The following is a 128,318-nucleotide window of genomic DNA, read 5'->3' as shown; positions in this document are numbered from 1 at the left end:
ACTGAGACAAAATCATCCATTAAGTTGTGTAAAAGCTGCTCAAATGTACTAAAAAAAATTTTGTTTTTAGAATAGAAAATCTACAAAAATTCTTCTAATGAATTTGAGCATAAAAGAAAAATTTATAATTTTGAAGCATACCATGTATTTTTGGCTATTGCAAAAAAATATACCTATGCAGTGTAAGACTGATTCTGTGGTCCAGGTTGATATAATATACTGTAATAATATATTTAGACATTTTAAATTGAAAGTCTGTATATGTTAACATTTAATTAACTTATGTGAAAAAAAAATGGCCGACATGGTGGCTCAGTGGTTAGCACTGTCACCTCACAGCAAGAAGATTACTAGTTGGAGTCCCGGCTGGGCCACTTGGCATTTCTGTGTGGAGTTTGCATGTTCTCCCCATGTCCGTGTGGGTTTCCTCATGGTTCTCCAGTTTCCCCCACAGCCCAAAAACATGTGGTACAGGTGAATTGACTAAACTAAACTGTATCATTGTGTGAATGATGTGTATGATGTTCCCAAGTACTGGGTTGTGGCTGGAAGGGGATCTGCTGTGTAAAACATATCCTGGAATAGTTGGCGGTTCATTCCGCTGTAGTGACCTCTGAAATAGAGACTAAGCTGAAGGAAAATGAATGATGTGATAGGAAGTATAAGTATGCTGGTTTGGTGCTGGTTTATTTAAAAAGCTTGTGTGGTGCAGCATTAGTCATCAATTTGACTCCCCCAGAAGATATATATAAAGACTGGACTTTTTAAATAGTACTTGCTAAAGGTTCATTTGGTGTCAACACAGACACAAGTGCACAACAACAAGTCAATTCTTTCCGTCATAGAGTCTTCATGTGTGGCTATAATATACTAACATAATAGAACAAATTTAATGAATGTGGAAAAAACAACAACATTCAAAGACTCTTTAAAGAACATTTATTTCAAATAGAACTTTTTGTGTCATTTCCCTTTATCAAATGAATGCATCCTTGCTTAATAAAAGCAGTAATTTCTTTAAAAATTGTACTGCCCCTTTTATCTTTTGAACGGTACATAACAAAAATGCGAACGTGACTCACTCAAATAATAATAAAAATAAACAGTCATGCATGATTCAGTACAGTGCAGATGAGCTGATAAAATGGAAAACTCCATTAGTGCCTCCATTTATTGTGCAGATATGCTGGTATATGGACCTGCATTCAACCTGATTGAAAACAAATTTTAAAAAGCAGGCAGTGGTGGCACAGCAGTGAGGACAGAGAGGCATGAGCCACTGTCACTTCTTTAACCCAAATCTGTCTCTAGGAACTCAGCAGGTAGGCTACACAAGGTAGGTAGTTTTGTAACACTTTATTTTGATGGTCCATTTGATTATTAGTAGACTGTCTGCTTAATATCTGTTGAAACTGCTCCTTAAACCGACATTTAACTGACTATAAGACACTTTCCAAGTACATTGTCAACTTATACTAACCCTAACCCCAACCCTAACCCACCCCAACCTAACAGTCTACTTATATTCTGCTGAGAATTAGTTGGCATGTAGATGCAATGTAACTTAAATTCAGCAAACAAACTATCAAAATAAAGTGTGACCAGTAGTTTAATTGAATAAAAACTAAAAATACACAATGACACCATAATTTATACATAACATGTACTTACGTATACAGTATACTAAAACATTTATTTTTAGACGTGCAGTTGTTGGTTGTTCTTTAATTGAAAAATTAGTGTTGATAATAACTGAGTTATTATGCAGAACAGTTAAATAGCTATAGCAGCTAGCTCTTTGCCACTGTCACATGGTCACCCACTGAAGCTAAGCAGGCTGCACCTGGCCAGTACCTGATGGGAGACCACATGGAAAAGCTAAGTTGCTGTTGGAAGTGGTGTTAGTGAAACCATCAGAGAGTGCTGAATCTGCAGTTTGTGTGGGTCCCAATGCCCCAGTTTATTGATGGGGACTCTGTACTGCTCAGTGAGCACTGTCTTTTAAATGAGATGTTAACCTGAGGTCCTGACTCTCTATGATTGTTAAAAATCCTAGAATGTCCTTTGAAACAGAATAGGGGTTTAACCCTGGCATCCTAACCATCCCCTTGGATTGGCTTCCCCACTCGGTCTCCTCTCCACCAATCAGCTGGTGTGTGGTCGGGCGCAATATGGCTGCCGTCACGTCATCCAGGTGGATGCTGCACACTGGTAAATGAGGAGATTACCCCCCCCCCCCCCCCCAAATGTGTAAAGTACTTTGAGTGTCCAGAAAATAAATATAAGGAACTATTATTATTATTAATAACAAATATATTAATAGAACTACTCGGCTTCCCTGAATTTACATTGTTCATATAGTCTTGTTTATATTGTCTTACTAAATGATAAATGTTCTTCTTTGGATGAAAAATTTATTTACTCTGCAAAATACATTAGTCTGCTTCAATTAATTGATTCATAAAGAAATGCTGAATTTATATACCGCATTCAAGGTCAATATATTTTAAGTAACTGTAGTTAAATAACCTAAACATTAAAAGTAATTACTTATATTTTTTAGTGAAAAGGTCATTTAATTACAGTAACAAGTAACTTTGTAACTAGTTGCTGGTTTGAGCCTCGACTGGGTCAGTTGGTATTTCTGTGTGGAGTTTGCATGTTCTCTCCATGTTCGTGTTGGTTTCCTCCAGGTGATCCGGTTTCCCAACAAGTGCAAAAACATGTGGTACAAGTGAATTTAATGAACTAAATTGAGCGTAGTGTTTGAGTGTGTATTGGTGTTTCCCAGTACTGGATTGCAGCTGGAAGGGCATCCGCTGTGTAAAACATATGCTGGAATAGTTTGTGGTTCATACCGCTGTGGCGTCCCCTGATGAATCAAGGAACTAAGCCGAAGGAAAATTAATGAATAAAGCACCCAATACTCGTTATGAACATATTAACGTTCTGCAAATCTGTGGAGATAGTACAGACCACCTACATGAAATCATTCTACAGACGTCTACTTCTAAATTAAATGGTTAAAATTACATTTTAACAATGCTTCATTCAAGCGCTGACACTCAATTTGATGCTGATGGATTGCTATTGTATCAAAAACGATTCGTTCATTCACTGCGGTGACAAATGAGAGCGGGAACGAGAAATGAGGGATGAGTCGCACGTCATCAGACTCCTTCAATTTATGTCGCCCATATGTGTCCGTCCAGCCCAGAAGCGTTCTCGTTTGCTCCTTATCTGCTGAGCACAATCACACGGATTGATATTCCGGTGGCGTTTTGGTTGGTATTGCTCTCTCGTCTCATCACATCGCAACTGACCAGGAGGTTTCAGAAGATCAGACGAACCTCACGAGATCTCAAGAGCACAGCTCGGCCTCTGGAGCTGTTTACGTCCAAACGCTTCAGCACATAATTTATAACCCTGTGGATGGCTGATGGGAAGCTGAACTCTCTTGACTCCACTTGATTGTGTTTGTGTTCCTCTCTTTCTCTCTCTCATCTCCACTTTTTTTATATCTTATTCCATTCCTTGGTCACCGCACTGACCCCATCGCTGCCTCTTAGAGCACTTTATTTGCAAGTCGCAGCAAAACGTGAGTCATAGCCATTTCTCTGTGAGTCACTGAAATGAATACCTTGCCGCGTGGGAAAAACAGAAAAATAGCTAAGTAACATTTTTTTCCACTTCATGGCCTTCTGGTTTTATTCATCTAATTAAAAGGAAAGCACAAGCTTCTGTCAAGGTGTTGGTCCTGAGGTACTGCTTTACTATGAGCCGGTTTGTCAGAAAGATTGGCTTGTTAACGCAGTTTGATAACACCATAAGGCTGCTTTCACACCAGACGCAGGAGCAGCGGGTTTTGTGCTTTCAGACGGATGGTGTTTTTGCTCCATTCTGAGGCTCTGTGCTGAAAATGTTTTGTGTACAGAAAAGTTGTTATACTTTTTAAAGTTTTGGTATTTTGTATTGAGGTATAAATGCAATTTCTGCAATAATTAAAGCCCCTATTTTGCATTATAATGTCATATTTTGGTTTTGGGGGTTTCAAACAACAGGTTGATATGCATCCACGGTCAAAAAATAATATAAAATGCATTTATTTTCACCTAATTATCCCAACGACTCCCATATGATTTGTTCATTTGTTTCCAAACTCCTCCTTAGCAGAGATATGTCCAGCTGCAGACCCGCAGAACCACACACATTTTAGGCACACACAATCTAGCACACACAATCTAGGCAAACCACGGCTGTTTCTCAATATGCGTTCTTCAGTAATCTTGCATCCTCGTGTTCTCGTGTAACGTCATCGACAACTACCAAAGTTCAGTTCCAACACTCAAGACCACAAGAACAGAGGACGGGTCAAACTTCCTGGATGTGCTCTTGAAATCGAAGACGCATGGATGCAGACTTGAGCACCGAACTCGCTCTAGAAATCCCAGAAGTCATTGCGACTAGGAAGCACAGCATTTTATATCGATTTATTGTTAAAGTTCAGAGATGTAACTTATTTATCTCAGGAGTTTCCCTAAATGAAATGATGAATATAAACATTACCATGAAAATCTTAATAAAGGAATAAACACATTATGGCTGTTTGTTTGCTGAAATTTGTATTAAAATCTGTTTTATTTATATTGTGAAATGTATATCTGTTAAGTCTTTATGCATAGTATATGTATTGAAAAGGTGGAAAACAATAAATCATTGTAGGAATGCTGTAATGTTTAAATAATTTCGGTTAAAGATGCGTGATGGTCACGTGACCATCAGGAAGAACGCAGCATCTCATTTCTCAGAGAAAGCGTTGTCTGTTCACGCGGTCTCCCAAGTTCGTTCTTCCGAGGAAACCTGGCTAAACCGGTCTTCACATAAACGCACGTTTTCTGTGTTCTTGGAATTGGGAAACAGCCCATACATGGTTAAAGACAGATCAGTCTTCTTCTTATTTATTTATTTTTTAATGACGACTAACTGCTTAGGAGCCTTATCACTACCTACTGAATTTCACAAATGTGGTGATCAAGACTGTAGACTGTGAACAGTTTAAAGTATAAGTTTAGTTCCAACCCCAATCAAATTGGCAAATTGGAGTTGAAATCTGCAGGACACCGGCCCTCCAGGACCGAGTTTGCACATCCATGGTTTACTGTTTCCCATTTCAGTCATTATTTCATTATTATATCGTAACAATCATTTTAACATCGGTGGGATTTTGGAACTCACCACGGCTATGAAGTAGCAGACTATATAGCCCCTTTCACACATACAGACCTTTCCGGAAAATTACCGGCAATTTTCCGGAAAGGTTGTATGTGTGAACAGGTCCTTTTTGAAAATACCGGTAAATTCGTTCTGGCTATTTTCCGGAAAGAGAAGTTGTAACATTACCGGCAATTTGCCGGAATGCTGCGCTGTGTGAACGCAGAAGGAATATTTCCGGAATAAGCGCGTGCACGTCTAGAACGTGCTGACGTAAGACTTCTGCTTTAGTCAATCACAACAGTCAGACGCATTTACGTCCGGGCGGTTTGTGAAAATAAAAGCCTTTGAATATTTTTCCAGACACAATTAGCTGCTAGAAGTTAGTCAGATCACGTTTATATGTTCTCCTTAATGCCAACTGTGCAAATAATCATCGATAAGATGCTTATGATAAGCCGTTGTTTGTTTACCTTCAAGCTTTGCGTGCGCCTGTGAAACAGCCTGTGAGCCCCAGCACACGCACATATTATGAACATCTCGACATGCGAATATGATCCTGTGAAAGTTGTTTACAATATTGATCATCAAAAGAGTTTGCAATTTAGTCAAATGTTTACAAATACAAGCGCAGCCGTTTAAAGCTCATTTGTGGTGAATGATGTCAGAATTTACCGGTATTTTGGAATGGATGTGTGAATGCTCTTTTGCGGAAAATTTCCGTAACGTCCTCGCCTGTGTGAACAGCGCTTTTTTGTATATACCGGTAAAGTCGTTCCGGAAATTTTCCAGATATTTACCGGTATCACTGTGTGAAAGGGGCTCATAACAGCCCAATGCAGGAATGCATTAAAGAAGGGGTTCTTAATGTCTACATAAAAAGATCCAAATCTGAATTTATATTAAGGTCGAAGGTCCAGAATAATTGATATTACATAACTTGTGTTTAAATAAAGTGGCATTTGCATTCAAAACACATTAAATACAATGCAAATGTGGAAAAACCACTAATATAAGTGCATTTAACTTCAATTGTATCATTACCAATCAAGCTGGATGGCTTTGTGCTTGGTTGTGGCAAAATAAACGTATATAAACGCATACTTATCTGTCCATTAAACAAATTAAAGTTTATTTTCCATGAGACCGACATCTTCATCCATTCAAATGATCCATTTGCTGTGGTGCATTAAAGCAGGTGGGCACGCGAGATTAGCTCGACCACAGGAAGCCTCGTATCATCACTGGATATCATGACAACAGAGTCACTCGGGAAAACGTTGATTATTTTGACTTTATTGCAGTCCATATTTTGAAACAAAAATACATTTTTTTTGTGAATTTTTTAAAACGAAAATTTATTTGAATCCTTTACACATGGTGTTGCAATATGAAATGGAGTCGGGTCCAGATTGAATACCCTCCTGGTTCGGATTTGAAAAGCCCTGCAATGAAGTAATGCAGTTAAACATCAGCATATCACTCTCAAACCATAACCCCAAGTGATAACAACTACACACATTTGGTATTAATCTACACTGGCAAAGTTGAACTATTTTAAAAATTGAAAGAGCGTGAATGTGCGTGTAGTAAAAGCTGATGGTGGCCATAGCAAAGACAAACAGCAGAGGATCGTGAGTTTAGAAACGCATTTAAATCAGTAAAGGAAGCACAGTTCACATGTTTAACAGGGTTTTGGACGCAATATGTGAATAGCAACATAAAGATTTAACCTGAGAGATACAGTACAAGCATTGATTTATAATAGTTAGGTGATTAAAAGCCATGCGGAGTGATTACAAGTTAAAACAATTAATTAAATACATATTTCGCAAACTCCACAAAACAAGGCAACAATTTTAATTACACTTACATTATATTATCCGGAGGAAGAAGAAACTGGTCCATATGAACTGTAACAGTTACTGCCAAAGTCCCTGTCAAAGTCCCATACATAACAGTCTCTGCTGCTCCTTCCTTTAATAGCAAATGTTATATTTGCTATTTGGTCATGTACCGAATCGACATTGACGCGTTCAAGCAAAAGATCCAAACCCAACACGATTCATTTATTCGACTCAGAGTCGACTATTTTGTTAAAGATCAATAGCTTTAAACACAGTGCACTTTTAGATTAGCTGTTACACACTTTTAGTTGTGTTACACACTGCATGGAAGCTCATATTTAAAAACCATAATGGGGGCTCTTTAAATCTTTGGTATAGCTATGCAGGAAATAAATGAACCTTAAACCTTATTAGTTCATTGGGTGTTTATTTTAATAATTTACCATAAATGTTAAAAAGGCCACTAGGTGTGGGTAACTTACATTACAAACTTAAAGGACCCATGCTTAGAAATGTGCTTTTTTATTTTATGTTTGATGTAAGCTCAATTGAAACATGATGAAAGGGTTGGACATTGAGTAGACCCTCCCCTTTTTAAAATACAGCCAATATAGTTTTGTTTTTATCACCGCTCTGCCAGTGAGAGTGCTTGAGATCAATAACAACAAATGAAAAGCAAATGAGAAGCTTCATGAAGGGGGCGGGGCATGTCTGATTCTTGTAGTGAGAAATTGTTTGGTAAGAACATTTGATCAGAAACTCAAGTATCATTGATCCATTTAGTCAGAAGTGATAAACTGTAGGCTGTAGTACTAATACGGACCATTTTAATGTAGTGATGTCATTGGCCCATGAACATTTCTAGCTTGTTGTCAAACTATTGCGTAACTGTAACAAGAGGCAATTCAATAATAACTCAATGATAAAACAGCGATCATAACATTTTTTATCAATATGTAGATCTTTTTGGATTCTTAGAAACTACAGAATTGTATAACAGGAAAAGCATTTGTTATCGTTTACATCCCTCAAAATGGTCTATAGATATCCTTAAAATAGCATACTGATACTAACATCTAAAAAGCCTTATTTTAACTTGACTGGAGTTTTAAGCATGGTGAAAATGCTTGTTTAATTCTAATGTTAATTGACATTAAGGAGAACAGAAAGAGAAAAGGAAGAGTAATACTGGCAGCAAAGGACAAGAAACAACCAGGCCTGGGAAATTATAGCTGCTAGTTAAAAATCAGTTACTTTTAATTTGGTTTGGTCAATTTAAATATTTGTTTCGTTTCAGGATTTATGGCCTATACTGCAGCTAGCCACCAGAGGGCGACTGAAATGATTTGGCTTTGGTTTCACATGTTTTTGCCACACTTGTTTTTACCCAAGGTTTACTTTTTAAACTCTCTGCGACCACAAGAAAATTCCAAGGTGCACAGCAAAGTCATCAAATACAGCTGAAAAATTAAGCTTTGATTGACACGGTCTTCTGAGGTGACGGCTATTGTCTATATTTCAAAATACTATAGAAGAACGAAGGATTCAGACGCAAAAGCCTCTAAGTGCTATCTGATTTTCTTTTTTTATTGAGCATTTTCCTCAGCCTTATGCGTTTATGATTACACTACAAAGGCAATAAAAAATATTTACCTCCTCAAAAGTGAAATCACTGTACTTACGCACAGGAGCCTTAAAAATGCCCATTTTAGAAAAAATATCACAAGTTTTTGCATCTGAACTCTTGAAATTTTATTGATTATTGATTATTTTTTTGCTGAGTTTTACATGCCATGAATGGCAACAATAAACAGCTAAAGCTCACGGTGTGAAACAGGCCTGACACGGTTTACCTCTTAAACCCAGGAGATGAAGAGGATGCCGCGTCAAGACCTGCTCTAAATGGCAACTCTTTGATGTGATTTCCCGTCAGTCCAATTGAAGTCAATGTTTGGCTTTTTGTCATGCCACACAGTCCACCTCTAATAGAAGAGGGTGGACAGAGGAGCCAAAAGTCCCATCATAACAGCAGATAAGTTCACATTTCTGCTGTGACAATGTAAATCATTGTACTGCCTGTCCTCAAAAGAAAAAAAAAAAAAATTATATTTCTGATTGCATATTAAATTTCCATCCATTTGAATGACATACTGTTAACATAATTGAACTATAAACTTTTTGTGATTGACATTTGTTTGGTAAACATATATGAAACACATCAGAACAAACTTTTAGTTAATAATATCAATACATCCAATGTGTTTTACTGTAAATGCCTCTTATTAATTCATCTCTTGTGTGGAGAATGGAATATCATCAACTTTGTCCCCGGATATAAAGTAAATCAATCTCATATAATTTAACTAATTGGATCTGTCTATTTCTACACCTAGATATATACTATATTCATATCTTCAAACAGGTTAAATCTACTGTAATAATATTCTGTTAATCTAGGTTTAATCTACTGTTATCATAATAATTTAACAGATTTGGATTGAGGGATCTGTCAACATACATTTTTTTTTACTAAGTGGTAATTCAAACTGATTTTGAGTTTCCCTGATGATGTTTGAGTGAAATAAATGACCAAACTACCAAATAATACCTTCCAACTGTATAACCGCATTCACCATGGGGAAGCGGTATAAACACTCTTGTAGGAAAATTTTGCTTTAACAATCCAAAAAAAAGCTTCGCATCTTTTGCTACAAGAGCAAAGCAGCAGCCGTTGAGTGCGTGTCCATCATTCCACTCTTATTTTTAATGGTTAAATAAGTGCATCATTCGGTATTTTAAGTGCACTTATTCTTTTAGATTTTTTTGAATGCACTACTTACACTATTTATACTACAAAATGGTGTAGAATAGAGCAAAAGTATGCAATTTAAGACTGCCTGTTTAAAGACCTTGAGCACCTTTCAAAAAAATGCTACTACACGTCGCAACGATGTGTAGCGCAAGCTCTGTGTAGCGCAAGCTCTGTGATTGGTCAGCCTGGTACCGCTGATGAGTGTGGGCGGAGGTGTGAGCTGCACGAGCCCGATGCAGCAAGTGTTTCCAATGGTGGAGTTCTGTGAAGGAGCTCCAGACTGTTGTTTTGTGTTTACCTTATGATTAAAGTTGTTGCACGTCCGCCGATTCCAGCATCAAAATAAGCAAGTTTGAGCGACTTGTATATTAAGCTAGTGTTCAGAAAAAAACAAAACACCAGCGAATAAATTTGACACAGAGGAACATAAACACCCACTGCCAGCTAGTGTTTTGGAAGTGTTAGTGAAACAGCGTGCAGAAGTATAAATGCATGGCTACGCACATTGCATGCACCGTGGGTCATGTCGATCACTTAACGCAGAAGTATAAACCAGGCTTAAGCCGAAAAGAAAATGAATAAATGAATGAATGAATGAATGAATGAATGAATCTGGATTATACTGTTTGGAAAAACATTTTTATAGTGTATATACTGTGTTTTTTTTTGTCAATTTAAGAGAAGTAGGGCTCTTGAAGACATTTTATTTCATATTAGTTTGTATTGTTTTTTGATAAGGGAGTTACCGTGGTCACACTGCACTTTTCTCCCCATAGACACAAACACAAGCCCATGCAACAAAATTCAATGTTGCAAAGTTAAAGCTTGGTGACCTGCAAATCGCACCACATGACTGCCTAAAACCAATTGAAGATCAAAACATGACCTCTCTGTATAGAAATTTAAAATATGGACCAATCGCTCCCTTTTTTAATGTACTTTTATTTGTGTTAAAGTTATTTAAGAAAATGTGTGTTTATTTATTTGTGATTTCTAAACAAATCAATAAATTGTTTTGACTTTGTCCATATCTCTGTGGTTCGAAGCATTCTTTATACAATTGTTTCATTCCATTCATATTTTCTCACTCACATAATAACCAACCCATTTCTGTTACTGCTTAACCTCTAGAGATCATAACACAATCTACATTATAAAAGTGCTACAGATATATATAAAAAAGAGATTCAAAACAGCAATATGCATTGTATTCTGAGCAACACACACTGTAAGTGCCACCTTGGAGGACATAAATCAAAGGTCTTCGTCACAAAGCGTTACAAAATTCATTTACTTGAAGCTGTCTGGCCTCAATATACTGTACGTGTTATGAGTAGCAAAAAAAGATTGTTCAGGTGGATGAAGATAAAAAAAAAAAAACACAAGCATCTGGAAACAGTTGTACAGTTTATTTTTGCCATTTTCTGCCAAAAATAATTCCATACGTATAACATGAATATGATTCATGTCTAATACCTTCCTGTGGGTTCAATTATGTGTAACAAAAAAATAAAAAATTCAGCTGTTTATGTTGTCGCTAGAAAACAATATGCAACTGCGTACCTGACAAACACACTCCAGTCTCAATATAACATAACACATCAGTTAAAATATGATTAAATATTCTGTTACTAACATTATCACTGTATCGGCATCAATGTGGCATGTTCAAAAGATATATTCAGCTAAAAATTGAGGAAAAGCTTTCGTAAGGCAATTGCATGTTGTGTTGGTTTATAGGAGAAAACCAGTTGATTCCTCTGGTACCTTTTTCTTTTTTACAGTGACGAATCTGGAGGCAGAAATAACAAAAGGTCAGTAGATGTTCTACTTTTGCATCTCCACACATCCTTTTTTTTTTTTTTTAAGAATGGCCCAAATCAAAATTACTGTCTTTAACTTCCACCTGAAAGCGTGGTTGTAAGTTGCAACAATTGCAAAGCAGCAACAGAACAAAAGCCGTTCGCTGTAATTGAGATGACGTCTGACATTTTTTCATGAACTTCTTCCTCTCTGACATTTTTCAATCTAACCACATGGGTAGTTGACAAATAGGCAGCAATTACTTTTGTAAATATAAGAGGTCACTAACCTCCTTTGTTGTTTTTTGGTTGTTGATTTTGCATTTTTACAAAACTGTATTTTAAATATGTCCTATGGTGTGACAGCAAAATAATAATAATAATAATAAATTAATAAAATCTGCTCAAAATGGCACATATAGCATGAAAGTGATTAGCCTCATTGTTTGGACACTTATTGTCATATATTTATTTAAATATTTTTTTCTTTTCGAGACTTGTTGGATATATTCAATAAATCACACAAAAGGACAACAAAACTTAATTACATAATGGTTCCAAAAAAGTTAAATATGTAAAAAGTTATGAGACACTTCAGTCAGATGATCTTGAATGTGGTCCTTAAATAAAGTTTTCTGAACAACCGAAATTAGTATAAAGTGTCACACCGGAAGGTTTTCAATAATAAAATGTAACAACATACTCAAAATGTTGACATGTTTAAACTAAACCTGGTTTGTGAACACTGATTTTCATGCAGTTTTCTCTCCTTTCTTGTACTGATAATGTATTTTATATGTATGTAGAGATAGTTTAAGTACTGTTTTAGTGTACAAAAAGCCTAACCAGGGACTAAGGCTGCAATTTTGCCATTGGATAGAAGCCTATGGGCTCTATTTTAACAATCTAGGTGTAGTGTCTAAAGCGCATAGCACAAAAGCATTAAGGACGTGTCTGAATCCACTTTTGTTGTTTTAGGGACAGAAAATGGCGCATGGTCTAACAGGGTTGTGCTTATTCTCTTTTTTTTTATGTGTGTGTGTGCTTTGAGCATAACGTGCATTAAACCAGTCATTAAGTCTCGTCTTTTGATCCCTTTAAGAATCAGCTGCATCACACATTTAGCTATTTACATGGCGGACTTTATAATAGGAAAAACTGAATGGAAAAACTGAGCGGTTCACTAGCAAGAACAGTTAAACAGACCATTTCCAGCAAGGATAAAGAAGCCTCCTCCTTTATTCGACCTTTTTACTTTCTCTTTACTTTAGTTTTACTCTTTACTGCTTTCGTGGATAAGAAAACGCTGTTGTACGCAATTTACGTTTGTTAAGCGCAAATATTTGTTTTAAAACTATTTCTAAATTCAATTCTAAATCTGTTGTATTAGTTTATTAGGTTCAGGAGAATGTGCTGTTTTCTGTATGTTTAGTTAAGACGTTTGGTACGTTGAAGATGTTTCTTTTCATGCTTTTATTTTCATATTTAGTTTAGTTTGGTGGAAACAGTTACTGAGTTTTGTTATATTTATTTCTTTGATTTAAGCATATTCAGCAACTTCCTCTCCCCCCAGGTAATTCATTATTTAATCATTGTAAATATTTTCTTTCACTGTATAATATATTTTCACTGGTTTCATTGGATATATGGGCAATAAATAATTGCAGTGATATTTGGTTTTCAGTTTATTTCTTTCTCCATCTGCTTTTCACACACATTAAACTATTGTATGTTATGTCATCTAATCCTAGTTAAATATTAACATCTAAAAGGACATAACACCAGTAAACCAATAAATGAACAATAATAACAAAGTGTGGTCAAAGTGGTCGAGTTATTCCAAACGCACGTCCTATTCTTATGCCCATATGGTGATGCAGACGTCTCCAACAGGTGGACAAATCTAAACTTGTTTTTATTAAAACAAATATAAACATGCTTAAAAAATTAATAATGCTAATAATAATAACATTACACAAATGCAAATTGTCATGAATCAACTAAAAAAAAAAACTTGATATGAGGCATCAAGGTAGTGTTTTTTATATTTATCTTTGTTTATTGTATATTTGTTTTAATATTAATATTTTTATAATGTAGAATTATTTATTTTATGTAATTTATTTTATTTTTTACATTTAGTTTTTATATTTCTATAAAAAATTATTTTTGTAACATTTTAATCCTTTAATTCTTTTCATATGTAAAGATATTTGTGTATTGCTGTCTTTAGACCAGCTTTTAGTGGATCAATGGCGCAGTCTTTTCAGTTCCTTAAAATAGCAACGCTCCAACAATGCACCTTAACACACCTCCTTTTTAGACTGGCACACCAATGAGTCCACAAAGTGGTGCAAATGGATTTACTATTTAAACAACATGTCACAAAACTTACTGTGCTATTCTGAAAATAGCAACAAATAGCACCAAACACGTCTTGCGGCTTATTGCGCAGTGTACTATAGGGCCCTTAATGTGTAGCATTGGCTGCATTGCTAAAGAAGACACACCATTGTAAAAAATGCTGGGTTCCACAGAATTCCCTCCAGTTGTCCCAACACAAATCGATTCAGTTAACTTAATTGTTTTACAAGTATAAGTGGATTGAGCATAAAACAATTACGTTATCCCAAAAAACTCAAGAATTTTGTTAATTCAGCTCATTTCAAATAAGTAGCTTAAACAAGCAACAAATAGTTTTTAAGTGTATTCTTTGATATTTGACTAAAAAATGTATCAACACAGCAGTTTATATAGCAAGGGGTACATAAAAGACACAAGTGTTCAATCTTTTACTGCATTACTAATGATTAATGACATTACTAATGATATTCATGTGTGACAGTGAAAATACAACATTACTCCAACAACCCATATGCACAAACATGTACCGTGTATCTTTAGAGCATCACGCAGCCCTTCTTCTTGACCTTGGTGGGCTGTGGGCAGAGCACAGCGCGAATCGCCTCATCAAACACTGTTTTTAGCCCTCTCTGAGTGAGGGCCGAACACTCCAGGTATTTTACTGCATCTGTTCACACACAATCACACAAGTCGGGGTTAATAGCGCATCCTCTTACACATCACCTCCCGTCACTATGAGGCTAGTTTGTATGCAAGCCGAAGAAGATCTGGCCTGTTCAGAGTGGGATACTTAACACCAGATGTCTTGGAGTATTAGGTGTGCATAAATCTGTCATATCGGAGCTTGTAGGAGGGCCGCCCCATGTGTTCTCCCAAATGCTCCTTCAAATCACGCTGAGAACAAATTGCGTTTAGCATCTAAATCTGTAGCCTGATATGTAGTGCTCTGTAATTTTGCGGATTTAGAGACTATGTAGTAATTATATGTTACAAAGGAAGCAGACAACAAACACTGTTTGCATTTGTCTTGCATCTTTAGGCCAATTTCACAAGAATTGTTGTAGGAACTGATTAAGAATGAAGCTTGTCAGCTGAATATATACAATGTGGGATTAGTAATAGATAAAATGGATAAAGTATGCATATAAAAATAGATGCATTGAGCACAATGGCTCAGTGGTTAGCACTGTCACCTCACAGCAAGGCTAGATCAGTGGGCATTTCTGTGTGGAGTTTGCATGTTTTCCACTGTGTGCTCTGGTTTCCCCCACAGTCCAAAGACATGGGCTATAGCTGAATTGAATAAACTTAATTGGCCATAGTGTGTGTATGTGTGAATGAGTGTGTATGGGTGTTTCCCTGTACTTGGTTGAGGCTGGAAGGGCATCCACTGCATAAAACATATGCTGAATCACACTTATTTTACGTGGCCATCATTTTAAAAAACAAAAGTGAGGCTGCGGTGTGAAGAAAACCAGAAGTATAGGATCAGCACTGTAAACTTTGCAACAAAATGCTGTGGACTTAACAATTAAGTGTCCTCCTAGGCTTCAATTCATAGCACCAGGTAAACACCATGGGGGCTTCCCTGCTTCAGCCTATGTAGGGCTGGCGCATGCATAGAAGCAACATTGGAAAAGTTAGGCGACCTAGAATAGTGTGGCCCATGTTTGCGTGTTTCCACCCCCAATGGTCCTCACTTTCGTTTGTCCGCGACACCACACTCGGTCCTTACTTTCCCCACGCTCTTCACTTTGCAAACCGGCAAATGTTTTTACTTTCCGGGATGAGACCGGCGTGATCATCGTTTGCCTAGAGCGTTATTTCAGTTTACTCTGACCCTGAACCTATGCAACCTGTTGAGCGATAAAAGAATGCAGTCCTTTGTAGCACACTCTCGTATTGTCTGTAATAGTGTTCTGGTACTGAAATGTTAAAAATTGCCATTTTACAGCTAAGATTGAAGCCCTGCACTTAAACACAGCTGATTTGTCATATTATTTACCAGTGCTCAACAGAGATGACTGTGATTCGTGAAGGTCATCAGTTCACCAACTCTTCACAGAGTGCAAACACAGATACAGGGACACTGGAGCGTTTTAAAGCCATGAAGATCAGTTGATTCATCAGCAGATCACTCGTCTGTGTTTGCATTTGGTAAACATCTGTTAAGTCCAGTGAACTGATGACCTTCACGGCCAATCACAGTCATTTCTGTTGAGCACTGGTGAATACTATCTACGGCAAATCATCTGCGTTTAAGACGCGCACAACAGTGCTTAAATGTTAGCGGGAAATTTACGTTTTTATTTAAATTTTAGTACCCAAATTCAGTATCGTGAAAAGTCTAATATAGTGAAAGAATTAATTATTTCATTAACTTGAACTTGATAAATGTCATCTAAAACATGTGTTTGGAAAAAAAAAACTTTAGCTAACTAGTGCCATTTCTCTTAACTTAGCTGAAAATTAGGTCCGATATCCCTTTTTATTTTCACCATCCATTCAGAACGAACCTTCGGTTCACTTGGAAATTGGTAAAATGATAAATTTGTGTCTTTTTTTTGCTAATAAGATATACAGCGAGGTACTCAACAATATGCCATCGAAGGCACCATTCCTGTCTGACTCCAGGTGATACTTCCGGGTTTCTTTCCCCTGCAGCATCGCTGTTGCTTTTAAAATGGAGGCCGCATGTCTATAGCTGGCAGTTCACTCCTCTACTATGGCAACCTCTAAAATAGAGACTAAGTCGAAGGAAAATAAATGAATTTCTTTGGAAGCCATTTTTCCACAAAGGGAAATTAAGTCAGAACTGTAAAAGAGCTGATAAATTTGCATCTCAGAATTCAGGTTTATTTATTTATCTTGAAATAATGACTTTTCACACAATTTAGAAAAGAATATTAATAACCTCAGAAATCGATCATTTAAAAAAAGTCATTGCACTTCTGATTTTTTATTTAAATGCATGTTTATTTTATCAAAATTGTCAGCTTAAATCTCCCAATTCTGATTTTCTTCTTGAAAAATATTTTAATTCACAATGCTGAGATAAAAAGCCATAACTTATTACATATGGTAAAAAATAGGACTCCATATATTTCTTAATATTGTTAATATAGTTAAAACTGTTAATATTGTTAATTTTTCTTAATTTTTTTTGATAGAAACCATGAAACAGATATATTTTTCAGGATTCTTTGTTAAATAAAAAAGTTTTAGAGAACATTATCTAGCTAAATAAGTTATTTGTAATAGTGTAATATCCTGTAATGTTTTGATTAGTTTAATGCATCATTGTTGCATGACAACATTTAAACACACACAATAAGATTTGAAAAAAAGAAAGAAAAAAAAAGAAAAGTGGTATGAGTAATTTTATCCAGGGTTACAAAAAGGACAAATCCAGCTCTGCCACCTCACCTATTTCTTTGGCCAATGCGAGACCCTGTGGGTAAGTGATCGGTGCCAGTTTCTTCTCCTTCAGCTTCTCGATGGTCTCCTTCTCATCTCTCAAGTCAAGCTTGGTGCCAACCAGGATAATTGGAGTGGAAGGGCAGTGATGCCTCACCTCTGGGTACCACTGGAGGGAGCAGAGGAGCAGATCAAAACACTTCATTCTCGGCTGTTTATCAATCTATCTCTTGACTAGATACAGCCTTTCTTTTTGTCTTCTATAAAATAGACGAACATTAAAGCTATTCAGAGCTTCTTTTTCTTTTTAATGACCAATCCCACAATCTCTTTGTAAGTTTGTTATATAATAAAGAATGTCCTGGGAAATCATGCTGCCTTGTTTCACTTCGTTTTAGGATATGTCAAAGTCTTTTTGTTGAAAAGATCTTCTCAGAAAGCACTAGCTGAATCACTGGTTAAAGCCGATGCGCATAAACAATGTCAGTGCTCTCTCAGAAAGTGTGAAAAATGCAGAGCAGAGCAGATGGAGAAAAAGCTTTGAAAAGGTGTGCAAAGACTGCTGTACTTTTCAAGGTCCGACCTCTGAATGTTGGCTTTTAATCTGACAATCACAAATACCATTGTTTCCATACACAAAGCAGCCCATGCAGTCACACCGAGCAGACCTTGAGTGGTCAATGGATGTTTCCATAGCAAGTCCACAGTGTTCTTGCCATCGAAACAGGCTAGCAATCATCCAGCAACATACTGTTATGTTGTGAACGTTGAAGTTAAATAAATAAGAACCAATGATATAATAGCTGACAAATAAAACAGACAATGTATTGTGAGCTATAAAGTGTACATAAAGTATTACTTTAAAAAGATATTGAGCATCATGTCAACACCACAGCCTACCTGAGGATTGTTGCTGACCACTGTACACAAATGGCCTCCACAGTCACCGGATTTAAATGCAATAGAGCACCTTTGGGATGTGGTGGAATGAGAGATTCACATTATGGATGTGCAGGCAACAAATCTGCAGCTATGCGTGATGCTTTCAAGTCAATATGGACCAAAATCTCGGAGGAATATTTCCAGTACCTTGTTAAATGTATGCCACGAAGGATTAAGGCAATTCTGAAGGCAAAAGGGGGTCCAACCTGGTACTAGTAAGGTGTACCTAATAAAGTGACCGGTGAGTGTGCATAACATTTCAATTAAAACAAAATATTGAGAGGAAAAAAAATACAGCCTACAATATTTCAACTACATTTGATATATTTTTTAGTTTCTCATGATTTTCCTCTTTCTTAAAGTGTTATTTAAAATATTTCCTTAACAATAATTTGGCTGTAAAAATGTTTGGAATGTTATCTTGGAATGTTATTTTGTTATGACTCCTCCAGTTTGTCTTTGGTACTGACTAATCTAATGTAAATTAGATATTAGAAATTAGGTATTGCTACCATATATTATAGGTAAATGAATGGCTAGCAGGTTACATGATACATGACAACACAGTGAGTCCAGATTGCATGAACACTACACAAAATCATTCTAAGAGTTTATTTATATAGGTGATCGCAAATAAAATGACTAATTAAAAACAGTAAATACTTATTATGGAGCGACACGGTGGCCTCACAGCAAAAAGGTCACTGGTTTGAGTTTCTCCCACAGTCCAAAGACATGCAGTACAGGTGAATTGAATACACTAAATTGGCTGTAGTGTATTTGTGTGAATGAGTGTGTATGGAGGTTTCCCAGTACTGGGTTGCAGCTGGAATGGCATCTGCTGTGTAAAACATATACTGGATAAGTTGGCTGTTTATTCCACTGTGGCGACCCCAGATTAATAAAGGGACTAAGCCGAAGGAAAATGAATGAATAAATGAACACTCATTATTTAATCTGTTCAACCTTTTTAAAATCTTGAAATGAAAGTCCATTAATCTTTTCTTTCCTGCTTTGATGCACAATCAAAAGATACAGAAATGGCTTTTTAAATAGGAGAGGGGCGGTGCCTGATTTTGTCAGTTGTTGTAGTTATATAATAATGCTGTGGTGTCACATGACAATGTGCTCATCCCATGTAGTAATTACTGCAATTTCTATAAGACAACACATCTTCTTACTGGTTCTTTTCTCTCCCTCAGACGTGGAATGTTGAATTTATATGGCAATACTATCAATGCCTAAATACATTGGAAGCAATAAGGTGAAATTTGTAAACATGGTACAGCTCTCAGAAAATCACCAGTTAACAGGTTAACAGTTAAGTTGTAATTATGAGTTCTACAAGGACATTTTTTTCTAGTCGAATTCTCATTATAGATTGGGTGTGAATGTACATTGAGTGTCAGGTTGTCCCATCTTCATACCAGCGAAAACCATTCGAGAACAGAAAAAAAAGTAATTTCAAGAGGGGAAATGATTTAGTTTTTATATTAAATGATTTATCAGTACACACAAACACGCCGACTAACGCAGATGTTTTATGATTTATTCATGTTCACTCTTCATCAATATGCAGTGCCTAAATAACATATATTTTTAATCAAATTCTCAGTTAATGTGGGCAATATTTATCCCTGGATCTTTACAAAAAGTTTTTAAATAAATTATTAAATTAAATAATTTAATTAACATTATAAAAGCAAGAAGGATGTTTCTGAAAAATCTGGGCAGAGGATAAATTAAAGATTTGAATATGTAAATAAATTAAATTATTAGTAAAATTTGCACAAATGTGATCTTAGGCTGGGAAAGTTTCTCAAGGTTTTTTTTTTCACTTTCATCAATTAGTTAAGTTTATTCGCCACTGGCTTGCTTGATTTGGGACTTGTGGAGCTGCGCATCGTTGGATTTGCTCTTCAGTGTTTTGGCTTTCAGCAGTCACTTTTATATTTCATTGGACTGAACTAAACTGAACTTCAATTCTGAAAACTGGACGGACACAGTTTCAATTTACTAGAACTTCTATGTAAAGCTGCTTTGACACAATCTACATTGTAAAAGCGCTACAGAAATAAAGATGAATTGAATTGAAAGTGAAATAATATCTGTACGTGTTGTGTAATACAGTACGAGTTTCGTGTTATGTATCGGCCATATCATGTACTGCAAATTCTTGGCAAATATACATGCACATGTTTTCCATATTAATTGAAAAATATGTAAATGGCACATATCCTTTGTTTCTTTTACAACTATTGAGAAAACTACATATTCTATTCTAAAACATAAAATCACATAAGCTAACATGTATTCTAATATCATATATAAATCATATAAATAAATAAATAAATAAATAAATAAATAAATAAATAAATAATGAGGCTATGTATTAATAAATGAAATTTAATATTTTTCATTTATTAGGAAATGAAATAAATTCCTACATTAATACTAATACTAATATTAATAATAATGATGATTATAATAATAATAATAATAATAATAATAATTATTATTATTATTACTAAGTAGGATATTGTTTATTTATTTAATAATTTTAAGTCTACTTTTACAATTTGACACACGTAAACTATTGCAGAAATGTTCTAACGAACAGGCCCATGTCATATACAGTACAGATACTTATTAAATAACCTACTATAAATTACAAGCATTAACATATGCTATGTTTTTTGCTTTCTCAAGCTTTGGAGATGTAACGTAAATTCCGCTTTACATAATAGGTCACCTATAGCTTTCGTCGTGAGCCACAGCTGTGTTCAAAATGACATCAATGTTTTCAAAGTGCAATGTGAAGGGAGCGCAATTATAAACATGAAGATCGCTAAAACTGAACTGTAAAAATACTTTGAAAGCAACTTACACCTAAGAATGCTGACTTTAATGCTTTTTTTAAAAAGTTAGAATGTTTTAAATTAATAGAGTCAGACACTGCGCTCAGACCCTATCTTACTCTATACTGATAAGAGAAATAACATTAGTTAGTGTGTCTTTCTGAGCTCAGAGCCTTCTCCCAAGACAGCACGCCAAATATGCATATTCTACTCAGTCAAATATCTGAGAGTATGGACTCGTGAAGTTATTACATAAACTGGGTTACAACTACTATCTCTCAATCTACCCCTGAACCTAACTGTAACTCATGTACAGAAGTTACCTTTTAGTAAAAATACAATACAACTTATTTAAAAAAATTCAAATAATAGGGCATAGGGGGGATAACTGGGAATAGAACACAGCTAGGAACTATGTTTGTGACTACAGCTCCAGAGGTGTAGTTGCAAGCATACACGCTTGCCATGCAGTTTGCGAATGTTTGGGATCTGCCAAATCAACAAACTATGTTTGTAATGATGGAACTTGCGACCTTAGTTGGCTAACAATGGTTTTCAGAAACGCACCCCTGGTTGTTTGAAGTTGGCATTTCTGTGGGAGGTTTGCATGTTCTCTCCTTGTTGGTCTGGGTTTCCTCCAGGTGTTCCGGTTTCCCCCACAGTCCAAAGACATGCAGTACAGGTGAATTGAGTAAGTTAAAATTGGCCGTAGTGTGTGCCCGCTGTATAAAACATATGCTGGAATAGTTTGCAGTTCATTCCTCTATGGGGACCCTTGATAAATAACGGACCAAGTCGAAGACAAAGAAATAAAAACTGCAATTTTCCTATCAAAATATTTTGCACTGTGTTTAATGCTTTCAATGCATACAAAACTCAAGACACTGAACTGAGCTATTGTGCACGCAAAAGATCTCTTTAAAAGAGCAGTAATCAAACATTTCCTTGAAACTTTCATGACTCTCTAAAACGAGCTCTAGTTGTTAATCTTTTCAGTCCCACATTTAATTAAAATAGGCTAGAGTCTAGTGTTTTGAATACACCAGCACAAAGTATCTTTGTTTCCTCTCTTCAAGCTTATTAATAAGAGACTTCAAAAGGGTTTAGAGATGCCGAATGGTGGCCTTCATTAGAGATCAGCACGTCTTCAGTGGCATTTATGATTGGCGGTGGGGTGGGTTGCTTTATGAGCCTTTCCTTCTAATCTAGCCAAACGAAAATTATTACAGTGCCCTGTTTTCACATACAATCAGCCTGCCTGGTTAATGAGAAGTGATCTTTTTCGCCCTTAACTTCTCCGTGACAGGTGATTATCCCTGAATGGGTGCGTAAGCACAGGCCACATGACGTCTTACAACCCCTGTATATTTGTGCACTTTCCTCTCCACTTTAAATAGATTTTAATTTGTCTCCTCAACCTTGCACAATCTATCAAGACCGCATTTGCATATGGCAAGTGTTACCATGGTTACTACCCAGGAATATACTGTAGAAATAATAAAGGGAACAACCGGGAGGGTAGAAAAAGCAAAGAGTGGAAGAAGCTTCTGAAGGTCTTTGATTGGGAGTGAAAGCGAAAGGCATTAAGGAACCGGGCGAGATGAGATTGCTATTGTTTGAGCTTAATAACAATTCAAAGGGTTGCTTGTGGACTTGTTTATGCAAATGCTGATTTTAAGCAATGTAAATTGGACCAGATTAAGCCTCGAGTGTTTCTGGAATTATTGATATCACAAACAATTTGTCTTCCTTTTCCATCTCACGCACCAGGGCTCTTGATAAAGTTTGGCACAATACCAACAATTGCTCAGCCAAAAGACACACTCTTATTCTCTTTGCTCGTTCATTTTATCATTTATGAAAAGCATTGAAGATGGTAGAATACAATGGTAAAATCTTTCTGCTTGTGTTTGTTTAAGCTGATTCTTTTTAACAACGTGGATCTTTTGTTTTTTGGTATTTCTCTTTCCGGAGAACTGGAGTCTCACTAATGTGGCTTTGTATTAGCAAAGGCTCAGAGCTGACATCACAGTTAACCGTTTAGCCGATGACAAACTAACTTTGACAAATGCAACATGTTGCAACAGAAACAACTTTATTTGAACATTTTAGTATGATATAATCTGTTGTGTTGATCTGTTGTGTACTATGAGCAACAGTTCACTCGTTGGTCTTATTCTAAAATGTGGATGTGCGCTTATTTTTGCGATTGTTTCAGAACAGGGGTCACCAACCCTTTTGAAACTGAGAGCTACTTAATGGGAACCGATTAATGTGAAGGGCTACCAGTTTGATACACAATAACAAATGTGCTCAATTTACTTTTAATTATATGTTATTATTAATAATTAATGATATTAATCTATGTGAAGATACTGATCATGTTAATGATTTCTCACAATAGTTGTCAACAATGATTTAACCAGAGAGGAAACAGATAAATATCAATATGCAACACTTTATTTTTATATATATTACTGCAAGTATTTACATTTAAAAATCATTACTTCCACAATATTTACACTAGCCCCTAACAGTTTTTAACAAATCATGCTCTACAATTTACCATGTTGGTCATTCAATTGTGTAACATAAATCAACCCCCACATTTTACAGATTTTATCACCAAATCTACAGCATTTTTAACATAGCCGACACTCTTCTAACCATTGTAGTTGCCCCAAGCCGGACATTAGAGAGAGTGGAGATTATATTCCTTCTAGTCTTTAAGCACAGTTTGCTTTCCTGTTTGAAAATGCCTTGTTTTTCTAATAAAAAATGTGTAGCTCTAAATGAGTCTTCGGTTGCATTTTGGGGGTTTTCACCAAAAAAGATTGCTGTTTTCACCGCAACCCATCTCTGGGAAAGAAACTAAACATTGTTTACTAAAATTTCATGCAAAGACTGATTAGTTCACTTCACAAGACCTTAATGTATCGTCAGTATTAATTTGGTTTTACCTGTATACAGCTATCCATGGGCTGGTATAGGATTCTGATGGTATGATAACCTTGGATAAAAAATCATGGTTTCACGGTGTTGTGATTACTGCTCTAAAATATATTATCTTAAAATGTCTGGATAAAAAAACTAAAACATTTTTTCCCAATTGAACACAAATTTTATGTTGAGAAACATTTAAAATATTTTGGAACAGTAAACATGTCAGGCTGAATAATTCAAATGAATCATTAACTTCTGCTGTCTCTTTTAGTTTCAACTAAACACAAATTTCTTCACAATTTAAAACGGTATCTTTGGATATCTTTTAGCTGAAGATAAAAAAAACTGTAAAAAATAATCTTTCATAAAATGTAGGAACGGTATAGCAGAAAATTATGGCAGTTTAAAAACTTGACTTTTCAAAACCAAGGTATACCTTAAAAACAGTTATTGACTTTTATTTTACGAGTAATGAAGGATCACGGTGGAAAAAAAAAAAATATATATATATATATATATATATATATTACTGACAAAGAAAAAACAACAACACCAACATCTTGGATGGCCTGAAAAAAAGTAAAGATTTTTATTTTGGGCACACCATCCCTTTGAGGGAGTAAAGACTATCTATAGGATCACTAGATGTGATTCCAGATCAGAACTCTCTGAGTCAAACGAACCTTTCAACGTGACCTGAAAGCTATCTCTGTTTGTCCCATGGGACACTGGGTCATTTTCCTACTGCACTACACACTTAAGAGAGAACCATTATTTTGACTTCTAAAACAGCCTCCCTTTTGGGATCGCTTTTGAAAATGCTCTCTGTCAGGGTGAAATAGATGCGGTTTAAACACTGTACTGTGGCAGGACACTAAGTGGTTTGTATCTGTCAGACATCTGCAGCACCATTAATGAAGAACGCATCAAGGTCAACTGAGCTTCTGCTACTTATTAAAGTCCTTTAACAGATTTTGTGAGTGTGAGCTAGATAAATACCTTACTAAAAAGAGTCGCCACTGAATTAACCTTTCGGATGGAAAACATACTGCTAAGGATGATGCCATGTGTGATGAATGCTTCTTGAGAACAAATACCTTTTTCTTTTAAAACAGCTGAATTCCACTGACGAGTCTCAGCCTTCGATTTATGAATGTGAATAGTTGCAAGGACAAAGCGGCTGACGTCAGTTTTATTTTTTGAGTATGACTCTTGTGTTTAGTGAATGTTTATAACTGAGGTCAGCAAATGCATCATGGATTAATGCACAGTGGCATCTAGTGTCCAGTTCAATGCAAAGCAAGTTTTAAAGCGATTGTGTGTGCATGCGGGAATGTTGCAAGCATGCATGGAATGGTAGTTTGTCATTGTGTTGGTTGCTACTGTGTCTGTAGGCTCGTTCTGCTGTGACTGTGCTTAGTTTTTGTTAAGGTGTAGACAAAATCGTGTAAGCACATATGGACTCACCTTGGCTCTGACATTTTCGAATGATGCTGGGCTCACCAAAGAGAAACAGATAAGAAACACATCCTACAAAACAGAGAATATTTATTATTAAAAATTGGAAATTAAAAAAATTTAAATTGAATAAATGCTTTCATTTTTAAACAGTGGTTTCCAAAGTGGGAGTCGCAGTAAAATGACAGGTTGGTGATATTAATAGTCAAAAATATTTTTATTAAACTATTACAATTACAATATTTTAACCATAACCCACAGAACTTATAATAGTAAAAAAACAACAACTACAATCAAATGATAAGCCATAAGCCTTTAAATAGCTTTTTTCTTCATAGGAACAGTGTGATTATTAGCACAGCAATAGCGTCAGCTGCAGCAGATTGATTTTATAACTCCAGGGTAAACTTTCTGACACCTTTATGACAATCAAACACATTCAAAATAAATACAGGCCATGGCTGAATATTGAGAATGATCTCTGATTAGCGGTCTCCAAAATTAAACCTTGTGCTGAAAACATTGTGTACACCAGTCTCTTTAGTTGAGTTCAATATTAAATGAAACAAATTAATAAATGACTAAAAAATTATATAGTTGTTAGACTGTTGCACTTTTTGTGTTGTCAATATGCTCGTGTTTATATAGGCTTGTTGTTGTATGGGCAACATTTGCATATTTATAACCACCTAAGAGGGGTCGTGAGTCACTGGCATTGTTATTTTAGGGGTCGTGAGATGAAAAGTTTGGGAACCCCTGATTTAATAGACAGGGGTCAGTAGTTTTTTCATTATTCTTTAATCATCATTACTTTTATCTAATCTAATCTAATCTAATATCATATAATATATTACATAATTCATTGTATTTAATGAAAGATTTGCATACAGATGCTAACACTGTCAAAATGGTTCCCGTTTACATGGATTTGTGAAAAAAAACAACAACAAAAAAAAAACTATGTATTGTATTATATATGCCAGGCCAGTAGTTGGCGATGTAAAGAAACACTGTGTATCAACATACATATGCTCATGTAATCCACTATGCTAAGAATTTACAGGAATAGATAGGCTGCGTCCGCAACCTCCTACGAGTCAGTAGGTACTGCATTTGAATTTAAACTTACTACTCAGCTGTTAGAGAAGTATGTTCTATGCAGTATGTGTGTGAGCAGTATGAATGGAACTTGGAACTCCTATTCAAGAATTCTTTCGTGGGGCATCATGGGATATCAACAGAATCTCGCCAGAAGTAGTAGGCCACCCGGGTACTTTTCACATAGTGATTTTCAAATTCTATGTATTCGGATATACTACTCCGCTCGCAAGCTGATTTTAGCAGACTATACAAGATGAAAGTATGTGATTTCAAACACAGCCAAAGAATTATATAAATAGACCTATTAGATAGAAAGTTGTCATTTTAAACTGTAATATTATTTTAATCTTTAATTTTAAATATTTTAAACATTTTAAATATTTAATTTTTTTAGTCTTCACTGCGTTTTTGATCAAATAAATGTAGCCATAGTGACCATAACAGAATTCTTTCAGACATACATGCATACATAATAATATGGGACATTCTAACAGAAACATACATTATCTGTCCCTGAAATAAAAACATAATACAGTGAATAAAAAGTATTTCATCCCCAAAATTTCTAAAATGGGCTGATGGTTGATTTCTGTATATGAAAATGTCATTCATTTGGTCCTTAGATTTTGTTTCTTAATAAAAACACTTTACAAATGTACAAACCCTGTCATTGTCCTCAGCCCAATTGAACCTACAGCTTCAATAGTTTTGTTATGCTAAAAACTGTCATTTAGAAAAACTAAATCTGAAATAGCAAGTTCAAGCTGTTATTATGCACATCAATTAATTAAAACAGGAAATTAGAAATAAACTCTACAAATAAATACTAAAAATATACAGTCATACAAATTAATGTACAATTGTCCCTGTGTTTCTGTCAATCCTGTAACATTTCCATTAAATTTAACATAAAATGCAATACACGTTTAAGGCTATCACTCAGAAGTGATATTTTGTATAATTTTCTGCTTGTTTTCAGATGATTTTTTAAGGACGACAAGCTTAAATTAGGCCCTGTCACATTTTTTACAAGTGAAAATGTACGTTTCTGGTGGAATGTCCCTTATACACTACATACAGTGCTCAACATAAAATGTAGGTCTCATTTTAAAAATGAAAAATTTTATCCATACGAACATATATTTTGGTGCATTTGAGCAAAACAGATTTATTAAAATGGATATTTATTAAAATAATATTATAACCACCGAACATCTTTAAAAATAGAAAGATAATACACTTAAAATCATGTGAAATATTGCAGAAAAAAATGCAAACTACAAAATTACAACAACATTTTCTATATGTTTTGTTTTTTTTTGTTTTTTGCTCTTTTTTATAATTTTTATTGAATATTTTCCCCTAACATATAAATTTGCGCTACTAATTTTTGGGCTGTTATCACAAGTTATTTTGTTAGATTAGCTCCATTTGGCTTCTGTATTGACGTACATACACACAAATACATATATAAACAATCAGTAATTTTGTCCAGCTGAATGTCTGTAGTGGTGTTTACCGTCTGCGGGTAGGAGAGTGGCCGCAGTCTGTCATAATCTTCCTGTCCGGCTGTATCCCAGAGTCCCAGGTTGACTGGTTTGCTATCCACCATTACATTTGCAGAGTAGTTATCAAACCTGAGGAAAAAAAAACAGCAAATCTCTTAATAATTCATCATGAACATACTGTAAAAACACATAAAACGTTCAATCCTCCTCTTACTGATGTGATACTCACACTGTGGGAATGTACTCCCCGGGGAACGCATTGGTAGTGTAGCTGATGAGAAGACAGGTCTTTCCCACAGCTCTGAAAAACACAAAGAGCAAAGATAAAACACTTAGTAATCTGTCAGAAAACAAACAGCATAATGCACTTTCAGTAAAACACATGCTGCTAAAATTACTTCAAAGTGCACTAGGTGTCTGGCGTAACCATCACAAGAGGAACAGATGTACTGTGATGAATTTGTTCTCGAACACAAAGAACATTGTACTGTATGTGGTCCCATTACAAGAACTAGGCGTTGAACCTTTGAAAGCTTTACTGCATATGCCAATGCCATATATATGAAAGAGGAGATTGTGTGTCCATTTTGTATTATTACTTTTTTCTATGTAGTATTACTACATTTACCAAAGCTCAACTAACCCATGACCGGTTTACATAGAATGTTTTGGCATGCCACTTTTATTACTTTTTGTCCACTATGTATGAATGTTCACTTGTTCTTCTTCTCACTCTTGAGCAGGGCATTTTTATGAAGTCATAAATTATAATTCCTAATGTAATGTTTATTATGAATTATATATCAAAGCAGAACATCTCTTGTCTGATGACCAGTTTACCTGCACAAGGCCAGGGTAAACCTGTCAATCACAGCAATAGCAAACAACAATGATCCAATCATTCCCAAACAATCTCAATTCTCACATCCCTACATGTTTTCTTATCTGAAAAGCCATTTCATTTGGATGTATGACACAAACGGAAGCAAAGGGCTATCAATACTATACATTTAGATGAAGAACTTCTGATATCCCACACAGAAGCCCGAGGTGGAGCAAATATCTGTAGCAACTAAATATACTGTAGGAACAATTATTTCCTTCCAATTTTGGACTTTCAGTAAGAAAAAAAATTTAATTGGCAGACCAGATGAAACCGTTTTTTTTTTTTCTTCAGGTTTTTATTTAGAATCCATAAGAGTTGCATGATTGATCTGTAAAAAGATTGCAAAATTGACTTAAACACATTCAATCTTTATTCTCAATGACTTTATTGAACGTTGAATAATTACAGCTGAAAGATTACATAGATTGCAGCAAAAAAAAAAAAAAAAAAAATTGTCAGAACCTCTACTAAATTGCTTTTTTTTTTTGTAGTTGCCTATGGAGAATGGTGCAGCTCTAGTTTCTAATACCTTTTGGCTGATTAATCAGTTTTCAACCATTAAAGCCAAACCATCATCAGAATTACTTCTGTTTGTGTTTTAGTTTTACTTATAATTTATACATCTATGGTACTCTTTGGTTTGAACTTCCAAACTGCAGTTTCAATAAAGCTTCAAAGAGCTGCAAATGATCCCAGCCAAGCAAAAAATTATTTTTTTCCTTATAAAACAATCATCAATAAGCCTCAGAAGAATACATAAACTCACTGGCCACATTATTAGGTGCTGGTATAGGTTTGGACTGGTACCTGATACCGGTTACAAAAGATTGCCTTCAGAACTGCCTTAATCCTTCATGGCAAAGATTTAACAAGGTACTGGAAATATTCTTCAGAGATTTTGGTCACTATTGACAGGATATTATCACACAGTTGCTTCAGATTTGTCAGCTGCACACCCATGATACGAATCTCCTGTTCCACCACATCCCAAAAATGCTCTATTGGATAGAGTTCTGGTGACTGTGGAGGCCATTTAAGTATAGTGAACTCATTATCATGTTCAAGAAACCGGTCTGAGATGATTAATACTTTATGACATGGCACGTTTCCTGCTGGAAGTAGCCATCAGAAGATGGGTACACTGTGGTAATAAAAAGATGGACATGGTCAGCAATAATTCTCAGGTAGGCTGTGGCATTCATTCGATGCTCAGTTGGTAATGAGCCCAAAGTGTGGCAAGACAACATCCCCCACACCATTACACCACCAATACCAGCCTGAATTGTTGATACAAAGCAGGATGGATCCATGCTTTCATGATGTTGACGCCAAATTTTGATCCTACCATTTGAAAGTTGCAGCAGAAATTGAGACTCATCAGACCAGGAAATATTTTTCTAATCTTCTATTGATCAATTTTGGTGGGTTTTTGATTCAACTCAGCTGACAGGAGTGGCACCCGGTGTGGTCTTCTGCTGCTGTAGCCCATTCGCGGTTCGATGTGTTGTGCTTTTAGAGATGCTCTGCTGCATAACTCGGTTGTAACGAGTGGTTATTTGAGCTACTATTGTCTTTCTATCAGCTGTAACCAGTCTGGCCATTCTCCTCTGACCTCCAGCATCAACAAGGCATTTGCGCCCACAGAACTGCCGCTCACTGGATATTTTCTCTTTTTCAAACCGTTCTCTGTAAACCCTGGAAATGGTTGTGCGTGAAAATCCCAGTAGATCAGCAGTTTCTGAAATACTCAGACCAGCCAGTCTGGCACCAACAACCATGCCATATTTAAAGTCATTAAATCACCTTTCTTCTTCATTCTGATGCTCGGTTTGAACTGCAGCAAATCATCTTGAACATGTCTACATGCCTAAATGCATTGAGTTGCTGCCATGTGATTGGCTGATTTGTGTTAACGAACAGTTGGACATGTGAACCTTATAAAGTGCCCAGTGAAGGTATATATGTATAATGTTTTGCCACTTTCATTTTAACCACAAAATCTTTGCATGCCAGAGCCAGTACAATCTTTTGTGGTTTAAATAATAATAATAATACACATTTTTAAATAATACAAACCATTCAAAAGGTAAAAACATTTTTTTCTTGGCTGGGATCAGTGCTTTGAAACGCATTAAAACAAAAATTTGTAAGTTCCCATAAGTCCATCCTATGGAGAAAAACCCTCGAGTGTTTTCCTCAAAAACTACAATTATTTGTGACTGAAAGAAATTTCCATTTTGGAATGTATGAGTAGGAAAATGATAAGGAAAGTGTAATTTTGAAAGTGAACTGATTCTTCAACACCCGCTTACTCATATAACACTTTTGTAAATAACAGTGTACTTTTCCATTAGCCTTCCATAGTTTTATCATATAGCTGACAACAGAAGACTAACTTCAGGGCACAATAATCAGAAATCCTTTCACAGAAATAGAAGTAAAACAAACAAAAAAGTACCGCTGTCACAGTTAGATCCAGCGATAGTTTGCCGCCTGCAGAGCCGTGACAGCAAAGTGGAGTGCAACACAAAATACATCAAAACAATTATGTATGCTACCAGGAACTTAAAAATGGAAGTTGACATTCAGTATGAAAGCAGGTCACCTGAAGCAGCAAATGCACACATGGGCTGAAAGAAAAGCGTACGAGAGACAAATTCCAGTGGAGTGCATGTTGATGCATGCACGCAGCGAGACTGAGGAATGCTGGGATTCAGGAGCCTGTGGCAACATCTCGATTGCATCAGGAAAACATGGAGCTACTCAAGGGCAAGGCCAAAAGCAGACACCTCAGGCTACACACGTTCAGTCACATCACAAGTATTCGCCAGCTTTATTACACACTCTTCTGCCCTTGATTTCTCTCTATCGCTGCCTCTAATGTGCATTTAAGCAAGCACAACAAGACATGCATGCATACACACACACACACACACACACACACACACACACATATATATGTTTGAGTTATCCAGACTTGTGTGCACTCGACTCAAGGGCTGGGTTTGGGATTGTTGTGCACAATAAATCATGATGATTCAACTCCAAAAGGGCTGTGCAAAATGATCACATGGACAAAATTTAAAGTCTATCTCTTATTTTTTTTTGTAGATCTGTCACAATAATCAATAAATTGACTTATCACACAACACATGAACATGACCTCAATAATTTTTGGTGATGTAATATATATCACTGATACATAAAAAACTCTTCTAGCAGCATCTCTATCTCCATTGGAGGTGTCAGTAGCCCCTTTCACACATACAGACCTTTTCAGAAAATTACCAGAAATTTTCTGGAAAGGTCTGTATGTATGAACAGACCCTTTTTGAAAAACCGGTAAATTCGTTTTGTGTGCATTGTGTGAAAGCAAAAGGAAGATTGCCGGAAACCATCAAGAAAAGGCTGAGCCCTTCTATGTTTACAAATACAAGCGCAGCTAATACCTTTAGAGGTTATTTCTGGTTAATGATATCAGAATTTAGAAGTATTTTGAAATGAATGTGTGAATGGTCTTTTCCAGGAAAATTATAGAATATCCTTGCCTGTGCGAATACCTTTTTTTATGAATTTACCTGACAAAGACGTTCCGGAAGTTTTCCGGATATATCACTGTGTATACGGGTCTGTATTAGGGCTGCACAATATATCGTTTCAGAATCGATATTGCAATGTGTGCATCCGATATAGAGTCTATAACAATCTATGCAGGATTTATTCATAATAGAGTAAAAAGTTTATCTTCTGGCATGCCTTTTTAAAGCGATAGTTCACCGAAAACTACTACTACTCTCATTATTTTCACTGCACCCTTCACTTGTTCCATTATTTATAAATTTCTTTTTTTATTCTTTTATAATCTGTTTTAACCTCATATTTTATTTGTTTTTAATTATTATTTGTATTTTTTTTATTTTACTTATACTTGTCTGTTTTATTCCTGTTTATTCAAGGCACTTTGAATTGCCCCTGTCTATGACATGTACTATATAAATAAACTTGCCTTGAACACACAAAAAATATATTTTAATTACTCAAACATTTGAAACGGCTGAAGTGTGAGTAAATAGAGAGTATTTTTTTTTTCCTTTTTACATGAACTATCCCTATAAAGCATGTTACTGTGTGAACATTTCGATATTTTAGAGTTTAAGACATCCGGCCACAAGATAATGTTTGTCACTTTAATAAAGATCCCATTATGTATATATGCATCGTTGATTATTCAATATCTTCAATAAAAAGACATGAGGTAAAGGTGAATTGAGTAAGATAAATTGTCTGTAGTGCATGAGTGTGCATGAGAGTGTATGGTGTTACCCAGTGTTGGGTTGCGGCTGGAAGGGCATCCACTGCGTAATACATATGCTGGATAAGTTGGCAGGTCATTCCGCAGTGGCGACTCCTGATTAATAAAGGGACTAAGCGGAAAAGAAAATGAATGAATGAATGAATCTTTGCTCTATTGTATTTATCTCTGCTTGTAAATCATTTGTTGTGTATATATTCGAGACTCAATCCTCTACAAAATTACTCCAATCAATCTAAAATGTAGACTTCTTCCCAAATAAAGCTGTTTAATTAAAAATATATCACAATGTATAATCACAGAAATACAAAACATTGCAATGTCAGATTTGTCCTGTATCATGCAGCCCAGTCAGTATGGTTAAAAAACACTATAGTATTTACTATAATTTACTTTAGTATATTTTTATGTGAGTACATGACAACTGAAAATAGATCTGAAAGCAGATGTTGCAGCCTGTTACTTTTGACCTTGCACTTTTTTGTTAACATTTATTATTATTTATTTGTTTAGGCTTCGTTTTTATTTTCACATTGACTCCAATGCCTAATTATTAAATAGTTAAAATGACTATAATTAAAAGAAACATTCTTAAGAATAAAACATTAAGGGCCCTATCATACACCTGGCGCTATAAGACGCAAGACATACTTGGCATGATTTGTTGCTATTTTCAGACCAGCGCAACCCTAATTTTAACGTTTTGCGCCACATTGTTTAGATGGCAAATTCAATTGCATCACTTTGTGGACTCATGGGTGTGCCAGTCTATAAGAAGGTGTTTTAAGGCACATTGTTACAGCACATTGCTATTTTGAAGAAATAAAACAGCCTGCGCCATTTGCAAACTAAAAGCTGGTCTAAAATCCAGCGCAGAGTGTGTTAGTTATGTGACTATGCAGGTCCAGAATATTTTTGGACCATGTATTTTTCCGTCCTTAAAATAGCAAAAGTGCATTCGGACACGCCCTTAATGCTTTTGTGACAGCGCTTTAGACTTTGCGTCTAGACCATTAAAATAAAGCTCTTTGTGTTCTTGGCATTATACAATGAAGGGCATAAATATAACCTTTATATTTATAACAAATCTGTACATACAACATTCAGATCTTTTTGACTAACTGCATCTCTGTTTAATGGTTAACGTTTATCGTCTTTTTTTCGTATTTATTTTGTGTTGTCACTTGTCATTTTATGACACTGAAAGCTTCTGTAGCCAAAACAAATTCCTTGTGTGCGTGAAGCACACTTGGCAATAAAAACTGATTCTAAAATGGTCTCAAAATAACAATAATTTAGTTTATCGCAACACATTTTGGTGCAATTTATCGTACAACAAAAAATAGATACTGTGACAGGCCTACACGTAATATAAGATTGTCATCTTGCCCAGCCCAATAAATTCAAGAGATGACGAAATAAAGTAATATTAACAGAACTAAAATGGAGCGCAGCCTCTATGGAAATCAGAGATGCCTAACATCACTCAGCACACTTGAATAAATTGTAATCTACATCAATTTCAGTAGACACTCCAGGCAGAAGCATAATTAGAAAACAGTGGGAGATAACTGTTAAAAGAGGTGCTTTCTGGGAGCTCTTTGATGTGGGGAATCAGATATAGATAGATACAGAGGGAAAGATAAATGCAGGGAGAAAGCGAGGGGAGAAAAAGCTCAGTATGGGGCCTGGCATTGTCGTGACAGGATGACAGGAAGTTGGGCGGTGTCAGCCAGGAAGAGAGACAGCGAGCGGCTTTTTGAAGTTTGTCTTTGAAAAATGTGCCCTTGGTGGCTTCAACTTGTTCGTTCTGTTCTTACTCTTTGATTGTTAAATGCTAGCTTTCTCTGCTACTCCTACAACTGTAACACTATTAGTGTGTACTTGTGCTTGTGTGTCAATGATCTGGGGCTGAACGTATGAAACTGCACAGCCTCGTGTTTTTAGCAGAGCTGGCTTCCGCAGAGAGAGAGCAAGAGTGAGTCAATACAGAAAGATGAAACTCAGAAAATGAAAAAGAAAATGTCCACCAAGATTGCAGGACTGTTCTAAGAACTTTGCAAACACCATGTGATGGCATGGGGGTCATTGTATCAAATATATTAAATATATAAACAATGATTATATGTAATGATACATTTCTGATGTCTTTTATTTTTTTGTGATTGTCTTTTTATTTATTTCTAAATTTATAGGTATGTATATAGGCATATAGGAATGGCTCAGTATAAGATTCTGACGGTTTGATAACCTTGGATAGAAATATCACAGTTTCACAGTATTGTGATTACTGCTCTAAAATATGTTGTTTGTAAATGTCTGTCTAAAAAAATAATAACTTTTTGACATATTGTACATTTTTTATACATTGAATGCAATATATTTTATTTTAAGAAACATTTTAAATAGTTTAGAACTTTTAAAGTGGAGGGTCCTTTTCAGCTGCAGATACTGTTGCCCTAAAAAAACAAATAAAATAGTTGTAAATAAAAACAAAACAGAACTTGCATATACCATAGAAATGGTATAACAGAAAATTCTGGCGGTTTTAAAACCTTGACTTTTCCAAACCGTGGTTAACCTTGACATCAGTTATCCTCCCATCCCAAGTGGCATAACTAAGCAAGGATGACAGTACAGATATTTAAAGAGAAATACACACAGTAAATATATTTCTAAATATACAGTGCTCAGCATATATGAGTACACTTACACAAATCTCTCATTTAAATGAATATTTTCTATATAATGCTTTACAATAATTGTGAATATACATTAGTTTATTCAGAACTGAAGCCAAATCTAGAGCTAATCTAACAAAATTAGTTACAATAATCATTCAAAGATGCGTAGCACAAATTTATGTTACAGAAAAGTAATATATACAATTTTCAAAGATAGCAAAAATCAAGAGAAACCCAAAATAAAAAACAATTTTGTTGAAAATTTGTAGATTGTAATTTTTTTTAAACATTTTCTTGAATTTAAATGTATTATCTTTTACATTCTAAAGATGTTCTGTGACTAAAATATTATTTTAATAAATATATCTGTCGAATAAATCTGTTTTGTTCAAATGCACCAATATATATTACCCATATTTACTGAGAAATACTGTAAATAAAAATATTCATTTTCAAAATGGGGTGTACTCAATTATGCTGAGCACTGTATGTATTTAACCAACAGCAGCAAGTAATTACACAGAGTTATAAATATTCCATTTAGAAAAATTATTTTAAAGCTCGGGCTATTTTACTGCAATAAGTCACAGTATGTATTTTAGGCCCATTAATTCTTGCAGTGCTACAAACAAACAATATTAATAAAGAAGAGCCAGAATCTTATAAGATCTCAGAGGTGAACCATTGCAGTTAAATTTTTAGCAGCAGTAAAGCCTGACATTAATGTCTTTAATTATTAAAATGTTGTTATTGAATATTAAGCAATTAAAGGCCATTAATGTCACCTTAATTAGTGATTTGAAAAAAGAATGGAATGCCTTTTATTGTCACTGTACACAATGTACATTATATACAGTTGAAGTCAGAACTATTAGCCCCCTTCAAATTTTTTTTCTTCTTTTTTAAATATGTTTCAATTGACATTTAACAGAGCAAAGAAATTTCACAGTATGTCTAATAATATTTTTTCTACTGGAAAAAAATCTTATTTGATTTATTTCGGCTAGAATAAAAGCAGTTTATAATTTTTTTACAAATTATTAACCCCGTAAAGCTATATTTTTTCTCGAAAATCTACAAAACAAACCATCGTTATACAATAACTTGATTACCCTAATAGGCCTAATTACCCTAACCTGCCTAGTTAACCTAATTAACCTAGTTAAGTCTTTAAATGACACTTTAAGCTGTACAGAAGTGTCTTGAAAAATATCTAGTCAAATATTATTTACTGTCATCATGGCAAAGATAAAATAAATCAGTTATTAGAAATGAGTTATTAAACTATTATGTTTAGAAATGTGTTGAAAAATCTGCCCTCTGTTAAACAGAAATTGGGGAAAAAAAGTAAACAAGCGGTCTAATAATTCCGGGGGGCTAATAATTCTGACTTCAACTGTACATATGTAATGAGATTAAGTGCATCTCACTACTAGTGCAAACATGTACATGTACATTCTTTCAATACAGATCACACTAAACAAGTTACAGAAAAAAAATTATAATAAATGGAAAAAATAAAAATAAAATAAAATGGAAATAACTGTAGATGATAAACAGTAGTGCAAAAGAGGGTATGGGAGAAAATGGGGGGAGGAGAAATTTAATTTCTCTACACTATGAGGAAACATGTGCATCTGTTTCCTAATAAATGTAAAATAAAACGTAAAAAACAAGAATATTCATGTGGGCGTGGATTACTACTTCTTGTAATAGCATCAGTAGTAAACACTAATCAAAATAGCAAAAAAAAATAAATAAAAATCACTGCAGGATTTGTGTTGACATACGTATGAGTTAAAGAATGTACCCTAGCACGTCCTGATTTTGCCAAGCATGATGCGATCCTGGATTAACATCAATTTTGTTGAAAAATATAATTCATACCTATTCCCTACCTCTAAACCTAACCATAATTGTAAATTATGCAATAATAGTTCAATAACACTCATGTAGAAGTGCATAAACCTAACCGTAAGTCTAAAACTTAACATAAACAGTAAACATATGCCTTAATTCTAATTGGCTGATTAGAATCTTGTTCCAGGATCAATGTAGATGTAAACCCAGGAACATGTCCTACTTTGTGAAATCAGGTTGGCCATGTTCCCTCAATATGAATAAAACATTGACAGTTATATCCCAGTTCATTGAATTAATAAGTAATTTGCTAAATAATAGCCCAGACATAATGTCATTGTTTTGTGTTCATCTAAACTTCACCCGGTTATCTGAAATTGATTGTAAAGTTCTGAAACACACCCGGGTGCTTGTGAACGCTTTTTACATAACATGACGTTTTCCACACTGGACTTTGTGTGTGCAGAACTCTGTGATAAGACGTCACGCACATTTGAATAGATCAATGAAGTGAAAACACTGAGGATGTTTACCCTATGTTGAACATATCACTGAAAAAAAATTATAATTCAAGGATGATTCCTTGGATTTACAATTTTGTTAAGTTAAGTGGCTGAAATAAAACAATGTATTTGGTAAAAGTGAAATAGAGTAAACAAAAAGCTTTTTAATTGTCTTATCTGAATACCCTTTGGTTATTTTGAACTGCCATTGTTTGTAAAACACCTACTGTATGTAAACTTCTTCTCAGCTGCTTTAGTAGTTGTGCATGTTCAGCTAATTAATATTAGCAGCCAGTCACACATAAACAAATCAATCCATTTGGACAAGTTGAATATCTTGTTGAATTTCAAATCAAGCACCAGAATCAGGACGAAAGATGATTTAAATAAAAATAAAAATGGAATTCAATGGCTACTAGTTCTCAGCATCCCTCAAAATATATTAATTTGTGTTCATCTGGAAATGAAAAAAAAAAAAACTAAAACTGGTTTGGAATATAATGAGGGTGAGTAAATAATGATCATTTCCATTTTGGGGTTTCTTGCACAACAGTCTCAGTGATTGTTCCAAAACATAGTGGCAGTTCTGTGAACAAAGATATTGATGCCAGACGTCAGATGAGAGGGACCAGACTGGTTCAAGCTGATTAAAAGGATTCAAGAGTTCACACTTAGCTGATAATTAATAAAGCGTATTTGGCATGCTGTCCCGGGAGAGAGCCCTGAGCTCGTAATATCCTCGAGCCCGGGGCTCCCTCCCGTTAGAAGGGCGAGAGGGGAGTTCGAGGTCAGGTAGGTCTCGAAAACTCCCCTGCTTGTCACCGTGAGAAGTGTGAACTGAGGTTGTATTGGGTGATAATTTGTTTTAGTAGATTTGGCTATGGTTCATGTTTTGGACGGTGGGAGGAAACCGGGGAACCCGGGGGAAACCCACGCGAACACGAGGAGATCATGCAAACTCCGCACAGAAACACCGACCGGCCCGAAAGGTTGGACCGGCGGTGTTCTTGCTGTGAGGCAACAGTGCTAGCCACTGGGCCACCGTGTCGCCCAATCAGGAAAGGAGGAGGATGAAGGGGTGGAAAGGGGGGAGCTTCAAGACGAAGATAACTGGAGTGATAAACTCAGGTTATTTATAATGCTTCCGTAATCATCTAATGGGGCTGATTACGGAGCTAATAAGGAGCCAGCCGTGTTGATTATAAGCACGTGATCCTCTCGAAATTAGTTTATGAATAAACCACACCAAGATTAAAAGGAGCATTTCTTCTTACTTGAGTTGCACGTCAAACTCATACTCAAAATTGGACCCAAACTGAGCACACACACACATGAGTGAGAGCACACACACAGTGAGTATACTCTCGGAGCAGTGGGCAGATACTACTTGCAGTGCCTGGGGAGCAATTAGGGGTTAGGTGCCTTGCTCAAGGGCCCCTCAGCTGGGTTTTGAAGATGGAAAGAGTGCTGTTCATTCAGTTCCCCATCTTCAATTCCTGCTGGGACCAATACAACTAGTACAACTCCAACTCTCTAACTAATTAGGCTACAACTGCCCCAAGCTCTGGTCAAAATCCCAAGTGTTTCTGACCATGTAGACCCCTTTAAAACCAATCACGTAATGGCTACTTCCAGCAGTACGACGCACAATATCAAAAAGCTCAATTAATCTCAAACTGGTGAACATGACAGTGAGTTTACTCCACCGTCATCATTTCTCAGTTCAATATGACATGTTCAGGATTTAATTGAACAGGAGATTCACATCATAGCATTTGCTGCCTGCACATCTGTCATGTCAATATGGACCAGATCTCTGAGGAATATTTCTGGCACCTTGATAAATCTACGCTATGAAACAATTACGACAGTTCTGAAAGCAAAATGGTGTCCGACTACTACCAATACTAACCAGTGGTGGAAAGAGTACTGAAAAAATCATGTTCAAGTAAAAGTACCGTTACTTGGCCAAAAATGTAGTGCAAGTAGAATAAAAGTATCTGTTGTAAATATTACTCAGAGTATGAGCAAAAAGTGGACCTTTTAAATGTACTCAAGAGTATCGAGTATTAAGCTGTGAATGGTTGATGTGTTTACATGCAATTTGTGCATGTGTGTGTGTAAACGTAACATTCTGTAGTGCATTTAGTGATTGTTTAAGATTATTTGCTGATTTCAGTGCAGTAAACATCCACCATCTTTTCATAAGTGACACAACAGTTTTTTGTGCAGATTTTGTGGACACTTTTAATGCTTTCAAGCGGTTTGCTGCATTTATAAAGTGCCCATGTCTTGAGGTTGTTCAGTATGATGTGATTTCCTCTCTATGCTCAATGTCATTGGACAGGAATCACAGCACTGATTTTCTACTCAGCCAATCCCCAAAGACAGGAAAAAATCAAGTAGTGACTGCAGTTTGAAGGAAAATAGTGGAGTAAAATTGCCAATACTGCACTAACAATGTACTCAATGGGGGAATAAAAGTACACATTTAGTAAATTACAATTAAAATAATTTGAGTATTTGTAATTTGTTACTAACCTTAAGGGATAGCATTTATGCTAAAATGAAAGTTTACTCTTCATTTACTCACCTTTAAGTAGTTCCAAAACCTTGTGATTTTTTTTTCTTCGGCTGAACACAACACAACAGACAATACTTTGAAGAAAGTTGGAAGCGTAGCCATTGACATCAATAGCATTTTCTTTGTCTACAATAGAAGTCAATGGCTATCGGTAACCAATATTTTTCAAAATATCATTTATGTTTAACAGAAGAATGAAACTCACACAGGTTTGAACCAAGTCAGGGGTGAATGTAAACAATAATTACATTTTTGCTGTCAACTATGCTGTTAATAAAAAAACCTTAGCCAGTGAGTGTCAACGACTTTTGAAAAACTTCTTCAAAATCACCCAATTTGTTCTATTATGGTGTACAAGGAGGAATTATCCTCCCAGTTCAACTTTGAGCAATGCAATATGAGGAACTTCAGCAGCTGGGTCACAGCATCAGATGCAAGGGGAAGTTAAGAGCTTCAAAATGGAGAAGCATGAGCAGGGCTCAAACAGGATATCCTCAAAGCAAATGCACCTCTCCTCCGCTGCCATTTGCAATGCTACTGTAGTAGATGTTCTACTAAACGTGACCACAAAGCAATGCATGAACTGTGTTTTATACATGTCATTTATGCATTTCAACATGACATCCCTACAGTTGCATTATCAATTGCTCTGCTTGAAGATTGTTAGTACATGCTGATTTCATTCCCTCCAGTTCTGTCCCACTAAACTCATATTTTTCAATATAAAGCGTATGGGATAATCAATCCCTCATATACAATACGTTTATGAGGAAATCCCCCTCCCTCTTTCAAAAAGCAGTTCAGAGTTTAAAATCAGAGCAGCCTCATCCATCCTCCATCTTGAATCATCACTGTTTGTGTGTCAGCACATGACCTAAAAACACCTATTGTGTTTGTGTACTTCCTCAAAAAGCAAACTACATTCTTGACATTTTTGGGCCTAAATAAATGAAGTAGAATGTCCTCGTCTGCCATAATTAGTCATCTTGAAGGCAGACTAAAATACCTATTTGACAGCATGACTAGACTCTATAGCCGCACTTACATAACGAAAGAACAGACACTTCTTGTATTCCTTGCACCGCTATGATGCACAGAAAAAAAGTCCTGGTTCACTAGTAACAGCCCAAATGTTTAGACCGTGATGAAGAGGACAGTTGTCTAAGGTAGTCTAACGTTCTAGCCTACTTTACCACAACAAGCACATCAGTTCAAGGATCAAATATGGCTTTACTGACATCAGGTAAATACCCAGCAAGCATTTTTTGTTTTTAAAAGAAGTCTAATAGGCGTTTAAACATAGTCGTCTTGGCTAAAATAAAGCTAAATTTGGGCTGACAGTGACAGTCTATAGTTTAGCCCAAGTTTAGCCTTGTTTTAGTCAAGCTGTCTACGTTCATATGTCTATTAGACGTCTATTAAACACAATATTGTTTGATTGGTGGGTTTATTTTAACTCCTATGATGCAAAATTAACATTATTCATATTATTTAAAAGAATTAAAAACTGAAAGGAGCACAGATGTGCACATATTTGCCCAATTCCAGATTTATAAAAACTAAGTGGTCCTAAAACTGCACATTTTTGTTTTCTTTCCTTAAAACAGAAATATTCCTGACACACCTTCATGAAGTATGTGGTTTTGTGCCATTTTCATCATGATTTTGCCAGAATACTAATAAATAACAGCATTAGAAAGTGACCTATATGCAACTGCTGTTTGATTTCAATCAGTTAGCATTATTACCATGCATTGTGTGTGGCATAACTTCCTGCACGCTCTCAGAGGAATGGCACAAGACAGAAGGTGTTCTTCCTTCTGTGTATTAACTTGCCCATGAATGCCCAACCGGCCTCTAAATAGTTCTCTGTTTGTTAGCTCATACATTGAACATCTTAGAGCTTATCTTTCAGCGAAAAAATGTAGTTAAAAATAAACTAAGCTAACCTGTACAGTAGGTAGATTATATCATATTCTTACTTGGCCAAAAAGTAAGGCAGAAATCTGAGATTTCTAAAGTGTATTTAGGCATGACGATAAAGATTCAGCAACTAACCTAAGCCTGAGGCTATAAAAATACTAAGCAAGTAAGTATCTCACGTGACAAATGAGGAAATCAAAGAAACAAAGATAAAGTAGGTGATTTGTAAGGCAACTGCAATGTCACTGAAAACTGTACTAATGCTCATCACAATGCAAATCAGTACAGTTTTAAACTAATTAAGCTAAATAAACAAATAAACATAGCACAATACAATGTTTAAAAACGACTTTTAAAGGTAAACGATAAAACACACAGATTAGATTTCGCTAATAAAACCATGTAAAAGGTAACTTTTCACTCACCCATCTCCGACCACCACACACTTTATTGCTTGCATTTTCGATACTTTAAAAAATCTGCCGGCTACCGCTGTAAAACAACTGTTAAGGAACTAAGTTGTAATACAGGAAACAGATTGGTTCAGTCTCTCTCTTTCCCTCTCTCTCACTCACTCACTCACTCATGTGGTTGTGACAGTTTTGGACGTGTCTGTGTATATGAGGAAGTATTAACTTAAAGGCAGTAACATGCACGCGCTCTGTGTCAAAGCGTTATGGGTGACAGTCCACAAGAGGGCGACCTCGAATCATTTAAAGCTTGTTAAAGTGCACTAGGTTATGTTTATCTCTAAAGTTTCTGCAACTGAATGGTAACTGACAACATTTTCTGTTATTCTACTTTTATGCTGCTGGTTTTCATAATATAAAATTGCTGCCAAAACACAAATAGTAGCCTATAATATAATATAATATAATATAATATAATATAATATAATATAATATAATATAATATAATATAATATAATATAATATAATATAATTTATTGTTATTTCTATAGAGCTTTTACAATGTAGATCAATGGTCTCAAACTCAAATCCTGGAGGGCTTGCACAAATTAGCTCCAATCACCTTAACCTCACACCTAGTCTCTAGTATAACCTCACACCTAGTCTCAACCTTGATTAGTTAAGCTGTGTTTGATTAGGGTTGGAGCAAAACTGTGCAGAGCTGCTGCCCTCCAGCAATCGAGTTTGAGATCTATGATGTAGATTGTTCCAAAGCAGTTTAACATAGAAGTTCTAGTAAACTAAAATGTGTCAGTCCAGTTTTCAGAGTTGAAATTTAGTTTAGTTCAGTTCAGTGTGGTTACATTTTCACTGCTGAAAGTCCAAACACTGAAGAGCAAATCCAACGATGCGCAGCTCCACAAGTCTCAAACCAAGCAAGCCAGTGGCGACAGTGTAAAGGAAAAAACTTCACCAATTGACGAAAGTGAAGGAAAGAAACCTTGAGAGAAACCAGGATCAGCTTGGCACGTCCATTTATCCTCTGGCCAAACTTTTTGTGCTGAGCTGCAGTCTAGGCATTCTCTCAAAAATAATACTTTTATTAAATAAAATTCATACATGTACAGCACAATACAGCACAATTTACAAAATCTCATTTGTAAATTCAAAACACAATTCATGAATACAACACACAATTTGTGAGTTCACAAGTAAAAAAACCTAAATATTTTGACCAATTGAATTGGATTTTTGTATTTACGATTTGTTTTTCGAACCTACGAATGGGATTTGTGTATTTTTGAATTGTGTTTTGAACTTACGAATTGGATTTGTGTATTTACGAATTGTGTTTTGAAAGCACGAATTGGATTTTGTAAATGTGAATTGTGTTGTGGGTGTATAAATTTTGTTTTATAAATGAATTACTTTTGAGACTGATCTGGCACCATACTGGAGGCCGGAGAATGCTGGACGTCCATTGTGGAGAAACTGCAGGTGTGAGTAGGTCACAGGCAAGTGTTCAGGCTGGCCCACGGGAATATAATATAATATAATATAATATAATATAATATAATATAATATAATATAATATAATATAATATAATATAATATAATATAATATAATATGAGATATAAGTGAACAAATATAATATAATATAAGTGATCAAACAAACTAATAAATGAATAAATAATAATAACAAAATAAATGCATTATAACATATCTAAATAATATTTTCTAATTTTCTGAAGTAGCTATCTACAGATATGCTAAATAATCTGTAAACAGTTTTGTAAAAATCGAAAATAACTTATAAATTTAAAAAGTAATTAAAATATGAATTTCAAATACTTAATATAAAAATGTGATATTGAAAAATAACTTGCTTTATGTGTATATTAATAAATTATTTAGAAGAATTGAATTCTAAAATAGATTAGTTACAGTAAAAATATATTATGTTCTACTGCACAAAATAGCTACAGCTTTAAAAAAAGTAGCTGTGGATTTCTTTCTTGCTGCTGTGGCAATCAAAAAGTAGTTTCAAAAAAATGTTGAGTAAGAGCATGACGTTAGATTTTACTTTAGGAAATCGCAAAAATAACTTAAACCTATGCTGTTGGGTTACTCATCTTTGCCACATTTGTGAATAAAGAAGTAGCCCTTTGAGAACTATTGAGGAAACAAGTTCTCAGAGCTCCGCTGTCATTCGCGGCAGTGACGTCACGCTCCTCGCTCAAGAACTCAGCGCTTGATCATCAATTAAAGCGCACTTCACGCATCTGTCCGTACTGTACGAAACAGAGAACCTCCTCACTGCATTACACACATGAAGGTATGTTTTCACCGCTTTCTTTAGCAATGACAAATATGTGTATTGCCTCGTTTCGGTTTGTTACCTTGTATTTTACTTTGACAGTGTAATAAATACGTTTTGTAGTTTGTTGTTGTATGTAGGCTAGGACCTGGGAGTTTATTATGTTGAACGCTATTTTGAGAGTTAGTCAATACGTTACTGCGATAATTATTTTGACATTGAGTATATAATATTAACAATAGCATTTATTTTGTATTGTAAAAAAAACTGACCTAGTTTTAGAAATTGTCATGTTATGTTAGTCATTTTAATACAGGAAGGCATCGTCTCTTTGTATGCAATGATCTGTGTCTGTGCAAAGATGTTGAAGTCTAATCTTCTTGTTTGCAGTCCCCCTGCAGCACCGCCACCATGGGAACCCAAAGAAAGGACAGCTTCCTCTGGGGGAAAGGTATGTTTGCCCTTAATCATTTCTCTGTGACTGCAGTGTAAGTTCTGTCATTTCCTTATGCACCTGCCATTTGTGACATCACTCTTTTGGCATTTTGTAAAGGAATACACAATATGTGTGAGGGATATTAATGAAACATCAATTAGTGTTGAATTTTGAGTACAGAAAACCGTTTGAGATGATTTGAGCTTTGTTAAATTCTGTTTTATTTTTCTGGAAGTATAGCCATTGTGTGATTGATCATAAATGAAGCAATCAGCAACACCGTTGTGATCTTTTGCTGTTGTATATCATTTACTTCGAGGCTTGATATACAAAAATGCTCTTCTGGACATCTGTTAGTTTGACTTTCTGTCAGCTTGAACCAGCCTGGTCATTCTCTCCTGACCACTGGCATCAGCAAGCTACCACTCACTATATTTTTATTTTTTCTATCATTGAGAAACCCAAAAAATGTTCCAAATGCTTGTTATTTGTTCAAAACCGATTTTATTTTCTTTTTTTTCTTTTGTTGAACAGAAAAGAAGATGTTTAGAAATATGCTGGTTTCTGGCACCCATTGACTTCCATTGTAATTTTTCCACTACTCAAAAAAGGAATTTTGCTGTTTGTTCAAACTGCTTATTTAAAATGAGCAGAAACAACAAAATGTGTTAGTTGTTTTTAAGACAACTCGATTGTTTTATGTTGAATACACTTAATTTTGTAAAAATTATTACATTAACTTTTTTGTTTTGTTTGTGCTGAGACAACATGAAGGAATTGAGTGGAACCCAGCATTTGTTTTTACAGTGCATAGAAATCAATGAGTCTTAGCAACCAGCATTCTTCCAAATATATTCTTCCAAATCTCTCTTATCGGATGAAAGACATAAAGGTTTAAATCCACACACGAGAGGGAATGTAAATGATGTAAATGTTTTATCAAAAATATTATCTGTGAAATCATCTTCGAAAACCTGCTGTGTAAATGCAACCACTGACAGACCAAAATACATCCTATGTGGACCAGTTCTCTAAAGCAGAAGCAGCAGAGATATATTTAGCTGTGAAATTTAGGCTTTGTTTGCACTTTTGGTTTTTCTCTCAGTGTAATTTCTCTACTGCACGAGTGTGTGATCAGGAATCTGACATAAAAACTGTTGCTAACTATTGACTTTTTCATGCTGCCATGTTGCATTCAGCACCTTCATCCTTCAATGCAAATGACAAGAAGCAGACTGAGGTCCACAAGCATGTTATTCTTGACGATATCAAGGTATATGACTTTATGGATTACTTTAATGCAAATATACTTTTGTGTCTAAAATGAATGATCTGTGAGCTACATATCATCATACACAGACACAGCTTTGGCTAATCAATGTGTTCACTCTTGCAGCAACTCAGGATGGAGATCGAAAACATGATGACAGAAATTCAAACAATGGAGGCCGATGATGAGAAGTGAGTATTCACCGTTATCACTCAGCTTAGTTTCCTAGCAACTAGAAGAGAGAGAAGAAAAAAAAAATCAATAAAGCCAACATTTACTATACGTAATATTTAATTTCACTGTGTAGTTTCATTTCACAATGTACTGTTTTTCTTGACAGAGTTTAATCATTATGGTCATTTTCATATCCACTTTCATGATGCTCATAAAATCACTTGTGTTCATAGTATGTTTTTTTTATTTAGCTTAAGGTTAGTTAGTTTCCTTACAGTAGTCTGAATCAGCGGTGTGAAATTTTACAGTGAGCGAACCCTGGTCAAATAGGATCGCGAACACTCTAATGTACCTCAAGATACAATACATTAGATAAAAATAGCCATGCACACTTCGACAGCTAAAAATGGCACAGTCAGCTAAAAGGATAAAAAATATCAGTCAAAGTATATGACTAAACAAAAATAATAATGCAACCAACAAGATACAAGCAAAACTGCTTGAGTTCAAGACCAAACAATACTTAAGATAATCGGCAAACAAAAATGAGTACAATCTCTCCAGAAGAAAAACAAGTTATAGGAATTACTTTGAAAAATGTTCATGTTGTTAAAAGTCACTTGGGAAATGTTTTTAAAAAAAAAAGGTTTCACAGAAAGGCTAATAATTTTGTCCTCCGATGTACATGTGGAGTTTGAAATGCATGTTGGTATATACACTTTTAATGAATTTTTGTGAACAGTTGCTCATATCTCATGATTTATAGGTGTTTTTCCATTTCTTCCCATTTTTGAACAGGATAATGGGAATTTGATTTCTGCTGTGACCATTTTTAATGATGACATTTTACAAACTTGCTTTTAATTTTTTTAATTGGATCTGTATAAGAAATGCAAAATTTATATAGGTAAAATATCCATAATTCATAAAATTTTGTACTTAGATTAAGATCCATAAACAATGACTGGCAGATCATTACCAGTGTTTTGTCTAGCAATGTACAAAAAGATACAAAATATTGTTTCAAACTACTGAAAATATTAGTAAAAGTACCTTTGGTAAACTTTCCGAAATCAAAAGTTCTCTAAGCAGAAATCAAACTCCCATATTGGAATGTTAATGCATAAACTAAAAACCATCATGAATACATTTCAGTTGAGTTTCAGCAATCTGTTAATTGATGGATATTTTTTAAATGTATAGCTTCATAACACATTATTAAACCATATTAGAGCACATACAGTTGAATTCAGAATTATTAGCCACCTTTGATTTTGATTTTCTTTTTTAAATATTTACCAAATGATGTTTAAGAGAGCAAGGACATTATCACAGTATGTCTGATAATATTTTTTCTTCTGGAGAAAGTCTTATTTGTTTTATTTTGGCTAGAATAAAAGCAGTTTTTTATAAAAACAAAATAAAAAAAAAAAATTAAGGTCAACATTATTAGCCCCTTTAAGCTATATTTGTTTTGATAGTCTACAGAACAAACCATCGTTATACAATGAATAGCCTAATTACCCTATCCTGCCTAGTAAACGTAATTAACCTAGTTAAGCCTTTAAATGGCACTTTAAGCTGTATAGAAATGTCTTGAAAAATATCTAAAAATATATAATTTACTGTCATCATGGCAAAGATAAAATAAATCAGTTACTAGAGATGAGTTATTAAAACTAGTATGTTTAGAAATTTGTTAAAAAAAATATTCTCTCCATAAACTGAAATTGGGGAACAAATGAACAGGGGGGCTAATAATTGAGGGGGCTGATAATTCTGACTTCAAGAGTGTATTTATATTTTTAGCAGGCACTCTTAATTTGGTTAAAGCATAACATAAAATGAGTTGAAGATCTTGTTAAAATACTCCAGGTGCCATTTTATGCTGCTCTGCTGCATATTGAGGCAGTTTTACAATGTTAGTTGAAAATGTTTGAAGTTCACCCAATAGAAGCTGGATCTCATAATATGCATAAATCCCTCATTATCCCTGGGGACAATAAGTAAAGACCAATCATAGACAGGTTTTTGGCAGAAGTGTGTTTAGATTGGATTGACAGCTCTCACATTTAGCATTCACAACAGAATAGAACCAAACAACTGGAAGATCCAGTACCTACTTGTTACTTGTTCTTTACATTTACTATGCTATTTATACCTTTTTAGGGTTTCATTGTCATCCGTCTGACAACCCTGGCTCTAACGTAGCTTTTCCATTGTTTTAATCCATGTGCATGAAAATATGTCTCCCAAAAACAGAACACAAATATTAGCATATGCTGTAAACATCAAGAAACAAGTATGTTATGCTTTATTATCAGTCAGTCCTGGCTCAAGCCTTGTTGTGTGCATTATCACTAATCAGGAATAGATGGTTTAAATCTTTTTAGAGTGAAAAGATAAACCAATATACAAAACGTGTGCACAATGCACTTTGTATTGTGCATTAGAAGCCACATTATCTTCCTTGTAACATCCTTCCTTCTATCTTCCTTGTATTAATTTAGATCTTACATGTAACTTCTACCAAGAATGCAGAGTTAACATTTGCACACTCAGTTTTTTTTTTGACACATCACGAAACACAATCAATGAGCGTAGGCAAATGTTTCCTGCTTCTTGGTATCGAATTTACGAGAAGAGGCTTGGCTGTAAACATGACATAGCTGATATTATTTAGTGTGATGTATTAGCCTCAGAAAAAAGATGAGATGGGTTTTATGCATTCGCTTCTCAGGAGTGTTTTCAGCAATGAACATTTTTAATTTCAATATTTTGTTCAACAGAGAATGTTTCATTTTGGTCAATAATGTTCCTATTCAATAATGTGCATATTCCAATTCCCCTCTAGTAAAAATGTTATGAAGAACAAGAGAATCCAATGTGGAAAAAAGAAGTTCAACATGGACCCCAAGAAGGTATGAACACTGAACCATCAGAGCTGCTCGCAGCACAACAGGGTTACAGCTTCAAAGCAATTTAGCTAAACTAGGTTAGAGGAAGAGGGGGTGGATGGAGACCGAGAAAGAAAGATAGAACCACATCCTGTCTTTCTGTAGAATAAGTAATCTGAAGCCACACTGTGTTTTCTGAGTAGCTCAAGTATACATGGTCAGCGTGTTAAAACCAATGATTGCCTCAACAATCCAGTTTTTAACAATTTTCATCAGAACACTCCTTCAGTCCTATTAAAGTAGTTGAGTATTGCAACTCATGCAGCTATTAGACCAATATGCAATCATGTGTCATGATCTGTATCTCATGTCCTGTTTCTTAATGAATTATTGGTAACAGTGATGCTAGTCTGTGGTGTAAAAGCTGAGTTATTTCCGTCAACCTGATTTTACCAGGACATGCTCCTACCTGGTGACATCTATGTTGATTCTGGAACAACATTCGAACCAGCCAATCAGAGTTTAGGGACATGTTTACCATTTGTGTTAAGTTTAGGCTTACGGTTAGGTTTTTGCACTTCTACATGATTGTTATTCATTATTCCCCTCTCAATTTACAGTTATGGTTGAGAGGTAGGGAATGGGTATGGATTACATTTTCAAACAAAATTAATGTTCCAGGATCAACACAGATGTTTATCCGGGATCACATCGTACTTGGCAAAATCATAAAGTGCGAGTTATTTGATTGAGGTTATCTGTTTATATCCAGGGCATTCAGTATCTAGTGGATAATGGCCTTTTGGCGTGGAAACCAGAATCTGTGGCGGAGTTCCTCTACAAAGAGGAAGGCCTTAATAAAACGGCTATTGGCAACTTTTTAGGAGAAAGGTAGGTTATGGTTACATTAAACATTCGGTTGACTAGGCAAAACTTTGCAACTACGTGAAGCTTATTTATAAACTAATTTCGATAAGATCACATGGTTATAATTGCTTGCGGCTGGTCCCGCATTATCCAATTCATGATTTACCAATCAGACAATTACTAAGCCACTATAAAGACCTTAAGTTCTGTATAACAGCCATCTTTGTTTTGAAGAATCCCCTGTCCACCCCTACTCCTCCTTTCCTAAATGGGTGGTATGGTGGCCCAGTGGTTAGCACTGTTGCCTCACAGCAAGAGCGTCACTGGTTCTAGTCCTCACCAAGCCAGCTGACGTTTCTGTACATGTTCTCCCCGTGCTCATGTGGGTTTCAGCCGGGTTTCCTGATTTCCTCCCACTGTCCAAAAACATGCAACTTAAGTTAATCGACTAATCCAAATCGGCACCATAGACATGCTCCCAGTAAGTAGGTATCTCTTAAGAGCAATCACTTCCTGTTCATTAGCTACTAAAGCAGGGGAGCTCTCGAGATCTACCTGAGCTCAAACTCCCCTCTCGTCTTGCCAACGGGAGGGAGCCCCGGGCTCAAGGATCTTATGAGCTCAGGGCTCTCTCCCGGGACAGCATGCCAAACAAGCTTTATAATCAATCATTAGCTAAGTGTGAACTCTTGAAATGTCAGTTAGCAGTAATTTAAATACAAGTCAGCTGTCAGATTTATATCTAGAAAACTTTACTTTAGTGATCTTCAACAGACATTTATCTGATTATAATGGCTTGTTTCCATTGAGTAATATGATTCGGTACAATACACTACACAATTATTACCATTTCCGCTTTCAGAAGTTATAATTGGAATAATTATTTTTTGCTGCTTGTTCAAACTACTTATTTAAAATGAGTTAAAACAACACAATTCTTGAGGATTTTTTAGACAACTTAATTGTTAAGTTCATCATCATCATCATCATAATTTTTTATCCACTTATCTGGGGCCGGGTCGCGGGGGCAGCAGTCTTAGGAGAGAACTCCAGACTTTCCTTTCCCTAAACACTCGCTCCAGAGGGATCCCTAGGCCAGACATAGACATAGAGACATAGTCCCTCCAGCGTGTCCTGGGTCTTGGTGGTTCATTCCGCTGTGGCGACCCCTGATTAATAAAGGGACTAAACCATAAAGAAAATGAATGAATGATTTAACTTGAAGTGAATTGAACATGAAACAATTAAATAAAATTGAAGAATTGTGATGTTTCAACTCGTTTTAAATTAGTAGTTTGAACAAGCAACAGAAGTCACTTTTTGAGTGTATGGAACCCTGCATTTTTTCCTCTGTAATAAATTAGCAATCTGTACCACTTTTTTGGAACCTCTGAGACAAAAGCACGGTATATCCTAAAGCAGTGGTTCCCAATTATATTTCTCAGGACCCCCCTCTGTACATTTCATGTGTCTTCCCTACATAACACACCTGATTCAGATCATCAGCTTGCTAAAAGAGAGATTTATGAACTGATCTCTGTGTGTCAAATAAGAGAAACATACGAAATGTGTAGGGCGGAAGGTCCTAGGGACTGGAATTGGGAACAACTACCCTAAAGGGTGGAGCTAGACTCACTGCAGAATGCTGATTCGTCACAATAACACAGGAAAGGCCATTTTTAAACATACGAAAACGCAACATTAAAATTATGCACACAGCAATTATTCATGGTTGACCCAAGCTCAAACAAAGCTAGCTGTTTTGTCTTGTGACAAACAGCCAAATACTGTACCAAGAACCAAAACAGAATCTGCTGTACGTGCCAAGTATGAGGCTCACGGTTCCTCTCTCTGTTTCTACATCAACATTTGAAATAACGAATCTGAGAGCACAAAATCACTCATGTCTGCCTGAAATGCAGGAATGTTCCACAATTTCGAATATTAAGGTATTTTACTTTATTTTCTTCATATATGTTAAGCTGCTTTGACACAAGTGCTACAGAAATAAAGAAAAATAGAAAAGTTATGATATGTGAATGGGGACACGGTGGGTCATTAGTTAGCACTGTCGCCTCACAGCAAGAAGGTCACTGGTGTGTTGACGTGGGTTTCTTCCGAGTGCTCTGGTTTCCCCCACAGTCTTTAGACATGTGCTGTAGGTGAATTGAAAAAACAAAATTTGCTATAGTGTTTGTGTGTATGGATGTTCCCCAGTACTTTTTTGCAGCTGCAGTTGCACACATACACCGAGTAAAACATTTGCTGGATAAACTGGCGGCTCATTCTGCTGTGGCGACCCCTGATGAATAAAGGGACTGAGCCAAAAGAAAATGAATGAATGATATGTGAACTGCCTTTATGGCCTGTTCTTTGGCCAAGAATGATGTCGATTGATACTTTCCGGCGAACACCAACATATCTTGTTTTAGAGTTGTCAGTGAAAACAAGACTTAAGTAACTTTTCAAATACATACTGTATCAATTTATTCTACTCTCCTTAGATCTGTCAAAGTAAACTGCAGTAAACGTTTAGCTAAACTTCTTGTGCATTACATGGACATGACCATATCCATGTAAATTTGAGCTGTCAGAACTCATTACACAGAGTGAAGAAGTAACAGGTGGAGAGACGGCATTTTGTCACAACAATACAAATAAAATACAGATTGGGAAGAATACATCAAAAAAAAAAAAAACTTTCTTCCTTGCTTGCTGCTGTCTACTGGAAAAGACAAACCCTTATCAAATTAGAAATAACAAGTCATTTTAAATAAAGCCACTAGAAGGCTAGAGATTGATCATTTTCACATATTGGTAAACATCTTTTAACAGGGTTTTCATTTATACTTATATTTAGACTTTATAGAATCAGCCTTATAACCCCAAAAGCATATTCTGTTGAAGTTTGGCATGTTTTAATAGAGTTAAACCAGATCATGGAATTAATTGCATTTGCTCTCCATCATGGACGTGTTAGTAGTTGATGAACCATTACAAAAGACAAAATCGTCTACCTTTAGTAACATGTGCTTTACTATATTATATTAATAGATAATCATCATGTATTCAGTAACATAAAATTATTTTAAAATTACAAAAATGTGACAGGCTAAACTAACTTTAACCATGTTGAAATAGGCAGATGAGATATAGATACTAATATAGTAGGGAAAAAATATGTCATAAGGGACCATCAAAGTAAAGTAACTGAAAGGTACAATGATGTCTTCTTACATCAACAGGGAAGAGATCCACCTGCAGATTCTACAGGCTTTTGTTCACCTTCACGAGTTCTCAAACCTTAATCTGGTGCAGGCTTTAAGGTGATCTTCTGCTTCAACATACCATTAACATTTTCAAAGACTAGTTTTGTCAGTTGAACTGAGTTTTATGTGGACACAGGCAGTTTCTGTGGAGTTTCCGTCTACCTGGTGAAGCTCAGAAGATTGACCGCATGATGGAGGCTTTTGCTCAGCGCTACTGCACCTGTAACACAGGGGTTTTTCAGTCTACAGGTACACCACTCTATATTTTGAAAGTCCCTTTTTATATATATATATATATATATATATATATATAAATGGACAAACACACTATAAGTAACATTGCAGTACCAATTAGTTATTAGTGGACTTTCTGCTGCATATCTGCTAACACTTTATTTTGATGCTCCCCAACAGATATTTAGTGTAGCTGCCTAACATGTCATTTTGCAAGTGCATGCCAACTTATTTTAAGCCTAATCTAATAGTCTGATTTTGATATGCTAACCCAGTATTGAGCGTTAGTTGACATTTTACAGTTTTCTTTAAGGCAAAAGAACTTCTAACCCTTAAACTAAAGTGTAATTGATATGTTTTGTGTTTGAGAGAATGTAAACATCAAATTCAAGAGACATTTACTTAAAAGTCAGTGTCTTGATAGTGTATTGTTGGGTTAATAATGTGTCATATTGAATTTTTAATACATTAAAATTTTGCTTTGTTTGAGTCTTTAAGTAAAACTAACTGAGATTCGCATGTACAATACTTTCACTCAGACATTTAAAAATGCTTGCTATAGTGTGTACTTGTGTGTGTTGCAGACACCTGTTACATCCTCTCCTTCGCTATTATCATGCTCAACACAAGCTTGCACAACCCCAACGTGAAAGACAAAACCACACTAGAACGTTTCATTAGCATGAACAGAGGAATCAACAATGGAGGAGATCTTCCCAGTGAACTACTTGAGGTTAGAAAGAGGTCACAATCTCACAGTTTTCTGACCAGACCGGTGTTTGTGGTCAGTAAGATTTTTTCTTTGAAATAAATGTAGTTATTTTTTGGACACCTAAAAAAAGCCAGCAAGGATGTTTATAATGTTACAGAAGACTTCTGTTTCAAATATTTCGTTGTAAACTTTCTATTGGTCAAAATCAGTAAATAAAATAAAAATAAATATATATTTTTTTAAATAAATCACAACACTGAATACTGGAGTCATGGCTGTTAATTATTCAGCTCAGTTTTCTAAACTGTTACTGAAAATGTACTATTTCTTAATATTACTATTTTATAGTACTTACATTACAACAATTTCAACATTAAATAAAATAAAATACAATACCATATGTATGTATATATATATATATATATATATATATATATATATATATATATATATATATATATATATATATATATATATATATATATATATATATATATATATATATATATATATATATATATATATATACATATATATATATATATAATATAAATTTTTTTTTTTTTTTGATAAAATAAAATTGGTGAACATTTAAAAAAAAATACTAAATCATACTATCCCCAAACTTGAAAACAAGCATGGGTTGATATATATATATATTTTTTTTATATATATTTTATTTGTTACTTCATTTTAAAGAGAATTCTGTGTTATATAATTGTGTTGATGTCATGATTTTGTCTAATTATCAAATGTTGACATTTTCTCTATTTTGAAACATTCTGTAGAAACTTTATGAGAGCATTAAGAATGAACCCTTTAAGATCCCAGAGGATGACGGCAATGATCTCACTCACACCTTCTTTAATCCTGATCGAGAGGGCTGGCTTCTAAAAGAAGGTTTGTCAATCTGCACTGCTAATCATCATTTGAAGAGTTCACACTTAGCTATTGCTCGATACTAGTGGCAAGTTTGGCATACTGCCCCGGGAGAGAACCCTGAGCTCGGAGATAATTGAGCCCAGGGTCATTTAACATAAAAGGGGTTTGAGATCAGGAATGTCTCAAGAGCTCCCCCTGGTAAAGAAAAAGGAGATGGGGTGGACAGTGGGATTCTTCAAAAACCAAGATAAAGGAAGTAAGACAAAATGGGCTATTTATTGTAGGCTTGGATTCATCTGATTGGTTTATCGATGATTGTTGATGAGAGCCACAATCGATCATAACATGTGATCCTCTCGAAATCAGTTTATAAAACGTCACTAATTCTTAACAGACATTCTGAATTATTGTATGTGTTGCAATTGAACACTTTACTCCCATCAGCTCCATCTCTTTAATTTATTGGTGTAATAACAGTGTAGCTTAACCAATCAGATCAAATGACCGGAACTGTAGCTTTTATGCCATCTTTGTATTTCTCAATGTCACTAAAATTCTGGTTTATCCACAGGTGGCAGAATAAAGACTTGGAAGAGGAGGTGGTTTATTCTGACTGACGGCTGCCTCTACTATTTCCAATACACCACTGTTAGTACTCTACAGCATTTTCTATTTTTTTTTTTTTACAAAAATGTCCATTTTAATGACAACAACAACAACAAACATTTTGACACTGCAGACAAAAAAAATCACATTTTTGGCTCTTTATGAAGGGTTTAGTTCAGTTTAAATGCAAAGAAATCATTTAAAATTTAAAATACATTTTAAGTGTTTTTTTTGGTTGTTCACACATTCAATCAATTTGTGTATGTGGATTTCAAGTACAGTGCATATTTTATTAAGCTCCCTATTCATATCTACATTTTTTATTGATATGAATATGGATATACAAATTTTGTCTGATTATATGCAACATTTTATTAACAAAAATTGTTACAATTTAATTTATTTACTGACTGTATCTTGACTGAGTATTTTCTAATAAAGTAATTGATTGTAATCTACTTACAAAAACATATTTGACTCTAATAAAACAAACTACTCAAACAATCAATTTTAACCGGACTTCATCCAATGTCTACACTGTAAAAAAAGTCCTGGTTGCCTTACATTTTTAAGCTGAATTAAACTAATCTTATGAGTCAATAGAGCTTATATTGTTAAACTGACTTAAAACATTTTGTGTAATTTATAAAATTAAGTTATAACATCATTAACTCAGTTTGAAAAGTGACAATGACCTAAAAACATGCTGTCAAGACTAATGGACCATATCATTTTTTTGTGTATATTTAAATTTAAAATGTGATTCATTTGCATATTTACTTAAAACAATTTCTAATTTGTATACCAAAACGATTTGCAATTGATTTTTTTTCCCACTTGAACCATTCTATTCACCTGCAGTGTCTTTACTTTAAAACCCTTTTTTTTTTCAATTGAATCAGGATAAAGAGCCAAAAGGAATCATTCCCCTGGAGAACTTGTGTGTAAAAGAGGTGGACGATCCACACAAACAGGTACTTATCTCATGTTTTGTTTCCATTCTACATCATCCAGTAGCTAGTGTGTGTCTTATAACCCCTTCACACCTGTGCGATGGCACCGATGAGTTATTTTGCTTATCATAGCTGAGTGATAACTAGTTCGCTTTGCCCACAAACTCAGATTTCTGTTTTCTGTTTGAGTCACTTTGAATGTTTGCGATGCAACGCGCTCATGTAACTATGGAATGTGACCTTTTGAAAATGACAGCATATGCGCTTCCTCTTTGCTGTGTGTGGGTTCAGTTCTGTCTGGAGGTGTATAGTCTTCATCAAAAAGGAGAGACGATAAAGGCCTGCAAGACAGAGACAGATGGGAGAGTCGTGATGGGCAAACATCACTCCTACAAACTCAGCACAGCTTCAGAAGAGGAACGTGCAGAATGGATACAAGCCATCAGGTACCACAGTCGACTAAAGCATACAACAGATTCATGCTGTTCAACCCTTACAAAACACACTCGATATGTTCAGTAAAGCATACGCAATTCTAAATGATACAACCCAACAAGATTTCCTCGTTTTTGATGACTGATGTTTAAAAATAGATCAAATCAAAACTGTGTACGACTGTCGATGCTGGAGCACACTGTGATGCTTTTTTAAACTCAAGTTTGCCTTCAATACAGTAGGCTTTGGTGTGTGCAACCAACGTTTTCTACTAGTGTTTAAACAAGTGATATCGCCAACTACTGGTGTGCCATGCACAATGCAGGTTTTTCAAATGCACTAAAGGGAGGATTAGCCTTTTTTGGTACATTGTTGATTTAAAACCTACACTGAAACACAACGCTTGCCTTTTAAATGGCCCAAAACAAAGTTATAAATCAACAACAGAAAGTATTCAACGTTTGGCTTTTTTATGGTGTTTACAGTGACATCCAGTTTTTTCGATATTAGTTTCAGTATGTTAGTCATTAAGGATATCTATAAGCTAGTGTGGTACAAAACAATGACAACATTTGCATTTAGAATATATATAAACCAATATAAAAATGTAACAGAGTATATACAGGAATCGGAGAGTGATATTCAATACTTTTTAAGACATTTTTTAAGAATCTTTCCATACATTTTAAGACCTTATAACCACTTTTCAACCAGAAACACTGGTGAGATTTTAACTTACAGCATATTTAATAAATATTAACTAAATATTAGGAAACGAATCCAAAACTAAAGCATTGTTCATATAATGAATAAATATCTATTAAATCTAGTTAATTGAGCAGGTTGGCGCCTATAGAGCGGCAGAAATAATGGTGTTGCCTTGATTACTGCTGTAAACAAAGCAGCATGATGTCAAATGGATTTCATTGATTTCATAAACTATACAGCAAATTTAATTCAGGCAAACATCAGCATAAAACAATAGATTGCATAATAAAAAAAAAGATCTAAAATGTAATACCTTACAAAATAGCATTTAAGACTTTTTAATACTTTTTAAGGGCCTTAATTTCTCTACATTGATTTATCAACTTTTAATACTTTAAGAAAGTACTGACACCCTGGAGAAAGCTTGCAGTTTGTCACTTCTGCCTAAATGTATCAACGTTTCCGCCATACTTGAGTTTCTCATCAAATCTTGACCAATCAAATGCTCTCTAGTTTCTGACATTCCCCGCCCCTTTTAAGATGCTTCTCATTTGATTTTCACCACTCTCACCGGCAGAGCTGTGATAAAAAAAAAAACGCTATTGGCTGCTTTTTTAAAAGGGGAGGAGCTACTCTATGTCTTACCCTCTCTTATTTTTTCAGTTGAGATTACCCTTATTGAATAAAAAATGCACATCTCAAAGCACTTCACGAGACCTTTAAACATACAGTACTTACAGTGCCTAGAGAAAATCATCAAACCCTGTGAAAATCTATACCTTTACTCACATTACACCCTGCTTTCAAAAGACCTTCGGGATAAAGTTGTAGAAAGGCACAGGTTAAAAGAAGGCTACAAAAACCTCCTTTAAAAGGCTGGAGAAGTTATTGGGAATGTGTTTTAATTTCAAGCTGTATGACAAATAATGTCATTATTTCAATGAGGTATATGATGATTTTCTATAGGCAGTGTAAATTTAAATACATTTACTTGAGAAGCAGAATTACATGTTTGCTTTTTTATTATTTTTTTTCCCCAAGATAAATATGTGGAAATAAGCTAAAATCTAAAATCAGTTTGAAATTAAAGAAGAAATAATTTTTTTTTCCTTTTTCTTTTTTCTTTTTTTTTTTTTTTTACAAATATCAAGAAAAAAAATCTAAAAGTAAAAAAAAAACTTGTTTTCCCTTACATTCATTTTCTTAAAAAATGCCATATATTGGCATATATTCTTTTAATAAATATTAAGTTAATAAAATATTGTTGAAATTCTAGTTTTAAATATAAAGTAACTTAATTTTACTTATGCCATGTTGTTTCTCAACATGTACTGTAGGGCTGAACAATGTATTGTTTTAGCATCAATATCGCAATGTATGTATCCACAATAGTCACATTGCAGGATTAATCATTCATTTATTTTGCTTCGGCTTATTCTCTTTATTTATCAGTGGTCACCACAGCGGAATGAACCACTAACTTATCCAGCATATGTTTTACACAGCGGATGCCCTTCCAGCTGCAACCCAGTACTGGAAAACACCCATCCACACAAATAAACTACAGCCGATTTAGTTTTATTCAATTCACATGTACCGCATGTCTTTGGACTGTGGGGGAAACTGGAGCACCCGGAGGAAACCCACATGAACACGGAGAGAACATGCAAACTTCACACCGAAATGCCAACTGACCCAGCTGGCAATTGACCCAGTGACCTTCTTGCTGTGAGGCGAAAGCACTAACCCCTGAGCCAGCGTGTTGCCTATCACGTTTAGATTATTTAATAAATATTAAAAGATAAATATATATTATTAACTATTATTGCACAAAATTATTTATTTAATAATGCCCATGTTATTAAATGTTATTAGATTGACTGTTCAATTTTCTATAATTGAATACAGTTAGACTCCTCAGTAAACCATAAAGCACTGTTTAAGTTTTATTTTTTCTCTGTTGTATTTATATATGCTTGTAATTTATCATGTTTTATGCAAATGCCCTGCATAAAAAATACTTGATTATCCCAGTCAATCTAAATTAGAGAAACCATTTAAAATATATTGCTATTTAAATGGTCTGATAAAAATGATATTCATATCGCAATGTATATCACAGCAAAAACAAAACAACCCAATGTCAGATTGTTCCAGTATCATGCAGTCCTAATATACTGTATCTTCAAGAACACTTAAATGTTTCTTCTGGTAAAATAAAAAAGTAAAAAAAGATGTTTTTTCCAGTATTTAAACGTAAAGACCATGGCCTCTAGTGTCTGTCAGTAGAGCACCTTTAGAGGTCAGAGCAGTGAGGTTTACTTGCATAGCACTTCACTAGCTGGCCTCCGTTACACTCACCCCCCTAAACCTCACTCTCATCCCGGACGAGCCCCCACATGTAACCCACTGGTCCTAACCCGATCTGAGCGGGGATCAAACCGGTGATGCTTTGTATTGGAGTTGGTTGCTCTAATGAGGCTAAATACCATAGCCTCTAGTCCTTCGCTAGCTGGCCTCCATTACACAGATAAAAAAATTCAAATGCAGGTTTACATACAGTATATGAGGTTGTTATGATGAGGTTTAAAATCTTAGCTAATTTTTTCTCATAATTTGGCACATCACTCATATATGTAACAACACTAAGCACAATACTGTCTGAAAGGTATCTCTTTTTTTCATAAAACACACTATGCAGCATTCACTAAGTAGTGAACGAGTGAACAAGTTAACACTTTAAACCAGGGGTCTCAAACTCGCGGCCCGCGGGCCATTTGCGGCCCTCAGTGCAATATTTTGTGGCCCGCGCCGACCGCTGTACACTGACAGAATCAGCGGAGCGGGGAGAGAGAGCGATCCCCGCTCCGCTGATTCTATCTGTACACAGCGGTCACTGGCATTCCCCGCCCGCCGTTTAAACAAAGGGGCGGGGATGCCGGTGGCGTCACCACGTACCCCGCCCCTTTGTTAGACGCTGTGACGGGAACTCGCGCCGGCCAGAACCAAGGTAAGCTGTTCCCGCCCCTGCCTGCCACCTTAGCTACCTAGCTACAGCCTGCGTCTTACAGGGCTCGAAATTGCGACCATTTTGGTCGCATATGCGCCCGAAAATTAATCTATGCGACCTCATAATATATTTGGGCGCATTAGTGCGACTGCAGATAATGGTTGTAGTGCGACCTGTTTTGATTTTTTGTAAAAACGTGCTGAATCGCTCTTCCCTGCCGCTATATTGGTTCATATTAGCTGTCAATCACTCAAGCTATTCCGCTGTCAGATGACAGGGAAGGAGCTTTTATGACCACGGGAAATGCAAACGGCTGAAGAGTAAAAACTTAAAGCACACAGGTTTGCAAACCCCACCTAAAATTGAGGTGCAGATGAGAGCGATCATGACACGTCACGTGGTGAATAATAATCCACCAGCTGAGATCAATCGAGTACGCGCTTCTTGGAGAAGGCGCCCGAATCTCCATGCGTCGCATTCACTGCGTGTTCAGCGCAAATGTCCGCTAAAAGTCAAATCTACTACTGTACATATCATCGCCAAAGCAGCTCGCATTTACTAAGTTTACACTGAAACTGCGTCTCATAACAAACAGCGGTATTACGCCGGTGGTATTCGCAAGAATCTTGCGCTGCCTGCTTATAAATTGGGTCGGCTGACTCGCCAGCTTTTCCACAAACATGAAAAGACAAAAGACTGAACCTTTAAATTGACACAAACTGAAACCAAAACTTTTAAAGAGTGATAGAAGTGAGACTTTACTTTCTTTCTTTTGTCTATTCTTTTTTGAGGTGTATATTATTATTATTTTTATATACTGATGACTGCTTTGCAGCTTTCATCATTGAATTGAATGATTTATTATAATCTTTTGTTTGTTTTGTAGCAGAAATATTATTTATTAAATTGACATGCATATAAAAACAGCAGTACAAAATAAATATTTCTTACTGCAATGCTTCATTTTTGTTTGATGCAAACTATACAATTATTTTTCATAAAGTAACAGACTTTTTATAGCAGATAACCTACATTCATGCACATTCAAGGCAGTATCATAATGAGAAATGTAATTCATTTTTACTATTATTGTCATTTTCATCATCATTAATATTCTATAATTATTAGACATTCATTTTGGAATTATTGCACACAAATATCAATGTCTTCGCAGCATTAGTTAGATAGTTGTTTCTGGTTTTTTGTCAGTCCTATTGATGTTGTTTTAAAATACAATAAATCCTTTAAAAAGCAACTTGGAGCGGTGCTCATTCAGTTTTGGTGGGTGCTCCTAAATTTTTTCTGGTGCTCCTAAATATTTGAAGTTGGGAGCACCGGTGCTACCAAGTAAAAAAGTTAATTTCTAGCCCTTTCTTATATATATTATAGGTAGATACAGACTGGTACAGACTGATGTGACTGGAGTGGGGTGGGGGTGTTTTATTTATACATATATACGCCTTTTTTTAGGTGAGGGAATAGAAGTTTTGAGTGAGTTCCCCCACTTTTTTCCCTAGGACTTGGCCTTTTTGGGAGCACATATTTGTGTGAGAAGTTATTCTCCACCTTGAACTTCAATAAGTCAAAGTACAGGTCTAGACTTGATGATCATCTTCAAGCCATACTGAGGGTCTCAACTGCTTCCGCTCTAAAGCCAAATGTGGTTCAGATTTGTGAGAAGAAGCGCTGTCAAGTCTCTGGCAGCAAGGAGTAGGCAAAAGATGCCATATTCAGAAGAACTGTTCATAATCTTCACTCAATGTTCTATTAATGTTCAGGACACTTCATGTTCAGAAGAAATAATTAAGACTGTTAATAATGACATGAGGAATTTTTTTTTGTGAAATCCCTTATGCGGCCCAGCCTCACCCAGACTTTGCCTCCTGCGGCCCCCAGGTAAATTGAGTTTGAGACCCCTGCTTTAAACCTTTTTCAATTAAGATAATACAACTGTTCTCTGCCCTATTAATGCATGCATTGATAGCTTCGGATGTCAGCAATACGATTTGCATAAACTATTTCTTAAACTAATTATGAAAACATTAATAGAAGAAATGATTGAGAGAGTACGGTTACATGAGCATTGAAAGCAAAACTTCAGCTGTCAGTGAAGTTGTATTGAAGTTGGTTGCTCTATTTGATCATTTTAACAAACAACAGCTCTTGGTCTAGATTATAGCTAACAAATCATTTTCAAGAGTTCAGCGTTGTATCTTGGTCATGGGAAAAAAGAAGTCAGATATGTTTAGAAATGTTCACACATGCTCTCATAAATACATGTATATTAACTTTAAGAGAGGAAGTGAAAGAAAACTGTGTCTCTGAGTGTAACTGTTTCCTCTCTCTCTCTCTCTCTCTCTCTCTCTCTCTCTCTCTCTCTCTCTCTCTCTCATTTTTGTAGAGCCTGCATCACAAAAGACCCTTTCTATGACCTGGTCTCAGCACGCAAAAAGAAAATCACCAACCACAACGAACCCCACGACTGAATTCACGAACTCTCGTCTGATATTTCTAAATCACCTGCGCACATACTGAAGAACCAGTGGGATGTTGGTGGGACTCTGGAAATGTTGATTATGGTTTTCAAGGTGCTTATTCTCAGCATACAGGGGTCATCACCACTAACCAGAGGTGTTGTGGTCAAAAGCTTTAAGAATTGCTAAATGAACAGCTTCCTATTTATTTAAAGCTAGTGAGAGACCACGCTGTAAAAAAAAAGCCATGAAATGATTGTGGCTTTTTTTATTTGTTAAATATTTTGGAACAGACGTTACTTAAAATGTTTTGTGTTGTGAGATTGTTTTCAGTTTATTAACAATTTAAATAATTTCAATCGAAAGCTACATTTCAAAACCTTTACGTTGTTAAGTAGTTAGTCTCTGTGTAGTTCTCCATTTGACTAACTTTAAGTTGTATTCAGAAGTGAATCTAATGAATGTATCTTGTAAATAGTCTTGTAAATACTCTTAATAGCCGTTAGCATTAATGCTTAGCAGGTTGAAATTGTTTGTTTTCTGTACAAATGAATTGATCTATTTAAATTATGTATTGTTATTTAGTTATAAGCTTTTTGTTTTGCACTTAATAATCAAATAAACTTGTGAATATGTTAAGAACATGTTGTTAAAATATGATGACTGACTTTACCTAAGCTTTTCTGATTGACAATCTGTACTAAACGAGCCTCATTAAAAAAAGTGATGAACAAATTTGTACAGAAGAGGGCACTGTTGTATGTATTTTCTTTTTTCACGATTACATTAACAGTCGATGCAGGTACTTGATTTTTTATTTAATTTTTCTCTCTTTCTTTCTTTCTTTCTTTCTTTCTTTCTTTCTTTCTTTTTTTCTTTCTTTCTTTTTTTCATTTGAACTCTGTGATGCTTCCTTTGCTGCACTTGTGGTCTACATGAGCGGCAACTATATCCTCATCCGGTGTATCATTTCCTTTATCTCTTGAGTCATGTGCAAACACAGCTGAGAGCTAACACATTGCATGCCCCGTAAAATATTATAATGTTTAATATAAAATAATTCCCCAAGTGCTGTTTAATAGAGTCAAGCATATTTAAACTTAATAGTTTTAATAACTAATTTTTAAAAACTTTTTTTTTTTTTTTTTTTTTGCTGTTGTTGCAAGATACTAGTATTGTGCTTAAATTGCAGTTTAACCGCTTAACTGCTCTCCCAACAAAAAGAATCATTGGATTAACTCCTAATGTCACTAGTTAACACAACTCAATGCGTTTTTTAACATATCCAATAATTTCTAAAATACCAACCATTTGGTAGAGGTTGACATGTTGGTTTATAGTAAAAGTACAAAAGTTAATACATAAACTATGAAAAATCTGAAAATATAAAGTGTAAAATTAATTTCTTTAAAAAAAAAAAACATTTTTGAATACTAAATCATTTCTATTTTTTGAAGTACGCCATTAAAATATTTCAGTTTCTCGTTTATAATTTTTTATTGGTTTTCTTTTATGATAAAACCAAAATCAAGTGTAGTAGTGCAACAGGATTAGTTTTATTTTTAATTTTTTTGCAAACCAATAATGCTGTGTGTGTAAACCATTATTTGAAATGGTCATTCTTTTAATGACTGTAATATTAAGGGGGTATTCTTAAATTACTTGTTTAAAAAAATAAATTGTTATAAAAATTACATTACAAAATAATCATTAAACAAATATAGGAAATTCTGTGTAAATGTCCTTGCTCTAATTAACATCTCTAGTGAAATAGTTTAACAAAGAATTAAAATGTTACTCATTATTGTTTTTTTAAGTCTCTTGACCGAGCCTGTATTCATTTGTGAAGCAAAAACAATATAATTTTTAAATTTGTTTACCATTTGTCTTAACTACTACTTGCATATACTGTACTGTAAAATCTCATTTATTCTTGTGATGTAAAATGATGGATTTTTGTTTTTGATTTCATCTTTACTCCAGTCATATGATTCTTTAAACCATCCTATCAATCTATTTTGCTGCTCAAAAACATTTTCATATTATGTTGAAATCAGCCTTTAAGAAAACAATTTTATGACTGGGAAGTTGAATTTATTTAAAATAGATAATTTAGTTTTAATGATACTGTTATTCTATAACAGTACAATAAACTGTAAAAAAAATGGCTACAATATACTGTAATATATAAAATATTCTCTATACAGTATATACAGGCACACACAAACTTTATATGTATAAGTGGTGATCAAAAACATTAGAATGCGTGGTATTTCAGTTGTGTATTGAATTGGCAAGTAGAGTACCCATAAAGCAAATAAAGCTAGGAAAAGGAGATTTAGACAAAGAGAAAAACTAAAAAACTAGTCTTTCACTGTCTAGTGTCACGCACTGTAATCAGCTTCCTTCACAGAATTCAAAGGAAAGCCTCTGGTTTCAGTTGCGGGAGAAATGTGTTTGAATATTGAAATTCTCAGGAAATATTTTGACACTATGACTGCAGCTGTGAATACAGAAAAGAAGGAATTATCAAATATTAATATCTGTATACATTTACTTTACTGAACTTGTCATTATTTATGTTGTCCTATTTCTGCTTTGATGTATGGTTCTCTTTTGTAAGTTCCTTTGGATGTTTAAATCAAAGTGTAGGTTAAAAAAATTATTAACGTTTTAATCAAGTGAAATAAATTATAAATATATATATATATATATATATATATATATATATATATATATATATATATATATATATATATATATATATATATATATATATATATATATATATATATATATATATATATATATATAAAGTCCAAATTATTAGCCCCCTTGAGTTATTATCCCCGTTTATTTTTTTCCCCCAAATTCTGTTTAACGGAGAGAAGATTTTCAGCACATTTCTAAACATAATAGTTTTAACAACTCATCTCTCATAACTGATTTATTTTATCTTTGCCATGATGACATTAAATAATATTTGACTAGATATTTTTCAAGACACTTCTATACAGCTTAAAGTGACATTTAAAGGATTAACTTGGTTAATTAGGTTAACTAGGCAGGTTAGGATTATTAGGCAAGTTATTGTATAACCGTGATTTGTTCTGTATGTATGTATTTGTATGTATATATATATATATATATATATATATATATATATATATATATATATATATATATATATATATATATATATATATATATATATATATATATATATATATAAAATTTATTAATTATTAGCCCGTTTATTTTTTCCCCCAATTTTCATCTACACGTTTTATACTAATATTTTATACATCAACTATTTTACAATTTATATAATTATTCTAATTTATATTTAATTTTATTTTATTATATATATATATATATATATATATATATATATATATATATATATATATATATATATATATAATAATGGACAAATAATTAGTATAAAAAACGTGTATAAATAAGTATTACTTTCAAAATAATAATCAGCCAGAATTATTACATTTATGCACATGTAATTAGTTCTTAAAACTCAAAAATGTTAAAATTATTACTAGTTTAAAAAAGGTCAGCTGAGTACAATTTGGTTTCCTACAAAGACTGACGGGAAAAAGTTGTAAAGTTTTTATCCTTTACCTAATCCTTAGAGAAACGACTTACTTGCTGTCGCAACACACACACACACACACACACACACACACACACACACACACACACACACACACACACACACACACACACACACACACACACACACACACACACACACACACACACACACACACACACACAATACCATTAACAAACAAGAGAAGACAAATTTCACACCCATGTTAGCCTAACAGCTCTGTTGACGTAGCTATCACTGAAGATGTTTGTGTATGGCCAGTTATTGTGGACGTCACTGTAAGTACAACATCACAGCTGTGTTTCTGCTGTTTTAGGATGTCTTCTATTTTGTATTATCTGTCACCTCAATCTGTACAAAACAACCAAACCATTGTACAATATATACAGACCATTCAGCCTGTCCGCGAATAACCTGAGAGGCGCTGAGATAATGGCGGTTGTGTTTTCAGTGGTCAGACCTGTCTCTTGAGCTAAACTGAAAAAAAGTTAATAGTCAATAGTAAGAGTCTGCAGCACTTATTAAAGCTGACATGACTACAGATTCTGTGGAATTTACCAGACTTTACATCAGTTAAACTCTCAACTTATAATTAATGTTTATTTAAGAAAACAACTTTTTATTCAAGACTGAATTCATTGAGTGCGTCAGAATAGTGATATGAAACATATTCATTTTTTTTTTCTAGATCTCACTGGTGTCTACATAATTGCTACATTAATCAAAGATGAGTTGTGTTAATACAGGTTTTTCAGCAGGTGTCATTTTCTAAAAATAGCAGCCTGTAATGAGGTTTGATGATCTACAATAATTAAACTAGTAAGCTGAGAGAAAGTACCTTTTAGCCATTAGACAATTAGGCCTGATTCAACCCATATATGGTCAATTAAGCATATTGTCTTTCTGCCATCACAGTGCAAGGTCACATAATCTTAAGTTACATAAAAAAAGCCTTATATAAGTTAGGGATCCTTTATTTAATAGGATTCATGATCAAAACATCAATTCTGTCCTACTCCTGTATTCTTTCCAAACCAAAGGAATTCACTCATAGTGCATTTTAGGTGTTTCGGTGCCCTGCATTGTGATATTTTCTTTAATAAAACATGCTAGATGTCCATTTTGAATGTCAAAGTAAAAATTTGTTTATAAGAACCCTTCTTGATACATTCTCATTCATTCTGCCTCAGTGTTGCATTTTGTGTCTTTAAACAAACATTTGTATGGGTTCATAAGAAACACACACCATACGTATCATACATACCGTATGTTTGGTAAAAAAGTCACACATTAAAATTACATTGTTGAGACTAAAAGAGAAGCCACATTTTATAACTTAATTAAAAGTAATGCAAACTATGCTGTCATAGACCTAAAAACAACACAGGTACTGTACAAAATATATGATCATGTATTTTAGTTCCTGTCATTCTAAAACAAATCCATTCAATTCATGTTTATTTCTATAGCGCTTTTACAATGTAGATTTTGTCAAAGCAGCTTCACATAGAAGTTCTAGTAAATTGAAACTGTGTCCGTCCAGTTTTCAGAGTTCAGTTCTGTTCAGTGTGATTTAATTTTCACAGCTGGAAGTCCAAACACTGAAGAGCAAATTCGTCGATGCGCAGCTCCACAAGTCCCAATCCAAGCAAGCCAGTGGAGAGGAACAAACTTCACCAATTGATGAAAGTGAAGGGGGAAAAAAAACCTTGACAGAAACCAGGCTCAGTTGGGCACGACCATTTCTCCTCTGGCCAAACTTCCTGTGAGGAGCTGCAGTCTAGGTTACAGAGGCTGGAGAACACTTGGCGTCTATTGTGGAGAACTGCAGGTGTGGGATCCTTTCAATTATAGTGGGATTCACAATAATGTGTTTTAAAAATGACAAGCCCAAACAAATGTTTTTAAAGTGAAACTAGAGAGAAATGCTCTAAACAAGTACTTCTGTGTCAATCATCCGACACTAATCTAAAGTGTGCGTGCTTTGGTGCATGTTTTGCTTGATTGCTGTTAAATGAATTATAAAAGGCAATTGGGAATACAAGTTTTAGCATGTTAAAAAAAAAGTACTTATATTTAGGAAAATATGATAAAAATGTAAAAGAAAAAATAAAGGTACTAATCTTCCCAACATAACACCATAAGTATTTTGTTTTTTACAGACTTCACATTAGCAAAATTTCAAAAGCAAGCCAAAAAAAATGAGCTCACTGCTCTCACAGAAGTCACTTTTAAAGCTTGATTGGAAACAGCAATTTTACATGATTGATGTAAATCTCCTTGTTTTTTGTCCTCATGCAAAATTTCCACTGAAATGACTGGATTATAGAACTGCGCATTAGTGGTAAAAGGACCTGTTTTTATTAGTCATCTTTGCTGTGGACCTTTTCCCTTCATTTATGAAAGAGGATTGAGTAAGTGGAACTGATATGCAAATATGCAGGGTAGAGATCAGCTGAACGGAAAACAACACATGCTACATTTTCAGACCCTTACTTTCAAAGCTCTCCGAGGTTTAACTTTAAGCTTCGTAACTGTGAATGAAGGCCACATGATCTCAGTGTGCAAATTATATTAGTCATTTGGTTTCTGGCAGCAGCTTGCTGAATCAGCAACAATTTGGAGGTTGTCCAAACCACTTCACATCCCTCAAAAAATACAGCACCAATACTTTATCAGCAGGCAGCTGAATTAGTATTATTGTAGGAGGAAACATTGTTCACATCTTGTCCAAATTGTACAGAATTTAAAAAAAATCTATTTTTTTTACATCGCATATTATTATTGTTCTTGTTACAACCTGTTCTGCTATCCAAAATGCTGATCTGTTAGCACGCATGAAGATGTTGATTGATTCCTCCAGCAGAAATAGAAATCAGGACTGAATACAGTTCTTCTTCTGGGTACGCCTCCGTCCTCTTGGACCTGAAAGCATAACAAAATATAAAAAATTGTAATTGTCACACTCATACGGCTTAGTGTGATAATGTGATAATCAAATATCAATTGCTGTAATTTGATGAAATACAGTACATAGTATGTTTTAAAATGTGCAACAGTAGGCAGATATTTATCACAGGTATGACCTAAACATTTGTAATATTTTCTAAATGTTGAGAAAAGGGTATTATGATATGAAAGGGGTTTTAATTAGCCAATGCTATGAAACTAAATCATCATTTTGTCCTCATGACATGTCATTTAAAAAAATCATGACGATAAATGGCAGTACTGTAGGTTTACTGCAGCAACAGCACTAGCCATTCTTTTCAGTTAAAGGACAAGTATGTAGGCGTGTTGGTCCCGTATTAATTAAAAATAATGATTGTGGTGGTATTTAAGCTACAGAAATTCCGAATTTTTGGATCAACAGATAAACCTTTTATGAGTTGACCCCTGCTACATCTTGAACTAGAAAGTACGTTTCAACAAATGCATAGCCATGTGACTTTTACATCCTGTAAATGGATTTGCACTACAAATCTGCTTAATATTGTTTTTTACAATTGCCTAAAAAAAACACCTTAACCATGTTTGTAATTAATGGAAGTTTCGGCAAAATTGAAGTTTATAAAAATGTTAACAGCTAAAATTTGTGCATTTTGAAGGCTTGTTGACATGTCAATACTTTAATCATACACATGAGCAGATCTTTTTTAACTCTCAGTACAGAGTACAATGATAGTAATGGCTACTTTTGAAGCACTGCTTCATGAAGCTTCAAACCAGTGGGTCAAAGTGTGTATGAAATTGGCAAAGTCATGTGATTTCAGCTCTTCACTACATCATACCCGTTTTGAAACGTTCTGAAAATGTAATGGTTTCATAGTTTTTACATGATCTCAGATCAGTTTTATAAGTTGCAGATGTTTTAATGATACATTTGTAAAATGTATGGGAACAATATTTAATAGTTTTTTGTTGGCCTGTTGTGTGAAGCCCACAATAAAACAAACAATAGATAAAATATTTAAGAAGATATTAAATAAACACACAAATTACACAATTTTAGGTTCGCAATACGTTTAAAAAAGTTTGCATTACAGTTTTTGTTGGATTTACATCAACTTGACCCCCATGGTGTCCCTAGCATGCAAACATTTTGCGGAGCAATTGGTTCAATAATTTCAAATCTTTGAAAAGCTTTCTTTCTCCCAACTCTACTATGATGCTCCAGACTAGGCATGGGATGATAACTGCTTTCAAGGAATATCGCTATTTTGGGAAAGTTTTAAAACCACCAAAATGTTCTGCTATACCATTCCTATGGTACAGTATATGTAGCACTTTTTATTTATGTTTTTTTTTTAAATTGTATTATTATTTTTTTTATGACAACAGTATCTCTACCAGAGAACAAAAATTACGTTTAAATTGTAAAGAAATCTGTGTGTTTGAACTAATGAAGAGAGCAGAAGTCAATAATTCGTTTGAATTATTTAGCCTGAAGTTGACTGTTCCAAAATATTTTAAATGTTTCTCAAAATAAAATTAATTATGTTCAAAGGAGAAAAATGTTTTTGTTTTTTGCCCAGACATTTTAAAAGAATATATTATAGAGCAGTAATTAACACTGTCAAACCGTGATATTTTAATCCAAGGTCATCCTACTGTCAGAATCTTATACTGGCCTATGCCTACTCCAGGCAATCAGCTTCAACACAATCACAATAATAACCTGAAAAATGACATCTTAACCTTCATAATTAACCCCAAATCAAAACAATGCTGCACAGGATACGTACCATCCTCACCATCTGTGGCAATAGTCTGAAGAGAAACACTCCGAGGACCCAGTTTGTTCTTTTTGAGCTTAAACTTCACCTGCGGTGGATTCTCTATGAACTCAAAAGTGTCCTCGACCTCATTGGTGCTGTCAGCATCTGAAATCTTTCGAGGAGCAGGACTCAGGTGTCTGGATGGCTCTTCTTTCTCCTTAACATGATTGTCTAACCACGATGCTTCCTTGGAGTGGCTGGTAGGCTTAATGTCTTTAGGACTGTTCTGTTTGGCGTCTATGTTTTGATGGGTTGTTTTAGTAAGAGCGCCTGGACTTTGGTTGTTAGCTCTGCCTTTCAAGTAATTCCTAAACGAAGAGCGTTGCTTTTTAGAACCAAATGGCGAGGGCTTCTTCCCTTCGCCCTTTGTGTCTTCCGTCCCATCTGGGGACGCAGGAGACTGTGGATGTAAACTTTCCCCATTGGTGTAGATTAATTTTTCCATGTTACTCACAGAGGCATGGTCAACATAGTCCCTTAGCTTAGAAAGATCCTGTAGGGATCCAGTCACGCCTAGGCTATTGCCAACAACTAAAGAGTACTTTGGATTATGGTATTTATGTGCAGGCACCTTTAGGTCCACTGGTTTGGTGTCTCCTACAGAGATCTGGAAGCGCGACATGGACACGGGAACTGTGAGTTTGATGGGTTCCGATGGCGTTTTCAACACAGGAACTTGCATTGCAGGCTTACTGATGTGAAACTCACGATACAAGTCCACTTTATCAGACACGGCATATAGTTCTCTGAAATCGTTGTCAAAGAAGTCAACAACTTGTCCTGACATCACAGTGATTGTGTTACGATTCATCCTAGAGGAACTCCATGTAAAGCTATGATTGAAAGTAAAGCATATTAGTGCATGCCAATAATGAACAAAATAACAAGGTTTACTGCTTGGTCTACATTCTAACCTGTATGATCCAAACATTACTTTCTCTCCATCAACCAACATATACTTTGAACACAGGGATCCTGGTAGACGCCCAAAGGACAGCGGCATGCCTGAGCCCCTCACCGTTTGCACCCGCAGGTTCTGAAACAGCAGAAGAAGAAAGGACATTTTAGGCTGACTGGGCTCTGTAATATATCTGTCATCAAAACATTTCTGGGACTGGAGATTATTTCTTTAGAAGCTCTGTTTCCTTTGATCTATTTTCAAGCAAATTTGGAGAATATAAAATCCTAAACTGTGCACTTATAATGATGGAAACATTTATTGCCTAATTTTCTGAATGGTAACCAAAAACTCATTTTTTTTTTTATTTCACTGCACACCATCTAAAAACACTTCTGAAAATTAAATTTGATTCCACAGAACCGCCTTATAGGGTCTGCCATTAAACCACAAGATGACAGGATTTTTTAATAGGCTATGTAAATTTAAAAAGGTCAAAGGTTTTTCTGATTATATTAACCTTTTAGTATTTTATTAACAACTTTTTGAGGAAGTTTCCTAACTAGGATGCGAAATATTGTTTTCTTGAACCCAAGATTCGAATATTTCTAATTTAAATATAATGCAAAATTGGCAGTTTTGAACTACAAAAAAAACTGTAGTTAATAATTTTGTTTTATTGGATCATTAAATAGAAGGGGAATAACCTATTAAGTGTCATATAGCCCAGGGAAAATGAATAGAGCATTTAAAATATGTATATACCCAGTTGTACGTATTAAATGACAAAATTATATTACAAATAATATATAAATATATTCATACATTTTAATACAAAAAATGCTGCAGTGAAGAAAAAAATAAAACCTGCCTGTCTGTTAAGTTGCTAATATCAAATTGAAAATTGACAGTTCCTTAAATCACGTTTTAATTTTATTGTAAAGAAAGTGAAATAACGTGGCCAGAGTGATGCCAATGACATTAAAAAGTCCACTGTTCCCTTTGAAGATTTACCCGATGTGTCCTTGGGAGTTTGTTTACCATAACAAACTTGTGAAGTCTGAACTTATAATAAAAGGATGTGTTTTGTGTTTGCCATATATTGAGAAAAAGCCCAATCAGGTAAATGTCTGAAGCCACACCTCCGTTTTCAAATGTCTCCATTTTTCTCCATCCACACTGACACGAAGCAGCAGTGTTTTAGAATGAAAACAGCCTCTTCAGCGTTTCCAAAATGCTCCGTTTTCTGTGCTCGAAACCCTGGGGTAGTGTGGACGGAAGGCATAACCGTAGCAGACCTTATTCATTTTACAACGAAAACATATTAGTGTAAACAGGGTCTTAGCGTGGATGCTCTTACAGTTATTGTTACAGTCATGCTCTTGGTGCAAATGGGCCTCTTGGTATAAAGTAGGAGATCTGGATTTGACAAAAGGCATGAGGTGTCAAAGCAACACCCCTGACCTGGGCAAATATCCAAGTGAAGCCGGTGCAGTGAGGTTAATGAAAAATAAATCCTTGCACACAGAGGTGTGGCGATTTCATTTGCACACTGAGGCCTTGAAAGAAAGGAACACTGTAGCTTCAAAAGTGCCTTGAGTACATGGCTGGCATGGATGAGGAAAAAGCAGAAGCGTGAGAGATGAGAGTGCTCCACAATTCCCCAAAATGAGATCAGGTTGCTTCTTTTTTTTTCCCTAGTTCAGCTGAAATCTGCAGATCTCTTTCAGGAAATAACAATGCTGAATTATCCAACTCTATTGCTGTCAGATGAAAAGCCCTAGTGTCCTATATAAAACAATCCTCGTAGATAAGGCTTGCTGGCACAGTATCTGTAAGAGATTGGCAAGTATTTAGGGCAGTCTTGCAGAAAGCGCTGGTTTTTATTCTGTCGTGCTGTTATGCGTGTGCACGGTGGACCAGAAAGTCAGTTGAACCCTGTGGCAACAGCTCCAGAATCATCCCGAGTTTCAAGTTCACACAAGATCTCTTCTAGGCCAGCTGACAAATCAGTTAATGTGCGTTTATATGTGACATGGCAAGTCACATGTTCAAGTTTGACTTCTTTTACAGCGAAGCTTGATAAGGCACGTCTGACTGTTGTTAATATACACACTTTATGACATTTTCATAACATTTCTTCACTTTAACATTTTCTGTTCACACACAGAGTTTAGAATAAAAGGGCAGAAAGAATCCTGTTGGTTTACTATAATGGCAAAGCACGCAGAAACCTGTAGATTTATTTTGATTTCTATTTATTATGTAAATGTGTTTAAATATGTTTATTCCCTTTTTATATTAATTTCAGTGATATTGTTAATATTATGCATTTACAGTAAAGTTTGTAAAGTATTATTTTCTGTCTTTTAGTAGATTTGAGAGACTTGTTTTGTTCACCAAACACCGAAAAACAATTTTGCAAAATTGTCGAAAACAATTTATATAGGCTGAACAGTAATGTTCAACTTAATTTGTTTGTTTAAATTCAAGCCAAATAAATTGTTACCTTACCTTTAAAAAAAATGTCATTTTTAAAATGTAAATTCAATGAATCATCTTCTCATCATTTTTTTTCAGTGAAGTGGATTTGCATTGTACATCTTAAATACAAGTTAAATGTTATTATTTTTTTAATTTAATGTGGTAAGTTTTAATTACTCTTAAAATCAAAACCGCAAATGTTTTTCACAGATTTCTTATGAAATTTTGTGCAGAAATAGTAAAAATGACTGGCTGCCCTACTAGTGACTAGCGAATAAGAATAAAACTCAATGGGATCACTGGGGTTTCTGTTCCATCATGGCAGAAGTTAAAAGATTACATAGTGTTGTTGAGTTTAACAATGTTTGCCTTACAACAGGATAGTCTCAACCGTCAGGTTTAGCAGAATTCCTTGGTAATGAAATGATACAACACCAATATTATGTCAATAGTCATTTGAATAATGATATAATTAATTAATAAAATAATTTTTTTTTGCAGTTTTGCTAATGGAATGACAACTCCAGCTTTTTGCTTTTTGTAAAATGTAATACATCAAACATTATTTTACAAAAATAGATTATCATTATCAAAAAAAAAAAAAAGATAAAAAATAATTAAACATACTTCCAATCAGCATCATCACAATGCTTTGTGCTGCTATCTTAGTTGTATTATTCCTTTTGTTTCTGTGATAATATTATCACTACATTAAGGGTTCTTAAATAGTACCTACATATGCATGATCACACAATGTAGTTTACTCTCTTAAACGTCATTCACTTACATTTACAATAAACAAACAGCCACATCATGCTATAGGAATTTGCATAGACTTCATTTTCATTGCATTGTATGCATATGTACATTACTATTTTTAAATAGCTAATTAGTATTACCCACTTACAGCAGGACCAAATTAGGATGAAAGCAATACAATTACATTTTCAAGTACTTTATTCGAGATCTAAGCACTTTTCTAACCTTGAAAACCTATTCAGCACCCATAAGAACCCATAGTTATAAAATGCTCCATTGATATTTGATTACATTTTTAGCAGTATTATTTTTTATTTTTGTCTTTTATATTACCATAATAAAAATCCGTTTTTGTTGGGTTTATGCATCGTACAATTTTGATCTCCCTGTTTCGCTTTTAGGGTAAAGTACGCACATCCAATTGGTCTTACTCACAGGGTGTCTGCTGATCCTTAAAAAAGTCTTAAATTCCATAGTATAGAAATAAGGCTTTAATAAGTCCTAAAATGTCTTTCCATCTTTAAAAAACGCATTTCAGAGGTCTTTCAATGCAATCAAACTGACCAGTAAACAACATTTTTCTTGAAATCTACTTAAATCTTTTTGTCTATCATCAAGCAGAATAACATAGGCGGAACCAAAGACTTGAGTGTGCACGCATGCGAGACCGAGTGTTGGCGCTGACTTTTGTCCAGTCTGGCGCCACATTAAATCTTACCATTTCCAGCTTGACTGTGACCAGCATGCAGTGCTTTAAAGGAGACACTTTTTTTTTCTTTTAAGGTATATTTAAAATGTTTGCTGAATGATTAAAAATAATTCTGCTAGACAAAATTATTGTCTAGCAGAAAGAAAATTAAATAATTTCTTTCTTAACTGTCTATTAAGAAAGAAAACATCAGTCACGTCAAAGTTGTCAGCAAATGCTTTACCAGAACAATAACCTTTTATAAAACAATAATAAAAAAAGCTATAATGTACATATAAAATATTGTTATATTTTGTTAAATAATAGGCATAAATTTGAAAATTGTTTCGTTAATGTTCTTAATGTAGTTTGGGGGATGATTATTATTTTAATATTATTATATTAATAATAATAATAATAATAATAATAATAATAATGTTTTGAGGTTTTTCACACTTGTATATGCATATGTTTAATTAACAGTGTTAAAGATGGTCATTAGTTGCACTGCATTTATTTTTGCAAGTTCTGGATTATATATAATATGGTCTTAAATTCATTCTGATTGGTATTAAACCATCCTCAATATAACTCTTTAAAACCTGCAGATACCCTGACTCACCCTCAGGTGCTGTGCAGAAATCTGCAGCCTGCTGCTCATGTCCAGGAAGTGTGGCAGGCCATTCTCCTCCAGCAGCAAATACACAGCCACCCCTCTCTTACTCGCAGCATCCAGGAGATCCTGTAGGATCAGCAGGTCCGTCACCAGGTCCATGACCACTGCAATCAACTGAAAATCAGCCAGCGGTTAGAGCATGACTTACTCGCTGTGCTTATCACAACATCTGGTGTTTATACTGTATTAGCCACACTGTGTGAGCCTTTCTGATGACCTTTTCTGTCTCAGCTTGAATGAACTCTAATACAGGTAAATGAAGTACACTGAGAGCTATATTTCACCAAACCCATTAAAGACAAGCTGATACTTTGGGGATTAAGACCTACTGTAAAGTTCAATCTGAACAGAAGTCACAAGCTACTGTACCTATAAAACAATCTGGTTCAAAGGGCACGTGTGTGTTTATATTGCTTTTCAACAGATAAAATGCAAACTAGGTCAGCAGAAAACTCATAATGATCTGGAAAAATCAAAATGGCTCAATTCAAAGCTTGTTTAAAGGTTTTAAGGTTAGGCCTCATATTTCCTTTTGCACTCGCACAAGAAAACTCATGTAAATAAGAACAAAGCAATTTGCATTAAAGACAAAACAGAGAGCAGCAGAATCAGTTTTGATAACTTAGATTCTGTCTAATGGTTTCAGAATATTTTTTCAGGTCTGTAATATAGGAATTGATTCATTTCAAACAAGGAACTGATGACTTTTTTTAACATTCTGCCCGAGTTGCAGTATGAGGAAATTATTTTTAACATTCTTACACGTGCATGTTTCTTACCAGATCCTCAAATGGAGGTGGCACATGCTTCAAATGAAGGCATGGCTTAAAACATATGTATGAGCGTCAGGATCAACCTCAATAAAATGTCAACACGATGTTCTGTGGACACAGTCTAATGCTAACATTGACACATTTACTGAAACTAAAACGTCACACTAGCCAGCAATCGGATCTCAACTCAAAACATGTCTAAACATCATCCAACTACAGATTACATGTTAAAACTCAACAAATACTGAGGTTTTTACAAGGATACAGACATAAAAGTGCACATAGTGTCTGTTGAAAGAATGTTACAAAGGTGTGAATGCAGATGAACTGTAAAATTCATAATTAATTGTCTAAACACCGTCTCAGGTGCTGTATGAAAGCATATCTACTTGAACGGAGCTGAAAAACTAAAGCCAACAAGGGCAGCACATGCCGGAATGACATTAACTCAGTTTGACTAGTGCATTTGAATAGGTTTCACCACAACCCACAAACATTAAGTCTGGTTTGTGTACTTGTGTACCTGCATAGAGATGTGATCATAGTAAACTAGGACAGGCAAAAAGTAAAATACTTGCGTATCCTCAATTTAATTGATCAAGCTATATTATACCGCTTATGGTTACAAAAAGAAATGGCCCAATAAAATCAGGTCCAAAGATTACAGTGAGCCTGGGATTGCAATGTCTTCGTATAAATGTATTAGAGATTTACATTTGTGGAAGGAAATGTAGGGTGAAGTGACAATAGAATGTAGTTGGACTTAAATTTTTCACAAACCTTCATTATACAGTTTGTATTAATTGGGGGTTAATACAGTAAACAGAGACATATTAAAGGCACTTGCTTTTTCCTTAACTTAAATGTGTCATAAACAGGAACATGCAGGCAGAATCTGAATATCTTAACTAGAAAAAAAAATCTGTGGATTTTAGGCTTGGGCGTTATCCAAATTTTGATACCGTCAAACCTCCTTCCTGTTTTACCTTGGTATATGGTATTACCGTGCAAAATAAAAAAAATATGAGGCTCAGACAGCATCATCAAACTGTTTGGGTCTGGGGTCGCCACAGCAGAATGAAACGCCAACTTATCCAGCACATGTTTTACGCAGCGGATGCCCTTCCAGCTGCAACCTATCACAGGGAAACATCCATCCACACTCATTCACACACATAGACTATGGCCAATTAAGCTTACCCAATTCACCTATAGCACGTCTTTAGACTGTGGGGAAAACCAAACACCCGGAGGAAACCCACACGAACATGGAGAGAACATGCAAACTCCACACAGAAATGCCAACTGACCCAGCTGGGGCTTTAACTAGCGACCTTCTTTCTTTGAGGCGACAGTGCTGCCCAATGCGCCAAAGTGTCACCTAAATAAATTATACTTAATATTAAGTATTTAATCCTTGTCTCCTATATAAGTGCATTGTTTTTTATTATGGTATATCGGTATTAAAACTAATACCATTGCTATATTTAGATCCTGCGGTATACCATATTAGCGTATTACCGCCCGAGCCTAGTGGATTTATATGAGAAATAATTTTGAGCATAAAAGCTTAAAACTTAAAGTGATGGTTCACTCAAAAAATATTTTATTCTGCTGAACACATCAGATGTTTTTTTGAAGAATGTTGGAAACCTATAACCATACATCCATAGCAGAAAAAGTAATTTTATGACCTTCAATGGTTATAGGTTTCCAACATTCTTCAAAATATCTTTTTTTTGCATAAAAATAGTTTGGAACAACACTGTAAAAAAGTTGACTCGTCCTGAAATTGTAAGGTAACTTGCTGCAGAGCTTTTTTGAGTTGACTCAAAAATGTCCTGAAGCTGGTTGCCTCAAATTTTTAAGTTGGGTCAACTTTTTACAGTGAAATAAAGAGTAAGTAAATGATGGTAGAATTTTCATTTGTGATTGAACTATCCCTTTATAAAATAATTTTTCAACTTTTATTTAAGGTTTATACTGCAAATCCATATACAGTATATCCACTTGTTTGGTAAACAACAAGCTACAGTAGGCCTCACATACAGTATATTGCATCCACTACAAAAGAAAATATTACTTTACAAATTGGATCTAAACATTGATATATTACTCATAAATATTATGGAAATGAATATAAAATATAACATAATATATATTATAATTTTAGATATTATATATTAAAATTGATACAATTTTAAATAAGACTTAAAACTTTCTGTGTAACTTTCTGTGGGCCTGATTCTGTGTGCCTAGTCATAACTCATTTATAACCGTTAAGGAAGATACTTCATGTATGTGTAAACCTAGTAGCAAATAGGCAAGTCTTAAAGCCTCTGGCACTCTTACTGACAAAGAACGCTCTTACAGATAAAGCCCAAGGCTAGAGAGGTTATTCCCTGACTGATTATTATTTCATTCTTTTCACTAAAACTCATTCACAGTGACACGCATTGTACTTTACAATAGATTAAAGAAAATTCTTTAAATGCCACCTGATCTTTAATCTAGCAGTAAAATCCTCTCCTTTAATGATTTTATTATATTCTTAATAACATCATCGCTAAGTTACTGCTTTAAATCAACATTGCCATTTATCCACATACAGTAATACTACATGAATGTAATTCAAAATCAAAATTCAAATCAAATATCGTAGCTAAATATTATCAGATTTGTAATTGTAATTTAATTTAAAGTTATTTTCCTTCTCAATCTTAATTTCATCATGAATTTAATTTTGGGTTCAAATGAATTATGATGTTCCTGTTACATATCAGGATGAAAGATAGTTGTTCAAACACTGTGGGTGATTTCCAAATAAGAGCTCAAAGCTGTTTCTTAAATTATTGACACTCCTCCAAAATACCCACAGTCTTGTCTGTTTCCAAGAAATTTGACTTTCTTACAGCAAATAAAATCTACTAAACTCAGTTATTAGTCCATTATTGTTTCTTCTGCCTTCACAAAACTTCATGGCAGGTTTAAATACATTCATGTCAGAGTTAAGTAAATGTTATTTTTGAAAGATGATCTCATCCGCAGCTGAATTTATAAAACCACATGACTTACAGTTAATTTAAAACATAATTGCAGACCAATATAAACTAGTAAAACTGGTTGTGGCCACATGCTTCGTCATCATGTGAATAATACAAATTAAATGAATACCAACAAATAACATGTACATAAATACATGATCTATTAACAACTAAAACTAACCAGTATGTATTTCCTTCACTGCTTTTGCACTTTTTTTTTTCCAAGTGCATAATCCAATAGTGACAGTACATTTTGTTTTTCATTACTGTAGACTATTTATAACATTTTAGTTAAGTAATCTGTGAATACATTTTTTTTTTACTTCTAGATAATAGTATTTTTCATTTTGAAGCTACTAGATAGCATTTTATTAGCCATTGACCAGTGTGTGTGTATTGTAATAGCACTACATTTTGGTAGCGCATTATTTTACTAGTCCTGTTTCACAGTCCACAATCATTACCAAAACTTGGCAATATCCATGTACAATTACTAAACCTAAATCTAGCCTTAATTTTCTTTGATAAATATAAAGTACACATATTGTAAAATGCAAAGGTCCTTTCCTTTATCACTGGTTACCTAACTAACAACATACTGTAGTTTTGGTCTTGTTTAATCACAGGATTGAATGTATACTTCCTAGGTTTAAAATATTGTTAGTGAGTTTTAATTTTCTAATATGTATAAGTGGCATTTAGTATCAGTAAAACTAGATTTAAATGAATAACACTGAACTAATGAAAACTGAATACAATTACTGAACTAGTAGGTTATAGTAGTAAATGTCCTGCTACCACTTCTGTTAAACAAAATGCTAATTTTTGAATCACTGACCTCCATGGGCATATAGGTAATAATAAGAGCAGTAGCAATGGAAATAGATACATTTGGAATGTTAGAACAGCAGCAAGAACCAAAATATTTTAAAAAACTATAATAATTCAAAATTTTGAAAAAATGATAAGAAATGAATAACTTAATTTTAAGGCATCCGTGTTGCAAGTTCAATCTACTTACTGTTGTAATTACAATTAATCATGCATGATTACATGACACTAAACCTAACCAGTATTGTAACCCTAACAATACATTAAGTGCATGTAATTAATTAATACTTAGTAGTTCAATGGATTGCACACTCGCTGTAACAGGGCCACCTTTAAAAATGAACCAAAATTTGACCCTGAAAGTCAGGCACAGATTAAGAATTCAGAGGCCCCTGGGCACAATGTCTTGTAGCCCCCCTACCTGGTCGCACCCCTATAATTGAATTAAAAAATTAAATTATTATCATATTTTGTAATAAAATTAATCTATATGTTATTGCCCACATTTTTTTTTAAATAAATGATATACAGTACATATACATGTATTTCAAGTCTACAAAGATTCAACTTATTTTTGAAGCATTTAAAGCACACTTTGAAAAAAAAAAATACTAATACAACTAGTGGAAATTAATGGATTTTAATATACTTATTCAGATTGACTGAAGCAGTGCTAAAATTTATATTTAAGGGTATTTTTAATGTATAATCTCTACAAATTTAATAATGCATATGATTAGGATATAACCCCTCTCCAATCCAGTTCTATGAATCTGAGTCTTGCATAATACACATACTTATTAATGATTCCTACTTGTCTTCCTCGTGATGAAGAGTAGGCAAAATCTGATATGTAGTAGGGGAAAAAGAAGAATGAGCTCACCAGATGCTGGATTCGAACCGGGTTCATGATTGATTGTGTCAAAACATGTAGCCATGCGCTTTACGAGCTATGCCACTCACACCGCTGTTAGATGCTCTCTTTAGTTAAGTTGTCTCTGTCAATCAAACGGTGATGAGCCAACGAGGTGTGCTATTTGCACGTAGACTAAATAGACACTACAAAATCGGCGTTTCCCCCACCCTCGCAGGGGCCCCTGGGCCTGTGCCCATAATGCCCATTGGTTAATCCGGCCCTGCTGAAGGTAGTGAATAGTCTTAGCGGAACTGATCACATGCCATTTTCTAGAAACATTGTGAACACCAAACAGTAACAATGTAAAACTTTATTGGGATACTATGGGATAGCTGAAATGTAATTATTACCAGCATCTAATATATAATTGTTTTGACTAATGGAAAAAATAATTGATCTCTAAGATAAGTTTGAGTGAACTATTATTAGGCCTACTAGTGGAACTCAAAGACATGCTCTTCATTAACGTATTGTTACTTAAAGGATATTTCACCCCCAAAAAATAAATAAATAAAAAATTATGATAAATGATAGATGATAAATTTACTCACCCTCAAGTGTTTCCAAACTTTTATGAGTGTCTTTATTCTGAACACAAAATAAGATACCTTGAAGAATGCTAAAAAACCTTTAACCATTGACTTCCATAGTACATTTGTTAAAACAAATATTATTAAAGTCAATGTTGACAGTTTTACAGCTTTCTTCAAACATCACATTTCATGTTCAACAGAAGAAACTCAAACAGGTTTGGAACAAGTTAAGGGTGAGTAAATGACTTATTTTGGGTGAACTACCCTTTAACTATGTATTTAAAATTATTCTAGTTTTTGTAGGTGTTTTGACATAAATGATAAAATGCCATAGACTCCTACCTTTGTAGATTCTTGAATGAGTTTGCGTACCACCTCTTTAATATGCGGGCTGTTGGATTTCGGTGGGTGGGTGTAAACCGACACCCGAGTCACCCCTTTGTAATGGCCGTTGCTGGGCCAACCGATGTCCAGCGGAGGGATCTCCGTGTCAGACATGGTGGGCCAGTAGGTAGAGTGTACGCCCGAGTCCTCGCTCGTATCATGGGGCGACCGTGAGCAGCAGGTGTCCGAGTCGCTGTCATACTCCTGGAAGGTCTCCCGCATCCACTTGATCTCCCTGGCGGACAGAAAGTCTTTAACGCTATCCTCTTTTAGGCGCATCTTGAACGCGCCATCCCCGTTCCTGAGGAGCTGCTCGAGCGCGGCCCGCTGCTCCTCACTGTAATAAAACTCCGGTTTGGACTCGGGTATTTTCACGTTTACATGTTCATCGTCCATGCATATTAGTTGAGACTCAGCCATGGCAGCTGCGCTCCCGGAAACAACGGGTTCACCTGTGTGGCTTCTTCAGGCAGCCCTCTCTACCCACCTTTACCTGTTTGAGTGGTTTGGCTGAGGTGATTCAGTGCCGAATAGAGTGGGTGGGCGGGGATTCGGAGCCGATGGGCGGGACTTCAGAAAGGTATTGGGAATTGACATGACGACACTTGTTTAACTTACAACAGAAGACGGATCAACCTGTCACGGTAGTTTCCCTGTCTGACTTTTTTGTTTCAAGATAACTGACAAGAGTCAGGAAGGTAAACAAAGGAATGGACACGAATACAGCTGCCAACAGGAAAAGCTAAACTAAAAAAGTTTAACATTATTCACATGGAAATAACAAAGAAAATTTGGGAACAAAGGGTTTTTAGTTTTAAGTATGGCGTTAAAAATAACACTGTATTTTTGAAAGCACTTTTATTCAAGTTCTGTATAACACTGCTGTTATCATGTTTGAGTCTGACATCTTTTCCATCCTGTACAACAAAACAACATGCTTTGTAATAGGCCTGTTTTGACAAATTGTTCGAACTGGTAAAACATATAATTCAATACAAAACGGTAACAAAACCTTGCTAACTGTAAGAACTCCTGTGTTAGTGTGTCCTTTTGAAAACCTAAAATAAAACGCTTTTATAAATGATCAAGGTGATGACAAGTGTCCCAGCAAACACCGAACACTGGCCAAATGTACTCACTAGGCCATAATAACATTTTCTATGTAGGTTGCAAAACCAAACCAACAAAGAATGTTTTGGGAATGTTCTGGCCAACTTTTCCACTACTTGTAAACTGGGGTCATTGTGTATAAATGTACTGTATAATTCAATAATCTGTATCTGGGAGAGTTTGACTAAAAGGAATGGAATGGTATAGTCCTTTCTTCGTACCTTATTTCTAAAATAAAAAAACGGTTATATATATGAAAAAGAGAAGCACGAAAGACTTTGATGAGAAATATCTTTTTCTCAGTTGTCTTCAACAGTTCTGCAGCAGTCTATATGAAATTCATTTGAATTTAATGGACCAGTCCATACATTGTACATGTATTTGACTCTTGGTATGGTGATTCCACACCTTTGAGTATTAGATCTGTTCTGTGTAATTGGCAGGGAAAAGACCACTCCTGCCCCGCAATCGACCTTTCCACCATGACGCATCCGAACGGTCCAGTACTTCAATGATGTCACCGCTATTGAAACCCAATTCATCGTCTTCCTCTGCTGTGAAGTCATATATTGCTCTCACCTGTATGGTTGATCTCTGACACACACACATACACACAAAAACAAACAGTGTCAGTACCATAAAAGATACCAATATTCTCCTGAACTTTGTTCTTCTATAGTCTATCTTTTTTTATTTTATTATATTAATACTATATTATATTACATTATATTCTCTTTTCGGCTTATCCCCTTTATTAATCAGGGGTCGCCACAGCGTAAAGACCGCCAAATTTTGCAGCATATGTTTTACACAGCGAATGCCCTTTTAGCCCCAATGCAACACTGGGAAACACCCATACACTCTTGTATTCACACACATACACTACAGCCAATTAAGCTTATTCAATTCCCCTATAGAGCATGTCTTTGGACTGTGGGGGAAACCGGAGCACCCAGAGGAAACCAACGCCAACACGGGGAGAACATGCAAACTCCACACAGAACCAGTGACCTTCTTGCTGTGAGGTGATCGTGCTACCCACTGCGCCACCGTGACGCCCTATATTATATTATATTATATTATATTATATTATATTATATTATATTATATTATATTATATTATATTATATTATATTATATTATGAAAATAAAATTGACTATCAATATACATGTTAGGTTTCACTAAGAAAACAAGAATAAAAATTGACATATTTCTGACAAAGTAAAACATTTTTTGCACAATTATAAATCTTAAATTCATAGAAACAACAAAATTCCCTCATATCTGTATATACAGTATGTGTTTTTGTCTCAGCTTAGTTTCTGGGACAAGAATATATTTCAACACTGACATTATTGCACACATGACCTTTACAAAAAAAAGTTTACACAAGATCTACACGTCATAAATTTTTCAAGATTTCTGGCATCCTACCGGAGCAGGGGCAGTTTCAGAGGTTCGTCGAGGGGCCGGGCTGTTCTTCCCTTGGTGACCCAGAGTGTTAGATTTCTCCTCAACACTTCCTCTCTTACCCTGAGAAAATTGCACAACTTTACTCATTAGAAAGCTATTTTTTTTCTCGTTAAGCAATATGCATAACAATTGTAATTCTATATTTATCTTAATGACACACTTGTGCACACACACACACATATCATTATATATTCATTATTTATTTAAGCTTAAAATGTTTTAATGGACAGTTGGTTTGCTGAATGGATAGAGGCCTCTGTAATTCAGTTTGAATGGAAACATTAATAATTTAACAAGCATTTTCAGTTTTTAAATGCAAGGTCAGATGGGGCAGAATTTCCCTGCTGACACATTACTACCTTTTGGTTGTGAGTTGGATCTGTTGTGCTGCGGTTTTGTGATGAGGTTTGTGGACTGCCATAGCCACCACCTGGGGGAGGCCGAACTTCTGGCTGACTCTTTATCTGAAAGCGAGGACAATTTTAATCAATTAAAAGTGAAGAATATCCACCATAGCATTTCACTTTTTGATTCTCTTACATCAGCTATTCCTTGAAAAGCTAAAGGGAAATCAGCAGATTCATGAGTGCAAAGAAGATGAACAATTTAATTATTAAGCTTGAGTTCACTGAGTTTGTGCATGAAGTTCTGCATGAACAACAATCTAGAATATTAACAGTAAACGTGCTGTGTTTATTGGTTTAAATCGAGAGATTATTTACAGGCGGGGGTGCCCTTGGCTCATCTCCACTTCCATCCCTAAGAAAGATCTCCTTCTGCTTGGATATAGAGGTGGTCTTGTAGAAGTCCACAAGCTTGTTTAGAGAGGTAAACTTCTCTGTCCACAAATAATAGTGGCCCGATTTGTCCTTCATAACTTTGAAATGTTGCACATCATAATCGTGTCTGTGAACAGAGAGGGATAAAAACAGAACATGAAGTTAGATATAAATAAGTGAATGTGAGATGTTTATTTATATATATATTTATTTATATATATATATAAATTTTTTTTTCAACACATTTATTTCAGGGTCTTTTTAGTCATATGATGGCCTAATATAATAATAAATTCACACATACCTACAGGGTGGCTGCAGCAGGAGGTTTCGAAAACCAGGCGATTCTAATGTCATTACTCGATTGAATGGGCGTTATCAGTGGTTATCAGCTGATAGATATGGGCCAGTTGGGGCTTTCTGCACCTACTTGTAGGCTCATAAGGCTGTTATCATCCATATGGCTGTGGGCGCAGAAGGCCCTACTGACCAATATCCATCACTGATAACACCATTTGATCCCATTTGAGTGATAACATTAGAATCGGGTGAGAAAACAGTGTTCACAACATAATGCTTTAAATATAATAAGAATAAATTCAGATTTGATGAGTTTCACATATTTTCGGTCACGTTACAACAAAATTTCCTTGTGCTTTCAAATTGAGCTACCAAAATGAGATTAGAGTTAAATACAGTTAAATAACCATAAAATGAATTTAGTGAGATACATCGCTGCAGGCACCGGACGTTAACATGATGCACGCCAACGTCGTGGAGACATTGGATTTTGTTTGGAAATGAAAATCGAGTTGACGTCAAAATCAAACACCTCAACAATAATCAACCTAAAATCAACCAAATATCAATGTGTAATCATGTTACACCTTGACGTTGTATCTATCAGACGTTGAATTTTGGTCACTTTCCAACATAACCTAAAATCAACCATTGAACATTTAATGTGAGACAGAGTTTTTTAGATCTTTACATTTGATGGATAATTGATAAAGAATTTTGATCTTTACAAAGAACTTTATAAAACATAATATACTTAAAATTGTTTCAAGATATGTTCTGCCTACTTTTGCTTTGTGTTACTTTAAATAACGATAGGATTCAATTCAAGTTCAGTTGTGCAGTGCTTTCCACAAGTATTACAAGGCCTTTATATTACAAAGCAGCAATGTGTTGTGTATATGGCGGACAGTACAGTATGGTTATTTTTCATTGGATGTGTAATCAATTCAGAGTACTTCATTTCAGTTTCAGTCAAGACTTTTCATTTTATTATGGTAATATTTGATTTGAAATGTTTTTGACTCCTATAAAAAAAGTTTCTTATTCCGGCAACCAGCATAGGGTATATGCAGAAACATGCTAATGGGACTTTTAATTTGCCAGTAACCTGGATTAACCGCTTCCAATGAACTGAATGCCATTGCAAAATCGCAAGATCTCCACTGGCTGAATGAAATCCAATATAAAGTGGGTCTCAGATTGTACAAGAAGCACTGCATTAAATTACATTTTCCCCACCATGTGTTTATAATATAAGCATTTTTTTTTCACCCAAGTATAATCAATGGAGTTTCTACGCTCCTCTGCTAATTCTGACAGGTGCGTGCGAGTAAACGGCTTTTTGTCTCGTTTTACATTTGAGCAACTACATGAATGCCAAAGTCTATTTAACTGATTGTATTTAAATTGCATTAAAACATCGATGCTGTAAAAGGACCCATTTAAAATTGAAAGAAAACTCACAATAAAACGTCAAAAGTTTAAAAAGTTTAAAAGTTTATCAGTATGGGAAGGGAACAACATTAGCTCGGCATATACCCTATTTTGAAATTGGTCAAGACTTGGCAAATCTTTTTTTAAAATATTGTTTACTGATATGAAAGATTTACTGTAAAGCATAATAAACAAATGTATATTTTCAATATACAATCAAAATATATTTTCAACAAATGTACATAAAATGTATAAATGCATATATGATCGCAGGCTGAACTTTCAATTTCATATGGTGGTATTAAAACTGGCTTTCATTTATCTTGTTTACATCTTCAGACACAATTAAAAAGTAGCAATTCAGCCAAAGTCTTTATCCGAAGCAGGTTATTCAAGTTTAATTACGAGTCCTGATGTATTGAATTCCAGCAGGTTTGAATAAACAAGTTAACAAAACCTGCACAACCTTCTCTCTGCACTAGAGGGAACCCTCTCTCATTCTCTCTTTCTCTTTCTCTCTCTCCCTCAGTCTTACAGTGTGACCTACTGTATAGCTGATTTATGAGAGGATGGCTAAAACAAATGGACTGTCTGACCGCTGTAATAAGATGGATGTTATTGATGCATTATTGATGGGGTTTTTCCACAGGCTAGATTCAGTCTGTGCGTGTGTGGGCAGAAGCTCTCATTTGTGAAAGTCTTCCAGCCTCGTGGCCTTAGTGGCAAGAAGACTGACATTAATATTTGTGTGGTTACAGCTTTATAGCATTCAGTGGCCTTCACAAGCTAGCTGAAATATTAGTATTAGGCTAACAAGTCACTTTATATAATTTGTTTTATTTTTGTGCAATATTATTCTAATAGGTGCTTGAGGAAAAGATGAAAAGCCTCCATACTTTTGTGCCTCCCCCAGTCATAAACAATATCACAATATCATTTTTAAAGGGATCTTTCACAGTTATTTTCTTCTCTTTTTTTGATCTGTTTATTAAACTTTTACAGATATAACAAAGTCATTTTACAGGAAAATTTAAACAAATATTATTTCCACCCCAACCATCTAAACAAGATGAAATTACAATTATCTAAGAGAGAAAATAAATGAACAAATAAAGAAATGAATAAAAAATTTGAATAAATTAAAAACTAAAAAAATAATTTTAAAAAATGTAATAAATAATAATAAAAAAAGCTGTAAAGAATACATATATACCTTGATAATTCAATACTACAAACAATTATCCTCAGGTATTTGTACAATGTACTTAATTACATTTGCTTTGCAATTGAAAGGCCCTAAGATTTAGATTTGTATTGCCCTAAGATTTAGACAGTTTGAAGAGATACTGACATGCTCAGAAAAGAAAATTCTAAATTGGTCTCATGTTTCAGAAAAAGCCCTTGTATTGCCATTTATTGTAAACCTGATTTTTACTCATTGCATCTTGCAACCAATTGCCAAAACTCTGGGGAAATCTTTGTTTCTAAATAAAAGAATACACCGTCTTGCTAACAGTGTCAAAAATGCAAGGGTGTTTGCAGTACAGCTCGATAACCCTGCTATATTCTGAGAAAGTCCAAAACGTGCAATAAGAGGTGTCCAGTGTGCATCTTTGAAAATTGATAGCCAAAAAGAAGTGATTGACAGACAAAGCCAAATCATATAGTTGAGGTCAAAAATATGAAACCCCCTGAATTATTAACCCCTGTTTATTTTTTTCCCTAATTTCTGTTTAACGAAGAGAATATGTTTTCAGCACATTTCTAAACATAATAGCTTTAATAACTCATTTCTAATAACTGATTTATTTAATCTTTGCCTTGATGACATATTTTACTAGATATTTTCCAAGACACTTCTACAGTATACTGCTTAAAGTGACATTTAAAGGCTTAACTAAATTAATTTAGTTAACTAGGCAGGTTAGGGTAATTAGGCAAGTTATTGTATAACGATGGTTTGTTCTGTAGACCATCGGAAAAATATATAGCTAAAAGGGGCTAATAATTTTGACCATAAAATGGTATTTAAATAATTAAAAACTGCTTTTATTCTAGCCAAAATATAACAAATAAGACTTTCTCCAGAAGAAAAAATATTATCAGACATATTGTGAAAATTTCCTTGCTCTGTTAAACATCATTTGGGAAATATTTAAAAAAGATTTTTTTAAAAATCAAAGGGGGTTTAATAATTCTGATTTCAACCGTTTTTATTAAGTCTGCAGGTTAAAATGAATTTCTTCATCCTCCAGTTGTTCCATATACCTGTTTGAGTTTCTTTCTTCAGTTAAACACAAAAGAAGATATTTTGCAGAATGTTGGAAACTGATAGTAACAACATAGATACAGTGCTCAGCTTAAATACTGTAATAACACCCCATTTTAGCAAATGAATATTTATTCCATTTCTCAGTGAATAGGAAATATATTTTGACGCATTTGAACAAAACAGATTTATTAAACAGATATATTTATTAAAATAATATTTTAGTTACCGAATATCTTTAGAAATGGAAAGATAATACATTTAAATTCATGCAAAATATTGCAAAAAAATTACAAACTACAAAATTTCGACTACATTTTTAGTTTCTCTTGATTTTTGCTCTTTTTGTTAATTTTGTAAATTTGGGGTACCAGTTTAGACCGTTATTGTAAATTATTTTATCTAATATATACGCACACATATAATATTATAAAGCATTTTATAGAAAATATTAATTTAAATGATGGATTTGTGAGGGGTTTCCTAGTACTGAGTTGTGGCTGAAAGGTCATCCGCTGTGAAATACATATGCTGGACTAGTTGGCTGTTCATTCCTCTGTGGCGACCACTGATAAATAAGGGACTAAGCCAAAGGAAAATGAATGAATGAATGGTTTGTGAGGGATGTACTTATATACTGTATGCTGAGAACTGTATATATATTTTATTCAATGGCTACTGCATTCCATCATCCTTTGTGTTCAATAGAAAACAGAAACTCATAAAGATTTGAAAACTCAAGGGTGAATAAATGTGAATTTTCTTCTTCATCTCTTGAAATTCACACTAAAGTATAAAGTAATTTTGTGACTTTAATAATAATTTTGAGTTACCTGACAGAGATGGAGAAATCTCCAGGTGAACTCTGGCTGCCTCGAATCAGGAAAGCGCCCACCTCTCGAGACATGAGCGTCTCCTCAGCTGATCCGCGACTGGCGCTCTCTTTAAACCAGCTGCAAAAGAATACATTACATTGTTCATTATGATCTATTTACAGATCCCACTATATTAAGTACTGCACGTTCAGTGATTATTTGCATGTGGTGTGCAAAGATTAGTATAATAGTATTGTAGCTTACCTCGGTATCTGCCTGTCAACATAGTTTTTCGGCACATAACCCTCATGGCCATGTAACTCTGCTTTGAACCAATCGTCCTGAGACCCCAGAATCTGTCAAAAAAACAGAAAAACATGCTTTTTAAAAATGACAATTAATATATAAATAAAATCAGAATTATGTCATTATAAGTCAGAATTGTTTAAAAAGATTTTATAAAGTACATTAACAAAATACATATATCACAACAAAACAAAGACAATAAAAGTTGAAATTTTAATATGAAATATTTAAAGTATGAGAAGTCAGAATCAATTGTCATGTTTAGGTCATAAAGGCCACAGACATTTTTATGACCTGACTTGTTTCACCATTTGTGACTTTTGTCATAGTTCATGTAGTAATTGCACAAGTGTGACCAGCCATCAAGTCAAAATACCTAATTATAACATAAAGAACATGATTGTTATCTAATAATTTTAATTATAACTATGACGCATGACTTTGTACCCAATAACATGCATTATTATGATTTTTCATGCTATAAGCAATCCTTTACATGTCGAAGATAAGCTTCCTTACAAATGTGGTTTTACTAAATAGATTTATAGATTTATTATTTAAAGGTGCAGTAGGTGATCTGCCAAAATGCTAACCGTTAGCATAATTTCTTTGAAAACACAGTCCCTCCCCTGCCGTCCAATGCCATGCCGCCTGAAATGACGTGCTTTTTAATCATGTCATTGGCCAAACTTTATACCGAGTATTTTTATAATACTACAATAACGAACAAAAATATCTAGCACGTTTTCAGTTCGGCAGCAAGCAAAACTTGTCATGATGTGTAATATTTCATGCATGTAAGGATCACTGGTCTCACTTTCTCACACGCTTTGTCCTAAAGCGACTCTGCTTAGTGGTTGGCTAATGGCGTGCAGGAATTACACTTATTACTAACCCATAATAGCATGCTATTTCAGACTGAATATTCAAAGTAGCTCGTTGTCACGGTTGCAGGTTTGTGCGCTCTTCCGGAGTGTCTGTTTGATCATGTGGGTTTGTTTTGTTTTTGTTCTCCATGTGTATTTGTTCTGATCACGTGTTATGACGGCACTCAGCTAGCTTGATTAGTCCGCCAGCTGAGGCTCATATTCGTGCCTATATATAGGCGACGTTTTCTGTGTGTCATTGTCAGTTCATTACATGTGCTTATGTGTGCTATCTGTCTGTGCTCAGGACCGTGAGGAGTTTCTACAGGACCCTGTTTTCCTGCCTGATACCTGCCCTGTTTCTCCTAGCCCTAACACCGCACTCATTCCTTGCATTTGTTTTGACTGTGTCAAATAAATACTTTTTGTTCACTCGCACTTGGATCCATCAGAACATTTATTTGAGTGTGACAGCTCGGTAAACGATATAGCGAGCACGTCACAGGTTGTCATTGTTTAAATGTAAACCAATATGAAAATAAAAGCAACTTCCCTCAGTAAAGCAGGCTAGGTGGAATAGTGGTATTTACTTATGTTCTGTTGTTAAACTAAATAAACATCTACATTATCGATGCTGTGAAAGGCCCTTATGAAACTGAAAATAGTCACATCAATCTTTCGCCGGAAGATTTCAGTGGCTGAACAACACTTCTGTGCATATAACCCATTCATAAAACAACTAAATCTACATAAGCTTTGCATGACTAAAATAGTTTTAAACACAACATTACCTGTCTAAAAGACATACTTCAGTCAGGGTGTCGTCCTTCTTCCAGTGTGCAAAAGTAACTTCAATATTGATTCAGGATTTTCAAAAGTTTTGATTCAGCATTTGTTTTTACTGCTGTCACTCTCTGTCTTGTGTGCACATGAACGTGGTATGCGTGCACGTGCAAACGGCGGATCTGCATGAATGGCTGCGCAGATGTACAAATCTACATTTGTTGACAGACAGTTTGGGCTACTTATCAGAATTAAAAATTTAAAATTGGATAAACATTTTTAGTCTTATGCCCTACCCAGAATATTAAAAAAAAACATTCCTTTAGATCATTTACTTTAATCACTACTATTGAATTGTGAAGAGACTTTCAACCAGCATAAAAAAATGAAATAAAAAAAATAAATTTTGTTTAAAGTGTAATTTACAAATTTTGACTGTTCAATAGCTATGCCCATAATGCATTGCCACTGGTTTAGAAAAACTGAGCACCACTCAAAAATGGTTTCAACTTTTGTCCCACAGGCATACCCACATTTACTAGACAGATCACATGACATCTGTCTGGTCACCTCCAACTTTATACCTGTACATATGTGTTTAAAAAGTGTCTAAAATATTTATAAAGTGATCCAGAGTGCCTTGTCCTTTTTTATTTCTTGAGCATCCCAAGATAAATATTTAAGCAAGTCATTTTTACTATGTACAAAATAACAGTCTTATAACCTCAAATAGCAAATGTTTTCGCATTAAATTTTTTTCAAGTGGTGCTCAATGCAATGGCTGCCTCAAACAGTAAAGCCCTGATTTGACGACCTCACAACTAAAGTAAAAGCTTTTTGGTTTGTGCATTTAGGTCATCAGTAACTGACCTTCAGAGTGTCTCCTTTCCTGAAGCTGAGCTCGTCTTCTGCCGTGCCACTGAAGTCATACTTTCCTCTAGCCTCCATTGTGAAAAACTGAGAGGCAGAGCAGAGGACAGGGTCTGCAAATAAGAGATTGAGAGAGGCTGCATGTTAGACAAACCATGATGTCAATAGTAGCAGAAAATGAACAGAAATGTGTTAACCTCAGGCTTGTGAGAGGGAGGAGAGGTCAAACAACTGCTGATGTTCTTGCTGAGCAAATGTGTGCAGCTGTGGTTAGCAGTCTAGTCACAATTGTACGCAATGCAAATGTGCACAAAGCTGAGCATGTTGGCTATAAAAAAGGATCCTCTGTCTTTATTCTGTTTTAAGATTTGGTTAAGTACTGAAGTTTTTAAAGGGGTCAAGGTTAAATTAAGCATAAAATCAGTGGTAGAAAGAATAGAGAAAAATCAAACTCAAATAAAGGCGCCAAATAATGTAGTGCAAGTAAAAGTATCATATATACACTACTGTTACAATTACTACTCAAAATATGAATAAAAATTTGCCCTTCTAATACTCAAGAGTAGTGAGTGTTGTGAAAATGATTGCACCCATACACAAATGTAGCTTACATCAATGCTGCTTTCTTTTAAGGATGTTAAGTTACATTATTTGTCAATCATGGTGGACTATAGATTTAAAATGTGGAATTCATTTAATGTGAAAACACATTACATTAATATCTGCACCTTTAATAACCAGTAAACAGACTGATGCATTTACATGCGGAGCAAAATATGTGTGACCTATTATATGAGGCAAAAATCTAGCTGCGACCAAATGTTAACGCTTATGTTATGCACTTTGAACTCTGATTAACAGTCTACGAGTGTCCTGCAGTTGCTGCTTCAAAACAAGCTTGTGCAACATTTATAGAGCACATACAATTTGTGCATGTATTTGAAAACGTAACATTCTGTAGTGCATTGAGTTATTGTTTAAGACCTTTTGTTGATTATTGTCATCATACAGTAGGCTCATCTGTGACATGCATACTAAACACTCTCTCTGCCATTGCATGTAATGATTTTGCATCTTCTCGGACACTTAATGCTTCTGAGGTCTACATGTGTGCTGCATTTAGAAAGCATCTGTCTTGAGGTCAGTGTTTCTGTTATGTGGTTTTTCTATGCATATCATAGAAAGACTAATTATATTATTTAGCTAGATCTTGTCTATGAGACAAAATAAACTAATTAAATAATGTCTGCAGGTATAAATACAAAAAGAGCAGTAAAAGCACTGATACGGCATTACAAATGTACTCAAGGGAAAGTAAATGTACACATTTTTTTAAAGGGGTGGTCCACTTTGATATCATATTTTAAACTTTAGTTGATGTGTAATGCAGCTGAGTGAACATAAACAACATCTCTGAATGTAATCCGCTCAAAGTTCAATGGAAATGAGACAATGGACATGGCCACTGAAGTGCTGTAATGTTATGGCAGAGAAAGCTTAACTGCCGTTCAAATGCTGCCATTTCCACAGAGCTTGTTCTGTTTATGCATTTGGGCCTCCAAAGGATATGACACAAAGACAGAAGTGCTTACATTTTAATTTTATCTATGTTCCATTCATTCATTTTGTTTTCGGTTTAGTCCCTCTATTAATCAGGGGTCACCACAGTGGAATTAACCGCCAACTTATTCAGCATGTTTTATGCAGTGGATGCCCTTCCAGCTGCAACTCACCACTGGAAAGCATATTTATACACTCATTCACACACATACACTATGGACAATTTTAGCTTACCTAATTCACCTGTACCGCATGTCTTTGGACTTGTGGGGGAAACCAGAGCACCTGGAGGAAACCCACACAAATGCAGGGAGAACATGCAAACTCCACACAGAAATGCCAACTGACCCAGCTGAGGCTCGAACCAGCGACCTTCTTGTTGTGAGGCAAAAGCGCTACCCACTGCGGCATTACGTCATCTAATTATGTTCCAGGGAATTATACATAATATATAGCTCTAGCATTTGACAAAGTTCAGCTTTCAGAATCTCTCCCAGTTCAGTGCTGGGTTCAGCTAACAACTATCAAACAAGGATCAGCTCCAACCATAATAGATAAAGCTGTGGATTGTAAGCCACAACCTGTAAGTATTTGTATTTTTTTTTAATTTATATATTTTATGCATAGTTTCTAGCATTAACAGTATGTTGTAGCAAGAACGTAAACAAGGATGTAAACAATGGGAATGCTGTTTGGCACTGTTAACAATTTAGCTACAAATTAATATTTATCAGTCAAACCGCTGTAAACACTCACAGTCTTCAGCAGAGCTGGAGTGTGTCTATATGCAGCCTCTTTCCCTGTGTTCTACATCTGAAGTAACTAACTCGCAAAAGATATGCGAATGTTACTTACACATGCTTATAACCCGAATATATATGAAAGACACTAGTCAGATTTTATTTTAAAGAGCAGGCGTGAGGTTTAGCTGTGTCCTTTTTAGTTTCTTTCTAAATCAGGCTCGCACTGACACAGTTATATTGACCGAAAGTGTATTTACCCAACGGCAAAGCGCTTGATAGTAGAGGCATGGCGTTTCCTAGTGTAATAGAGCTGATCTGTGAATGACAGCACATTATGTTTGCTGACCAATCAGAGCCTTTTGAGGGAGAGCTTTCGGAGGAACTAGGAAATATGGCGTTTATATATAATTTTTATGTTAGCTGAGTAGCTGTGTATAATTAAAGTAAGATATATGAAAAATGAACATGATTTTTTTTACAAATGAAGCATGAGCACACATTGCTTTGCTTCTTATAAACACAACCAAGCCTTAGAAATACACTCTGGACCACCTCTACTCAGAAAATCATAAAATTAATTTGAGTATTGTAATTTTTTACTTTACACCACAGAATAACATATACAGTCAAGCCCGAAATGATTCATACCCCTGGCAAATTCTGATTTAAAGTCATGTTTATTTAACCTTTTTTATTTAAAAATTTAACCTTGTTTATTTAAGTATTTTTTAAATTATTATTGATGACCCAGACGCCTATTAAAAGATCATAAGATGATTTACAAGAGGCATCATTGTATTTAGGTTTACATTATATTTACATATTTATTATTTACATTTTAACAGAAACTTTATCAGAATTTGCACGGGTATGAATAATTTCGGGATTGACTGTATATTGTTTTAACTCATAATGATAGATCAAGAGGTCAAGCCTTACTATAAAACACTGCTTGTGATCGGAGGATGTCAAGACACTTGTGTAACTGGTTTCAAGAGGCCATCACAGCAACACCTGGAGAACATATGGATTACGTATTATTATTCATAAAAATATTATCAGAAATCCTAATACATGTGGTATCTAATAGATGTGATTTAAAAAAATGTAAGCTATTATATTTTACTGACGTTGTAATCAAATTACTTGATAAACAAAGTGATAACCCTCTTAAAAAGACCATGGTAAACAAAACTTCCCTTCATATTTACAATGGGTGCATAGGAAATTTAATTAAATAACAGAATGTTTTTAACAAAGTTGTTTGATCCTCTTTTTAACCAGATTGGTTGAGCAGTTTCAAATGTCCTCTCTGTTCTGTTCTGAATTGGGCTTTTCAGAGTGAAGAGAAGAGGAAAGGAAAGGATGCTGGTAATGAGGATCATTTCCATCAGGATCAGGAGGAAGGAGAGCGGCAGCAACAGAAGAGGAGGAAACGCAGATTCAATTATATTTAATTACTACAGTATGATGCGTGTTCTTGCCCAAGATGGTGACGATGCTAGAAGACAAGCACGTGAGTGAGAAAGAAAAGTGGTTTTGGGTACTGGAAAAGAGGAACTTTGCAGTATACACTTGAACTATTTGTTAACGGTTTGCAATATAATGATCTAGGCTAAAGGGTTTAGGCGAGCTTAGGCTATATTTAAAGTCATCAGTCATCTTTTAAAGCTTTTGCTGTATGATCCTTGCACTCTTTAAAGTCCATGGTCATTCATTTATGTATGAAGAACAGTGGCGTTTAAATGCTTTTGAATTGTTAACACATGAGAAGTATATGATTGTTAAATGTATTACTAACATTTTTGTTTACTATTAGTAGTCTTATTTTATAACAGTAAAATTACAAAGCTACCATTTATTTTTTGTTTATTCGTTTATTTATTTCACATCAAAACCATAGACTTTCTATTCTAGTGATGAACTTCAAATGCTTCCAATCTATGGAGTGTGGAGAACAGATTGATGTATAATTTTGTATGACGGTTGGTACATTTTCAAAAGTGACAAAAATGTCAGGAGCAGCCAAACATAACCACTCTGAAACACTGAAAATGCTTATCATGAGCAATGATGGGGATAATGCATTACAATTAAAAATATTAATCAATAATGTTAGTGTTACTTTATTAAAAATTTAATGCGAGTTACTTTTTAGTTTAATTCATTAGATTTTACAAAATTAATTGCTGAGTAAAGATTAACGTGGTCATGATGAATCATGCATCCAATCAGAGAATGTGTTTCCCTGCAGGAGCAGACAGAAACGAGGATGTCTTTGGCTGACATTTCGGTCATGGAAGTACTCTCATTATTTTAAACACATTGAAGTAAAGAAAAAGGGGATTTTCTCAATGGAGAGTGATTTTCCTTGACTAGCATTATGTAAAGTACAAAAGTAGCAAACACATTACTTTAAACTTGTATTAATCGATACCAGGAAGTTCTCAGAAGATAACATTAACCTAAATTCAATATTTTGGTGAGCGACACGGTGGCTCAGTGGTTAGCACTGTCACCCCACAGCAAGAAGGTCGCTGGTTCAAGTCCCGGCTGGGTCAGTTGGCATTTCTGTGTGGAGTTTGCATGTTCTCCCCCTGTTGGTGTGGGTTTTCTTAGAGTGCTCCGGTTTCCCCCACAGTCAAAAGTCATGTGTAATAGATGAATTTAATAAACTAAATTGGCAATAGGGTATGAGTGTGAATGAGTGTGTATGGTGTTTCCCAGTACTGGGTTGCAGCTGGAAGGGCATCAGCTGTGTAAAACATACAGTATGTTGGATAAGTTAGTGATTCATTCCACTGTGGCGAACCCTGATAAATAAGCCGAAAAGAAAATGAATGAATTAATAAATATTTAAGTGTGGGTTTTTAAGGTAAATAAAGTGTACAAAATAAAGAAAGAGATCAAGCCTTAGGTAAGGTAAGAAAAAATAACACAAAACTAACTCAAAAGTAACTAAAAACATTACTTACCATAAAAAGTAATTAGATAATGCAACTTGTTACTTTTTATGCTAATGCATTGCTGTCAAAAGTAACTTTTCCCAACAGTGATCATAAGCTGTTTACATAAAGCCATTTGAAAGCTGTGCATTAGATCACATAAGTAATATAATCATAGGTTAACACAGTCTCTGTGTTAAAAGACTAAAATTAAAAAAAGAAGAAAATATGTTACCAGCCATCTGGGAAATAATGTAATGTGCTATTTAAATAATTCTAGTTTACACTCTCAGAAATAAAGGTACACGAGCTGTCACTGGGGTTGTACCTTTTCTTTAAGGGTCCATATTGGTACCCCAAATGGATATATTAATACCTAATAGGTACTAATATGTACCCATGAGGTAATAATATGGATCTTTGAGGTACAAATTTGTACCTTTTGAAAAGGTACCACCCCAGTGACAGCTCGTGTACCTTTATTTCTGAGTGTAGTCCATCATAAAACAGATCACAAAACACAATATTTTGACTTGTGAGCCTTTGTGAACAACAGATTATTTCATTCATGTTTTTTAGAGGATGCCAAAGCAGAATGAACGCCAACTATTCCAGCGGATGCCCTTCCAGCCGCAACCCAGTATTGGGAAACACCCATACACTCTCACAATCACACACTCATACACTACAGACAATTTAGCTTACAATATTCACTTATAGCACATGTCTTTGGACTGTGAGGAGAAACTGGAGCACCCAGAGGAAACCCACACGAACATAAGGAGAACATGCAAACTCTACACAGAAATGCCAACGGACACAGCTGGGACTCGAACCAGCAAACTTGTTATTTAATGTGTATTTATATAGCGCATTTATTGTGTATGGCCATACAACCAAAGCGATTGACAATTATTAGGGTGCTCTCCAAAACGCCACCAGTGTGCAGCATCTTGGAAGATGAGACGGCAGCCAGAGGACAATGGTGCCAGTGCGCTCACCACACACCAGCTATAGGGGGAGTGGAGAGATAGTGATAAAGCCAATTCGGTGGATGGGGATGATTGGAAGGCTATGATGGGGGGCCGATGGAGGGAATTTGGCCAGGACACCAGGGTTACACCCCTACTCTTTACGAGAAGTGCCATGGGATTTTTAATGCCCGGAAAGAGTGAGGACCTTTTGAACACAGGTTGAGCGCCCTCTGCTGGCCTCACTTACACACTTTCCAACAGCAACCTAGCTTTTCCATGTGGTCTCCCATCCAGGTACTGGCCAGGCTCAGCCCTGCTTTGCTTCAATGAGTAACTGGTGTAATGGAAATTCATTTTTAGATGAGCTTTATATGTTAGAAACTTGTCTAAGACTCATTATTACATGTGTGTGTATCTGTGTTCTCCATATGTTCATCATAAAACCTATGTGTACATTTTTATAGATAACTATATTTCTTTAGGTGAAAGCTTTTTCATTATCCTAAGAAGGATGTGTGGTTGTTATGAGCATATCGCACGAACAGCAGAAGACGCCTGACGTAATTGTAGATGAGGCCTTATTGGGAGTTGACCTCGTAAGCAGTACAAACCAGATAAAAGGGTGAACACACTTGGCTTTAGTATCTCACTCTGCAGAAACTGTTGCTGCTGTATGACTGTGATCTTCTTTATAAAGAATAAAACTTGTAAAAGACATCCCGGGTAAGACTTTGTTTCTTGACCACTGAGAGAGCCTCCTTAGAGAAAATAGCCACTACACTGGTCTTGGGCTGAAGGGTGATATGCCTGTGAGGCGACAGTGCTAATCACTTAGCCATAATGCCGCCCAATGGTTGACTTTTCATTCTTATCATACTCTTTTGTCATAATTCGATTTTTTTAGTCATTTTTTCAGTTCAACGTCTTAGTTCTCAACCAAGATTTCAGCTGCCACCTGCGGGCCTTAGGGAACTTCCAAGGGGACTGCAGGTCCAGCATGAATTAAAGGCTGGGCAATTTCTCTAGTGTTATCGATTAATTAGATTTTCGTGTTAAATTTCGATTTTGGTATTTCAATGCTATTTAAATAATGCTCTAGTTACATATTTAAGCAAAAACTAGTATTTTGTTGAAACAAAAACACTTTGAGAACAAGCCACTTTACCATAATTACAGCATACAGTAAATACTGGTAATATTTCAGGCTGTATAGGGGAACAAGGATATTTGGACAACTTTTGTGCCTCAAGTCAAAAAAAAAAGTTTCATTTTCACTTCTCCATTATTAAGAAACACCCATTTCACAACTCAGTGACTGAAAAATGAATGTGGACAGGAACATGTTGATGCATAAATCTATGCATCTTATTATACATGCAGCTGTTTTATAATAAAAAATCATTATGGACAAACAAACTGCTCAATATATTTCTTAAGAACCGTTAAAAAAAAAGACAAATATGATCCTGGACAACAAAACCAGTCATATTTTCTTTAATTGAGATTTATATATCATCTGCTTAAGGTAGATTTCCATCGATGCATAATTTAAGATAAAGTTATATCTGGCTGAGAGACACTGGTGAGTGTTAAAATAAAATCTACATCATGAGAATATTGCCTTTAAAGTAGTGCAAAATAAGTTCCCAGCAGTGTATAGGACCAAGCAAAATGTAAGTTTTGATATATTTACAGTAGGAAATAAATAAGATAAAATAATATTTTTTACTTGATGTTCTGGTGTTTTTTTGCAATAAAAGCAAATTTTTTGACTCATACAATGCTATTCCTACGATAACTGTATAGCTTAACTATTGTGCACTGTTCAAATTTGCTACCTTTTGATGTTAGTAATGAAAACATTCACTAATTTTAACTGCTGTAAAAATGCATTTTTTTTTCAAACTTTGCTTTTGCATAAATCTGTTAATCAACCTCAGTCCTGATCAAAACTACTAAATTGTTTAGAAAATTACAGATTTTTAACTTTTTTTATTGCCAAGTTCACAAGTGATGTCAATGACTTGGTAACTGACGTATTTTCAATATGAAATTAATTGTGTAATGGATTTTTTTTTTTTTTACTTTTATCACAGTCTCGGACATGTGAACGATTAGTGACAATATTGGCTTTGATGCATTGTTAGATTTTCATTTTTTCTCCCTAATTTAATGTTGGTTTTGCCCCATTGACCTATTATAACAACATTTGATGGTGCAGAAATATACAGTCTTTGTTTTTGCTTACTCCATGTAGTTCTGAGAACTGAGATGCATATTTTCATTTTCTTATACACATCAAGTGCGCTAGGGTCACTCTCAGACACTCACAGACACACATACACACACTTTAATTTGCTGTTATACTCATACCTGCCAACACTCCCATTTTCCCAGGAGTCTCCCGTATTTCAGACTCATCTCTGAAACTAAGGTTTTTTTTTTTTTGTTTTTTTTTTGCACAGGCTCATCTAAAAGGTTATTGGTGCTAAGTGATGATCAACAGTAAAAATTAAAAATTAGACCTCTTCCCAACAGGGAAAACCACCAAAAATCAAACATACATAATTATATGGTGTCATGGTTTTGTAATAAAAAAATGTGGTCATAATGGAATGTTTGCTAAAAGATAAAAGTCCATTCCATAATTACTTTTCTTATTGAAAACACGTCATTTTTTTTTTTTCACCAAATCAGTGACGTCATTTATGAATTTGGCAATTAAAGAGTTAAAATCCTGTTATGTTTTGATCAGGACTGAGGTTGATAAACAGATTTGTGCAAAAAACTTTATCTGATGCATTTTTACAGCAGTTTAATTCAGATAATGTTTTCACCTCTAACATAACAAAAGGGTAGTAAATTTGCCTAGTGTATTGTTGAGTTTTTTTCTTTTTTTTTTAAATCAAAGCATTTTCTCAAAATATGTGTCAAAATAAGATTTGTCACCAAAAATCATTCTTCTAGCTGAAACACAGACAACGTAATAGTCAAATCAAGACTCAAAATCACACCAGAGTGGATAAAAACATCCCAAACAGTAAATAAAGGTTAATACTTTTTAAGACTTAAGATTTTTAACACTTCACAGTGTTTTAGGCCTACAACTGTTTAGGAATAAAGTACTTGATGTTTAAATCAATTACATGTACATCATGTCTCCTGGATTGATAATAAATTCTCCAATCATGAGCAGAAAAAAAAAATGTCAATGTCTTAATTCTATCAGTCAATCTCAATTGCTATTTGTGGCATTTTACTGTACATGCTATTTTAGGCCATCCACACACTGGTATGCAGTGTCCTACTCTACTGACTTAGCTTTCGATGTCATCTATTTCAATTTGTCACCTCTAGATTACACTGAGCTGCATCTGAGACACAGATCTGAAGTCATCCTTTCCTCCCTCTCCCCCCTCTGGCCTTATGAAAAAAGAAAATGCTTCTCAGATGAGCAGCGATTTGATCTGTCAGTCATGCTAATGTGCTCTGTCACTTCCAAAGTGCTCAGTTATCTCTCCCTAAATTGAGCTCCCCCTGCTGTACCCCACACTGAGACAACGAGAACACAAAGACACATGTTCAAAAAGCAACACATTCCCATTAAATTGAGTGCTAAGTGTGAAATCCATTATAATTAGCAACCCAATTTATTCCCTGACTGCAAACACTACAGAAACGCTATCTGTTCACTGTTCGGTGACACAATTAGCCAAGTTTATGCAGAGGAAAGCTGTCTTGTTTTGGTTTTGTGGATTAATCTGACCTAATTTGAATATGAAAGAAAAATGAGAGCGATTGCATTTAGTGAATGCACCAGAATGTCTTCTTTGCAGAAATAATTTTAATAAAGATTATCAAAAGCCCATGGCAAAAATGTCCATTCAAAACCTACTTTAAATATAATAAAAAACATTACAAGGTATAATAAATACAATGCTTGAGACTTACTTGATCACAGCAAACAATTTTGTGCTTAATAGACATCTAACAGGCATCTAAACATAGGCAGCTTGGCTAAAACAAGATAAAACTTCGGCTGTCAGTGAAAATCTAATAGACATCTAAGAATATCCCAAAACTAGACTAGTCGTCAAATAGACAGATTAGACAGACTTCGTATGGGCAGTCATTCATTTCAGTTTATTTGATGACTAGTCTTGTTTTGGCTTATTCTTAGACATCTATTAGATTTTCACTGACAGCCTAAATTTAGCCTTGTTTTAGCCAAGATGACTGTCAAATGTTCTCGCTTTATTGATTATCAGTATGCTCTTGTCTCGGATCAAATCAAATCATATTGGAGAGCTTGAACATACACACACAAAAAAAAAAGAAAAAAAAAGACTTTTGCTGCTTGTTCAAACTAAACTGTTTTTAAAACTAAAAATCTGCTATTTTACTTTTTTTTTTCCAGCAGCTGGGGTGCTGGAATTTTTTTTTTTTTAAATAACGGCCATTAAATTACTGACATTTACTGTGAAATAAAAAACAGTAAATTACAGAAATTTACCAGAAATTTAAACTTAAGGAAATTTCTGTAATTTAACGTTCATTATTTTATGGTAAATGTCTGTAATTTACCGTCTGTTTAATTTTTTTAAGGCTAATTTAACGGCACCCCAGCTGCCAGAAAAAACAGTGTACCTGAGTTTTTTACAGTGTACCTGAGTTGAAACAGCACAATACTTAAGTTTTTGGGGACAACTTAACTGTGTTATGTTCAGTCGACTTATGATTGTTAAAATGATCAAGTAAACTTAATCGATTTGTATTGGGTCAATATGAAGAAATTGTGTGAAACCCAGAATTTTTTTAAAGTGTAGGGGTATTTAGTTCAAGCTTCTGTAGTTAAAATAAATACTACAACATTTTGTAGTTAAATGTCAATAAAAATATATTTTAAAAAATCATAGTATTTAGTCTCTACTACACTTTATCTGTACTCTGCACTGTAAAAATATCTGTTAATTAACAGTTTCCGAATTTTCTGTTTATTTACGGTTGTGAATTGATGTTGAAAATTCTACTCTTCAGTTTAACAAAGTAACTTTTGTTGACATTTAAATAGTTTTAGACAAGAAGTAATATAAGTAATAAGAAGTTTAAGAAGTAATATATAGAGAACTAAGTTTGTGAAATAACAGAACCTGGGAGTTTATTACCAGGTTTTTGCAGCATAATATACAACACCAACCCAAAAGACCAAGGTTCCATAGTGCAATTCAAAAGCCTAAATAAGTGGGGTAAAAACATGAATCATAAAATACGGAAAAACTGTCAATTTACAGATATTTTTTTACAGTGTGTACTTTCTATAATCTATACTTTTACTGTACAAATATGCGTTCTTTATTATATGCCAGACTCTGTCAAACCCATGTATAATATCATGGCTGAAATAATATGAAAATATTAATTATTAAAAATGCTAATGTAATGACTGCATTTGTTATCATTTTTAAGAAGTATATGTCCTTGAAATGCAGGCCTCTGGGTTCATGCAAACATTAGCAAATCGATTCAGTCATTACTAGGAAGACAGAAAAACAAAAAAGCCATTTTACACAGAAAGCTGATTTGACTGCTGTGACAGAGGGAAGCTGTTTCTTGAATAAACACTGAGCTTTAGTCCAATTCCCTCGATAGATAGTCTCTTTGTGTTACTGCATGTGCAGAGGCTCAGTGCTTTTGCAAATGTAAGCTTTGGGAAGGATTGCGCTGACTTACTACCGAACGTAAAAGCAAAGCACATTTAAATGTTGCAATTTGTATTTTGAGAATTAATACTGATATTGCGATGACATTACGATTACAACTTTGCATTTTTAGAAATGGGGAAACTGGTGTGGGAAAGAGCTTCTGTCGTAGGCTTAACATTCAATATCAGACCTTCCTTCACTGTAAAAAAAATGCTGGGTTCCACCACAAAATCTCTTCTTGTCAAGTTAACTCAATGGCTTTTACAACTTAAGGTTGATTGAACATAAAACAATTAAGGTGTCCCAAAAAAAAAAAAAAAACATAAAGAATTGGTCTGAGTTTGAAGAAGCAGCAAAAATATTCTATGTGTGTTTGTTTTAGATATAGTAGCCAATATCTATGTACCAATCAGTATCTATCTATCTAGATAGATAGATAGATAGATAGATAGATAGATAGATAGATAGATAGATAGATAGATAGATAGATAGATAGATAGATAGATAGATAGATAGATAGATAGATAGATAGATAGGATTCATCCACTTCTTTAATAACATGTTAAAATAACATGGTTAAGTTTTATTACTTTGAATCAAATTAACCTTGTAATTTTAACTTAAATGACCTTAAATTGGTTTAAAAAAGCTTCTTTAAGCATATTAAGCTGACACATAATAAATATATTCTAATAAATTATTATTAATATTAAAACATGTTTTCATAAACGATCATATAAGATTTGTTGTGTGTACACTGTTCAATATTCCTAGAGTAGGCCTAATAGCAAATTTATAAAAACTTGGAACTATAGAAAAAATTAAGAAAAATAAATCTATTTAATAATTTGTACAAAATATAAGCAGGTTTTACTATCCATTAATTAACATAACACTAATGTGTAGGCTGATGTTTATTTGATACATAAAGTATACCTATGCAAATTCACACATTAAATCAGGAGTTTTGATATCAGCTGTAAACATGAATTGATAAAGGTTGTAGAGCTAAGGCGCACGATGATTGAACAAGCCCCCGAGTGTTACAGCGCGCACACGCTATGTGAACCAACTGTGAAACAACTTCACACATCTATTTCTGGTCTCAGCAGTTTTCAGTCTTTTGAACAAACTATGTGGAAAAAAAAATCTAATTACTTTACCTGTTACCGCTGTGTCGCTGTTTAGCAACAAAGATAAGAAACCTCCAGCAGATAAACTGCCACCTCCTTGGTGTCTCACCCTCAATTCTTCTACCGCTACCTGCATGCGCGTGCCCGTGTATAGCTGCTTTGGCACACCAACAGCCCACAAGAGGAGGGAAAATGAGCATAACTTTGACTCCGCCCTGAAGAAGGCTGGAAGTCTGCAGATCATACTTGTGTTAGTATTTGAAATATTCACTGTTAAGTGGGGTTTTTAAGTTATTATTATTATTTTTTGTTTGATTGTTTTAAATATAGCCGCTTTTTTCGTTCTATATAAATTGAACCGTGTTTTGGTGTCACGATTATAAAGTAAAAATGTTTTAAACAATTTATTACGATTTAATTACATGTATATATTAGAAAAAAAAAGTTATTAAAAAATGCTAAATTGAAACGTTTTAGAGTCCAAGTCTTAAATTTAGTCATGTTATTTTGATACTATATGTACGGTATATATAACATCATACTGTGGGTAGTCCAACATCTAACTTTTTAACACAGATGAAACGGCCATTTTTTTTGCAGTTCTGTAGCAAAGCATGCAGCAGGAAGCATGAAAAGAACTTTCTGGTAGTAAGTGGTTTCTCTCTCTCTCTCTCTCTCTCTCTCTCTCTCTCTCTCTCGCACACTAAACAAGAATACATGCCTGTATATGCATTTATCAACAACCAAAACATTTAAAATATGGAATATAAAGAATCTGCTTCTGGTTTAGGTTTAATCTTGTCCAAGTTTTAAGTCACATAATGTGCTCGTGAAATATTTTGAGCAGGATCGAGACCTCCTGATCAAACCTTTTTTTTTTTTTTTTTGCACCTGCAGTAACCAGCCCAACACCTCAAGCCACAAATAACGTTTCTACATGACAAAACAGTTTTACCATGTCGTGTTTTACCAAGTTAGTTTTTTTAATCAACATTTTAAAACCACAAAGAGAACTAAGAGTGAATTCATTTTTTTTAAATAATAAAACCTCTTGCTCTCTACAAATCATACCTTATCAGAGACATTGTATACTACTTGACAAAAGTCATGTCGCCTATCCAAGTTTTTTTTAATTCAATTTACCTTTTTTTTTTTTTTTGTATAGCACTTTTACATTGTAGATTGTGTCACTTAACAGAAATAATGTACAGTATAGAATATAAAGTCATGGTGCAGTGGAAAAAGAATTAATATTGTGAGTGACTCCCATGAGCTTGGAGGACTGCATTTATACATATCTGCAATGACTTGAATAACTTATAAATAAAGTCAACTGGAATGGCAAAGAAAGCATTCTTGCAGGACTCCCAGAATTCATCGAGATTCTTTGGATTCACTCCTTAATCTTACAAAGACATGCTCAATAATGTTCAGATTTGGGGACCAGGCTGGCCAATCCTGGAACTTTGATGTGGAGGCTGAAGTATGAGAAGGAGGGCTATCCTGCTGATCAAATGGAAGCTCCAGCTTCTCCTGTGGTTTGTAATGCAATGGGCAGCACAAATGTCTTGATACCTCAGGCTGTTGATGTTTCCATCCACTCTGCAGATCTCTCATATGCCCCCAAACTGTATGTAACCCCATGATTTCTTCTTCACCAAAATTAACTGACTTCTGTGAGAATCTTGGGTCAATGTGGGATCCAAGCAAGTCTTCTGCAGTAAAAATCAGTGCAAGGCACCCAAAAAAATATTCACATGGTTAATCCTTTAAAAAAAAGCTGCGTGTGTTTTTTTTTTTTTTAAAGGATTAGCCATGACTTTTTGTGTCATGTCTTAAGCTTAAATGTTGCCTGTTGTTGTTACTACTGTATATGTATGCTTAGTGTTGCGTTGTGTCATGAATCAGCACTCTTAACTGCAAACCAAATCTATATTTGATACTAATTAATTAACCTGTGTTTATTTACAAAACACTGTTACATAGACTTCCTGTTACATTGTGACCCCTTATTTCCAATCCCTCTGGGGGGGGAAAAATTTGTTGTTTTATATCCAAGTGCATTTTAGATGTGGTAACTTTTTTCTAAGTCTCCTCTCTGACAAATATCCTTCCTTATCTGTCAATAATTAAGTTAAGCTTCCTGACTGAACAGAGATTGTGACCTCAGACAGGTCAGAATGCAGAAGTGAATGGGAATCCGCTGCTACATCCTGACTAACTGTTAAATAATTACTGTCCAGCATATTACTGTTCAAAGACAAATCATTATGGTTCGCTCACTCAAATATCGCAAGACACAAGGAATTAAACATCTTTTTAAACATGACTTTCTGGTTTGGTTTCATTCAAAAAAATAACATCAACCCTTTCAAGCAATAAATCAGACAGAAATCTTAAGGTTACAACCGCATATGCTTGCATAACCGCGGCGAGTTAATGAGTCATTTAACTGTTGAGTCAATATAGCAGGTTTTTTTACGGTACATGCAGTGAAAAATTGAATACTAAAGATCTTTACGCTGCACTCCTTCAAACTGAGTTTGTAAGTTAGAGTCTGAAGTCTATCACTTCTATCAGCACATGATTTGCTTCATGACTAAGATCGCTCTGTGATAACACTAGTCAGAACATGATTTTTAAATTCTGCACAGAATAAGGCTCAGGATGAAGTCTTTTTCTTGACTTGAGTCACAGATTTTGAAATGAATAAAGTATAGTTGTTTTATAATTATCTATTAATATTTTTTTTACATTTATTCTTAAACAAAATTAACTTTCTATTTAACATTGTCAAAAGAAGTAGCACTTGTTATGATTCTTTGTATTTTAATGCATGGTGAAATCAATCTTACACTGTGCATTTAGTGCTTGAAAATCAGTTCCTGTTGTGATACCTGACAGAGTTATTATCTCAATAACATCTCCGCTTAAATTTTTCTGCCTCTTTCCGTTCCTCTGTGGGAACCACAAGACATCAGCTTTTAGTAGAGCAAACTTAAACTAATGTGTGGCAGTAATACTGGATTGGAAGAAGTTTATTATCACTTCACTACCTCCTGGCTATCGGTCTATTACTGGCCAGCAGATGCAGTTTGTATGACATGCATGAGAGAGAGAGGAAGAGAGATAAATTTACTACTGTAATATATGTAAATACAGATTTACATTAGTTGAAATGCCACTATATACATGATTTAAATCACATATAAACCTGTTATTTATGGCAATAAATTTGCTTATGCAGTTTACGTAGCAGAGCTTATTCAGTCCTAAATCTAATGGACTGGAATAGGTAAATATGATTTAGCACTGACTACATTATTTTTTTAATTCTCTTGATCTGTAAAGGATTTTTGCTGGATCTGGCAGCTTTAAGAAGGATGTTCTCCTATAGATATAGAAATCCTGACAGCTTACTTTACTAGTTTACTTTTAATCCACACTGGTTCCTTTTCTACATCCATCCAGTCACCTTTAGTGTAAAAAACATAATTATTCTAATGCAAAAATTTAACAAATGTTAACAAATGCTTTGGTGACCAGAATATTCAGAATAACAGCATTTATTCAAACCAGAAATCATCTGCAACATAATAAATGTATTTCTGGTTACATTTCATTTATGTGTAATCATTTAGGTGTCCTTGATGAATAAGTGAAGTAAGTTTATAATTTATAAGCTATTTTTGATAGATCATGTGCTCATGATTGACCATGGCTGGTCCTGCATTAGCTATCACATGATTTACCAATCTGATGATTCCAATTGAACATAAATAACCAGATTTTCTTACCTTAGTCATTTTGCCTTGAAGAATCCCCCCATCCACCCCTATTGCTCCCCCTCTTTCCTAGACTAATCCAGGACAGGGCAGCACATCGGCTCAGTGGTTAACACTGTTGCCTCACAGTAAGAAGGTCACTGCGAGTCCCAGCTGGGCCAGTTGGCATTTCTGTGTGGAGTTTACATGTTCTCGCTGTGCTTGTGTGGGTTTCCTCCGGGTTCTCAGTTTTCCTCCCACAGTCCAAAGACATGCAGTATAAGTGGATTCAATAAACCAAATTGGCACAGCACATTGTTACAAACAGTACAGTGTTTTAGTACTGAGCATTCACCGCATAACCGTAAGTTGGTATATTTGGTGGTTCATTCCACTGTGGCAACCCCTAATTATCACGGAATAGGCTGAGCGAACAAATTCAGGGCAGCTCTCAGGACCTGAGCTCAGACTCTCCTTTCTCCCAATGAAACGGGAGGGAGCACAGGGCTCAAGGATCCTCTAAGCTCAGGGTTCTCCCCAGGACAGCATGCCAATTATGCTTTATTATCAATCAGCAGCTAAGTGTGAACTTTAGAAAAGCCTTTCTAAATGAAAAATTTTTTTTTTTGAATAATAGAGGATATATCATATTTGATATGTTCACAAAAGCTTTTCAACATGGACTATAATAAGAATTGTTTCTTGAGCAGCAAATCAGCATTTTAGAATGATTTTTGAAAGATAAAAATAATTCATTAATTCACTTTCTCTTCGGCTTAGTCAATTTATATATGTATATATATATATATATATATATATATATATATATATATATATATATATATATATATATATATATATTAGGGATGTAACGGTATCAGAATTTCACGGTACGGTAATACCTCGGTATGAATGTCACGGTACGGTATTTATTGAATCATTTACAGGAAAAACAAAACTTTTGAAAATACTCCAAAAAAGTACCAAAAGTGTCAATGACATACAAATTAGCCATCTATCTGTAAGCTTTGAAACACTAACTTCAATTTTAATAACAAAAAATTATTAAACCATGTAAAAAAAATAAAGTTTCAATTTAGTATTGTTGAAAACTCATCACATTCAACATTTAATCACTCACTCACTTACTTAGATAGAGATGGGTTTAAAGGAAAATTATCATATAACTATAATCTGGTAAAAGTTGGTATCTCTGGGCATTTACAATGTCCCCTGCAACAGAAAAAAAAACCCTCTCATTTGGGACTGAGGTTTCTGGGACAGAGATATGACTTGGCCCATGTTGACAGCAGTGGGTTGTGCATTGTCTTTCCCCCACTTGAGAAGACAAACCATGAGTGAGATAGAGGTCTCTTTGCGGTACAAGTCAATGTCTGCATCAATCTGAACAGTGTGCTGTGTTTCTGCAGTCCCCATGACTGCTATTAGTCGTATTCCCCAACTTGCAGGCACGTGCACACATAGGGCTCAACCTGTGCAGTGCACATGCCCTTTTTAGTCTTGGATAGAAAATGCCCTTCCAAAACGATCAAAAGTGCCCCCGCGACGCGACACAACCTCCGTCCAGCCCTTTAGTAGGTGCGCGACAACACCGCTCTTGAGTATGTGCGCTCAACCCCCCCTCGGCGCTTTACAATACGCGCGCGACAACACAACTGTTCAGAACTCGCGCGACAACACTACTATTCAGTACGCGCGCGCGGCAACAACACCCGCTTTAGGTTCGATCATTTCCATCTTTTTTTCATCTCCGCAACTAGCAGCACACTCCATTTCCGCATTACTGGATCTGTAGCGACAACAGACCGCAAAGGATTATGGCCACGCCTGGGCTGATGGGAAATGTAGTTTCAGCTACCTCCCGTTCGCTTCATTCGCCTGAGCAAATTTTCTCAGAAGACCTATAGTTTTACCGAGTCATGCGACTTCGGTAATATCGAAAAAAAATAATATTGCGGTATGACGGTATTTACAATACCGTTACATCCCTAATATATATATATATATATATATATATATATATATATATATATATACACACACACTAACTACACTCCCTCAGTCATCTTTCCATTAAGCAAATTGCTCAAGTTGCACTGTAAAACAAGAAGAAATCGTCATTCTCGCCATCATTTGGATTTACTTTGATCGGCTAGACACTGGCCTCTCAGCTCTGTGATTATCGGTGCCGTCACTTATTGATCTGCAATTGGTAAATGTAGCTTGTATGGATGCTACTGCGCTACTTGACAAAAAAATTGCTTCTCTACAGAAAAGCGATTTGATTTATAAATAAAAACTCGCTATTGAGGAAGGTAGTTAAGCTAGTAGCATCAATACTTGTAGCGACGCTATACTGATCAACACTATAAACATCTATATAGAAATAAAAAGGAATTGTTACTCTGAAATATTTTTCTTTAATATTGTATTTTGCTGAATATTTTTGAGATGACTTTCCAAAAAATAAACAAAATATAATACTAATCACAAACATTGACTCTAAGTTTACATGTTTATACACAGAATTTGTGGCAAATGGAGCTCATGGATTGGTTACATGTTGTGCAAAGTGAGAAGAAAGTGAGCTATGCATGTCATTTTCTCTCTTTCAGATCATGTCTCCTTTCGGCATATTATGTTCTTGAGTTTCTGTCTAATGACATTTCCTCTTTTCCTTCTCAGCAAGGAAGAGCATATCCTCTGGAGTCTCACTCCATGCAACTGTGTTAAATCCAGCTGAGGCTTTCCTCTCTGACTGCGCTGCGATCACTCACATTATCCGTATGTGGGAGAGTTGTGCTGGGATAACTTTACTGCTGACAGTGGTGTTTTGTTTCCATGGCAACAGCTCGGACCAGTTCCCTGAGCCACTGAGGAGGTGAGGTGAGTCGCCGCATGCAGCAGATGGTCAGGAAGAGGAAACTGCTAAATAGGCCAGAAAAATGGCCAGAGAGAGGGACACTTATCAATGGATGAAAGGGTGAAATGATGAATGAATAAAAGACTTGCAGGCATCTTCAAAGAAAAAAAGTGTTACTAAATAAAAAGCTCTATCTGACACAACATTTAAGAAAATTGAGGGGATATTGTATAGTACGTCCTCCCCCATTTATAGATGCAAAGAATTTAATAAAAAGACATAATTAGGAGTGTGTACTTAAGAGCTTTAGGAACGAGCCAGAGACTATAATCTCCTGAAGCACTTAGTATGACAAAACCAGATATAATTTTAAGTTGTTTGATGGGTTTGTAGAAAAAAAATCTAAATAAAAGTTTAATGCAAAGTATTAATATGGTCATGTGAAAAAGATAGGACATCCTTCCATATCAGGACATAAAAATTATCTAATGTATTCAATTCAATTCATCATTATTTCTATAGTGGTTTTACAATGTGTCAAAGCAGATGGACATAGAAGTTCTAGTAAATTGAAACTGTCAGTCTACTTTTCAGAGTTGAAGTTGAGTTTAGTTCAGTGTGCTTAATTTCACTGCTGAAAGTCCAAATACTGAAGAGCAAATCCATTGATGCACAGCTCCACTAGTCCCAAACCAAGCAGGCCAATGTAAACAGTGGCGAGGAACAAACTTCACCAATTGACAAAAGTAAAAAAAAAAAAAAAAAAACCTCGGGAGAAACCAGGCTCAGTTGGGCATGACCATTTCTCCTCTGTTTAAAAATGAAGGAAATCAGTGGATGTCCATCTTGGGGAACTGCAGGTGTGAGTAAGTAACCGGAGGGTGTTCAGGCTGGCCCATGAGATCAGTGCGGAGACTCTTCTGTCACTGTGGTCTTTCAGGAATCAGTTCATGCTCTCAGCTCCTCTATGCCCATCACAGCATCAGCTCAGGATATGGCCTGGTCCAGGATTTTGGATACCTTAGCATAATTTCTTCACAGGTCTCGGATTACATCGACGGCTCTGCATAACCTCTAGAGGCCTCTGAATGAGCATCCCCAGGTGAAAAAGGAGAATTTAAAAAAATATTAGCATAGATGCTGTTCACAGTGTATTTAAATGAGATGCAAAAATGAAGTGTTAAAAATTAAATTAGTAGTTACTTAAACAGACACAAAAACAAAAAGCATATGAAGCACAGGGTGTTTCCTAACAAATTGTCAGGTGTATTAAGACAGGAAGAGTTTGTCCTACAGGTGGTTTGTCAAGCCCACTCACCTGTGTGGAGCACACTCATGTAATTATAAAAAACATACATACACACACACACACACACACACACACACACACACACACACACACACACACACACACACACACACACACACACACACACACACACACACACACACACACACACACACACACACACACACACACACACAGTACACATACATAAAATAATAATTCACAATTGGTCATTATTAATAATAATTGACAAATAAAATAGTCAAGAGACAAAGAACAGAAACTTGAAAAAGAGATAAGATTGAGAAAAAATAGAACAGGTAATTATAATGACAAACATTTTGGATTAAATACAGTAAAAATATTATGCTCTGCAAATTGTACATGTAGCATTTACTGTGTGTATACAGAGAAAGATTCAGTTAGGTCATTCAAGCTGGTGTAGCCGAAGATCTCTCAGATTGGTTGAATTTTATACACAGCATAATGAGTAATTTAGTTTATTCTGCACGAATTCGACAATTAAACAGATATATTAAAAATCTGTTCAATTAAGCCAAACAGATGTGTTCAAAAACGTGTATATTACAAAAAACAGATCTGTCCGTAAAGATTTATCATTAAACATTCGCCCTTAAAAAAAAAAAAAAAAGGAATATTTTTTTTTACTTCCTTAACCCAAATGTTGCACTCTATTGATTTGATTGTTGTCATTTGAAATTACTGCAATCTCGTGTAAACGACATGCTACGGGGAGGGGAAGTTGTTCCGATAAAAGATATGAGGTGACATATTTGTTAATCAGATTCATCTGTGCAGAAGCGCAATACTGAAGATATTTGACATTTTAACACAAGGGGAGAAACAAATGTATATATAGAAACTCTGCTTTCAGTTTTAAAGGGAAAGATTATCCAAAAATGAAAATATCATGTCATTATTTAACCCTTCACTTGTTCCAATCCAGTTTGAGGTTATACATTTGTTGAACACAAGCAAATGGATTTGAATAGCTATCTTTTCCCTAACATTCTTCAAAACTTCCTGTTTTGTGGTCAACATAAGAAAGAAACTGATAAAAAGAACTATTGATTGTGAGTAGTTTTTTTTTTTGATGATCTTCACTTTTGGGTGAACTATAACTTAAACTTTACCTTTTATGTTTTCATCACAGATATCGATAAAACCGACGATTTATAACAAATCCATCACCAAACAAATTTAACATATTTAAGAAGCATGCTTAAAGCATGTTAAGTAGTTAATTTCCAAAAGTCATCAACAAAACTGAGGTCACATTCTTGCTGAGAGGAAATGCAGTGGGTTAGTTACCATGACACTATTGCCACATCTGTGTCTTGAGCAAGACAGCATGCAACAGAAGGAAGAGCGAGATGGAGAGAAAACGTAATGGTTATAGCTGAACTGGCAGAACGCCACTTCATATCGCTCGTAATCAGTTGTGTGCCTTTGTGGTGACCTCAGTAGCCCACACTCAGGCTGGCACAGAGCATGCTCAATCTCAATTCATCACTCCAGGTAGAATTGATCGCCACAAGCCACCAGGTTAATGTATGGTCTGTAAGCTCAGAGAGGCTTTCCTATACAACTGGCTCTGGTCCAGCTAGGCCAAACAAACACACACACACACACACACACACACGCACACATACAAACACACACTGATTGTCAAGTGCTTAGCAGAGAGATAAATAACAGACAGGACCTTTTATCATGACATGAGGATCCACAGAAGGTATGCGAGATGGAATGCTGGAAATGTGTGATGGAATTCAGTGCATTTGGTTAATTATTTTACATGTTTTTTTTTTTTTTTATCTTCTTCTGTCATGCAGGCTCAAACTAATTTCACTATGATCTTTTTTTTTACTTTTGGAGGAAGAAGTGGACACAAAACACAGCAAAACTGCATTAAGACAAAAGGGGTTATTTAAAAGGATAGTTTATTTAAAATTGTTGAGAATTCTTCCATTATTTGCTCACCCTCCACTTGTTCGAAACATTGTGTAAGTTTTTTACTTCTGCAAAAAAAAAAAAAAAGGAAAAGAAGATATTTTGAAGAATGCTAGAAACTGGTGGCGATGCAGTTGCGCAGAAGTAGTGCTGTCGCCTCACAGCAAGAAGGTTGTTCTCTCTGTGTTTGCGTGGGTTTCCTCTGTGTGCTCGGTTTTCCCCCACAGTCCAAAGACATGTGGTAAAGGTGAATTGGGTAAGCTAAATTGTCCATAGTGTATGAGTGGATGTTTCCCAGAGATGGGCTGCGGCTGGAAGGCTATCCGCTGTGTAAAAACGTGCTGGATAAGTTGGCGGTTTAGTATTAGTATTGCTTATGTTTTGTGTTTGTTTCTCAAAAATATCTTTGGTGTCATTTTTTTGAGTAAACTATCCTTTTAACCAACATAACATATTTTTGTAATCAACAAAATAATGAAAACGATGATGGTTTGAGCTTCTGAATGAATTTTGAGTAAAATATTCTATTCAATAATGCACTGTAAAACCCAACAGTCAACTTAATCAAATGAAATGAGTGTAGTTAACTCAAAATTTTCTGAAAGTTATTTCTGCTAATTTAAAAAGAGTTTTGAACTCAGTGTTGAAGGTAATAAGTTTATTAAATTCCTCATTGCTTCAACTTAAATTGAGTAAGTTCACAGTACTCATTAGGATTTTTTTTTAAGCAATGGGTTTCCTAATAATTAACTGCCTTAACATAGGATTTTACAGAACTCAGTTGGTTTTTTGTATTTATTTGGTTTTACTCTCATCAAATTGCCATTTTACTTAAATAGATTTAAGTGCACAGTACTCATTAGGATTAGTTTTTTTAACTTAAATGGTTTGTTGCAATCAGTTTCCTCAAATGGTTTTAGTTACCTTAACTTGTAGGGTTTTACCAGAAATATTGTATGCACACTGCTTATTGAAAATCCAATAAAAACAGTAATATGTTAAATATCTGTACAATAAAATAAATAATTGTTAAAAAATTTAAACAGTTTTTAGTTTTATAAATAATTTGTTTATGCTGATTTGGTCTGAAACAATATTAACTTCTACCCACTTTTTGAAAACTGTGAAAAATATCTAATATTTATATTTACATTACCTGACAAAAGTCTGGTCAATCCAAGTTTTAGGAACAGCAAATAATAAATTGACTTCTAGTTGATCATTTGGTATCAGAAGTGGCTTACATGAGAGGCAAAGCCCTCTAGATTATATGGATTTTCCCATAATGAAATATGATCATGCCTTAATTTTTAATTATTTTATTTGGACAGTAAAGTCTGACTTTGCTTAGTCTAAAGTCCTGTCACTTAACAGAAATAATGTACAGTTTAGAATATAAAGTCATGCTGCAGTGGGAAAAAGATTTATTATTGTGTTTGACTCACATGAGCTTGGAGGACTGCATCCATACCTCTCTCTGCAATGACTCAAATCACTTATTAATAAAGTCATCTGGAATAGCAAAGAAAGCATTCTTGCAGGACTCCCAAAGTTCATCAAGATTCTTTAGATTCATTTTCAATGCCTTCTCCTTCATCTTACCCCAGACATGCTCAATAATGTTCATGTCCAATAGATCTTCTGCAGTATTTTAATGATCGGTATGAAGTTAAACAAATGATTCATCTTAAAAATCTACCTTCTGCCACTTTTCCAAACGATCAAATCAAATCAAATCAATTATTTGTTGCTCTTACAACCTGCGATCAACGACAAGACATTTGTCAGGTAGTGTATATGTTACAAATGTTTACTAGTGTCAACGTGTATACCCGAGCCAAATATATTTATATATAATATATATATATAAATATATTTATATATTTATACAAATATATTTATATATAATATATATAATTTTCTGATAAATAATAACATCAGTACACATTTTTGCAATGTAAATTAAAGGGATAGTTCACCCAGGCCTGGGTCATCATTTACTCCCCTTTAATTGTCTCAAACCTGTTAAGAGTTTCTTTTTTCTGTCGAACACAAGTTGGAAACCAGCAACCACTGGCTCCAATAGTATCTGTATTTCTTACCATGGAGGTCAATGGTTACAGGTTTCTAACATTTTCAAACATCTCTTTCAGGAGCACTGGAGTCATGCGAATGCCTTCAATGGTACGGGGCTTGTAAATCACTTTTAAAAAAAATCTAAAATTGACTGCAAACTGCATACACGCATATTAATTTACATGACCTGAATAAGAGGCCATCTGCTTAGAAGAAGCTCCTCTTTTGTAGTGTGTCAAATATAAATCTGTTTCTGTGTTTAAGGTCAGGTGGCGGGGGAAGCTGAAACTGACCGTGTCTGTCCTGAGACACTTTAGGAGACGTCTTAGTATTGGACTCATCTCTGACCCTGTGAACACCCGTCTGTCACCATGGAGAGGTGAGGAATCAATGCACTCTACCTTTCTCTCTCTCTCTGGAATAATTGATTAGCTGATCGACGACTTGCAAAAATAGAAACGGTCTTTATGCGGCTCGTTCAGACCAACCTATTCTTCACATCTATGTTAACACCCAGCATTGCAGGTTTTTTTTGAGACATTTATAAATAGGCAGGTCATAGAAGGCGTTACTTTTATGTTTGGTTCTGAAGAATGATGCTTCCTGTTCACACTTACATGCTACCTTCTGTCTTTTTGAAATTAAGCTGTTAATAAAGCACTTCAGCTGAATTAGAAATAGCATTATTACACTGTAAAAATGCTGTTAATTAACTCTTTTTAATATTTTGTGTTTATTTTTCTTCTTCTTTTTTTTTGCTTGTTTTAATTGGTTTATTGGACCTTGGTCTCAGCTGTTACAGCTTTTGATTAGTTGTTTGAAACAATATATTGTTTAAGAAATAAAGCATAGAAATAAATCTGAACAGTATCACAAAACTACTATACAGGCAAGGAAATACAGATGTTTCTTAAATATCTTGAATATCTGACTTCTTGCTGTGCTTCACACACTATCCAACAGATGGCGCAAGGAACAAACTGTAGTAAAACATGTCCAGATCGGACAGCGTTTGATGCCAATTAATCTGATAGTTAAACAAATAATGGCTTATTTATATTAGAATATAACTTTAAAATGTAGAATTTTACACTAATATTTAAATACAACCTATATTTTTGTGTGGCACATAAAGCTATTGGTGATAAAGAGGTCAGCACTTTGATTTATTTAGTCTTATTAAAAGTTTATGAAATGGAAATAAGGATTTTATTGCTAAAACAAAGGTAATTTTTTCTTACAGTTTTATAACTGTCTTCTATTTGAAGGTTTATTTAATATACAGATTTAAGGATTTTGGGGCCCTAAACAATTCCAGCCAGAGGGCCCAAAAGATCTAAAATGCATTTTTTGTATTTAAATTTTTTGTACTTAAAAGAAACAAAGTTTATTTTTTTAGGCTTAATTTTATAACTGTTTTTTTTCTTATATCATTCTATCTGATTTTCTACATTTTATCTTAATGCAAATAAAAATAACACGTAAAGCACCTTGTAAAACTTATGAAACTATTTGTTTTCTTAAACTGAATTCACAACTTAACATAATAAATTAACTATTTATTTTTTGTAAATTTACATTATTTTTTTATCCTAACTTTTATCCTGCTTACACATTTTTTAAGCTGGCCAGTAGTATCGGTGTCTAATAAATATGTCAATAAAAGTCACCTTATTAAATTAAGTTAAATTGTCAAATGTTGTATGATCAGAGATCAAGTTATAATGCAGTTCAAAAGCATAATGAAAAGCAGACAGGAATCACACTGTTTGTTATGAATATTTTTACCATGTGCTTACTATAGTTTTTTTCTTCTTCTATACGTTAACATGCTAGTCAAAATTAATTAAAAAATTAAGAGTTTAAATGCAAAAACCTTGAAGTGCCATCTGAAATTTTCATCTAAAACTGGGGCCCGGGGGTCAAAGTTGGCCTGTTGGAACCTTTAATTTGACCCACCATCCCATCTGAGAACAGAGGGAGAATTTTTGGGAAGGGTTGGGATTAATGCCTTTAATACAAATTGTTATTTCTAATTGAACAAACCTGAATAAAACTGGTTTATTTTATTGTTAAGCTACAAAAAAGCTAATGTTTTAATTAAATGTTGTAAATTAATTAAATTTCTATTTTTTAAATGAACATACTTTTGCTCAGCGGATAGAGCACAATTAAGAAGTCCTCAGTGAGCAAATGCTTGGCTAGTGTATTTGGCATTAAATTCCATTGTATTATAAATGGAATTATGTTTTCATAATAATAGGACCATTATAAAATATATATTATGCATTAGTTAATATGATTAAAGTTATGTTTTCTAGTTATTTTGAATAAACAAGAAAATCATCCAGCAACTTTGTAATACAGTTGAATAAACATATCTTTGGCACACTGTCCTCAATCAAGTTTGGTTTTTGGCCTTTCATAAGAAAAAGTTTGATCAGCCTCCTATGTTTATGATCAGTTATTGCCCATTAAAAGCAATGACATCAATATGTTCTATACCATACAAAGTAAAATACTAAAATACACACAGGGGCCTGCAAATGCAAAAAAAAAAAAAAAAAAAAAATGTCAGATGGCACTCTTCAAATATGTATTTCTTATACACTGTCAAAAATGGGGTACAAATCCACAGAGTTGAACCAAGGCAAGCATTTATAGTTACAAAGCATAAAACATTTCTTTATAAAAATGTTCATAATATGATGTGTTTATATAGGCTACACTGTAAGCAGGCCTGTAGGCAGCCTAGTGAAAGGGGTGGGGTTTTTTTTCTCAAAAACTGGACTTTCTGTTTTATTATGACATTTAAATATTGCATTTAGTGACATTTTAAGCAGTATTTTTGCTGGATTAGCTTTTTGGATGGTCATAAAAACCACACTTTTTGATGCATTAAAACATTTCCTAAAGATTTAAAATAAGGAAATTTGAAAGAATACTCATTTAAAAAAAAAACAAATTTATTAAATCATATAACATTAGAAAAAATAGGAATCTGTTAAAGTTTTAAATTAAAAACTATAGTCGGTTGACATTTATTAGACAAATAACAAAACGGCCAGCATGTTCAAGTGTCCTCAGTCAGAATTAGGCTTTCAATAAAAAAATATTTAAAACATAATAATAATAATAATAATAATAATAATAATAATAATAATAATAATAATAATGTAGCTCTTCATATTTTTTTACAAACCTCTTTTATAAAAATTATTTTATAAAATATTCTCTGTTTAAAAACAATAGAGGAACGAAAGAAGACTTCTCTTTCGTCAAATTATAAAATTAAAGTATTTGTTAGCATTGGACAAAACTCATTAGCTAAAGTCACGTTGAAGCAACAGCCAAGAGAGGAATCCGCTTGGTTTTAAAGGCTTTTCTAGGGATTATTTTCACTATTTATGTTAGCATAGCAGCCAAAATAGGACAAATGAGCACATGTATAGACCTTTGTCAGAGAGGGGTGGGTCTTAGCTACCGGCATGGTAAGGGATTTATTTTGAAATGTGAGTGTTTATTTGTACTTGCAGTGTGTGAAAACTGTAACTTGTCAACAGGGGGCAGTATTTAACTTTAAAAAAAAACAAAAAAAAAAAAAAAAACACAAACAGGAGGCTCACTTCTTTTGCTCATTCTTCATTTCTATATGTCTGTGTATACTTGTGAACAAAATATTGTAGAACAAAATAGATAGATAATACATAATGGTTATTACTATTTCATTTCAATATTTCAATATTTATGCATTTTTTAATTAAAGACACTAACCCATTAGGAAAAAAGCGATGCAGCTTAGGTTATCAGGAGAAACATTAACTAATGTGACACGCAGAAACAGTTTATTTTACTATTATTGCAAAATGGCAAGAATGAACTGCCTGTAAATCTCCATCAGTTTGTCTCTCTCGCTGAGCAGATGGTCCATCCATAGGGGCGAATCCATCATGCTGACTTCTCTCTGTCCCTTCTCTGACTCCTACCAGTCACTCTTTTCATCTTGTTCTGCGTTTATTCACATTTGTTGTTACTCTCTCCAGTATCTCCTACCAATTTAATTCCCTTTAAGCGTCACACAGCTTTCTGCTGCGCTTGCATTTTCGCCTTTCCCTCTCTCTCTCTCTCTGGAAGTGGATGGAGATATGGATGCAGTCCAGACAGTGAGTGCTCAGCGCTCTGCATTTCTGGTTAAATCACTGGTAATGTGATTCACAATCTATTTGACTTCAGCGGAGCGGAGGCAAGCAGGTGAGCTAAACCAGAGGAGACGTGAAATTACTCACTCCCCTCTCCATGGCAACGCTTCAAACCTGGCCTCCTATAATCTGCATTGTAATAACTACTGGATAAAACGAGAAAGGAAAAAAAAAAACATTCAGAGCACTATTGAGCTCGAGCACAGACAAAATAAGTGGTTTGAATGTTCTTCATTTCACTCTCTTTTTCTGTTAGTGACCTTTAGAAGATAAAGCGTGATGATGTTTGATCATAGCGTAGAATGACTTTTCAATGCAGTGTTACTTTTTTATATGCCACATTTGTTCTGATCCAGAAGCCTACTCTTTCACAGAAATGGCACTGAGCTAAATCTTTACTGAATCTTATTTTTGGATCTATTTTACAATCTGACTTTTTTTATTTACCAACGTCAACGGTAACAGACAGTTAGACAGACAGACAGCTAGACAGACAGACAGATGGATAGAATATAATGATCTAATGTCAATGTTGTGGTATTTAAAAAAAAAAAAAAAAATATATATATATATATATATATATTTATATAAATATATATATAAATATATATTTATATAAATATATATATATATATATATATATATATATATATATATATATATATATATATATATATATATATATATATATATATATATAAATATATGTTTAAAATTTGCCATGGTGTCACACCTTAGCCTGTCAATCATACTTTACAAAACAGTATTGTAGCTTCACCAATGTGTACACAATAATATTAATAATAACAGGCCACTTTATTAGGTTAACTGCTCGTTAACGCAAATTTCTTATCAAACTTTTACATGGAAGCAACTCAATGCATTTAGGCATGTAGACATGGTCAAGATGATCTGCTGCAGTTCTGCATCAGAATGGGAAAGAAAGGTGATTTAAGTAACTTTAACGTGGCATAGTTGTTGGTGCTAGATGGGCTGGTCTGAGTATTTCAGAAACTGCTGATCTACTGGGATTTTCACGCACAACCATCTCTAGGGTTTACACAGAATGATCTGAAAAAGAGAAAATATCCAGTGAGCGGCAGTTCTGTGAGCACAAATGCCTTGTTGATGCCAGAGGTCAGCAGAGAATGGCCAGACTGGTTCCAGATAATAGGAATTCACACAGGCTCACCAAATTGTACAATGGAATTTTAATTATACACTGAGGCGGATGGGCTAAAGCAGCAGAAGACCACACCGGGTGCCACTCCTGTCAGCGAAGAACAGGAAACTATGGCTAAAATTTGCACTGGCTCACCAAAATTGGACAATAGAAAACTGGGAAAATGCTGCCTGGTCTGATAAGTCTCGATTTCTGCAGCGATATTCCGATGGTAGGGTCAGAACAAATTAAGTTAACTTAATCATCTCACTTAAACAAATTCATGTTGATAGAACATAAAACAATTAAGTTATTCCCAAAAAAACGTTAAGAACTGTGTTGTATTAACGCATTTTAAATAAGTAGTTTTAACAAGCAGCAAACGCCTGAGTGCAGAAATCATCAGTCTAAACCTTTGAAACATATGAAATGATTCAACCAGCAGAAATAATTCATCATTTACTAGCTTTGATATATCAATAATTTCCTTATTGGCCCAATAGTGATAAACAGAAGTCACTAAAACATCATGCACACATGGAATTTAAATTTGGCGTGAACTATCCCTTTAACTCTGTCTTTCGAAAAACAATGAAAACAAAGTTGGCACACTAAGCATATTCACACAAAAAGTGCCATTTCGAGCAGCATGGCTATTCATCAGACTGAGTTGGACTGAGAAATAATGCGGTATGTGTGTTACACTTGTTTTCACATTCAGGTAATGAAAACCCACCCACTGGTCAAAAATGCAAAGCTGTGCAGTTTCCAAACAAATTCAAGTTCCTGAGGAATATGTGCTTAAATTGCTCACAGTACAATGCAGACTCATTGCACAAGCTCAACATTCATGACTGAACATGCCAATCATTCTGATCATCGCACTGATGACTCGGGCTCATCATCGCAAACACAAATCCAAAAATGAGATGTAGTGAAAGAGATAAAACAAAGGAGTGAAAAAAGAACAGGAAACAGCAGAAGAGAGGCGCAAATGATAACGCACAATACGATTGGGGGAGATTTTTTTTTGCTTCTGCATGGAGCGACAGATTTTTCTTGCACCCACACAGTGCTATGACTGATGACTTTTACAGTAACACAGTCTGCTGTGTCACCGCCACTAGCCTCTAACAAGACCCCCTGGGTGGACAGGAGAAGATCTTTCACTTGCTGTCGATGTTTCTGTGGGTCTTGGACACCACAAACACACACACACATACACACACCTGCTTTACCAGTGTTAACACTGGATCTCTGTGGAAAGGGCCTCAATAAACCATCCTACATGACAACAGATAGACAGATCCCTCCTGGAAACAAACAAACAAAAAACAATAGAAACCATCACAGAATTTGTACAGGTTTTGAAATTGTTTGAAATACTAATTATAATGTATTTTTTAAAAAGTGTATTGGTCTTTTTGACACGTTACAAACCAGTACAGCCATGTGAAAAAGTTAGAACACCCTATTCAATTTCAACTTTTCACATCAGGATATTGGAGTGGCATGGTGGCTCAGTGGTTAGCACTGTCACCTCACAGCAAGAGGGTTGCTGGTTTAAGTCCCAGCTGGGCTAGTTGGTATTTCTGTGTGGAGTTTGCATTGGTCGGAGTGGGCAGGGGTTCTCCGCTTTCCCAAACAGTCCAAAGACATGCACTATTGGTGAATTGAATAAACTAAATTGTCCATAGTCTATAAGTGTGAGTGTGTGAGTGTGTGTGTGTGTGTGTGTGTGTGTGTGTGTGTGTGTGTGTGTGTGTGTGTGTGTGTGTGTGTGTGTGTGTATGTGTGTGTGTGTGTGTGTGTTTACCAAAACTGGGTTGTGGCTGGGAAGGCCATT

General features: G+C 34.9%; 4 protein-coding genes across 4 annotated transcripts; 1 reads left to right on the top strand and 3 right to left on the bottom strand.

The window, feature by feature from the left end:
- Positions 1-11,266: 11,266 nt before the first annotated feature.
- rac2 (Rac family small GTPase 2) lies at positions 11,267-43,693 on the bottom strand. The gene is given in 7 exon segments (NM_001002061.1): positions 11,267-11,662; positions 14,564-14,703; positions 17,463-17,622; positions 25,664-25,726; positions 28,275-28,392; positions 28,493-28,564; positions 43,441-43,693. Coding segments are annotated over 6 exon segments (579 nt in total). The 5' UTR covers positions 43,476-43,693; the 3' UTR covers positions 11,267-11,662; positions 14,564-14,572.
- Positions 43,694-45,692: 1,999 nt separating this feature from the next.
- Positions 45,693-65,312, top strand: cyth4a (cytohesin 4a). Its single transcript, XM_690136.8, has 14 exons — positions 45,693-45,761; positions 46,134-46,194; positions 47,379-47,452; positions 47,576-47,640; positions 50,478-50,544; positions 51,293-51,411; positions 54,633-54,713; positions 54,793-54,905; positions 55,475-55,623; positions 56,391-56,502; positions 57,056-57,132; positions 57,993-58,064; positions 58,335-58,489; positions 64,598-65,312. The coding sequence occupies exons 1-14, from the start codon at positions 45,756-45,758 to the stop codon at positions 64,680-64,682; spliced, it is 1,236 nt and encodes a 411-aa protein (XP_695228.4). The 5' UTR covers positions 45,693-45,755; the 3' UTR covers positions 64,683-65,312.
- A 4,593-nt stretch (positions 65,313-69,905) lies between these two features.
- On the bottom strand, positions 69,906-85,526 carry fam83fa (family with sequence similarity 83 member Fa). Its single transcript, XM_690066.11, has 5 exons — positions 85,021-85,526; positions 78,528-78,695; positions 73,991-74,112; positions 73,044-73,909; positions 69,906-71,223 (listed from the first exon to the last, which is right to left on the bottom strand). Exons 1-5 carry the CDS (start codon positions 85,480-85,482, stop codon positions 71,174-71,176), a joined length of 1,668 nt encoding a protein of 555 aa, XP_695158.3. The 5' UTR covers positions 85,483-85,526; the 3' UTR covers positions 69,906-71,173.
- Positions 85,527-85,905: 379 nt separating this feature from the next.
- Positions 85,906-109,278, bottom strand: grap2a (GRB2 related adaptor protein 2a). Its single transcript, NM_001017756.2, is given in 9 exon segments — positions 85,906-86,766; positions 87,608-87,706; positions 88,006-88,110; positions 88,369-88,552; positions 93,262-93,381; positions 93,508-93,599; positions 96,069-96,181; positions 99,311-99,385; positions 109,156-109,278. Coding segments are annotated over 7 exon segments (855 nt in total). The 5' UTR covers positions 96,147-96,181; positions 99,311-99,385; positions 109,156-109,278; the 3' UTR covers positions 85,906-86,589.
- Between the last annotated feature and the right edge of the window lie 19,040 nt (positions 109,279-128,318).

The sequence above is a fragment of the Danio rerio genome, chromosome 3 (assembly GCF_049306965.1).
Source record: "Danio rerio strain Tuebingen ecotype United States chromosome 3, GRCz12tu, whole genome shotgun sequence".
NCBI classification, from domain to species: domain Eukaryota; kingdom Metazoa; phylum Chordata; class Actinopteri; order Cypriniformes; family Danionidae; genus Danio; species Danio rerio.
The sequence above is the reverse complement of the archived record's forward strand: the minus strand, read 5'-3'. Positions and strand labels throughout refer to the sequence as shown.

What these genes read in the sequence shown, in the direction of transcription:
- cyth4a (XM_690136.8), top strand. An exon ending in ATGGAGGCCGATGATGAGAA is followed by an intron (nt 47,641 to 50,477) that starts GTGAGTATTCAC and finishes ATTCCCCTCTAG; the next exon opens with TAAAAATGTTATGAAGAACA. An exon ending in TCAACATGGACCCCAAGAAG is followed by an intron (nt 50,545 to 51,292) that starts GTATGAACACTG and finishes GTTTATATCCAG; the next exon opens with GGCATTCAGTATCTAGTGGA.
- fam83fa (XM_690066.11), bottom strand. Translation starts at nt 85,482, where the DNA reads ATGGCTGAGTCTCAACTAATATGCATGGACGATGAACATGTAAACGTG. An exon ending in TCATTCAAGAATCTACAAAG is followed by an intron (nt 78,696 to 85,020) that starts GTAGGAGTCTAT and finishes GCTGATTTTCAG; the next exon opens with TTGATTGCAGTGGTCATGGA. An exon ending in GTAATGTTTGGATCATACAG is followed by an intron (nt 73,910 to 73,990) that starts GTTAGAATGTAG and finishes TTTCAATCATAG; the next exon opens with CTTTACATGGAGTTCCTCTA.